Below are 125,404 nucleotides of genomic sequence, written 5' to 3'. Positions count from 1 at the left end.
GATGGATAGATAGATGGATAGATAGATAGGTAGATGATAGATGGGATCTGTTTTACAGATGTGGAAACTGAGGCCTAGGGAGGTGAAGTCTGAACCAGAGTTGTTACTCAGGGCTGGCTGACTCTAGAGCCACACTTGGTTCTGTGGCAGGCCTGAATCTTGGGCTCAGTCGTTTGGATTTTATTCTGCAGTCAATAGAGAGCCACTGAAGCTACTGAAGTAGAGGCAGTCACCCTGTCACACCCTGCCAAGGTGACCCGGGTCACCGTGGGTCTTATGTACTGACCACTGTTCTTACCCTCCTCCCTCAGGCCAGCCAGAGATGGAGCTACCGTGTCCAGGATGAAGCTGCAGGTCTGGGGGACATTGACCAGCTTGGGCTCCACGCTGCCCTGCCGTTCCTTCAGCTCCCACAAGCTACCCTGGGTGACAGGTCAGTGGGCGCTGGGGGCCGGGGTCTGGGATTGGACAAGGCTTTGCATCAGGTCCTGCAGGCGCCTGATCTGGAGTCTCTACAGTCTCACATCACGATCCGGAGGTCCCCTTCAACCACAGCTTCATCGAGCCGCCCTCTGCCGGCTGGGCCTCTGATGACTCCTTCTCATCCGATCCTGAGTCTGGAGAGGCAGATGAGGTTCCTGCCTACTGTGTGCCACCCCAAGAAGGTAGCCCCCCAACAGCCCACATAGCCCCTGAGCAGCCCCGCCCACCACAACCCCCTCTTTAGTCCTCCAGCAAACAGTTATTTATTTATTTTTTTTTTTTTTGAGACTGGGTCTTGCTTTTTCACCAGGCTGGAGTGCAGTGGTGGGATCTCAGCTCACTGCAACCTCCGCCTCCCGGGTTCAAGCGATTCCCCTGCCTCAGCCTGCCAAATAGCTGGGATTACAGGCGTGCGCCACCACACATGGCTAATTTTTGTATTTTAGTAGAGACTGGGTTTCACTGTGTTAGCCAGGATGATCTCGATCTCCTGACCTCGTGATCCACCCGCCTCAGCCTCCCAGAGTGCTGGGATTACAGGCGTGAGCCACCGCGCCCGGCCAGCAAACAGTTAAGGGCCCATTCTGTGTTAGTCACTGTTCTTGGCTCCCGGCATGCAAGAGATGACAAGACAGATTCCTATCCTCACCAGGCTTAGAGTCAGATGGGCGGCCATCAGACAATGACAGGACACAGTGATATGTGTTTCCATGGGGGACATACAAGTCGGGGCTCATTCGCTAGCCATGAGGTGACTGGGGTCAGGGAAGATGTGTGTGGTATCCCTGTCAAGTCTAGCAGAATCAGTAGGAGTTAGCCAGGTAAAAGTCAGGGAGAGGAGGGAATGGTGTTTCAGGAAGATGGAACAGCATACACAAAGGCCCAGAGGTGAGAGGGATGTGGCTGTGTGCCATCGAAAGAGTTTTAGCTTGGTTAGAGTGTGACAGTATTTCGAAGTAGGGAGAGGTGCTGAGAAAACAGTATAGAGAGACCAGGTGTTGTGACTCACACCTGTGATCCCAGCACTTTGGGAGGCTGAGGCGGGAGGATTGCTTGAGGCCAGGGGTTTGATACCAGTCTGGCCAACATAGTGAGACCCCATCTCTACAAAAGTTAAAAAAAAAAAAAAAAAAAGAGTGTAGAAGTACCAGTGTCTACCTGAATTGGTCCTTCTGCCTCTCTCCTCATCCTTGCCCTCTTCCTTGCCCTATTTTTGAGGCCTCCTGGAAGATGCTGAGCTGTGGGTAGGATGCATTGGGGTGGCCAGTTCCGCTCCAGCCAAGCTCTTCTGTCTCCTCTGCCAGGGATGGTCCCTGTGGCCCAGGCAGGGTCATCAGAGGCCAGCCTGGCTGGAGGTGCTTTCCCGCCCCCTGAGGACGCCTCCACGCCATTCGCCATCCCGCGCACCTCCAGCCTAGCTCGGGCCAAGCGGCCATCGGTCTCCTTCGCTGAAGGTACCAAGTTTGCGCCACAGAGTCGCCGAAGCTCAGGGGAGCTCTCCAGCCCGCTCCGAAAGCCCAAGAGGCTCTCCCGGGGGGCACAGTTGGGTCCTGAGGGCCGGGAAGCCGAAGAGTCCACAGGCCCAGAGGAAGCAGAAGCACACGAGTCCTTTCCGGCGGCTGCCAGTCCCGGGGATTCAGCCACTGGCCACCGGCGGCCCCCACTTGGTGGCCGGACAGTGGCTGAGCACGTGGAAGCCATTGAGGGCAGTGTCCAGGAGAGCTCAGGCCCTGTGACCACCATCTACATGCTGGCGGGGACGCCCCGGGGATCCGAAGGCCCTGCCCGCTCTGTCTTCCGTCATTTTGGTAGCTTTCAGAAAGGCCAGGCAGAACCCAAGGTCAAGAGGGCCATCCCTAAGCCTCCACGCCAGGCCCTGCATCGGAAAAAGGGCAGCCCTGGCCTGGCCTCTGGCTCTGTCAGCCAGAGCCCCAACTCAGCCCCAAAAGCTGGGCTTCCTGGGGCCACAGGGCCTATGGCAGTCAGACCAGAGGAAGCGGTCCAGGGGCTGGGGGCTGGCACGGAGAGTTCAGGGAGAGCCCAGGAGCCAATCTCTGGGGGTGGCTCCCCAGAACAGGATCACCAGAAGCCGGCTGAAGAGGAAAGGCAGGAGGAACCTGAGTATGAGAATGTTGTACCCATCTCCAGGCCACCAGAACCCTGATGACCTTGAATTTGGGGAGTGGGGAGACTGGATGGGACCGGAACTGCCCATGGACTAGACTGTGCTGTGTGCTGGAAAATGATCCCAGGGCCAGGACAGACAAACCAGAGCCTCTGCGCCTCGACAGGGAAAAGGCAAGGCTTCCAGGCCAGTTGGCCCAGGCCCCTGGCGGTGCTCCCGGAGGGGCCCAGGAAGGCCTGGGCAGAGACCCTGCAGGATGGGGTCAGGAAGGGTTGCCTGCAGGGACTTTTCCTCTGCTGTCCTGGACCCTGTGTGCCTCATAAGGGCTATTGTTTATTTCATGTGCAAAACATTTTTCTGAAATGGCAAACAACCTACATGTTTGCTGATAAAAGATTGGCTAAACAAATTTTTTTTTTTTTTTTTTTTTTGAGACGGAGTCTTGCTCTGTCCCCCAGGCTTGAGTGCAGTGGCGCGATCTTGGCTCACGGAAAGTTCCACCTCCCGGGTTCATGCCCTTCTCCTGCCTCAGCCTCCCGAGTAGCTGGGACTACAGGCGCCCGCCACCACACCCAGCTAATTTTTTTGTATTTTTAATAGAGACAGGGTTTCACCATGTTAGCCAGGATGGTCTCGATCTCCTGACCTCGTGATCCACCTGCCTTGGCCTCCCAAAGTGCTGGGATGACAGGTGTGAGCCACCGCGCCTGGCCTATGAACTTTTTAAAAAGGATGTATGTGTATAAAAACAGATTCAAAGGAAAGGCACTAAATGGTATTTTCCTCTGGAAGATGAGATTGTAGGTGATATTTATTTTCTTCTGGAACTTTTCTATAGTTTGCAAATTTTCTACAGTGAACATTCTTTTTTACTTTTGTTACTAGATTGAATTTGATAAAGTATAATAAAAAGCAATGATCTTTGTTAAAAAAATAAAAAGTACTAACATTACAGACATGTATAGAGTAAAATGGAGATTTCCCTTCTCCCCGGAGGCGTCTGTGGGTCGAGAGAGAGTTACAATCTACTTTCCCTGGCAGCTTTTTGGTCTTGTTTGAATTCTTTGCTCACATATTACCTAGTCAGAAAAGAAAAGGGGCAACCCTCCCCTGCAGCTTTATTTTTTTTTTTAAGATGGAGTCTCAGTCTGTTACCCAGGCTGGAGTGCAGTGGCGTGATCTCGGCTCACTGCAACCTTTGCCTCTCAGGTTCAAGCGATTCTCCTGCCTCAGCCTCCTGAGTGGCTGGGATTACAAGCGCCTGCCACCACGCCCGGCTAATTTTTGTATTTTTTGGTGGAGACAGGGTTTCACCATGTTGGCCAGGCTGGTCTTGAACTCCCAACCTCAAGGGCTCCACCGCCTCAGCTAAAGCTTAGCATGGAGACAGGCGTTTAGCATACTAAGCATACTGTTCCTCAGTTGCTTCTTTTTTTTCTTTTTGAGACGAAGTATTGCTCTGTGGCCCAGGCTGGAGTGCAGTGGTGTAATCTCGGCTCATTGCAACCTCCGCCTCCCGGGTTCAAGCGATTCTCCTGCCTCAGCCTCCTGAGTAGCTGCAATTACAGGTACCCGTCACCACGCCCGGCTAATTTTTGTATTTTTAATACAGATGGGGTTTCACCATGTTGGCCAGGCTGGTCTCGAACTCCTGACCCGCCTTGGTCTCCCGAAGTGCTGGGATTACAAGCGTGAGCCACCGCGGCCAGCCTCAACTTGCTTTTTTACTTAACGACATATCCTGGATATAGTTCAATGTCCATAAATATAAAGCTAACTCTCTTTATTAAAAAAATGACTACATGAGATTCCATCTAGCACAGTTATTGAAATCATTCCCCCACCAATGGAAGGTTGGGTTGTTCTGATCTGTTTTGATACAATAAGCAATGACATAGTGTACAACTTTGTCCATATTTATTTATTTATTTATTTTTTGAGACGGAGTTTCGCTCTTGTTGCCCAGGCTGGAGTGCAATGGCACGATCTCAGCTCACTGCAACCTCCGCCTCCCGGGTTCAAGTGATTCTCCTGCCTCAGCCTCCTGAGTAGCTGGGATTACAGGCACCTGCCACCATGCCCGGCTAATTTTGTATTTTTAGTAGAGATGGGGTTTCTCCATGTTGGTCAGGCTGGTCTTGAACTCCCGACCTCGGATGCTCTGCCCGCCTCGGCCTCCCAAAGTGCTGGGATTACAGGCGTGAACCACCGCGCCAGGCCCCATATTTATTTTTACATTTGTGCAAGTTTTTCTATAGAATAGATTCCTAGAAGCAGGGTTGTTGAGTTGTAGGGTAAGGAAGTTAGACACTTCTGTACTTACTCCAAATTGTCTCCAAAAATGTGGCCTGGATTTGTAGTCTCACAAATTATGGGGGAATCCATTTCCCCACACTCAATCTGATCAGTTAAAAAATGGTATCTCATTATTTTACCTTGGTAAAAATAAAGTAACACATGCTAAAGCTTCTTTTTTTAAAATTTATTTTTTGAGATGGAGTCTCTTTCTGTCGCCCAGGCTGGAGTGCAGTGGCACAATCTCGGCTCACTGCAACCTTCGCCTCCTAGGTTCAAGCAATTATCCTGCCTCAGCCTCTCGAGTAGCTGGGACTACAGGCGCGTGCCACCACGTCCAGCTAATTTTTTTGCATTTTTAGTAGAGATGGGGTTTTGCCATGTTGGCCAGGTTGCTCTCAAACTCCTGACCTCAGAAGATCTTCCTGCCTTGGCCTCCCAAAGTGCCAAGATTACAGGTGTGAGCCACTGTGCCCAGCCACTAAAGCTTCTAAAAAGTATATATAATTTTTTGTGTGTGTTTAGCCATCATCAATCATATCTCATTACAATTTAAATTCCTATGAGTATTCTAAGGTTGAGTTTCTTTTCCGTCTTAGCTCACTGCAACCTCTGCCTCCCAGGTTCAGGCCATTCTTGTGCCTCAGCCTCCTGAGTAGCTGGGATTATAGGTGCCCACCACCATGCCCAGCTAATTTTTGTGCTTTTTGTAGAGATGGGGTTTTGCCATGTTGGCCAGGCTGGTCTCGAACTCCTGACCTCAGGTGATCCACCCACCTCGGCCTCTCAAAGTGCTGGGATTCTAGGTGTGAGCCACCGCGCCTGGCCTTTTGCCCCTTTTCATGAGTTCATGTTTTCATTCCACAAACTCATATTGTGCAACTGCTTTGTGTTTGCTTCTCTATCAAGGGCTGGTTATACAAAGTTGAATAAGACACCGTCCTGCCCCCAAAGAGTTCATAGTCAATTAGAGAGGAAGACAAACAGATGAATAGCTAATTATAAAACAATGCCAGCAGTGGACAAATAAAGTGAACAGTATTAATGGGGAGTGGTTAGGGAAGGCTTCCCAGAGGAGGTGCTGTTCAAAATGAAGCTATGTCAAGAGCTAGAGGAGAGAGAACAGCAGGTGCAGAAACCACAGGCAATTCCATGTGACTGGAGCATCGGGGACCAGGCAGGTCAGATGTCCTCCAGAGGGAGGGAGAGGGAGGAGCCTGTGTGGGTCAAATTGGGGAACTGGAACTTTTAAATTTTGTTTATGTATTTTTTCGAGACGGAGTCTCTCTTTGTTGCCCAGGCTGGAGTACAGTGGCGCGATCTCCGCTCACCGCAACCTCTGCCTCCCCGGCTCAAGCAATTCTCCTGCCTCAGCCTCCCGGGTAGCTGGGATTACAGGCACGTGCCACATCACCCAGATCTTTTTTTTTTTCAGACGAAGTTTCGCTCTTGTTGCCCAGGCTGGAGTGCAGTGGCACAATCTCGGCTCACTTCAACCTCCGCCTCCCGGGTTCAAGTGATTCTCTTGCCTCAGCCTCCAGAATAGCTGGGATTACAGGCGTGTGCCACCACGCCCAGCTAATTTTTTGTATCTTTAGTAGAGATAGGGTTTCACCATCTTGGCCAAGCTGTTATTGAACTCCTGACCTTGTGATCCGCCCGCCTCAGCCTCCCAAAGTGCTGGGATTACAGGCGTGAGCCACCGCACCCAGCCATTTTTGTATTTTTAGTAGAGACAGGGTTTCACCATGTTGGCCAGGCTGGTCTTTAACTCCTGACCTCAAGTGATCTGCCCGCCTCGGCCTCCCAAAGTGCTGGGATTACAGGCGTGAGCCACCGCGCCCAGCCAGGAACTGGAACTTTATCCTGTTTTACAAATAATAGTTTCTGAAGGATTTTGGCAGAGGTCACATTTACACTTCCCTTAGTGCCCTGGGATGAGATGGGGGCTAGATTTGAGGAGCTGAAATTTGAAGGTGGCTCAACAACAGCAGTTGTGGGCCTAAGGGCACAGATGGACCGATTAGGTAAATATGTAGGAGATACAGCTGTATCAGTTTGATGGGGATGGGGTGAGGGAGGGGCAGAATCACAGCGACTGCCTAACAAACGTCTGATGAAAGGATGGTTCTCAGCAGGGCACTGTGAGTCATGCCTATAATCCCTGCACTTTGGGAGGCTGAGGTGGGAGGATCACTTGAGCCCAAGACTTTGAGACCAGCCTGGGCAACAGGGCAAGACCCTACCTCTACAAAAAATACAAAAATTAGCCAAGTGTGGTAGCATGCACCTGTGATCCCAGCTACTTGGGAGGCTCAGGCAGGAGGATCACCTAAGCCCAGGAGGTCGAAGCTGCAGTGAGCTATGATCATGCCACCACACTCCAGCAGTCTGGGTGCCTGAGATCCTGTCTCAAAAAAAAAAGAAAAAACAGAGGGTTCTTGGTATCTAACTTCAGTAGACAGTAGTATGGTTATCTGAGAGAAAATGTGGAGGACAGTTCTGGGGGATATTTGAGGTATGGTTGAGCCCTGCAGTGCCCTCAGGCTGCTCAAAGAGGAGGGAAGGGTGAAGAGATTTTTCAGATGGCAGTTGAAACCTTGTGAATGGGAAGGGTTCCACAGGGCGAGGAACCGGGTAGGTTACCAGCTGGAGCCACCCCCCAGCAGGCTGACAGCTCCAAGCCTTGTCTGGGGGAGGTTGCCCTCGCCAGGTGGCCCGGGCGGATTCTAGACAGTAAGGGGCACACTCGGACTGGGGCAGGTGGAGCAAGAGGGGTTTGGGGCTCCCACAGCCCTGGGGTGGTGGTGGGGTTTTATTTTTGATTTTTATTTTGGTAGAGATGGTGCTCGCCATGCTGTCCAGGCTGGTCTCGAACTCCTGGCCCCAAGTGGCCCTCCGACCTTAGCCTCCCAAACCGCTGGGATTCCAGACGTGGACACCGCGCGACAGCCCTGGGGTGCTAAGCCAGCCCCCCGGAGCGAGTCAGGGAGACCAAGCCGATTCTGGGGCAGTCAGAGGGTCTTCCGAGGTCGGGCTAGTGCCTCGGATCCGGGGGACGAAGACGGGGAGCTGAGCTTTCGGAGCCCGGGCTTATCAGACGGGGACCCGGAGCCCCCTCGAACCCTCGCTAGCTTGTACCAGCTGGCGGACGTGGCCAGTAGCATCGCCCTGCTAAGGGACGGGGAACCGGGTGAAGGTGGCCAGCGCGAGCAGGGAGCACCCAGATGACGATCAAGGGTGGAGGGTCCCCGGGGGACTGAGCAGTGCGTGAACACGGGCGGAGAAAGGTCAGTCTGGTTGGGGGACCTCAGGAGACCCCATCCTAGGACGGGACAGACCAGCCCCAAATCCCCTTGCAGATTTCCAAGGGCCAACTTCCAGCGACCCGGCAGACGCCACCGGGGAGAGGGAAAGGGGTCAGTGCATCAGCAGGGGGCGCCACGGCTGGACCGGGTCCGGGATCCCAGGCCCCGAATACGCTGGGACGGGAACCACCGGGGCGGGGGAGCGAGGAACCAGGACCCAAAGCCCGAGGCGGCGGGGACGGCGGCGCGGCGTGGGGAGGAGGCGGGGTGGGGATTCGAGAGTGGAACCACCGTGCGGAGCCGGCGCATCTGGGCGTGGTGACCCGCGCGCAGGGGGCAGCTGGGGACGGCGGGGCGGCCGCGGGAAAGCCCGGCTGGGGGCGCTGGTGGCCCAGCGGCTTCGCGGGGGAGTCCGCTGGGGGCCGGGACGCGGAGCCGGAGCCCCAGCCTCGCAGGGTCAGGCCTCTGGAGAGGCCGCGGGGCGATGTCGCCGGGGGTTCCCGGCCGCGCGGTGACTCGGGTTGAAGGCTGCAGAGCCGAGGCCCGGCCCGCAGCGCCCAGGCCGCTCCCGCCCCCCACCTCTCTTGTTTGTCTCCGAGTCCGGCCGGAACCGGCTTCTGCTCGCGGCGGGGCGGGCGGGGGGTTGGCTGCTGATTGGTCGACGCCTGTTTCCAGCCCCGCTCAGCCAATCAGCGGGCGGCAGTGTTTTCTTCTTGGGGTCGGAATAAAAGGGCTGGAATAAAAGAGGGCAGAAAAGGCGCCGGGCGGGCCCGACACACGCCGGAGGAGCCGGGTGAGCTGGAGCAGGGGATCGCGGCCGGGGCGAGGGCGCGGGGGCAGAAGCGGCCGCCGAAGGGGCGTAGGGAGAAAACGTGGGAACAAGAGGAGAGAGATGGAGCGATGAGGGGCCGCCAGGGAAGAGATGACGAACAGATGCGGGCTGGGGAATGGAGGCGCGGGGGTCCGAGGCCATGGAAACGGGCGAGTTGCCGGGGGAACGCCCGGGATGGGGGTCGCGCGGCTGGCTCGCGCCGCCGGTTTGAACCGGCTCCTCGTCTCCCACGCCGGGTTCGCGTGGCCGCAGCGCCTAGCGACCTAGACGGCGGCCAATGGCGCGGCAGTTCCTGCGCCGTCCGGCCAATGAGCGCGCCGGGGCGGGCCGTTCTGTAGCTCTGGGCGCTGATCTTATGGTTGAAGAAACCAGCTCTGGGGAAGGGTCTCGGGCGCTGGCGGGAGGGCACCTGTCAGGGTCCCTGGGAGAGGCAGCCCTCGGATCTGCCCCCTGCCCACCTCACGCTGCGTTCCATGCTGGCCCCAGGCGATGTCAGTCCTGCTGCAGGCCAGGACTAGTTCCACGGCCCTGAGCATGCGTTAGCCCCTTCTTGCCTCCATGCCTCAGTTTACCTCGGAGTGAGCTGCGGGAGACGTCTCCCTGCCTGGCCGGGGCGGCTCTGTCGTAGCGGAGGGCAGCGGTACGAGCCGGCCGCGGGGTCGGGGTGGCCCAGGTCCGGGCAGGGCTGGGGTTCGCTTCCTCCGCTGCGCGCACCGGCCGCCGCGGCCGGGGAGGGGTGGCAGTCCCGAGCCCTGCGGCAGCGGTCGGGGCAGCTGGGGGCGGCTGCAGGGGCTGGGCAGGGCCGGCCGCTGACGCCGAGGTCTGTGCGCAGGTGGTGCAGAGCCGGAGCCGGAGCCGTGCCGCGCCGCACCATGGCACCCACCCTGGCAACTGCCCATCGGCGCCGCTGGTGGATGGCCTGCACGGCCGTGCTGGAAAACCTCCTCTTCTCGGCAGTCCTCCTGGGCTGGGGCTCGCTGCTCATCATGCTCAAGTCGGAGGGCTTTTACTCCTACCTGTGTACCGAGCCAGGTAAGACAGGCACCTGGGGTTGCGGGGGGCTCCTGGAGCCGGGGCTTTGGAATGGGGGCGGGATGGGGGTGAAGACCTAGCGAGCCACAGCACGGCATTGCCCAGTGCCTTTCGGGTATCAGAAGGCCCATCTGATCCTCACCCAGCCCTGCTGGGTACTTGCCATTGCCCCTGTTTTGTGGACGAAGACATCGAGACTCAGAGCGATCTGTCTTGCGCAAGGCCACAGAGCCTGGGCCTGCCATCCACCCAGAGCCCCACCTGCTGTCCAGGGTGTTCCTTCCACCGGCTACGAACATTGCTGGACTCCTCTCCTCTCCTCCCAGCCCTGGAACATAGCTTGGCTGGTAGTAAACATGTTGCTGTCTGCTTGTGAGAAAGAGGAACTCCAGATTTAGGGGCTGGGGTGCAGCAGGAGAGGAAGTGGCCTTGCCTCCACCGCAGGGAGGGCTCATCTAGAATCTAGACGTTCCTCAGGCCATTGTGGAGTCTCCTAAGTGCCTGCTGGACACAATTTCTTGTCTATTTTTGCTGCCTTATGATTCTCCAAAGGACATTTCCCCCACGGGTTCTGAGTACATCTCCGTGGCTTTCCAACCCCTTGGGTATGAAGGGGAAGAGAAGAAGAGAACGTTTATGGAAATGATGCTAGGCTTGTTCTCTCCTCTTTGCCTCGTCACTGGAATTGCTGAAGGCAGGCTGAGGATGCTTCTCTACATGACATCTGCACCACCCAACACACACTCACCTTCACATCTTCATACCCTGTTGGAGGATCCTGATTCCTACAGGGCAGTAGATTCAGCCCCACAGGAGGGCCACAGCAGCCCCCAGCCTCTAGCCTCCTACCCTCCTTCTTAGGCAACCTTGACAGGAAATGTTTCCCTCTGCCTTCTCCTAGATCCCAATGGTAGCTGCATAATAGCTGAGCTCACATAATCTCTCTCGCCAGTGCTAGAGTGCCCTTAGATGGAGGTAGCCCAGGTTTGACTTCCTGAATCCCCAGCAGCAGGCCTTTTCTTTCTAGAGCTCTTTGCAGGAAGAGAAAGCTTTGGACCAGCTCATGCTGGGTGTAATCCTTTGTGGAAGCCTCCCTGTTTCCCTTCTCTGATCTGCCCCGGAGATTCCTGTGTGTCCCAGTCTCTAGGGAGGGAGGCTTAGCTGGAGAGGTTCAGGGCAGGAGAAAGCAGGAGAATGCAGAGGCCGCGGGGACAGGACAGAAAGTATATCATTTATAACTAACCTTTAGCCTTTAGACACTCAAAAATATTTTCTAATAGCCTAAGGGTTCTTGGCAGGCCTTTCCCCACATCAGCAAGAAATCTTGGGAGTTGGGAAGAGTCAGACCTTGTTCCCTGAACAAGCTTTCTGCTTTGGCCAAGAGTTGTTAGGAGATTAATGCCTGTCCCCGAAAGGCACAGGTTGGAGTGTTTGCTTCTTCCTCTCCTTTCCTCTCTCCTCCCTTAGAGATCGTGACCCTTCCTGCTTGCCTCCCTGGTGGGCTCTTTCAGGCTGGACACGGTTTAAAAAAAAAGAAAAAAAGCAGAAAAAAAAGTCATCATCCCCAGAGAAAGCTTTTAATGTCTCACCCAGACCAGAGAACTGTTGTGGGCAGGTTTTTTTTTTTTTTTTTTTTTTTTTTTTTTCAATCTACCATGGTGTCAGAAGGTCAGATTCTAGGAGTTTTTGTTTTTTGTTTTTTTAATAGATTGTCCACGGATTTAATTGATTGTATGGTTTTGGCGGAATTGGGTCTAGACCCTTCATTCCTGCCTCAACCTCAGCTTCTTCCTCTGTCTAAGTGAGAGGAGTCCCAGAGATTGTGCCAACGTGGTGCTGAGTTGGTGTTTTAAGCCCTGGGCAGACTTGACAGGTAGCTCCTCTAAACGAAAGTGAAGGTGAAGGGTCAGGATTGTGGGTTGAACATCAACTTCTTATCCCGTACTTTTGCTCCTGCCTCCAATTTTGGTTTTTCTGATTATCTGGCAAACATGCTGAGTCCACGTCCTGGGCAGGAAGGCTGCTGATTCCACACAGCTTATCTCTCTGGACACACTGCTCCTTGATTCTTGCAGTCTGCATAACCAGTTTTCTTCAGGCCAGAAATCCCCGCACTTGGCTTGTCTGGGAGCGCCTGGCAAAGTTAGGGTGAAGGTTTCTGCTTCAGTCTAACACTTTCAAACTTGGTACATGGATGAATTGCAGAGAAGCAGTTAGGCCATTTTTTGAGTTTGTTGAATTAGACTTGTGAAAGGCTGAGCAGTGTCCGGCTGATTGAGATGCAAATTTGTCAGCTTCGTGTCACTCTAGGACGATGCTTTAGTTTATTCTCTAAAGAAAATTTGCCTGAACCTGTTGAAAGGTTCTTACAACTCTTTCTTAGGACTCCAGCCAGAATCTGGCCACAGACATGGTGTTGGGTTCCAGCCTGGTGAGGTGGCAGAAGGAAGGAAAGAGCTCATTTCTCGGCTGCCCCTCAGTTTGTTCTTCCTTGCCTGCTGGGAGATGTGGCAGGCTGGGTTTGGGGACCTGGGTGCGGGAAGTTGGCAACGGATTTTGCACAACATCCTCCAGGTGTTGGCTGCTGGATGCCGCCCTCGTCCCCCTGGTGAGGGCAGGAGACCAATTGGGTTCTCAGCCCGAGAAGCACGGGGCTTCCCGGAGCTGCCTCCTCTTGGCCTCTGGGATGGCAGTGTGACTGCCCACGCCTGAGCTCTTTCTTCATTTTCTCTGTTGTCCAGTGGCCCCCACTTCAACAGGGTCAGGGTCAGCCTGGGGGGCTGCGGCTGCCTGTAGATGGTTTTTTTTGATTTGAGACAGGGTCTCGCTCTGTTGCCCAGGCTGGAATGTAGTGTTGCAATCACAGCTCACTGTGGCCTTGACTCCTGGGCTCAAGCAATCCTCCCGCCTCAGCCTCCTGAGTAGCTGGGACTACAAGTGTGCACCACCATACTCAGCTAATTTTTGTATTTTTTGTAGAGACAGGGTCTCGCCATGTTGCCTAGGCTGGTCTCAAACTCCTGGGCTCAAGCGATCCTCCTGCCTCAGCCTTCCAAAGTGCTGGGCCTACAAGCATGAGCCATCATACTCAGTTAGTCTTTTGTTTTTGTTTTTGAGATTACAGGCGCCCACCACCACGCCCGGCTGATTTTTGTATTTTTAGTAGAGATAGGGTTTTGCCATGTTGGCCAGGCTGGTCTCTCAGCCTCCCAAAGTGCTGAGATTACAGGTATGAGCCACCGCACCCGGCCCTGGTTAGTTTTTTTTTGTTGTTGTTGTTGAGATGGAGTCTCGCTCTGTCGCCCAGGCTGGAGTGCAGTGGTAAGATCTCGGCTCACTGCAAGCTCCACCTCCCGGGTTCACGCCATTCTCCTGCCTTAGCCTCCCGAGTAGCTGGGACTACAGGCACCCGCCACCGCACCCAGCTAATTTTCTGTATTTTTAGTAAAGACGGGGTTTCACCGTGGTCTCGATCTCCTGACCTCGTGATCCGCCCGCCTCGGCTTCCCAAAGTGCTAGGATTACAGGCGTGAGCCACCGTGCCCAGCCCCCTGGTTAGTTTTTAAACTTTTTTTTTTTTTTGAGATGGAGTCTCACTCTGTCACCAGGCTAGAGTGCAGTGGCATGATCTTGGCTCACTGCAACCTCTGCCTCCCGGGTCCAAGCAATTCTCCTGTCTCAGCCTCCCAAGTAGATGGGATTACAGGTGACTGCCACCACGCCTGGCTAATTTTTGTATTTTTTTAGTAGAGTTGTGGTTTTACCATATTGGTCAGGCTGGTCTCGAACTCCTGACCTCAGGTGATCCACCCGCCTTGGCCTCCCAAAGCACTGGGATTACAGGTGTGAGCCACCACACCCGGTCAAATTTTTTGTAGAGATAAGGGTTTCATCATGTTGCTCAGGCTGGTCTCAAAACTCCTAGGCTCAAGTGATCCGCTGGCCTCAGCCTCCCAAAGTGCTAGGACTACAGGTGTGAGCCACCATACCCAGTTAATTTTTAAATGTTTTGTAGAGATAGAGGTTTCACCATGTTGCCCAGGCTGGTCTTGAACTCCTGGGCTCAGTCGATCCACCCACCTCGGGCTCCCACATTGCTGGGATTATAGGCATGAGCCACTGCTCCAGGCCTACATATGGACCATTAATCCCCTCTTTCTTGTAACCTAAACATTCAGTAAATGTTGACGAAGGTGCTGTGCTGGGTGCCGAGCAAACAAGTCATCACACACATACCTGTGTAACCTGTATAATTCCAGGGGGTGGTCGGGCCCCCAAGAAAGCAGGGTGCCAGGAGCCAGAACAGCAGTGGAGATGTGGCTCCTACTGGGTGGGAGGGCCTCTCTGCGGTCTAGGTGGAAGCCTGGAGGTTGAGGAGGGGTGATTCAGGAGAGGAGGGTACACCTTGGAGGAGAGGAGGGTACACCCTGGAGGAGGGGAGGGTACACCCTGGAGGAGAGGAGGGTACACCCTGGAGGAGGGGAGGGTACACCCTGGAGGAGGGGAGGGTACACCCTGGAGGAAGGGAGGGTAAACCCTGGAGGAGAGGAGGGTACAGCCTGGAGGAGGGGAGGGTACACCCTGGAGGAGGGGAGGGTACAGCCTGGAGGAGAGGAGGGTACAGCCTGGAGGAGGGGAGGGTATACCCTGGAGGAGAGGAGGGTACAGCCTGGAGGAGGGGAGAGAAGTGGGAAGGGGCCGGGCCTGTAGGGACTAGGAGGCCATTCGGGGAAACTGAATTTTATTCCCAAGGCAGGAGGAAGCCAGGGAGGTGGAGGAGGGTGACGATCCAATTCCCCTGTTAGAGGCTTGTGTGAATTGCTGAGGGCTTGCCACATGCTGGTATGTTTGGGTGGCGTAGAAACCAGAAGTCATCACGGCCTCTGCCCAAGGAAGTCACTCACGGTCTGACCATGGGCATGAAGGCCGACCCCAGTTGTATGCTCTTGACTGCTGCAGTTGCTCCACCTGTGGTGGTGGGAGGGAGCCTCTCACCCTGGCACAGAGGTCGCTGCGAGCTCGCCCTGGCACAGAGGTCGCTACGAGGGCAGAGGGGCTGCCGCCCACCTTGGGGAAGCAGGGCCAGGCTTGATCCCCATGGGCTGAGTGAAGCTGCAGATGTGGACAGGAGACTTCTCTGCTGCCTCGAGGACTTCTTTTTTCTTGGGGGACGGGGAGGCAGGGACGGAGTTTCACTCTTGTCGCCCAGGCTGGAGTGCAGTGGCGCAATCTCAGCTCACTGCAACCTCCATCTCCTGGGTTAAAGTGATTCTCCTGCCTCAGCCTCCCAAATAGCTGGGATTACAGGTGCCCACCACCACACCCGGCTAATTTTTGTATTTTTAGTAGAGACAGGGTTTCACCATGTTGGCCAGGCTGGTCTCAAACTCCTGACCTCAGGTGATCCACCAGCCTTGGCCTCCCAAAGTGCTGGGATTATAGGCGTGAGCCACCACGCCCAGCCTAAGGACCTCTCTTTTTAGAGTCTCTCCTCACACCCACAGGCAAGTGTGGATAGTTTTTTTTTTTTTTTTGAGACAGAGTCTTGCTCTGTCGCCCAGGCTGGAGTGCAGTGGCGTGATCTCGGCTCACTGCAACCTCCACCTCCCGGGTTCACGTCATCCTTCTGCCTCAGCCTCCCCAGTAGCTGGGACTACAGGTGCCCGCCACCACGCCCGGCTAATTTTTTGTATTTTTAAGAGAGATAGGGTTTTGCCACGATGGTCTCAATCTCCTGACCTCGTGATCCACCCGCCTCGGCCTCCCACAGTGCTGGGATTACAGGCGTGAGCCACCGCGCCCAGCCGGATAGCTTTCTTAAATCCAGCCTTTCATTTTTATTGCTCTAAATGTGACTTTTAAACTTTTCCCCCAGTTTATTTGGTATTTTAAAAATTCCATAGCAATGGGTAAGAAGGTTTAAAGGCTGGGGCCAGCAGCCTCAGGATGCATCTCAGAGAAGAGCTGGCGGCCTTGGCTCTTCCCACCGCCCCAGCCTCACTCCTTCTTGGTTCGTGACCTCATTTCCCTCACAGACATCCGCTGGCCACCCCTGGCTTCTGGTGTCCATGAAGGTCCTGTCCAGCTTAGGCTGGCTCTCAGGGACCTCGTGGGAGAGTCTTAGTCCCATTCCCACCAAGCAATATTCAGGGCTTCCTGGTGTTGCCGACACCATGGGCAGCCTTTTCCCGGCTCTGTTCTCTCAGCATTTTCTCTCTGGGATATGAGCCTCTAACCCAGGTAGGCCAGCATCGGCACAGCCCAAGTGGTAAGAGCGGGAGCTTCGGGGCCTGACAGGCTGGAGTCAAGCCCAGCTTCCCGAGGGACGCCCATGAGACCTTCGGCAAGTGACTTACCTGCTCTGAGCATCCCTCGGGGATACTCTGACAGTATCCTCGTGAGGAATATGGGGTGGGCGTGGCCACACCCGTGGAGCGTGGCAGCTGGCACACACTTTCACTGCGCACATGGCAGCCGCTGCTGGGACCACTGCTAGGGGGCCAGGCCCTGGTCAGCCCAGGACGGCCTCTGCCTGTCCGTGCCCTCCTGCCTGTTGTTTGCTCGGTGTCTGAGCCGACCTCTCACCTACATCTCCCCTGCCAGACTGAGGACTGAGATGCTGCTTCCTGTTGCCGGATAGACTAAGGATTTGAGAGACGGGAGATCCCGGGCAGGGGCCATCGGTGGGCTGTCCAGGGGCCCGCACCCTGGAGTGGGGGGCTCAGAAAGCAACCAGTCAGGGAAGGGGGCAGCTCAGGAATTTAGAGGGGACCTCAAGCCACGGTACTCCTTGGCCCCCTCAAGCATCATCTTGGAGGCCCCCCTCCCTTTGTCTCCCCAGGGTGTGGGGAGGCTCCTCTTTGACTCGGGGGAGCCTGAGGGGCCACAGCACCCTCTTGTCTCCCTGATTCCTCTGTAAAGATCTTGTGCGTCTTCTGTGAGCGGAGCTGAATGGTGTCCCTCCTCCCTGGCGCTGGGTCTCCTCCTAAGCAGCCCTGTTCCTGTTCTCGGCACTCACTGGCCACACCAACTCTTGCACGTCTTCTCAGTTCACCTTCTCTGGCTGGGCTGGGTTGGGCCACTTCTGGCCGCCCCCGAGGAGGCATCTGTTTAATAAACAGGTGCAGGTGAGGAGCAGAGCAGGCAGGCCGGGGGTGAGCAGAGTAGGCTGGCCCGGGGTCAAGCTCTAGGCTGGGAGCAGAGGGCCACCCCACGCCTTAGCACTTCCTGGGTGCTTCATCTGTTTGTCTCTCCTGACCCATGGTGGCCCAGCTGGGAGCAGAGGGAGAGGAACAGCCTGGGCGTGTCTGTGTTTGGGCATCTGCTGGGGCTGTGCCAGTGGGTAAGGGTGCGTGTGGGCTGTTTACTGTCAACAAGCTTCTGAGCTCACCAAGGGCTTCCTTCCCTCCAGCAGGAGGGAGACTCTCGAATTGCTCCACAAGCAGAAGGAGAAGCCACTCACCTCCCCCCGCCCCAGGCGCATCTGTTGCCGGACAGGACGGTCTGGAGGCAGGCAGCCGGGCAGAGGGCCTGGTGGCCCCATCGGCAGGGATTTGTTTCAGAGGAGAAGGCTGTTGGCCTAAGTGCAAGGTCCCTGCCCCTGTGTGTAGTCGCTCCAGGGTAAAAGATGGGAAGGACAGATACCCTTGCCTCTACCCTATGTGGTTAAAGGGGTGACCAGATCTCTAATCAATTTAAGACTTTGTTTGTTTGGAGACAGAGTCTCACTCTGTAGCCTGGGCTGGAGTGCAGTGGTGCGATCTCGGCTCACTGCAACCTCTGCCACCCATGTTCAAGCAATTCTCCTACCTCAGCCTCCAAAGCAGTTGGGGTTACAGGCACCTGCCACCACACCTGGCTAAATTTTTTTGTATTTTTAGTAGAGATGGGGTTTCACCATGTTGGCCAGGGTGGTCTCAAACTCCTGACCTCAAGTGGTCTGCCTGCCTCAGCCTCCCAAAGTGCTGGGATTACAGGCGTGAGCCACCGTGCTTGGCCTAGCCTTGGGATTTTTATCTTCTGGCTCTAGATGAGAAAACCCATGGGTTCAGAGACCCAGCTGCGGTTCCTCCCTGGGGTAACTAGAGGTCCCGGGTGCCTTTACTCATAGGCAGTGCTGCCTCACCCACTCCGTTCCTCGTCCCTGTGGCTCCTGCTTGCAGCAGTAGAACCTGCGGCCCCCCAAGCCCTCAGTCATTCCACGGCCCCGTGCAGTCACTGGCTCCAGACCCTGCACGGCCCCACAAGTCACCCATCCTGGGCCCTGGCATGCCCTCTCCATCCATCCTCTTTGTTACCTCTGTACTGGTTTGCTCCTATCTGCGTGTCAACCTGGAAATGGCTGTTGCTTTGTAGAGACCCTCTTTCCCCGACTTCAGAGCCAATTCCTTTGCTGCTGGCACAGCTGACATTTGAAACCAACACCAACTCACAAAGCAGCTCCTCCTTTCCAGAAGCTGCCCCACTGTGGATGGGCGAGTGGCCCAGGCCTGCCAGCTGAGGCGGTGTACATGACAGCTCTGAGCTTGACCCTGACGGGCTCGAGGACCCCGTCTGCCATGTGTTTTGGCTGACTGTGTGGTGGAGCTTCTTTTTGGAAAACCGAGAGAAAGTGGCCGAGGTGGGAATCTGGTTGGTGAGGTTGTATTTCTATAGCTCCAAGCGGTTAACTTTGTGGCTCTGATCTCCTTCAATCCCCACTAGATTCAACTTGGTTCTGTTGATTCCTCTCTTTATCCTTTTGGCCATTGTGATCTGGTTCCATTGTTTTTGTTTTGTTTTGTTCTGTTTTGTTTTTCAAGACAGGGTCTCACTCCGTTGCCCAGGCTGGAGTGCAGTGGTATGATCTCAGCTTACCGCAACCTCCGCCTCCTGGGTTCAAGCAATTCTGTCTCAGCCTCCCGAGTAGCTGTGATAATAGACGCCCACCATGCCCGGCTAATTTTTGTATTTGTAGTAGAGACGGGGTTTCACCATATTGGCCAGGCTGGTCTCGAACTCCTGGCCTCCTGAAGGGCTGGGATTACAGACTGAGCCACTGTACCTGGCCTGATTCTGTTTTGTTTGTTTGTTTGTTTGTTTTTTGTTTTTCTGAGACAGAGTCTAACTATTTGCCCAGGCTGGAGTGCAGTGGTGTGTGATCTTGGCTCACTGCAACCTCTCTTCACCGGGTTCAATGATTCTCTTGCCTCAGCCTCCTGAGTAGCTGGGATTACAGGCATGCGCCACCATGCCTGGCTAATTTTTGAATTTTTAGTAGAGACGGGGCTTCACCATGTTGGCCAGGCTGGTCTTGAACTCCTGACATCAGGCGATCCACCCGCCTCTGCCTCCCAAAGTGCTGGGATTCCAGGCATGAGCTGCCATACCTGGCCCTGTTGTTTTTATTCATTCAGTAAACAGCTATTGTAGGCCAAGACCTGGGTGAGATACTGGGGACACAGAAGTGACCACAATGCAGGCCCTGCCCTTCAGGGCTCACAGCCCGGGGGGGATTAGACGTGTCTTTGTGCTTCCACACACGCTGACAGGACTGTGCTCCCTGCAGCCACTGCACCCGGCTCTGTGCCAGCTGATGGTGCCGTGATTCCCCGCTGGAGCCTCCAATAGCAGCAATGATCATGATAACCACGAGAACAGCAGCAACTTGTAGCTATTCGTTATTGAGCGCTTTCTATGCCTGGGTGAGCTCCAGAAGGTTTTCTGAATTTTTCTCATTGATCTTCCCCCACACTCTAGGAGGTGGATCTTATCATTATATGATGTGCATGTTATAGAGAAGGAAACTGAGCTAGAGCAAGGTCATGCAGGTAGAAAGTGGAGGAACAAAAACTGGAAGCTAGAAACCAGATTCCAGTTCCACGCTCTCCATCCACACGGCCCCTGGCGGGGCTCCTCGGCCACACGTTGGCATGAAGCACGAGTCCACCTGTGCGCATCCTTTCCAGTGACCTTGGAGGAGCCCCGAGAGGCCTGAGCAAGCCTTTGCAAACCTCGGCGCTACAGCCCTGGCGCCAGAGGGCTGCAATTGGAAGGCAGGCAGTTATCGGAAGAAAAGCGTTTCCTTGACTCTCCCAGCGTGACCTCACGTCTAATCAAAGTCGGCTCCTGTTTTCTGCAGGATTAGTCAGCATCTCTTAACTAGCAGTCCCGGCCAGGAGAGCTCCTCAGCCACATTCCCAGCCCGTCTTCCACCCTCCCATCTTCAGCTGCCACAGCACTTTTCTCTTCCTTTTTGTGTTGTTTTGGTGCTGGGTGGACTTTGAAGGGGGCCATTAAGGGCTGGGTGTGGCAGACACCAGACTCAGCACCCAGCGAGGTCTGGGCATGGCCACGGGATGACACCACAATGGCCCCAGCAAGGAAAATAAGAAAGGTGCATATCTGCTGGGTGCAGCGGCTCACGCCTGTGATCCCAGCACTTTGGGAGGCAGAGGTGAGAGGATCACCTGAGGTCAGGAGTTCGAGACCAGTCTGGGCAACATGATGAAACTCCATCTCTACTAAAAATACAAAAATTAGCTGGGCGCGGTGGCGGCTATCTGTAATCCCAGCTACTCGGGAGGCTGAGGCAGGAGAATTGCTTGAACCCAGGAGGCGGAAGTTGCAGTGAGCCGAGATCATGCTACTGCGCTCCAGCCTGGGCGACACAGTGAGACTCCGTCTCAAAAAAAAAAAAAAAAAAAGAAAAAGAAAATATCGGGGGGAGAAGATGGCATCTGTTCTATGTTTGAGAAGGCAGCTGGACTTCCCATTGAAGGAGGCGCCGCAGTCTCCCCACACGGACAGGGGAGAACCAGGCTATTGGGGTGAGACCAGTGCTTGTGCTTCCCAAGTGGTCTGGGGTCTGCCTCCCATACTGGCCGCAGTCTGTCCCCATGGGCGTAGCTGCCGTGAGAAGGTTCTCGCCAGCCTGGGGCCCCACAGCCAAGGCTGGGCCCTGAGGTCTGCTGTTCTAGGGTGGCAGATGCTCTCGAATGGGACTCTCAGCCTGGGCTTCGTTGCTCTTCAAGGGACACACGAAGCTCCTGAAACTGTGGATAAACCTTGGTGTGCATTTTCTGGGGAGGTCTTTATTGGATTCTTCAAAGGAACCATGGCCCCCACAAAAGTTAAGAACCTCTACATTTTCACTCCAGGGGACTTGGGCCAAATGGCCACCCAAGCCTGCTGCGGGGGTAGCCTGAGCCCTCGAGAGGCCCCCAGCCAGCCCTGGCATTCCCAGTGGGGGGACTCTGAATGGGCACCTGCCCTTCTGATCTTTGGGAATCCCTGTCATGACCCTGAGGTCAGGGTTTCCTTCCCTTTTCACACAGAGAATGTCACCAATGGCACAGTGGGCAGCACAGCAGAACCGGGGCACGAGGAGGCGAGCTGGATGAACGGCTGGCTCAGCTGCCAGGCCCAGGACGAGATGCTAAATTTGGCCTTCACTGTGGGCTCCTTTCTGCTCAGTGCCATCACCCTGCCCCTGGGTATCGTCATGGACAAGTATGGCCCGAGGAAGCTCAGGCTGCTGGGCAGGTCAGTGCGGGTCCCTTAGGGGGCAGGGAGTGGGCAGGTGGACCCCCTGGGCTGAGTTCCCCACAGAAGGGTATCCTGGTGTACCTGATATCAGGTGTACTGTGGAGCTCCCTGAAGGCCCTCCAGAATGGAGTTCCTACCCCGTCCGCCACCGAATCAGCAGGTACTGTGGTCCTCGCTGTGCTCCGGTACCGAATAAGAAAAGCTCCAGGCTCCAGGCCACCCGGGGACCGGATTGCTTGTCACTAAGAACATGTGTTTCCCATCCCTTTGTAGTTCATAAGCGTGATCATTGGGGTTTCACTCTCATGTGTGAGACATGCTTCCCTCAAACCTTGTTACGAAGCTGGCACAGTATCCATCTGATGAGGAAAAAAAAAAACACTGGTTTCCACAGCCCATTTGACCTTATAGCTCCACCAGAAAAAAGATTTTCAACACGTACCCCCAATATAATAAGCAGATGGAATTATAAATGATGTATATCTGTGCTTTTTTTTTTTTTTTCAAGACGGAGTCTTGCTCTGTCGCCCAGGCTGGAGTGCAGTGGCGTGATCTCGGCTCACTGCAACCTCTGCCTCCCAGGTTCAAGCATTTCTCCTGCCTCAGCCTCCCGAGTAGCTGGGACTACAGGCGCCTGCTACCACACCCAGCTAATTTTTATATATATATTCTTTTCATATTTATTTATTTATTTATTTATTTGTTTGTTTTTTGAGATGGAGTCTCGCTCTGTCGCCCAGGCTAGAGTGTAGCAGCGCGATCTCAGCTCACTGCAAGCTCCGCCTCCCGGGTTCAAGCATTTCTCCTGCCTCAGCCTCCTGAGTAGCTGGGACTACAGGTGCTGGACACCACGCCCGGCTAATTTTTTGTATTTTTAGTAGAGATGGGGTTTCACCGTGTTAGCCAGGATGGTCTCGATCTCCTGACCTCGTGATCTGCCTGCCTCAGCCTCCCAAAGTGCTGGGATTACAGGCGTGAGCCATCGTGCCTGGTCCCTATGCCATTCTTTTTTTTTTTCTTTTGAGATGGAGTTTTGCTCTTGTTGCCTAAGCAAGTAGAGCTGGAGTGCAGTGGCTCCCGGCCCCCTATGCCATTCTTAATGTGCTTTATTATACATATACAAAAATATAAATGAAAATGGGCTGGGCATGGTGGCTTACACTTGTAATCCCAGCTTTTTGGGAGGCAGAGGTGGGTGGGTCACCTGAGGCCAGGAGTTCGAGACCAGCCTGGCCAACATGGTGAAACCCCGTCTCCACTAAAAATACAAAAATTAGCCAGGCGTGGTGGTGCGCGCCTGTAATATCCCAGCTACTTGGGAGGCTGAGGCAGGAGAAATGCTTGAACCTGGGAGGCGGAGGTTGCAGTGAGCTGAGATCATGCCACTGCACTCCAGCCTGGGCGACAGAGCAAGGCTCCATCTCAAGAAAAACCAAAAAATCAAAAACAAAACAATAACACTGAATAAAGTCATAATGGTAACTAACATTGCGTTTCTGCTTGGTTTTAGCGCCTGCTTCGCGGTTTCCTGCTTGCTGATTGCGTATGGAGCAAGTAAACCAAACGGTGAGTGTGCTCTCCCTCCATCTTCTGTCAGGGACTGGGGAGAGAGTGCCCCGAGCTGCTCCCACGCCCACCTGCTCTTGGACACTGTCCTGGGCCTGCTGCTCGCTGCTCAAGTTAGAGGGGACACCTGTAAGGCCTCTGCTTAGTTACTTATCTCAAATGGACGGCGGGATCAGAGAGCAGCCACCCCAGACAGGAGCTTCCAGGGTATGAGCAACTTCCATCTCATCACCAAACTAAGCCAGTCCCTCACTGATGCCAACCTGAGAGGCAAGTTCTAAGAACCAGGCCAGCTGCAGGGGGCACAGTCCTCGGTGTGTGCAGAAGTCACGAGCTGAGTCCCCTCCAGGCAGCACAGGCCAAAGCATGAAGGATGACTTAGAAGCCACCTGGTCCCCAACCCTGTTCAGGTGGAGCCATTGTTTTAAGGACTTGTAGAGCAAACACCAAAAAAGGACTTGAATTTCACCAGAATCTTAGCCAGGCTCATCTACTGATTTTCAGGAACCTATATTTTTGGTTTCAGTGAAGTAGCTTCCTTAGGCCTCTTGCTTGCTGCTGTTTGTTTTTTGTTGCTGTTGTTGTTTTGTTTTAGAGACAGGGTCTCTCTCTGTCACCCTGGCTGGAGTGCAGTGGTACAGTCACAGCTTACTGCACCCTGGACCTCCCGGTCTCAAGTGATCATACTACTTCAGCCTCCGGAGTAGCTGGGACTACAGGCACGCACACACACCTGGCTATTTTTTTTTTTTTTTTTTTTTTTTTTTTTTGAGATGGAGTCTTCCTCTGTCACCCAGGCTGGAGTGTAGTGGCGCAATCTCAGCTCCCTGCAACCTCCACCTCCCGGGTTCACACCATTCTCCTGCCTCAGCCTCCTGTGTAGCTGGGACCACAGGCACCCGCCACCATGCCTGGCTAATTTTTTGTATTTTTAGTAGAGACGGGGTTTCACCGTGTCAGCCAGGATGGTCTCAATCTCCTGACCTTGTGATCCACCTGCCTTGGCCTCCTAAAGTGCTGGGATTATAGGCGTGAGCCTCCGCACCTGGCTTCACCTGGCTAATTTTTAACTTTTTTTTAGAGATGGGGGTCTCACTTTGTTGCCCGGGCTGGTCTTGAACCCCTGGGCTCAAGCAATTCTCCTGCTTCAGCCTCCCAAAGTGTTGGGATTCTAGGCGTGAGTCACTGCGCCTGGACACTGCTGATATTAATTGGAGAAAAGAAGATGGGTGTGCACCTTTTTCAAGAGCCCATGCTTTGTGAAATAGGCCAGAGGAGGCCGGGCACAGTGGCTCACGCCTGTAATCTTAGCACTTTGGGAGGCTGAGATGGGCAGATCACCCGAGGCCAGGAGTTCGAGACCAGCCTGGCCAACATGGCAAGACATACAAAAATTAGCCGGGCGTGGTGGCGCATGCCTGTAATCCCGGCTACTTGGGAGGCTGAGGCAGGAGAATCACTTGAACCTGGGAGTCAGAGGTTGCAGTGAGCCAGGATCGCGCCATTGCACTCCAGCCTGGGTGACAAGAGCAAAACTCCGTCTCAATTGAAAAAAAAAAGAAAGAGAAAAAGAAATAGGCCTAGAGGAGGGGTGAGAAAGGGGCAGTTCCACTCCCCAGATGTCAGGTACTAACCCCGGCCTGCATTTACTGGATTTACTGGGAGCCTGCACCGCTCAGGACTCTGGGCCAGTCCCAGCTTCCCTGGAGCTCAGCTGGGGTCTCCACTCACGAGCTTTCCATTTCCCTGCAGCTCTCTCCGTGCTCATCTTCATCGCCCTGGCTCTGAATGGCTTTGGTGGGATGTGTATGACCTTCACCTCATTAACAGTGAGTACGGATTTTGTAAAGCTCTGTAGTTCAGTAATCTGCTTCTAAATTTGAGGCCGCTCTGATTGGTTTCTGTTTCCTTGTCTTCCATGCACCTGCATGTGCCTGGGTGTCCCAAACAGTAGAGGGGCTATGGCGAGGTGGCCTGGCAGCAGAGCGTGGCAGGGCCTCAGCTGAGGTCCACAGGCAGCAGGGCATGGCTCTCACACTCCCTTGCCTTTTTTTTTTTTTTTTTTTTTTTTTTTTGAGACGGAGTCTTGCTCTGTCGCCCAGGCTGGAGTGCAGTGGCGCGATCTCGATTCACTGCAACCTCCGCCTCCCAGGTTCAAGTGATTCTCCTGCCTCAGCCTCCCGAGTAGCTGGGACTATGGGCTTGCGCCACCACACCCGGCTAATTTTTGTATTTTTAGTACAGATGGGGTTTTGCAATGTTGGTCAGGCTGGTCTCAAACTCCTGATCTCAGGTGATCCACCCGCCTCGGCCTCCCAAAGTGCTGGGGTGACAGGCGTGAGCCACCTCGTCTGGCCGACATTCCCTGCCTTCTGATCTGGGCTTTGATGCTGAGGAAGCAGCTCACTAGCCTTGTGCCCAAGGAAGGCAGAGGCAGGAAGACAAAACGCTGCCGCCCACTTTCTTTTCCTGTTTTCCTCGGCAGCTGTCATCAGGGTCTCCGGGAGCTTCGGCTCATGGAGCAGCCTGAACATCCGCCTCCCGTGGAACTGCCCCAACCTTTGCCTTTGTCCGGAGCCAGATGGAAAACTCAGGGAACACCTGGTCTTCTGCTCCTCTTGTTTCCTCCGTGCCCGGGCACAGACAGTCGCCTGGGGGAGATGTTTTCTCGGGGTACTGAGCACCCCCTTGTTGGGAGCCTCAGGACATCACAAAATATGCTTCTTCTTGATATCGGAGGCAGAAGGAAGGTGGGATTGAAAGAAAGAAAGTCAAAAAAGGGGCTGGGCGTGGTGGCTCACACCTGAAATCCCAGCACTTTGGGAGACTGAGGCAGGCAGATCACTTGAGGTCAGGAGTTTGAGACCAGCCTGGCCAACATGGTGAAACCCCGTCTCTACTAAAAAATACAAAAATTAGCCGGGCAGGTGGTGCATGCCTGTAATCCCAGCTACTCGGAGGCTGAGGCAGGAGAATTGCTGGAACCCGGGAGGCGGAGGTTGCCGTGAGCCAAGATCGAGCCACTGCACTCCAGCCTGGGCAACAGAGCCAGACTCTGTCTCAAAAACAACAACAAAAAAGAAAGTCAAAAGAGGAACCAAAAAGTCTCTCCCAGAGGGAAGAAGGGAACTCTCTGTGGGCTCACCCAGTTGGGCAATCGTGCCATTCAGAGCTGGCCATTGGGAAAGAAGTGAGAATAATAGCTTCTTCAGAGAGACTTCTGTCCAGCAAGGAAACCTCGCCTGCATCAGTTTACCGGTGAAAAAGTTTCTAAGACACAATACCTACCATTACTATTTGTAGTACATTCTGGTTTCTGATTTTCCTTGTCGTGCCATTGAAGGGTTCTTGTTTAGCTTTGAGGGAGCTCTGGGGGCTTCTGGACCTCTTCTTTTTTTCTTTTTTTTTTTGAGTCTGCTCGGTTGCCCAGGCTGGAGTGCAGTGACGCAATCTCGGCTCACTGCAACCTCCACCTCCTGGGTTCAGGCAATTCTCCTACCTCAGCCTCCCGAGTAGTTGGGATTATAGGCATGCACCACCATGCCTGGCTAATTTTTGTATTTTTAGTAGAGACGGGGTTTCACCATGTTGGCCAGGCTGGTCTCAAACCCCTGATCTCAGGCAATCTGCCCGCCTCAGCCTCCCAAAGTGCTGGGATGACAGGCGTGAGCCACGGCGCCTGGCCGAAAACCAGCAACTCTTTCATTAGCATGAAAACTAAAAACCTGGCCTCACCTCCATTAGTTTAGTCACGCTACGCCTCTGCCATGGCAGGCCTGAATTTCGGGGATAAAGGAATGAGATGGTCCTTGAGCTTGAGGACCTCACATCCCGAAATGCAGAGAGATGCTTTGTCTGAAAAACGACCATGAATCCCTGTTAAGAAAGACTTTAGGCCGGGCGCGGTGGCTCACGCCTGTAATCCCAGCACTCCGGGAGGCCGAGGTGGGTGGATCATGAGTTCAGGAGTTCGAGACCAGCCTGGCCCAAGATAGTGAAACCCTGTCTCTACTAAAAAATACAAAAATTAGCTGGGCACAGTGGTAGGTCCCTGGAATCCCAGCTACTTGGGAGGCTGAGGCAGGAGAATCGCTTGAAGCCGGGAGGCAGAGTTTGTAGTGAGCCGAGATCGTGCCACTGAACTCCAGCCTGGGTGACAAGATCAAGACTCCCCCTCAAAAAAAAAAAAAAAGGAAAAAAAGAAAGACTTTAAAAGGAACCCTGCAGTTGGAGCTAATAGGCCAGTAAGAATTCTTTGTCTTTTTTTATGTTTTATAATTATAAAACAAAATTTTTTTCATTAAATTTTTTATTTTTATTTTTTAGAGATGGGGTCATACTATGTTGACCAGGCTGGTCTCAAACTCCTGGGCTCAAAAGATCCTCCCACCTTTGCCTCCCAAAGTGCTGGGATTCCAGGTGTGAGCCATCATACCTGGCCCAAAAATGATTTTATTTTAAAAATTCAGGTTGGGAGCAGTTGCTCACACCTGGAATCCCAGCACTTTGGGAGGCTGAGGTGGGAGAATCACTTGAGGCCAGGGTTGACACCAGTCTGGGCAACACAGCGAGACTCTTTGTCTCTCCAAATTTTTTTTTTTTTAATTAGCCAGGGCATGGTGGCAGGTGCTTGTAGTCCCAGCTCCTCGGAAGACTGAGGTGGGAGGAAGGCTTGAGCCCAGAAGTTCCAGGCCCCAGTATGCCACAATTACACCACTGTATTCCAGTCTGTGTGACAGAGTGAGACCTTGTCCCAAAAATAAAAGTGAAAGTTCAACATTTCAGCAATATGAATTGTAGACTAAACTTCTATAAGCCTGCCGGGCGCAGTGGCTCACGCCTGTAATCCCAGCACTTTGGGAGGCTGAGAAGGTTCCCATAACCTGAGGTCAGGAGTTCGAGACCAGCCTGGCCAGCATGGTGAAATGAAACGCCATCTCCACTAAAAATACAAAAATATTACTCGGGCGTGGTGGCGCACGCCCGTAATCCCAGCTACTTGGGAGACTGAGGCAGGAGAATCGCTTGAACCTGGGTGACGGAGGTTGCAGTAAGCCGAGACTGTGGCACTGCACTCCAGCCTGGGCAACAAGAGCGAAACTCCGTTTAAAAAAAAATAAATTCTATCAGCCTGTCTTCATCAGTTTGGAATATATTTCTTCAGTATTTAAAAGATCTGCATATACCAGTGTTATTCTTTTTTTTTTTTCTTAAAAAAAAAGAACTGTGATAACTTGCCTTTTCCCTTAATGTATCTTTTACATCCTTTCCTGTCAGTACTTAGAGATCTGCCTTATTATTAAGCAGTTCTGTATATTATTCTTTAATATAGATGGACCATCATTTATTCAACCTGTTTCCTACTAATGGACTTTTGGCTTGGTTTCCAATTTTTCCAATTTATGAATGCTGCTGAAGTGAACATCCCTGTACATGTATTTCTGTAAAATAAGTTCCTGGCAGCGCTGGGCCACAGGATTAGCATGTTTTAAAATTTAATATGTACTGTTAAATGGTCTTCTAAAAAGGTCATCTGGCTGGGCGTTGTGGCTCACGCCTATAATCCCAGCACTTTGGGAGGCTGAGGCGGGCGGATCACCTGAGGTCAGGAGTTTGAGACCAGCCTGACCAGTATGGTGAAACCCCATCTCTATTAAAAATACAAAAATTAGCCGGGCTTAGTGGTGGGTGCCTGTAATCCCAGCTACTTGGGAGGCTGAGGCAGGAGAATCGCTTGAACCTGGGAGGCGGAGGTTGCAGCGAGTCCAGATCGCGCCACTGCACTCCGGCCTGGGCGACGAGTGAAATTCTGTCACGAAAAAAAAAGCCTGCCTGCCACCACAGGCCCACCAGCATGGACACGAGTGCCTTTTCCTCCATGTCCCTTCCAGTGCCATGTCATTCCTCTTTAAAACATAGCCACTCTGATCCGATGAAAAATGACATACCATTTTTAAAATTTATTTCATTATTAGTGAGACAGAGCATCTCTTCTCCTCTTTATTGGTAATTTGCATTTGTTCTGGGAATTGCTTCTTTGTGTCATTTGTCTATTTTTCTACAGTGCTCTTGATTTTATTATTAGTAGTATTTAGTGACTTGTAAGAGCTCTTTCAAATACAAAGAAACTAGTGTTCTTTCCGAGTGAGCAAGAGATCTTACCCTGGGGTTTTCAGGTCTCTACGTGGTCCATGAGTAAGCTTCAGGAGAGCCGTGCACGCCCTTGAAATTCCATGCCAACAAATCGTGTGTAGGTGCTGCTCAGCTGTGTCTTTCTGGAGGGGAGGGTCCATTACTTTCACTGGCCTCTGGCAGGTCTGTGTGAAGGCTAAAAACCACTGAGGTGGCCGGGCGCGGTGGCTCACGCCTGTAATCCCAGCACTTTGGGAGGCCAAGGTGGGTGGATCACCTGAGGCTAGGAGTTCAAGACCAGCCTGGCCAACATAGTGAAACCCCATCTGTACTAAACATACAAAAATTAGCCTGGGATGGTGGCAGGTGCCTGTGATTCCAGCTGCTTGGGAGGCTGAGGCAGGAGAATTGCTTGAACCCGGGAGGCAGAGGTTGCAGTGAGCTGAGATCACACCACTGCACTCCAGCCTGGGTGGCAGAGTAAGACTCCGTCCTAAAAAAAAAAAAAAAAAAAAAAAACCACAAACCACTGCGGCAGGAGCATTTCTATTCACTCTTTGCTCTCCCACTGGAGGCAAAAAGCTACACAGGCTAGAGAGTGACCAGGCAAGAGAGTCACCTGATCACCATTTGAAGTGTTTGGCTACCAGAGGTCTGTCTAAGGGAGGCTGCTGGTTTGTTCTTCAAGGTTTTCATTTTTTGATCTAGAGCAGGAGTCAGCAAACCACCATTGCCAGGCCAAATCCAGACCACTGCCTGTTTTTGTAAACAAAACTTCATGGGGTAGAGCTGTGCCTGTTTGCGCCTGTCTATGGCTGCTTTTGTGCTATAGCATCACAGTCACGCAGTTGTGACAGAGACCATATGGCTTGTAAAGCCCAAAAGGTCTGCTGTCTTAGCCAGGCACAGTAGCTCACGCCTGTAATCCCAGCACTTTGGGAGGCTGAGGCGGGTGGATCACCTGAGCTCATGAGTTTGAGACCAGACTGGCCAACATGGTGAAACCCCGTTTCTACTAAAAATGCAAAAATTAGCCAGATGTGGTGGTGGGTGCCTGTAGTCCCAGCTACTCAGGAGGCTGAGGCAGGAGAATTGCTTGAACCTGGGAGGCAAAGGTTGCAGTGAGCTGAGATTGTGCCACTGCACTCTGGTGTGGGTGACAGAGCGAGACTCTGACTCAAAAAAAAAAAAAAAAAATGTCTACTGTCTGGCACTTTATGGAAAAAGTTTGCCAACCCTTGGTCTAGAGGCCCCAAGAAGCTGCTAAGTCACTGTTCCTCGTCTGAGGGCATGTGCTGACACCCACCATTCACACCCACACCCTCTGGTTGCATGGGCCAGCTCTCTTTCTAAGTCATCTCTTTCTGCCTCCCCCCAGGGTGGAGGGAGTTCCATAGGCATTCCCCTGTCCCATGAGGCCTCTGATGAGGGCTCCAGTGCCTGCTCCTTGAGAACAGACCCCAAAAGGGAAATGAGGTCAGTGAGGACAGGGCTGAAACAGTTTAGCAACGCCCTTGGGCTGACTGGGGCTTCTGCTGAGCAGAGCCGAATCTCATTCTGATACAACCCAGGCCTTCAGAAAGCAGAACTGTCGGGATCAGCTCCCGGAGACGCCAAGCTCAGGGCACAATGGCACTTTCTGTTTGTGTCTCCCACCCGTGTTCTAATTTTGGGGACAAAGGAGTCTCCAGGGTCGCCTTTAGGAATTTCTAACTCCAATCTTCAACAACCATGTTGGAGCTGTGGATAATAGCTCTGCGATAACCCAGGACTCTAGGGGACGGTGTTGCCGTGGAAGCCTTAATTTGGGGATTTCCTGGGTCCCAGGGGGCTTTGTGCTGCATGGGCTATGGTCTAAATACAGATTGCGAGCTGTTATCTCCACTGGTAGGAGAGGGGGCTCCAAGCGGGCACACGCCTTTTCCTTGTAGTCCAGGAGGAGATGGCCGCGAGCCGTCCTTCCAGAGCCGGAGAAGTCGCCATCCATGATGGCTTTTCCTTCCCAAGTGGAGACTCCGAGGGGCAAGGGTGGCTGTCGCGTCAGGTGGGCTGCCCAGTAGCCAGTGCTGGCTCTCTCAGGGCCCTGCAGCACAGGGCCTGGGCCATCGTGTAGCATCCGTGGAGGGCAGACGCCAGGTCACTCCACGGGGGCAGAGCACTCCCCGCGGTGTGGAGCCTCAGCCTCCCCCGGGACATCTGGACGGCACGCTCGGTGTTTGCTCAGCGCCTCGCGTTTGTACAGCCCTTTGCACTCGCTTCATCGGCTGAAGCACAAACACGGCCGGCGGCTGAGGCCGCGTCTTGGGGTCGCCACCCTCCAACGCAGAGCCTGGGTTGCTTACAGATGGGAGCAGCTGCAGCCAAAATTGTGAACCTGCCATTTCCACTCCATTACTCTGACCCCTGTCCCCGTGGGTGGGACAGGGAGTTCTCAGCAGAAGCCACACAGAAAAGCGGGTTTCAAAATGTTGCCAGGCTCCCCGATGAGACGTTTCTCTGTGGATTTTCCCTTTTGATTCCTTCAAGTCTGACTTTAAGCCTGAGGAAGACATGAGTTCATAGGAGGTGGGATCTGAGGGAAGTGAAGAGGATAAACATCCCTCTTCAGATCCTGGAGAAGAGGGCAGGGCGGCAGATGCCCCCAGAGAGGGGACAGGAGTTCAGTGCCGTGACTCAGTAGACCCTGCGTCTGCAGCCAGGAGAGGGTCCCGCGGTGGCCCCCGGCCAGTTCGGGAGGGTCCAGGTGCCTGGTGAGCCAGACTTGCCAGTGCCCAGTGCCTGCTCTGCCTCCCCACCTTCCTCTGTTTCTGTCCTGTACCTTGGGGAAGCTCAGGCAGTCAGCTGCTTGCCGTTGGTTTGGGGAGAATTTGCCATCTGAGGGTTCTGCCTCATGAATTTGCTGCAGCACGTGACCACGTTCAGACAGAAAGGGCAGCAGTATTGGCAGGACTGGACCCGGCCGGGAAGGCACAGGAGGTGGCCGGGGGAGGGGAGCACACCCTTCCCCTCCCTTCAGCACTGAAGCAGAAAGGTGACCACAAGGACCTTCTCCCGGGCAGCGTGTGCTTGGAGCTGCCCGGTTGTTGTGGGTAGGAAACAGCCCAGCCTGGCCGAGTCTACCTGTGCAGTCTGGTTCCGGGATCCCAGCCTGTGCAGGTTGTACAGAACTCTGGGTGTGTACTCCAGCCACCTGAGGACAAGGCTCCCTCTGGAGGGGACCCGAGGGCCAGAATGCCAGCTCCCACCCACCTCCCAGCTCCCCAGTCCCCACCCACCTCCCAGCTCCCCAGTCCCCACCCACCACCCAGCTCCCCAGCCTCCTGCAGGCCAGGGAGGACTCAGGAGGCCGTGGATGTGGAAAGTCAGGGCCGGGGGTGCCACAGTTGCCCCTTGTTTCTGCCTGCCAGCAATGCCATGGCCTACCCTGGGCCAAAAGGCACGTACGTCTGGCATCTTAGAGAAGCTCCCCCGCCCGCACTGTCCCAGGGCCTTGGCCCTCCGGGGACTCCTGTCCGGTGGCCATCCTCTACGGCCAGAATGCCAGGGGAGGGGCCGCCTGCAGCTGCTGTTTTCCCCTCTGGGAAGGTCACACAGTCCGGCCTGTTTACGCTGCAGCCAGGGGGCTGAAAGAGAGAGTCACGGGCTTCCCTGTGTGACTGAGGCTGCGTGGAGGCAGTGAGCGAGCAGCCCGGCCGGCAGGACAGGTTGACCCGCACGGAGGCGGAGGCCGCTAGGGGGCTGTGTGGGAAGCACCCGAGGGCTGGGAGAGGGGCTTGCACTCCCACCTGTGAGTGTGGTGGTGAGTCAGGAAACAGCTCCGGCTTCCTGCTTCGCAGCAAAGCTGGTCCTTCCCCTCCTGGGGTCCTTCCCCTCTGCCAGCCCTCGAGGCCCGCACTAGGGCGCTCTGCTCAGCACTCAGCCCTCACTCTGGCACCGTGGCTTCCGAATAGCCTTTATGCGCAGCTGAGACCGGTGGAGGCAGGGAAGCTGGGGACAGAGTGAGCGAGAGGGGGAATGTGGGGAGTGACCCAGATGTCAGGATGAGCCACGGGAGTCCACAGGCAAATGCAAGCCCATCCGATGCTGTGGCACCGGACCGTGGGAGGTCAGCCGAAGGCAACAGCAGGAGGTGAAGGCAGGGGGCAGATGGATCTAAAAGGAGCTTCAGAAGGAATGTGAGAAATCTCTAAATGGGGACTGGGCATTGTGGTATCCCCCTGTAGTCTCAGCTACCCAGGAGGCTGAGGTGGGCAGATCAGTTGAGCCCAGGAGTTCTGCACAATAGTGTGCTGTGTTGATGAGATGTCTACACTAAGTTCAGCATTAATACGGTGACCTCTGGGGGGTGAGGGACCACCAGGTTGCCTAAGGAGGGCTGAACCGGCCCAGGTCAGAAACAGAGCAGGTCAAAAGTGTCCTGCTGATCAGTAGAGGGATCATGCCTGTGAATAGCCACTGCGCTCCAGCCTGGGCAGTATAGCACGACCTCATCTCCAAAAACAAATTTTAAAAAATGACTGGGCACGGTGGCTCACGCCTGTAATCCCAGCACTTTGGGAGGCGGAGGCAAATGGATCACCTGAAGTCAGGAGTTCGAGACCAGCCTGGCCAACATGGCGAAACTCCGTCTCTACTAAAAATACAAAAAAAATTAGCTGGGCATTGTGGTAGGTGCCTGTAATCCCAGCTACTTGGGAGGCTGAGGCAGGAGAATCGCTTGAACCGGGGAGGTGGAGGTTGAAGTGAGCTGAGATCGTGCCACTGCACTGTAGCCTGGGAGACACAGCGAGACTCTGTCTCAAAAAATAAATAAGTAAATGAATGAAAAATAAACCTCTAGTTGAAGGGCGCAGATTGGATCTTAATAAGGCACATGTAAAAGCCGTGGGATCCACACTGAAGTGTGTATGGGCCAGGTCCACAGGAGACTCCAGAGAGGCAGTGTGGCCTGGGGCCTACACACAGAGGCTTGGCCTGGCTTGAATCCCCAATTTGACCATTACTAGCTTGGGGGAGTCCCTTGACTTTTCTAATCTTTAAGTTTTTGTTTTTGTTTTTTGTATTTTTTTTTTTGAGGCAGAGTTTCACTCTTGTTGCCCAGGCTGGAGTGCAATGGCGCAATCGCGGCTCACTGCCACCTCTGCCTCCTGGGTTCAAGCGATTCTCCTGCCTCAGCCTGCCAAGTAGCTGGGATTACAGGTGCCTGCCACCACGCCCGGCTAATTTTTTGTATTTTTAGTAGAGATGGGGTTTCACCATATTGGCCAGGCTGGTCTCAAACTCCTGACCTCCGGTGATGCACCCGCCTCGGCCTCCCAAAGTGCTGGGATTACAAGTGTGGGCCACCGCGCCCGGCCTCATGGTGTTTTTTGACCAATAGAAGTTTTTAAATAGGTGGTCAAAAGTGTGTTTCAGCTTTTAGGGAGTACCTAGCATTTGTGTCAAATGAAATCTCTCTGAAGAGAACATGAAGGATGACCTTGACCAGTGAAACCCAAAGCATAAACATCCTGACAGCAGTCAATGTGTGGTCGCAACAGAATAACAAGGACAGGAGAAGAAAGGCTGTCTCTGTGGACACTAATTATTTATTTAAAGGGGAATACTAATTTGTGTTTTATCCTGTAGTCGGCTTCCTTTTCTTCCTCCCAAAGCTGTGGTTCCTGCCAGAGGACACTTCCCTCATTGGCTGTGCCCAGGAGCAGCTTGACTAGAAGATTTTCCTTATTATTAAGTCATAACACATATCATAATAGTAACTACTGTTAATACCTACCCTATTTATGATCTTTAAAACCCTCGGCCGGGTGCAGTGGCTCACACCTGTAATCCCAGCACTTTGGGAGGCCAAGGCGGGTGGATCACATGAGGTCAGGAGTTCGAGATTAGCCTGGCCAACATGGTGAAACCCTGTCTCTACTAAAAATACAAAAATGAGCGGGGCGTGGTGGCGGGCGCCTGTAATCGCAGCTACTCGGGAGGCTGAGGCAAGAGAATCGTGTGAACCCAGGAGGTGGAGGTTGCAGTGAGCCGAGATTGCGCCATTGCACTCCAGCCTGGGCAGTAAGAGCGAAACTCCATCTCAAAAAAAAAAAAACTGAAAAAACAAAACACAATGAATTAAGAAGTTAAATGACAAACTAGGAAAACTTATAGTATATAGAACTGTAAATGTCTTCATTTTATTTTATTTTCATTAATTTTTGAGACAGAGTCTCGCTCTGTCACCCAGGCAGGAGTGCAGTGGCACAATCTCGGCTCATTGCAACTTCTGCCTCTGGGGTTCAAGCGATTTTTCTGCCTCAGCTTCCCAAGTAGCTGGGATTACAGGTGCCCGCCACCATGTCCGGCTAATTTTTGTATTTTTAGTAAAGACGAGGTTTCACCATGTTGGCCAGGCTGGTCTCAAACCCCTGACCTCAGGTGATCCGCCCGCCTCGGCCTCTCAAAGTGCTGGGATTCCAGGTGTCAGCCACCGTGCCCGGCCTGTGAATGTCTTTAATACATAAAGAGCCTTCACAAAATCAACATGCAAAGATTGGCCGGGGGCAGTGGCACACGCCTGTAATTGTCGCACTTAGGGAAGCCGAGGTGGAAGGATCGCTGGAATCCAGGAGTTCAAGACCAGCCTGGGCAATAGAGTGAGACCCTGTCTCTATAAAAATAAAAGAATTAAAACAAAGCTGAAGGAGACCTTGCTGTGCAGCCCCCTGCAGCTTGTGCGCCCTTGTCGACCCACACGGACCTTCAGGAGGGCGGCACACGCCTGGGGTAGTCTCAGTGCAGGACTCTGGCTCAATAGTGGCTTTGCATCGGTTTGGACCTTCGGGAGGGCGGTGCCCGCCTGGGGTAGTCTCGGTGCAGAAGGACTGGCTCAATAGTGGCTTTGCATTGGTTTGGACCTTCGGGAGGGCGGTGCGCGCTTGGGGTAGTCTCAGTGCAGGACTCTGGCTCAGTAGCGCCTTTGCATCGGTTTGGACCTTCGGGAGGGCGGTGCACGCCTGGGGTAGTCTCGGTGCAGAAGGACTCTGGCTCAATAGCGCCTTCGCATCGGTTTGGCCTTGGCTGCCAGCACGGGTTGTTTCCGGTGGGGTTGTTGGCTGTGTGAAGCAGGCAGTGTGCCTCTCTGGCTGTGGGGCTCTCTTCGGTGGTGTAGCAGGCCTGAGTGCTTATTAGCCGTCTCGGGATCCAGGGAACATTTGGGTTTTCCCAGCTACACCTGGAACCTTGGTGGGCATATGGGAATGAGATCCTACCACTCTGGAAGTTTCATGCCCACAGGTTTAATTGCAGTTTGCTGATGGTCCCCAAGCCTGGAATTAGCGTGTTGAGTAGACCCCTTTGGTAGCAGTCTAGTGCCAGCTTGGACCTACGAAGAATTAAAAATCTGCAAACTTCCACTATTTTCAATGTCTTAAGAGAAATAAATGCAGCATTTTTGCATTTCTGACATTTTACTTAAAACAAACAAACAAAAAAAACCAAAATAAACAAAAAAAACCCACCAAACTGGGAGGGGTGGAAAATCAGTCATTACCACAACAACCCTACAGAGGCAGCAAATATGCAACGCGATTCTTGTATACAGATGTTATAAAATCTCAAGGGTAAAATGTTAGTTGTCAACATTGAGGGTCCTGAAACCTGATTCCTCACTCAGAGGAACAGTGTGGAAAAAAAAAAGTCTGGGCATAATGGTTCACGCCTGTAATTCCAACACTTTGGGAGGCTGAGGTGGGCAGATCGCTTGAGGTCAGGAGTTTGAGACCAGCCTGACCAACATGGTGAAACCCTGTCTCTACTAAAAATACAAAAATTAGCTGGATGTCATGGCAGGCACCTGTAATCCATCCCAGCTGCTCGGGAGGCTGAGGCAGGAGAATCACTTGAACCTGGGAGGCAGAGGTTGCAGTGAGCCAGAATCGTACCATTGCACTCCAGCCTGGATGACAGAGCAAGACCCTGTCTCAAAAAAAAAAAGAAGAAAGAAAAAAAAATCTCTTATGAGATTTAGAATGTCTGTTTTTTTGCTTACCTTAGAGCACAGACCTACTTTGAAATTATGTTAAATGAAATATTGGAAGGGCGCGGTGGCTCACATCTGTAATCCCAGCATTTTGGGAGGCTGAGGCAGGCAGATCACTTGAGGTCAAGAGTTTGAGACCAGCCTGGCCAACATGGCTAAACCCCGTCTCTACTAAAAATACAAAAATTAGCCAGGCGTCGTGGCAGGCACCTGTAACCCCGGCTACTCGGGAGGCTGAGGCAGGAGAATCGCTTGGACCCGGGAGGTGGAGGTTGCAGTGAGCTAAGATAGCACTACTGCACTCCAGCCTGGGCGACAGAGCCAGACTCCGTCTCAAAAAAAAAAAAAAAAAATATATATATATATATATAGATATAGATTACTGTAAAAAAAAAAAAAGAAAGATTAACATTCCCATAGAAAAAAAGGACAAATATAAATGATTTTTTTTTTTTTGAGACAGAGTCTCGCTCTGTTCCCCAGGCTGGAGTGCAGTGGCGCGATCTCAGCTCACTGCAAGCTCTGCCTCCCGGGTTCACGCCATTCTCCCGTCTCAGCCTCCCGAGTAGCTGGGACTACAGGCGCCCGCCACCACACCCAGCTAATTTTTTGTATTTTTAGTAGAGAAGGGGTTTCACCGTGTTAGCGAGGATGGTCTCGATCTCCTGACCTCGTGATCCACCCGCCTCAGCTTCCCAAAGTGCTGGGATTACAGGCGTGAGCCACCGCGCCCAGCCAAATAATTTTTTAAGTTGTAGAAAAATGTTGAAAGTCATTAGTAAAAGTTTTTTGTTTTTTTGAGATGGAGTCTAACTGTATTGCCCAGGCTGGAGTGCAGTGGCTCAGTCTCTGCTCACTGCAACCTCTATCTCCCAGGTTCAAGCAATTCTGCTGCCTCAGCCTCCCAAGTAGCTGGGACTACAGGCACCACCACACCCAGCTAATTTTCTGTAATTTTGGTACATTTTTGTATTTTTAGTAGAGACAGGGTTTCACCATGTTGGCCAGGCTGGTCTTGAACTCCTGGCCTCAAGTGATCCACCTGCCTCAGCCTCCTGAAGTGCTGGGATTATAGATGTGAGCCACTGCGTCTGGCCTCAGGGTGATTTGTACTTTATTCTTTTTATACTTTGCTCCAAACATTTTGCAATGGATATGCTTTGCTTTGCTTTGCTTTGCTTTGCCTTGCTTTGCTTTGCTTTGCTTTGCTTTGCTTTTTTCTTTTTTTGAGACAGAGTCTCACTCTGTCGCCAGGCTGGAGTGCAGTGGCATGATCTCGGCTCACTGCAACCTCCGCCTCCTGGGTTCAAGCAATCCTCCTGCCTCAGCCTCCCAAGTACCTGGGACTACAGGTGCGTGCCACCACACCCGGCTAATTTTTGGTATTTTTAATAGAGATGGGGTTTCACCATGTTGGCCAGGATGGTCTCGATCTCGTGATCCGCCCACCTCAGCCTCCCAAAGTGTTGAGATTACAGGCGTGAGCCACTGCGCCCAGCCCAGGCATTGCTGTTCTAAGGAAAAGATCATAATTAAAAATATAAGATGTCGGTGTTGGTTTGAAGCCTACCTAGTGTGGTTCTCCTGAGGCACTCTACTCCCCTGAGGAATGGCCCTGCTGACCAGAATAACATGTTGGGAAGAATTTTCTTGGTGCTGGTAAGAATGTTCTAGGCGGCAAGAGGCAGGGCATCAAAGGGAGCAGCTGGGAGGCCCCTGCCCTGTCCAGGCCTGAGGGCAAGGCCCCATCCATGGACAGATGGAGAGTCAGCCTCTTCCCCAGGTTCTGCTCTTCCCCATCCTGGATCTAGTGCTGGGGAGAAGACTCCAGAAGACCAGGCAGGGCCACATGGTCACCCCAGGCCCCTGTGGCTCTGTTGGTCCGCAGCCTAGGTTAGGGTTAAGGCAGGCAGGCTTGAGATTAAAAAGGTAGAAGGAAAATGCCTAGCTAGCAAGCTCTCTGCTTTTCCGGAACATTCTCTAGCTCTATTGAAAAGTTTGAGACACTCTTTTTGCCCAAAGGTGACTGCAGCAACCTACATGTTAGCCTCACCTGACCCTGCACCAAGGGAGCCAGGCTCTGGGCTTCCATCTGCCCTTCTGGTTGGGTTCCAAGCCTTGTTTGCGCCCCCTTTTTTCTTTTTTTTTTTGAGACAGAGTCTCGTTCTGTCACCCAGGCTGGAGTGCAGTGGCACGATCTCAGCTCACTGCAACCTCCGCCTCCTGGATTCAAGCAGTTCTCCTGCCTCAGCCTCTTCCCCAGTAGCTGGGACTACAGGCACCCACCACCACGCCCGGCTAATTTTTCTATTTCTAGTAGAGACAAGGTTTCACTGTGTCGGCCAAGCTGGTCTCGAACTCCTGACCTCATGGTCTGCCTGCCTCGGCCTCCCAAAGTGTTGGGATTACAGGCGTGAGCCCCCGCTCCCGGCCCCTTTCTTTCTTTGCCCCTGCTGGGCTGGCATGCCGGGCAGGAACACTTCCCTCCTTCCGCATAAGCAGAACAAATATTTGGATTCTCCCTGGGGTAGACATGGCCACGGAGATGCCTTTGCTACACTGCTGCCTCGCTGGAGTAATGGAGCAGCCCAAATATGTGAGCTTGGAAACCGAGGCTCGTCCTTTGAACTGCAGCCTACCTGGGAGGCAGGTCCCCAGAGAGTAAGATTGCTCACCTGGGCGTGCCTGGGCACCTGTCAGCACATCACATTTCTTTTGTCTTCTGTTGGATTTCTTTTCATTTCTTTTTCTTTTTTTTTTTGAGACGGAGTCTCACTCTGTCGCCCAGGGTGGAGGGCAATGGCGAGATCTTGACTCACTGCAAGCTCCGCCTCCCAAGTTCAAGTGATTCTCCTGTCTCAGCCTCCCGAGTAGCTGGGATTACAGGTGCCCGCCGTTATGCCCAGCTAATTTTTGCATTTTTGTAGAGACGGGGGTTTCACCATGTTGGCCAGGCTGGTCTCGAACTCCTGACCTCAGGTGATCCGCCTGCCTCAGCCTCCCAAAGTGCTGGGATTACAGGCGTGAGCCACCTCGCCCGGCCTCATTCCTTTTTTTTCTTTTTGAGTCTTGCTCTGTCGCCCAGGCTGGAGTGCAGTGGCACAATCTTGGCTCACTGCAACCTCCACCACCCGGGTTCAAGCAATTCTCCCGCCTCAGCCTCCCGAGTAGCTGGGATTACAGGTGCATGTCACCATGCCCGGCTGATTTTTGAAATTTTTTTTAGCAGGGACGGGGTTTCACCATGTTGGCCAGGCTGGTCTTGAACTCCTGATCTTGTGATCTGCCCGCCTCGGCCTCCCAAAGTGCTGGGATTACAGGCGTGAGCCACTGTGCCTGGCCTCTTTTTTTAAAACGTAGTCTTGCTCTGTCGCCCAGGCTGGAGTGCTGTGGCACGATCTCGGCTCAGTGCAACCCCCACCTGGGTTCAAGCGATTCTCCTGCTTCAGCCTCCCGAGTAGCTGGGATTACAGGCATGTTCCACCATACCTCGCTAAGTTTTTGTATTTTTGGTAGAGATGGGGTCTCACTATGTTCCCCAGGCTGGTCTGGAACTCCTGACCTTGTGATCTGCCCGCCTCGGCCTCCCAAAGTGCTGGGATGACAGGCGTGAGCCACCGCGCCTGTCCTCACTGTGACTTTTTGGTGTCCTAATGGGTATCAAGTGGTATCTCATTGTGGCTTTGATTTGCATTTCACTATGATTAATGATGTTGAGCATCTTTTCATATGCTTATTGGCCATTTGTATATTTTCTTTGGAGAAATGTCTATTCAAATCCTTTGCCCATTTAAAAAATTGGTTATTTCAAAAATTAGCTGGGCGTGGTGGCACATACCTGCAATGGGAGGTACCGCTCGGGAGGCTGAGACAGGAGAATGGCATGAACCCAGGAGACAGGTTGTAGTGGGCTGAGATCGCACCACTGCAGTCCAGCATGGGAGACAGCGAGACTCCATCAAAAAAAAAAAAATTGGTTATTTATCATTTTATTATTGAGATGTAGGGGTTCTTTATATGTTCTATTTTTGGTTTTTTGAATAACTATTGGGCACTGTCTTTATATATTCTAGATGCAAGCTCCTGATCTGTGATTTGTAGGAAGTTTCTCCCATTCTGTGCATTCTTTTCACTTTCTAGAACTCCTGCCCTCCAGTAATCCTGCTGCCCCAGCCTTCCAAAGTGCTGGGATGACAGGCACGAGCCACCACTCCCGGCCTCTTTTCACTTTCTTTTTTTTTTTTTTTGAGATGGAGTCTCGCACTCTTGCCCAGGCTAGAGTGCAGTGGATCAATCTCAGCTCACTGCAACCTCCATCTCCCGGTTCAAGGGATTCTCCTGTCTCAGCCTCCCGAGTAGCTGGGATTACAGGCGTCCACCACCACGCCCGGCTAATTTTTTGTATTTTTAGTAGAGATGGGGTTTCGCCATGTTGGCCAGGCTGGTGTTGAACTGCTGACCTCGTGATCTGCCTGCCTCGGCCTCCCAAAGTGCTGGGATGACAGGTGTGAGCCACCGCACCCGGCTCTCTTTTTACTTTCTTGATGCCATCCTTTGAAGCACAGAGGTTTTAAATTTTGCTGACATCCCTTCCTCATTTTTAAAAGTGGGCAAAACAGGCAGAGATGACTGCAGACAGGTATGTCGCCAAGTTCAAACTCCCTCCACTCAGCAACAGTTAATTCGCTTGCAGGTAGGCAGGTTTGATAAAACAAAAATTATTTAGTTTGGGAGGCCAAGGTGGGAGAAGAGCTTGAGGTCAGGAGTTCAAGACCAGCCTGGGCAATATAGGGAGACCCCATCTCTACAAAAATAATTAAAGGCCAGGCGTGATGGCTGATGCCTGTAATCCCAGCACTTTGGGAGGCCAAGACAGATGGATCGCTTGAGGTCAGGAGTTCAAGACCAGCCTGGCAGCATGGTGAAACCCTGTGTCTACTAATAATACAAAAATTAGCCGGACGTGGTGGTACACACCTGTGGTCCCAGCCACTCAGGAGGCTGAGGCAGGAGATTCGCTTGAACTTGGGAGGCGGAGGTTGCAGTGAACCGAGATTGCATGTCAGTGCATTCCAGCCTGGGTGACAGAGTGATACCGTGTCTCCAAAAGAAAAAAAACAAACAAACTAGCTGGGGCATGGTGGCATGGGCCTATTGTCCCCGTGACTTGGGAGCTGGGGTGGGAAGATCACTTGAGCCCAAGTTGGAGGCTGCAGTGAGCTATGATTGCATTACTGCACTCCCGCCTGGGCAACAGAATGAGACCCTGTCTCTCTCTCTCTCTTTTTTTTTTTTTTGACACAGAGCCTCGCTCTGTCACCCAGGCTGGAGTGCAGTGGCGCAGTCTCGGCTCACTGCAAGCTCCGCCTCCCGGGTTCAAGCCATTTTCCTGCCTCAGCCTCCCAGGTAGCTGGGATTATAGGCGCCTGCCACCACACCAGGCTAATTTTTGTATTTTTAGTAGAGACGGGGTTTCGCCATGTTGGCCAGGCTGATCTCGAATTCCTGACCTCAGGTGATCTGCTCCCCCCTTGTCTCTCTCTTTTTTTTAACTTTAAAAAGCTATAGAGGCAGGGTTTCGCCATGTTGTCCAGGCTGGTCTTAAACTCTGAGGTCAAGGGCAGCACTCTGGGATTGCAGGCGTGAGCCGCTACATCCAGCAGATCCTGTCTCTTAAAAAAAGAAAAAAAGGTTGGGCGCGGTGGCTTACGCCTGTAATCCCAGCACTTTGGGAGGCCGAGGCGGGCGGATCACAAAGTCAGGAGATCGAGACCACCCTGGCTAACACGGTGAAACCCCTTCTCTACTGAAAATACAAAAAAATTAGCCGGGCGCGGTAGCGGGCGCCTGTAGTCCCAGCTACTCGGGAGGCTGAGGGAGGAGAATGGCGTGAACCCGGGAGGCGGAGCTTGCAGTGAGCCGAGATCGCGCCACTGCACTCCAGCCTGAGCGACGGAGCGAGACCCTGTCTCAAAAAAAAAAAAAAAAAAGAAAAAAAAAGATTCAAGACAAATGGGGAGTGGTGGGGAGTGGTGGGGAGGGTTGGGGGGACATAGATTAAGTCCCCATAAGCAGCCTGAATTTAATGAAATAGGTTGGCATGGCTATCCAGAGGGCAGCCCCCAAGGCCAAGGACGCTGGGTGTGGACGGGAAAGGTTTGCTACACACAGTGTGAACTGTCTTGAGGTTAGAGGAGCTGTGCCTCTTTGGGAGGATGTAGTTTTCCCTAGGCCTGGATTTCTGTAGAAGCAGCAAGAGTTAGCCTTGAAGTCCTATTCAGGCGGGCCCCCTCTTGCCCTGTACCCAGAATGAGCTGATGTGAGATGCTGAGAGTGGCTTCGTTGGGAAGAGAGCCTGGAGCTTTCTTCCCGTTGGCCTTCTAGGATGCTAACTGCTAAGGCAGAACATCCTGTGGGAAGATAATCCCCTGCTTGTCCTGAGAAATTCAGAAGCAGGAGGCCGGGCGCGGTGGCTCACGCCTGTAGTCCCAGCACTTTGGGAGGCCGAGGCAGGTGGATCACTTGAGACCAGCCTGGCCAACATGGTGAAACCCCGTCTCTACTAAAAATACAAAAATTAGCCAGGCATGGTAGCAGGCATCTCTAATCTCAGCGACTTGGGAGGCTGAGGCAGGAGAATGGCTTGAACCAGGGAGGCGGAGGTTGCAATGAGCCGAGCTCACACCACTGTGCTCCAGCCTGGGGGACAAGAGCAAAACCCCATCTCAAAACAAAGAAAAGAAAAGAAATTCAGAAGCAGGAATCCTGGGCCAGCTTCATCCTCAGACCGAAGAGAACTGTAGCATTCTGATTGACATCTTCCAAAAACCTACCCTCTCCAAACCAAAAGCAGTTTTTGCTGACATCTGGTCTTTCTGGGATGCTGATATTTTTATTTATAAAATGATGTTATTATCCCCAAATAGATTCTTATTTTTAACAGGCTTTCTCCCTTTGAGGGCTGCCTGAGGCTCATAACTTTGTTCTCTGGCATCTCAGTGTTACCCTGAAAAGACAAGAAGGCTCCTGGGCTCTGCCAGGAGCAGAGAGATGGGGAGGGTTGCCAGCTGGAAAGTCAGACAACTGCTTGTATTCTGCGTTGCCTCCGTCCTTGCCCCCGTCAGCCTCAGTCCAGGAAGGAGAAACCTTCAGTGAGCGGTCATTGCCCCTGAACTAATGTCCCTGTGAGTCACACAGGAAGGGGCACAGGTGAAGAAGGGGCCTGATAGGGCCTAGTTCTCTGTCATCTCCTCCTCCCCTTCCCCAGTGCATCCTCCCCACTGAGGTTTCTCTGCTTCTTATCTCTCAGCTGCCCAACATGTTCGGCGACCTTCGGTCCACGTTTATTGCCTTGATGATTGGGTCCTACGCCTCCTCGGCAGTCACCTTTCCAGGAATCAAGGTGAGCACGTGTATTTTGCACTGGTGTCTGTGCAGAGGCCTGCTCCAGGCTCCTTCCACCCTCTCTGAAGAGGGAGGCAATTGTGGGCACCGGGGGTGGCCCCTCTCCGCCACCCCCACCCGGGCAGGATGCACCTGGGCATCACAGGAGCGACAAATGAAAACCGCGGGGCCTCAGGGGACGGGATTCACACATGTGGCTGCAGGATCTGCCGCAGATGCCTTTGCATTTCTGGGCTGGGGCAGGGAAAGGGCGGTGGGTGAGTCTGTCTCCAGTTGTGAGTCCAGCCCCTGTCTCCTCCGTCGTCCTCGTCTCCTCCTGCTCCCCTGGCCCCCCCACCCCCCAGCCTGCTGTTATTGTGCTGTTACTCCCCGCCAGCCAAACACTGCTCTTGGCCAAGTGGTTCAGCTGTTTCCCTCCTAGGCAGGATTTTGAGCCTGTGGAAGTCACACAGGGTCAGGACGAAGCAGAAACCTCACAGTCCATCAGCCCAAGTTCCCCAGACCCTGCGGCTCTGCCAGGGCCCTGTAGGGGCTTCTCCCACCTCTGACCCTCACACTAAGTAAAAGCCCCTTTCCTCGGGGGGGTGTGTGGGAATGCTGTTGGCGAGGAGAGGGGGTCACGGTGTGGGCTGGCCACCTGGGCGCTGAAGTGGTGGCAGCTGGGACTCTGGGGCCAGCCATCCTATGGACTCGCAGAGATTTTCATGCCCCTGGGCCGGGGAGGATCCCGAAAGTTCTTCCTCCTCCTTTTTTTTTTTTGGGACGGAGTCTCACTCTGTCGCCCGGGCTGGAGTGCAGTGGCACGATCTCGGCTCACTGCAACCTCCACCTCCCAGGTTCAAGTGATTCTCCTGCCTCAGCCTCCCGAGTAGCTGGGATTACAGGCGCCCGCCACCATGCCCGGTTAATTTTTGTATTTTTAGTAGAGACGGGGTTTCACCATGTTGGTCAGGCTGGCCTCGAACTCCTGACCTCATGATCCGCCCACCTCAGCCTCCCACAGTGCTGGGATTACAGGCGTGAGCCGCCACGCCCGGCTTCCTTGAGCATTTCTTTGGCCTCTGCCACGTGAGCTCTCAAAGGCACTGGGGAAGCATCAGTGGACGGGGCTGGCCGGTTCCCGCCTTCAGGGAGCTCCGCTAATGCCAGACAAGCCGATGGACCAGAAGCACCGTCGCCTCTGCTGGGCGGATCACTATGAGCCTGCAAGACATGCCGTGATCATGGGCGGGCGGTCAGGAAAGGCCTCCGAGTCGGGGGGCTAATGCCACGCCAGGCCCAGATAACCAGCAGGGCAGGCACGGTGGGAGGACTGGAAGGCGGGTGCCTGATGCCCCAACGCCCAGGCTGGCAGGGCTGTGCCTCTTTGCGCGGCTCAGCACAGGGACAGCAGGGGAGGCCAGATACCCCTGCCTGCCTCGGTTCTGGCCTCCCTGGGCTAACTCTGCCCCCTCCCCCACCCCACCCTGTCCCCGCGGTGCCTGTCAGCTCATCTACGATGCTGGTGTCTCCTTCATCATCATCCTCGTGGTCTGGGCCGGCTGTTCCGGGCTGGTTTTCCTCAACTGCTTCTTTAACTGGCCCCTGGAGCCCTTCCCGGGGCCGGAGGACATGGACTACTCGTAAGTAGAGGTGCCCCTGTCCCGCCTGCCCCCAGCCCCCGCCCCCCAGCCGGGGTCCCGGGCAGCACCCACAGACACTCTCCCGGGGCCCCAGGGTGAAGGTCAAGTTCAGCTGGCTGGGCTTCGACCACAAGATCACAGGGAAGCAGTTCTACAAGCAGGTGACCACGGTGGGCCGGCGCCTGAGCGTGGGCAGCTCCATGAGGAGTGCCAAGGAGCAGGTGGTACTGCAGGAGGGCCACAAGCTATGCCTGTCCACCGTCGACCTGGAGGTGAAGTGCCAGCCGGATGCCGCAGGTACCCACCTGAGACCGCAGCCGGGCGACGGGCAGGGAGTGCTCCGTGGGTATCGGCTCACCCCATTCCCACCTCACCCCAAAAGGGGAGGCGGCCCCGCCTGCCCTGTTCTGCAGAGGCGCTCAGGAAGGCTTGGGGGAGGGAAAGGGATTTGCCTGATTTCACACAAGAGGTGACCCCACCACAGCGCCAACCCCGTTACCCTCACCAGGCCCGTCCCGAGGGGCCCCCTCCTGGCCTCCAGTGTGGAGGGATCCGCACGGCCCCCGGTGGCGGGGACAGTGTGCCCCGGCCCTGAGCCCCGCACCCTCTCCCCGCAGCGGCCCCCTCCTTCATGCACAGCGTGTTCAGCCCCATCCTGCTGCTCAGCCTCATCACCATGTGCGTCACACAGCTGCGGCTCATCTTCTACATGGGGGCCATGAACAACATCCTCAAGTTCCTGGTCAGCGGCGACCAGAAGACAGGTAGGCGCCCTGGGCAGCCTCGGTCGATGTCACTCCCCGGCCTGAGCCCAGCCCACTGGCCGCCGGCCGGAATGTGTGAAGCTGAGCCAGGCCAGCAGGGCCACGGAAAGGCCGCATCCCAGGCGCCGTCTGCCTGTCGGAGCTATTTCATCACTGCCAGCCCCAACTGTTTCTTCGTGTCCCCATCAGGGTTTCCTGGTCCAGGAGGGAGGGAAGGACCAAAATAGCCTCCTGGGTGTGGGGTGTGGGGTGTGTGTTTTCCAGTGCCTGAGGGGGAGGGTTGCCGTGTGTGTCTGTAAATGAAAACAGAACAGAACGCTCCACCTGAGCGTGGCTGAAAGACAGCAGGTCAAGCCCGAAGTCCTCCCAGAAAGTGGCACGGTGGGTGCGTGGACACCCTGGGCGTTGAGGTCAGGACGTGGCTGGAGATGCTGGGGCAACTGGCCCACACTGGGATCTGCATCCCTCACCTCGAAACAGGGCGGGGCAGGGGCTTCCTCGGAGCCTGCGATCGGTTGAGGCTTGTCAGCTCCAACAAACACAGCTGATAACCCACACTCCACTTTTCCAAACAGCGCAGGTCTTCAGCTGATTAGAGGTTTTGATTCTACAGAGAAAGTCAGGACTTCCCCGGGGCCTGAGCTGAGTCAGCCTTAGTCATCCCCAGGCGGGACAAACACTCTAAATCCTTTTTATTGGCAGCCTCCCTGGTGTGCAACTTTTTCCGACGGTTTACTTGTTTTTATCAAGGTGAAGATACCCTAGGACTTGTGAAGAATCAGTTATCAGGTTTTTAGGGGATGAGAAATCCAGCTTTATCAAAAGGAAAAGATAGCAAAGGGAACCAGATAACAGCCAGTTCTACTGTGAAAATGGGAGTCTAGGCCAGGCACGGTGGCTCACGCCTGTAATCCCAGCACTTTGGGAGGCCGACGCAGGTGGATCACCTGAGGTCAGGAGTTCAAGACCAGCCTGGCCAACACGGTGAAACCCCGTCTCTACTAAAAATACAAAAATTAGCTGGGCGTGGTGGCGCACACCTGCAATCCCAGCTACTCAGGAGGCTGAAGCAGGAGAATCACTTGAACCTGGGAGGCAGAGGTTGCAGTGAGCTGAGATCGTGCCACTGCACTCCAGCCTGGGCGACAGAGTGAGATTCCGTGTCCAAAAAAAAAAAAAGCCAGGCACGGTGGCGCACACCTGTAATCTTAGTCTTTTTGGAGGCCGAGGCAGGTGGATCATGAGGTCAGGAGTTCAAGACCAGCCTGGCCAAGATTGTGAAACCCCCGTCTCTACTAAAAATACAAAAAATTAGCCGGGCATGATGGTGGGCCCCTGTAATCCCGGCTACTTGGGAAGCTGAAGCAGAGAATTGCTTGAACCCAGGAGGTGGAGGTTGCAGTGAGCCGAGATCGTGCCACGGCACTCCAGCCTGGGCGACAGAGTGCGACTCCGTCTCAAAAAAAAAAAAAAAAAAAAATCCGTGGAACACACTTTGGGGAACCCTAATCTATCATGTCTTTTTATTCCTTGTTTTTTTGAGGCAGGGTCTCTTTCTGCGTTGCTTAGGCTGGAGTGCAGTGATGCGAACACTGCAGCCTTGATCTCTTAGGGCTCCCCAGGTGCACGCCACCTCACCCAGCTAATTTTTAAATTCTTTGCAGGCATGGGGTCTTGCTGTGTTGCCCAGGTTGGTCTCAAACTACTGGGCTCAAGGGATCCTCCCCCCTGGACTCCCAAAGTGCTGGGATTACAGGCGTGAGCCACCGTGCCTGGCCTAGACTCCCATTTTCACAGTAGAACTGGCTGTTATCTGGTTCCCTTTGCTATCTTTTCCTTTTGATAAAGCTGGATTTCTCATCCCCTCTCTCGCCTGGCCTGATAAACATTCAGCCCTGGAGTGGTGGAAACCCCAAGGTGTGCAGAGAGCTGGTCCCTGGCCCTGGAAAGGCACATCTCCCTGCTGCTGAGTCAGTGTCTTTTATTCAGGCTGTCTGAGAAATCTTTTGCTGCCCCAGAGGAGTGTTTCCAACTGTTTCCTATGTTCAAAAAGTCAATTTCAAGAAGTAGAGGAAGCCAGGCCAGGAAGGCTGGTCTGTGGCAGACGAGGCATTGGTTTTCCACCCCCCTTCTGTGACCGGTTACACCCAACACCCATAGCCCTGGCTCTGGCCGAGAGGCGGCTGCAGGGTCCGGGTCACTTTCTGCACACTCATGAACTTTGTGGCTCCCCAGGAGCGGGTGTGCTGTGCTGCTGAGGAACGGCTCAAAGCACCAGAGCCATTGCCTCCATGTACGGCCCCGCGACCACCCGCAGCAGACGCTCCCGCAGCAGAGGCTCCCGGGTGCTGGTTCCAAATGGAGACTCCAGGTCTTGCCGCTGATCGGTGGTGACTCTGCTGCCTCCCAGCGTTTGAGACCCGCCATCAAACAGGAGTGCAGATTCGGGGAAACCCTAACTAGCCAGGGTGCTGCCAGCTGGGAAAAGGCCGCCTTTTTTTTTTTTTTTTTTTTTTTGAGTTGGGGTCTTCCTCTGCCACCCAGGCTGGAGTGCAGTGGTGCAACTGATAGCTCACTGCAGCCTCCGACTCATGAGCTCAAGGGATCTTCCCACCTCGGCCTCCTAAGCATCTGGGACTACAGGTGTGTGCCACCATGCCTGGCTAATTTTTTTTTTTTTCCATAAAGACGAGGTCTCGCTATTTTTCCCAGGCTGGTCTCAAACTCCTGGGCTCAAGCAATTCTCCCACCTCAGCCTCCCAAAGTGCTGAGATAACAGGCATGAGCCACAATGCCCAGCCAAAAATACAGTCTTTTTTTTTTTGAGACGGATTTTCGCTTTTGTCACCCGGGCTAGAGCACAGTGGCGTGATCTCGGCTCACTGCAACCTCCGTCTCTCGGGTTCAAGTGATTCTCCTGCCTCAGCCTCCCAAGTAGCTGGGGTTACAGGCATGCACCACTATGCCCAGCTAATTTTTGTACTTTTAGTAGAGACAGGGTTTCACCATGTCTCCAACTCCTGCCTGGTCTCCAACTCCTGACCTCAAGTGATCCACATGCCTCAGCCTCCCAAAGTGCTGAGATTACAGGCGTGAGCCACAATGCCCAGCCAAAAAGCCATTCTTGAGATGGGGAAGACGTGGCCCGTGCTGTCCCCAGCAGTGCCCAGTCCCAGCCAAAGTGGGCACTCCTGCCTCACTCTGCCACCCACCCTCAGGGTGTGGCACTTACTGGGAAGAAGCAGGCATTGAGAAACCAGAATTGAGGGGGGAAAACAGTCCAGGGCCAACAGTGCTTGGGGATTGAGGCCTGAAAATGGGAGCAGGGTACAGAGGCTGTGGCTGGCCAGATGGGTCGGGTGCCCCCTGCACCCCCACCCCCAAGCAGGGGCCACCTGTCCTACCCTCCCTTTGTACAGAGTTGACAGGTGACATGTTTTCCTGTTGTTGTCTTTGACTTGATAACAATCTAGGAGTTAAATAGATACTATCATCTGTTTACATCATCATTTATGATAGATATTATCGTCATATACAACTGAAAAATGAGGCCTAGAGTGATGGTGTAACTTGTTCAAGGTCAGAGCCAGGACTCACGTATGGGTCTTAAGACACTGGAGCAGCCAGAGCCCTCTAGACCAGGACATTCCACTCGGAGCAGCAGCTCAGGGGCCACCAGGCCTCTGTGACAGGGGGGCCATGGCCCAAGGAAGGGGAGCAGGCCCAGGCATGGTCCCCGTTTCTTGGAGTGGAAGGGAGACCCATGGTGTCAGATGCCTTGACCAGGCATCTGGGGCAGGTTCTTGGTCCTTTCCCTCTCTCTCAGCACAGCAGGAGGTAGCTGTGACAGAGCCGCTTCCCGCAGGCAGTGTGGTGACAGGGACCCTGATTGCACCAGGCCTTCCGCATGCCCGTCACTTCCCCATCACGCTACCTGCCAACGTCACAGGCCTAATTCACCAGCCCGCCTGTGACCCAGCACCAGCAGACAGGAGAATGTCAGCAGGGGCCAGGGCTGGGCGTTGTCCCAAGTCCACTTCCAGAGGCCTGGCTGCAGCTCCGCCTCCCCTGAGCGCCCCAAGTCACGCTTGGTGGGAAACGCAGTGCGGGAAACGCCGTGTGGGCTGGGCATGGAGTGAGCCTGCCTCCTCTCCCATCTCTCTGTAGCACTGAGATTTCTGCCACTGACCTCTCTTCTTTCTGCTTTTTCACTTTTGCTTTCTTGATGCAGTGATAGCCACGGGTAAGCGGGGGGTGGGGGGGATTGTCAGGGAATGCTGTGATGTCCCCTCCCAGCCAGTCTCTGTTCAACCCAGAAGCTCCTCGCCTCAAGCTCCAAACAAGCCTCCCGGCTAGAGCGGTGGGGGTAAAGCCGGGGCAATCAACATTCCGCATCTGCTTCCCTGGAAAATCCACCGTAATTTTAAGTCTTTGAATATGGAAGCCCTGACGTCAGAGCCCTGTGAGCAGTGCCTTTCTGGGATATTTCTTTTTTTTTTTTTTTTTTGAGTTGGAGTCTTGCTCTGTTGTCCAGGCTGGAGTGCAGAGGCGTGATCTTGGCTCACTGCAACCTTCACCTCCCGGGTTCAAGTGACTCTCCTTGTAGCCTCCTGAGTAGCTGGGGTTACAGATGCGCGCCACCACGCCCGGCTAATTTTTGTATTTTTAGTAGAGACGGGGTTTCACCATGTTGGTCAGGCTGGTCTCGAACTCCTGACCTCGTGATCCGCCCACCTCAGCCTCCCAAAGTGCTGGGATTACAGGCATGAGCCACCGCGCCTGGCCGTTCTGGGCTATTTCTAGAGGCAGAAACTAACGGCCCGTCACTTAGCCTCCATCACAGGAGTTCCCAAGTCATAGCGACTTCCTGGAGCTCTGGGAAGGCCATTGTGACACTCTGGGTTTCATTAGCTGTTTCTTAGAAACAAGCAGGGGATTTGGAGCCGAGGACCTGCCCCGTGCTCCAGCCTTGACTTCAGAGTTAAGGTCTCCGGGCTCCCGCAAGACCCACAGTGACAGGGGGTTCTGGGGCAGACCCCAGAAGAGCCTGTGGGGACCAGCCCCTTCCCAGCCGGTGCCCAGTCCCTGCTCCAGGGCTGTCTGCCGGGCGTCCCCATGACGCAGTGCCTTCCTCCACAGTTGGCCTCTACACCTCCATCTTTGGCGTGCTCCAGCTGCTGTGCCTGCTGACGGCCCCCGTCATCGGCTACATCATGGACTGGAGGCTGAAGGAGTGTGAAGACGCCTCCGAGGAGCCCGAGGAGAAAGACGCCAACCAGTGCGTAGGCAGGGCCAGTGCCCTGGTTCCCAGCCCGCAGCCCCTGCAGAAAGACCCCAGAGCTGCATGTCAGGCACAGGGTGGGTGGGTCAGAGGGAGAGAGCAATGCACTCCAGCTCCTCCCGGAGCCCTTAGAGAGACTCACTCATTCAGCTCAGCATGCGTTTCAACTGCTTCCCTCTTTATGGAAATTCTTTGGAATTCTATGGAAATGCTAAAGTTTGAGGCCAGGTGCGGTGACTCATGCCTGTAATCCCAGCACTTTGAAAGGCTGGGGTAGGAAGATCACTCGAGGCCAGGAGTTGGAGACCAGTCTGGGAAACATGGCCAGCCCCGACTCCCCGTCTCTACAAAAAAATTTAAAAATTGGCCAGGGATGGTGGTTCATGCCTATAATACCAACACTTTGGAAGGTTGAGGTGAATGAATTGCTTGAGCCCAGGAGTTAGTGACCAGCCTGGACAATGTGATGAAACTCCGTCTCCACCAAAAAATACAAAAATGAGCCAGGCGTGGTGGTGCGCACCTGTAGTTCCAGCTGCTCGGGAGGCTGAGGTGAGAGGATCACCTGAGCCTGGGGAGGTCGAGACTGCAGTGAGCTGTGATCGCACCGTTGCACTCCAGCCTGGGTGACAAAGCGAGACTGTGTCTCCAAAAAAATTTAAAAATCAGGTGGGCATGGTCGCATGTGCCTGTTGTCCCAGCTACTCAGGTGGCAGAGGCAGCAGGACTGCTTGAGCCCAGTTTGAGGCTTCAGTGAGCTATGATCGTGCTGCTGCACTCCAGTCTGGGTGACAAAGCAAGACCACGTCTCTTAAAAAAAGTTTAAGAAGCATTGAGGGCCGAGCACAATGGCTCACGCCTGTAATCCCAGCACTTTGGGAGGCTGAGGTGGGTGGATCACCTGAGGTCAGGAGTTGAAGACCAGCCCGGCCAACGTGGTAAAACCCCGTCTCTACTAAAAATACAAAAAATTAGCCAGGTGCGGTGGTGGCGTGCGCGCCTGTGATCCCAGCTACTCAGGAGGCTGAGGCATGAGAATTGCTTGAACCCGGGAGGTGGAGGTTGCAGTGAGCCGAGATCACGCCATTGCACTTCCAGCCTGGGCAACAGAGCGAGACTCTGTCTCAAAAAGAAAAAACAAAAAAGAAGCATCCAGTAAGATGGAAGAAAAAGAGACACAGGTGAAAGTGTGCGGACAATGGCTAGCAGACCATTTTGCTCCTAAGACCACTCTCCCTCCTAAGGCCACCCTCCCTCCTAAGACCACCCTCCCTCCACCCCTTGGCAGTGGCTACACCATCTTAAAGCCTCCCAAAGTACTGGGATTACAGGTATGAGGCCCCGCATCCGGCTCAGATGGTGACTTTCATTCATTCCATTCAACCAAGCAGCCCACCAGCCCTTTGTTATCTGCCTGCAAGGTTTATTCCGGTCAGTTTGAGTAGTAAGTTGCTATAACCATATTATGTGTTAATAGAGTTGTTCATGATTGTGAAGATTAAACAAGGTACTGGAGTCCTACTTTATGTAAGGGATAGGCTCCAAGATCAGAGCATGAGTTAAACGCTGTTTTCTTTTTTCTTTTTTCTTTTTTTTTTTTTTGAGACAGAGTCTGGCTCTGTTGCCCAGGCTGGAGTGCAGTGGCTCTATCTCGGCTCACTGCAAGCTCCGCCTCCTGGGTTCACGCCATTCTCCTGCCTCAGCCTCCCAAGTAGCTGGGACTACAGGCGCCCACCACCACGCCTGGCTAATTTTTTTTATATATATTTTTAGTAGAGACGGGGTTTCACAGTGTTAGACAAGATGGTCTCGATCTCCTGACCTTGTGATCCGCCTGCCTTGGCCTCCCAAAGTGCTGGGATTACAGGCATGAGCCACCACGCCCAGCCAAACGCTGTTTTCTATGGCTCCACACCTTAATATAATAAGCTACGGTTTATTGCTTGAGGCCCTCCGCCGAGCACTCCAAGCACAGTATCTCAGTGAAAACTCCCAACACCCCGGCGAAGTGGGGACCAGTGTTATACCCATTTTACAGATGAAGGAGCTGAGGCTGGGACTTGCAGTAGTTTGCCTGGGGCCGCACAGTTAGGAAGTGGTGGGCCTGGGACTCCCTGCACATCTGCGAGCACCTGGGGTCCATTCTTGGATCATCTGGGGTGACTGCGTGGGTGTGAGACTGGGATCGGTAATCGTTCATTCACGAGAGATAATTACAGAGGGTGCTTGGCCGGGCGCGGTGGCTCACGCCTGTAATCCCAGCACTTTGGGAGGCCGAGGAGGGTGGATCACAAGGTCGGAAGATCGAGACCATCCTGGCTAACGTGGTGAAACCCCGTCTCTACAAAATGCAAAAATTAGCCAGGCGAAGTGGCGTGCGCCTGTAGTCCCGGCCACTCGGGAGGCTGAGGCAGGAGAATGGCTTGAACCCAGGAGGCAGAGGTGGCAGTGAGCCGAGATCGCGCCACTGCACTCCAGCCTGGGTGACAGAGCGAGACTCCGTCTCAAAAAACAAAACAAAACAAAACAAAAAAAACCGAGAGTGCTGTGCTATCTAGGTCAGGTCCTGCAGCCAAGAGGTTATTTGTGTCCACTCCAGTTCCATCTGCTGCCTGCTCATTTCCCCTTTACCCTCTCCTGTCCCCACAAGGGGAAACCCATTCACTCCCCTATTTGGCTTGTATCTGGCTTCTTATCAGCGTCCTGCAAGATCTGGGTGAACTTGAAGCCAGTGGTGAAGTGAGGCTTTGCCATGTGCCAGCTCAGGCACACGCTGCTACTTCTCTCCCCGTCGTCTTAGCTCAGCCTTCACAGAGCACTGCAGCGTATGGATGGCCATCTTCTCGTACCCGAGACCCCCTCTGAGATTCACACTCAGCACTCCACTGAGAAGGGCCGGGGAGTGTCCGTAGTGCTGGTCCAGCCCCGACACAGTCCCTAAAATGTGCCTGGGTGGCTTCTGAGTCTTGGGTCAGTTTACGTGCTGTGACGCTTGAGGCCTGACTTCTCAGGAGCATCCGGCTTCCTCCAGGGAGCCCTCCCACCCCTGCACGTTCTGTGTCTCCACAGAGGCGAGAAGAAAAAGAAGAAGCGGGACCGGCAGATCCAGAAGATCACCAATGCCATGCGGGCCTTTGCCTTCACCAACCTGCTGCTCGTGGGCTTTGGGGTGACCTGCCTCATTCCCAACCTGCCTCTCCAGGTGGGTGTGGGGAGTGGGAGGGGCAGGTGGGACGTCGGGCATAAGAAGAAACATGTAAAGACTCAAAAGTGTGTAATGTTTCATGGAAGCCATCAACAAAGCAGATGCTGACTTTATTTTTTTGAGACAGAGTCAAACTCTGTCGCTCAGGCTGGAGTGCAGTGGTGTGATCTCGGCTCACTGCAACCTCAGCCTCCTGGCTTCAAGCCATTCTCCTGCCTTAGCTTCCCAAGTAGCTAGGATTACAGGTGCGCACCACCACGCCCAGCTAATTTTTGTATTTTCAGTAGAGATGGGGTTTTGCCATGTTGGCCAGGCTAGTCTCGAACTCCTGACCTCAGGCGATCCACCCGCCTTGGCCTCCCAAAGTGCTGGGATTTTACAGGTGTGAGGCACCGTCCCCAGCTCAGATGATGACTTTCATTCATTCCATTCAACCGAGCAGCCCACCAGCCCTTTGTTATCTGTGGAGGGCCTGTTCCCTGCCAGGCTCTGTGCTTGCTGCTGGGGGTGAGCTAGATACCTGGATTGTCTTCTGCAAAGGGACTCCTCCTCAGGAAGGCATGTCTTGGTTTTGGAGGCGTCTTGCATAACCGTGGATACCACCATCGTGCCATTTCCCGGAAGCGTGTGGGGTTGCCGTAGAGATACTTGTTTTGTGTCGGCTCAAACAGCTGGAATCTGATGTCCAAAGAGGTCTGGCCAATCTGTGGTGTTGGTGGGAGCATCTGCTCCCCTGTCACCAGAGTCTCACGGGGTTTCTACACTGAACAGAGTGGAGGAAGGCCTTGATGGTGGCTTCATATCTGGATTCAAAAGCTTCAATCCAGGCCAGTGGCTCATGCCTGTAATCTCAACACTTTGGTAGGCGGAGGCAGGTGGATTGCTTGAGCTCAGGAGTTTGAGACCAGCCTGAGCGACTTGGTGAAACCCTTTCTCTACAAAAAATATAAAAGTTAGCCGGGCGTGGTGGTACACTCCTGTAATCCCAGCTACTTGGGAGGCTGAGGCAGGAGAATCACTTGAACCTGGGAGGCAGAGGTTGCAGTGAACTGAGATCGCGCCACTGCACTCCAGCCTGGATGACAGAGTGAAACTCTGTCTCAAAAAAAAAAAAAAAAAAAAAAAAAAAAAAAAAAAAAAAACCACTTTGGGAGGCCGAGGCAGGTGGATCACGAGGTCAGGAGTTTGAGACTAGCCTATCCAAAATGGTGAAACCCCGTCTCTACTAAAATTACAAAAATTAGCTGGGCGTGGTGGCACATGCCTGTAATCCCAACTACTCAGGAGGCTGAGGCAGGAGAATTGCTTGAATCCGGGTGGCGGAGGTTGCAGTGAGCCGAGGTTGCGCCATTGCACTCCAGCCTGGGCGACAGAGTGAGGCTGTGTCTCAAAAAAAAAAAACTGAATTTCTTTGCCAAACTTTTGAGGCTTCTGAAACCTGATTTTTGACAGAGATTTTGAGTAAGGTGGCCTTTGTCACCTGCCTGGCTCCACCCACTGGTCTGTGAACTGGTCTAGCCGTAGGTTTTGGCCCAATCCCTGAATTTACAAATGGTGGAGGGACGCGAGTGTGGCTCTTGCTTCCAGACAGGTGTAGCCTGAGTCCAGATGGTATCTTGGGACAAGTCCAGGAGGGAAGTAAGAGTCCCTCCCTTTTTACAGGTGGCCTGGAGGTACGTTGAACACCCAGGTGTGCCCCACCGTGGGAACTGTCGTGTGTACGTGCCGACACTGGGCGTGCAGAGCACAGCGAGCCGTGGAACATTTGTGCCAGCCCCGGGGGGTGCTGCATCCCTCCGGCCCTTTCTGGCCTCCTGGGCCGCTTTCTCTGCAAGACTGGCAGACCTTTGCCCTAACCGCCTTGCCCAGTCGAGCGGCAGTGCTCAGTGGGGACAGTCATCTTTTTGTTTTATGTAGGTCTCACTGAAAGAAAAGTTGTAAAAAGGCAACAAGGCATTTGAGGTGGAGAGGTGTGTGCGTGTGTGTGTGTGTGTGTGTGTGTGGGCACTGGGCACAGCCCTCTTTCAACACTGCCAAGAGCAGCCCCTGCCCCCCCACCACCCACATTCCTGGGAACAGCTTCTGGCTGCTGAGCGGGATGGTAGGGCTGTATACAGAAGACAAGGCAACCACAGGGACCTGGTGGCCAAGAGGACGGCTCTCGTGCTGGCCAAGGATCATTAAAAAGTGCCTCTCCGAGTTTGCGAAGTCCGCCAGCACCAGCCTTCCTGGGCAGGGGTCCTCCCACAGACAGCGACAGAACTTTGCTAGGACCAGCCTGGGCAATATGGCAACCCCCTGTCTCTACTAAAAATAAAAATTAGCCAGGTGTTGTGGGGTGCACCTGTAGTCCCAGCTACTCAGGAGGCTGAGGCAGAACAATCGCTTGAACCCGGGAGATGGAGGTTGCAGTGAGCCGAGACCACACCACTGCACTCCAGCCTGGGGTGTAGAGTGAGACTGTCCCAAAACAAAACCAAATAAAACAGAACAAACCACAAAAAGAAAACAAAACAAAAAGCGAAGAAACACTTCACAAGGGAGGTAAGAGGGCAGCCACCTGCTGGGAGGGCCGGGTGACCAGGCTTGGAGGCCCCGGAGCACAGTCCGCGGTGGGCAAAGGCAGCTGGAGGCCATGGTCAGCAACCTCTTGCTCAGTGCTGTGCCCATACACATCTGTCAGTGGGGCCCTGGTTCTAGTGTTTGCCGACTTCCATGGTGTACGTGCACTCACCATGGCTGATTTCCAGCTGCCCATGTGGTGTCACTGACTGTGGAACTGGAGAGTCACAGTGACACATGGTATTTCTACCATACATCTACAGTAGATGTGAAAAGCCTGGCCCAGCGCAGTGGCTCACGCCTGTAATCCCAGCACTTTGAGAGGCTGAGGCGGGCGGATCACGAGGTCAGGAGATCGAGACCATCCTGGCTAACACGGTAAAACCCGTCTCCACTAAAAATACCAAAAATTAGCCAGGCCTGGTGGCAGGCGCCTGTAGTCCCAGCTACTTGGGAGGCTGAGGCAGGAGAATGGCGTGAACTCGGGAGGTGGAGCTTGCCATGAGCCGAGATCGTGCCACTGCACGCCAGCCTGGGCGACAGAGCGAGTCTCAAAAAAAAGAAAAAAGCCTGACATGCACAGGCTGTAGTGAACCAAGTAAAATAATTAGGAAGGGATGAGGTTTTCTGTGGTTTTGTTTGTTTTGTTTTTTTGAGACAGGGTCTCACTCCTTTCAGCCAGGCTCGAGTGCAGTGGTGGGATCTTGGCTCACTTCAGCCTTGACTTCCCGAGCTCAGGTGATCCTGCCACCTCAGCCTCCTGAGTAGCTGAGACTACAGGCATGTACCACCAAGCCCAGTTAATTTTTATATTTTTTTGCAGAGATGGGGTCTTGCCGTGTTGCCCAGGCTGGTCTGGAACTCCTGGGCTCAAGCGATCCTCCCAGGCCTCGCAAAGTGTGGGGATTACAGGCGTGAGCCACTGCACCAGGCCAGAAAGTGATGAGTTTTCAGAGTTTTGAGTATTCATTACCTTTATTTTAATATAATTTATTTATTTAGTCATAAATTTATGTAATTTATTTATTTATTTATTTTTTTTTTTTGAGACAGAGTCTACCTCTGTCACCCAGGCTGGAGTGCAGTAGTGCGATCTCGGCTCACCGCAACCTCCACCTCTCAGGTTCAAGCGATTCTCCTGCCTCACCCTCCTGAGTAGCTGGGATTACAGGCGCCTGCCGCCACACCCGGCTAATTTTTGTATTTTTAGTAGAGATGGGGTTTCACTGTGTTGGTCAGGCTGATCTCAAACTCCTGACCTCAAATGATCCACCCACCTCAGCCTTCCAAAGTGCTGGGATTATAGGTGTGAGCCACCGCTCTCGGCTTATTATGTAATTTTTTTTTTTTTTTTGAGACGGAGTCTTGCTCTGTTGCCCAGGCTGGAGTGCAGTGGCGCAATCTTGGCTCACTGCAAGCTCCGTCTCCCAGGTTCATGCCATTCTCCTGCCTCAGCCTTCTGAGTAGCTGGGACTACAGGCGCCCATCACCATGCCCGGCTAATTTTTTCTATTTTTAGTAGAGACGGGGTTTCACTGTGTTATCTAGGATGGTCTCGATCTCCTGACCTCGTGATCCGCCTGCCTCGGCCTCCCAAAGTGCTGGGATTACAGGCGTGAGCCACCGCGCCCGGCCTAATTTTTTTTTAATTATTATTTTTTTGAGATAGAGTTTCGCTCTGTCACCCTGGCTGGAGTGCAATGCCGCGATCTCAGCTCACTGCAACCTCCACCTCTTGGTTCAAGCGATTCTCCTGCCTCAACTTCCCAAGTAGCTGAGATTACAGGTGCCTGCCACCACGCCCAGCTAATTTTTTGTATTTTTAGTAGAGACACGGTTTCGCCATGGTGGCCAGGCTGGTTTCAAACTCCTGACCTCAGGTGATCCACTTCCTCGGCCTCCAAAAGTGCTGGGATTACAGGCGTGAGCCACCTTGCCTGGCCTATAATTTAATTTTTAATAATGACTGTGTTAGGCCGGGCACGGTGGCTCACTCCTGTAATCCCATCATTTTGGGAGGCTGAGGCGGGTGGATCACAAGGTCATGAGTTTGAGACCAGCCAGGCCAACATGGTGAAACCCCATCTCTGCTTAAAAAATACAAAAATTGCCAGGCATGGTGGCGTGGGCCTGTAATCCCAGCTACTCCGAAGGCTGAGGCAGGAGAATTGCTTGAACCCAGGAGGCGAAGCTTGCAGTGAGCCAAGATCACGCCACTGCACTCCAGCCTGGGCGACAAAGCAAGACTTCTTCTCAAACAAAACAAAACAAAACAAAACAAACAAACAAAAAATGACTGTGTTAACGACTGGCTTGCAAAATTTCTGAAAATTCACAGTTGGCTCCGGAGGATAGGGTTGATCCAACTCCAGGCTGACACTGCCCCTGGGGTGCGGACCCCCAGGAATTGGAGGGTGGGGGCTGAGGGGAGGGTCCCTTAAGGCCTTATGCTCACAGTCTCCTTTTCCTCCCCCAGATCCTCTCCTTCATCCTGCACACGATCGTGCGAGGATTCATTCACTCCGCTGTCGGGGGCCTGTACGCCGCCGTGTAAGTTCTGGAAGCTGCAGGTGGCCTGGTGGGCGAGGGTGTGGGAATGAACGGGAGGAGGTTGCTGGTGGTACTGAGACTCTGAGGCAGGGTCAGCCTGTCCCAGAAGGGCTCATCTTCCTGCATCGGGTACAGGTACCAGGATTTCTGCTGGGTGTGTCAGGGAAAGGCCATACCTTGTGGGAGGCGGGTCAGTGGGCAGACAGTGGGGTGCCCACAAGCCTTGGCATTCAACACGAAGTCAGTTCCCCCAGCCAGGGTCAGGCACCTGTGCAGCTCATTATGGCCTCAGGGGCCACTACAGCCAAGTCCTGGGGCTGGCCCTGGCTGCTCACTGGGAAGGATGGGTAGGTTCTGGCTGCCTGAAGCTAAATGCTGAAGTTCCAATGGCCCTCATCACGGGCAGTAACATGGGTGACTGAGTCCAGAATACACCAGACGGGCCCCATCCAGAGCCTCAGTGCGCCCAGCTCTGGCCATAGCTTTCTCCAGCCCTGGCTGAAATGAAACCTGTGTCTTTTTCCAAGAAACCCCAGAAACATAAGGAACCACAGTGGTTCCTTCTTCTCTAGCTCAGGCCTTGACCCAAAAACTGAAACTGAAACATCATCATCCACAGTCTCTGATGTGGGACCAGCTCATTTGTTGCTGGGATTCCTTTCCCACCTCTGGGCCAGCAGAGCCTGACGTGTGCTAAGATTTAGCCAGGAACTCTCTCCCAATTCCCGCAACAGCCGCTGGGGTAATCCCAGCTCCGCTTACCCCTCCCCAGGCCTGGAGGAAGCTGTGGCTGTCCTGGCAGGGTCTGAGGGAGGGGGCAGGATCTGTGGTGCTGAGTTTCCACGATTACTCAATGCTTCTCTGGACGAGGGCACTGCAGAGCCAAGCCCAGCCTCCACACTCCTCTCTGGGCCTGTTTCCCAAACCGCAGGTCCCCGCTGGCACCACACTTTCCACTCGGCTCAGCCAGACACCCACAGGCCCTGGGCACAGCTGAGTGGGGTGGGCCCTCCCCAGAGTCTGGGGCCTGGAGCTGGTCCAAAGAGAAACACTTTGCAGAACTGCCCAGCAAGGCCGGGTACGGTGGCTCATGCCTGTAATCCCAGAACTTTGGGAGGCCGAGGCAGGCAGATCACGAGGTCAGGAGTTTGAGAGCAGCCTGGCCAACGTAGTGAAACCCTGTCTCTACTAAAAATACAAAAAATTAGCCGGATGTAGTGGCGGGCGCCTGTAATCCCAGCTACTAGGGAGGCTGAGGCAGGAGAATTGTTTGGACCAGAGAGGCGGAGGTTGCAGTGAGCTGAGATCGTGTCATTGCGCTCCAGCCTGGTGATGGTGCAAGACTCCGTCTCAAAAAAAAAAAAAAAAGAGAACTACCCAGCAGGAAGGAATCCAAGGGCTGGCACCCCACCCTTCTCTGGCACGAATGGTGCAGCCCAGGGTCACCAGACACCTGGGGCCAAGCGGAGCCCAGGAGGGAGGATGGCTGTGAGCTGTTGCTTGCCCTGCAGGTACCCCTCCACCCAGTTCGGCAGCCTTACGGGACTGCAGTCTCTGATCAGCGCGCTCTTCGCCCTCCTGCAGCAGCCGCTGTTTCTGGCCATGATGGGTCCCCTCCAGGGAGACCCTCTGTGGGTAAGAGGGGTCGGGGGATGGTGGGTCATGGCGCCTGCCCCCCTCTGCAAACTGCGAGCTGCAGGGCCCCCCTCGGGGGGCTTCAGGGCCCCGAGGACATGTGGGAGTGTTGGTTAGGATCGGTTAAGAGTCCCTTTGCGAATGGTGGCCAGGCAGGAGAAGGAACATGTTCTCTCTGGACCCGATTTGGGGGGAAACAGAACATAGTTCCTGGGCCGGGCGCGGTGGCTCACACCTGTAATCCCAGCACTTTGAGAGGCCGAGGTGGGAGGATCACTTGAGGTCAGGAGTTCAAGACCAGCCTGGTCAACATGGTGAAACCCCGTCTCTACTAAAAATACAAAAATGAGGCCAGGTGTGGTGTGCCTGTAATCCCAGCTACTCGGGAGGCTGAGACAGGAGAATCACTTGAACCTGGGAGGTGGAGATTTCAGTGAGCTGAGATTGCGCCACTGCACTCCAGCCTGAATGACGACAGCGCGAGACTTTGTCTCAAAAAAAAAAAAAAAAAAAAAACCACAGTTCCTGTCCCCGCCCCACCTGCGAGGGCCAGATTTCCTCACCAGTTACCAGGAACTTGTTCCAAGCCCAGAGGTTCCGATCAGCCTGTGTTTCCTGGGGGCCCAGGTCCTGAGGGTGGCCACGTGGCCTGTGAAGAGTTGGGAACTGGGACGCTGGAATACGGAATGACGGGCCCTGGGACCTCGTGGGCCTTCCTGTTTCGTTCCCCGCACCACCCCGTGACCTTCTCCCCTTTCCCAAACCCGAGTGGAGGGAGGGTCTACAGCCTCGGCCCACCGCCACGCCCTGTGATGCGCTGCCTCCCTGCCTCCCTGTAATGTGCAGCCTCCCTGCCTCCCCAGGTGAACGTGGGGCTGCTCCTTCTCAGCCTGCTGGGCTTCTGCCTCCCGCTCTACCTGATCTGCTACCGGCGCCAGCTGGAGCGGCAGCTGCAGCAGAGGCAGGAGGACGACAAACTCTTCCTCAAAATCAACGGCTCGTCCAACCAGGAGGCCTTCGTGTAGCGGCTGCCACCTCGGAACTGCGGTCTCCTGCCTGTGCTTCAGTGACTGACCCCTGTCCTGCCCCTCCAGAGTACCCCACGCACCCCCAGGACCCTCGCCATCTCCCTGCCGGAGTTCACGCTCCCTCCCGGGGCCCTGCCTCAGAGCTCTGTGGTGGAAGGACGGGAGAGAGCCCAGGACATGCGAGTTTTCTCCTGCCCTGACTTTGCTCTGCCGCCCCCCAGGGACCCGGGGTCTGGGGTCTCCGCGGCGCCTGCAGGAGGAGCCAGGAACGCCTGGCAGGCAGGCGCTCTCCCGCCAGTGTCTGGATTCTGCCTCTTGCCAAAGCAGAGGGGGCTGCCATCCCCTGCCTGCCACCTGCCCCTCGGCTGCATGCCCACGGCCATACCTGCCTGAGGACAAAGGCTTGCACTGTCTCGCCCGTGCCCGGCCCCCACCCCCTCCCCGGCCAGTCTGAGGCTGCCTGAGGAAGGAAGGACCCGCTTCCTGTTGTTGGTGCTAATTCCTTTGTAATTCCAGCCCCCTGTCGCCTGTCCAGGGCCTGCCCACGCCTTGGAGGCCGGTGGAGAAGCCCCATCTGGCTTACGCTCTGGGGAGGGTTTAGCGGGCTGGGTGGACAGGGGTCACCCGTGGCCCCTCGCCTCCTCCCCCAGGGCCTACGCCGGGGACACGTTTCCACTGTCACCCTCGTTCCTGTCTGCCACCTGAAGGGAATTTGAGGACCACCGCCAGGGCACCCCCTACATACACACAGCTGCTTTTGTGGGGGTGGACGAAAGGCTGTGGCCGGCAGACACGGAGGTCCAGGCCGGGGTGGGGACGTGGGTGGGTCTGAGGGGTGTGTGGGGTCGGGTGGGCTCTAGGAGTTAGCCCTTATCCCCACCGACCAGGCGGGAGCCGCCAGGCCTGCAGCTGGGCCAGTGCCCAGGAGCTTGTCCAAGGCCACAGGCCCACAGCACCCCCTGCCGGCGGGCTCCGTGGGGCCCTGGAGCTGATGATGGGGGAGGCCCGTCTGCCTGGCCCACCAACCCACCCACCTTGATTGCCCCCAGAAGTGTGTCTTGAGACCTCCTGGGCGTGCTTAGAGGGGTGAGTTGATGTTTGGATTTTTAGTTATTTTCTCTTCAGTTTTATCAGACTTCTTTTTTATAAAGCAATAAATCCATTTTCCTCCGGGTAAGGGATGCCCCTTCTGGCATATCAGTTAATAGCTGTATGTGCCTATTTTGAGCTTGAGAAGAAAAGGCAGGACAAAATTCTGTGCCACCGACCAGCTCCAGCCGTGCGCAGCTGCTCTTCGTCTCTCTGGGGGACTGCTGACTCCGGAGGGACAGTGGACCAGGAAAACACCTTACTCCCCCACCCCCAAACAAACTGGGCTTGTGCAGACATCTTAGAAGTGTGAGCCACCCTCCTCTGCCGATTTTCCCAGCCAAACAGGCGAATCCTGGTCCCTTTCCATCCCTTACACCGTTCCAAAACCCTGAAGATTCCCGCTGGGTTCTTCTGCAGGCTCAGAGCAGCTCAGGATGTGGGCGGGGGGGAGGGGATGAAAGGAGAAGAGGAAAGGGCAGGTCCAGGCCACGTTCACACTCCGCATTAACAGCTTGGGCGCCTGGAACACACATCTCCTAGGCTTTAGTTCACTCAAATATTTTTAAAAAGCCGGGGCGCGGTGGCTCACGCCTATAATCCCAGCACTTTGGGAGGCCAAGGCGGGAGGATCACCTGAGGTCAGAAGTTCGAGACCATCCTGACCAACATGGAGAAACCCCGTCTGTACTAAAAATACAAAATTAATTGGGCGTGGTGGCGTGCGCCTGTAATACCAGCTACTTGGGAGCCTGAGGCAGGAGAATCGCTTGAACCGGGGAGACGGAGGTTGCGGTGAGTCGAGATCGCGCCATTGCACTCCAGCCTGGGCAACAGAGCAAGGCTCTGTCTCAAAAAGAAAAAAAAAAAAATGAGAACTAGATCAGCATGCCCACTCCTGAGAACACTCGTTTTGTGATGTTAGTGGTTATTCTAATTTTCAAAGAAGTATTATAGTCAAATTTGGGAAAGGCTGAGTTAAAGTCAAGCCTGTTTCCTTACAGCCAGCACTGACAGCACTTTGCAAACGCTCATGAGCTCAGTGGCTCCTCAGGAGCAGGTGTGCTGTGCTGCTGAGGAGCGGCTCGAACCACCAGAGCCAACAGCCTCCACGTGCGGCTCCATGATTACCCCCAGCAGAGGCTCCCGGGTGCTGGTTCCAAATGGAGACTCCAGGTCTTGCCACTGACTGGTGACTCTGCTGCCAGCATTTGAGACCCGACATCAAACAGGAGTGCAGATTCGGGGAAACCGTAACTAGCCAGGGTGCTGCCGGCTGGGAAAAGGCCGCCTTTTTTTTTTTTTTTTTTGAGTTGGTTCTTGCTCTGCCATCCAGGCTGGAATGCAGTGGTGCAACTGATAGCTCACCGCGGCCTCCAACTCATGGGCTCAAGGGATCCTCCCACCTCGGCCTCCTAAGTATCTGGGACTATAAGTGTGTGCCACTATGCCTGGCTAATTTTTTTTTCTTTTTCATAAAGACGAGTTCTTGCTATTTTGCCCAGGCTGGTCTGGAACTCCTGGGCTGAAGCAGTTCTCCCACCTCAGCCTCCCAAAGTGCTGAGATAACAGGCATGAGCCACAATGCCCAGCCAAAAAACCAGTCTTGAGATAGGGAAGACGTGGCTCGTGCTGTCCCCAGCAGTGCCCAGTCCCAGCCAAAGTGGGCACTCCTGCCTCACTCTGCCACCCACCCTCAGGGTGTGGCACTTACTGGGAAGAAGCAGGCATTGAGAAACCAGAATTGGGGGAAAACAGTCCAGGGCCAACAGTGCTTGGGGATTGAGGCCTGAAAATGGGAGCAGGGCAGAGGCTGTGGCTGGCCAGATGGGTCAGGTGCCCCCTGCACCCCCACCCCTAGTCACGGGTCACCCATCCTACATTGCCTTGTGTGGAGCTGACAGGTGACATGTTTTCCTATTGTTGTCCTTGACTTGATAACAATCTAGGAGTTTAACACATATGATCATCACTGCTTTACAACTGAAAAACGAGGCCTAGAGCAATGGAGTAACTTGTTCAAGGTCAGAGCCAGGACTCACATATGGGTCTTAAGACACTGGAGCAGCCAGAGCCCTCTAGACCAGGACATTGCACACGGAGCAGCAGCTCAGGGGCCACCAGGCCTCTGTGGCGGGGGGACCTCTGGCAGGGGGGCCTCTGTGGCGGGGGGCCTCTTTGGGCCTCTGTGGCGGGGGGACCTCTGGCGCAGCGGGGGGGACCTCTGTGGTGGGGGGGCCTCTGTGGCGGGGGGACCTCTGTGGCGTGGGGGGACCTCTGTGGTGGGGGGGCCTCTGGAAGGGGGGACCTCTGGCAGGGGGGCCACAGCCCAAGGAAGGGGAGCAGGCCCAGGCATGGTTTCCTTTTCTGGGAGCCAAGAGCTTTCTCAGAGGAGGGGGCGAGAGCTACTGCGTGGAATCATTTGGGCCCTGGAGGCTGATGAGTACTTGGGGGAGCAATCCCTGGTGACCCCAACCAGCAAGACAAGTGCCCTGTGAAGGGGAAGGGACCACAGCTGATCAAAGGAGCAGGCACCAGTGGCCGGGCCTCCCGTCTCCCCCTCATCCTCCAGGCTCCAGCGGGAAGGAGCAGGAAGGGCTCCCTGCCCTTGGGGTTTTGATCAGTGAGGAAGGGGGCTGGGGCTGGGTCTGCTGCGGAAACACTGCCCTCAGCCCCGCTCCTCACTAGACTCTGGGGTCTAGGCATGTCTTTGTGGTCGGCCTTCTCCAAACCCTCTATGCCTCTGTCTGCAGCTCCTGCTGCCTGGACCTATACACAAGGTCCCAACCCTCACCGGGGCCAAAGACGTGGTTGCAGGCCCTGGTGGACTCTTTCTGTTTTGCTCCGTCCCCGTCCCCTCTTGCACCCAGCATTGTCCTGGTCAGAACTTCCGTTTAAACCTTCCTTGTCATGGCCCCGTGCCGTGCACTCTGAGGAGGGCGTCACTTTGCCATAGGCCCCAGGGCTGAAAATGGCAGGACATCCAGTATTGGGCTCATGTGCATAAGACTGTCCCAGACAGCAGCACAATCACGTTCAGCCAAGTGGAGTTTCCGACGCACTTGTGTGGCAGCCGCGTGAATGTGAGCCGATACGCAGCTGGGAGGGGCTGGGACACGTGCTGTGGGCCTCCTGCGGTGAGGGGCTCCTGCTGGGAGCTCTGAGAAGCCTCCAGAGAATCAGCCGTCAGGCTCCTTCAGCAGCAGCTCCCCTTATCTGTGCCAACGACCAGGAGCCCAACTCAAGGGTGCCAGCCTGTCTTCCGCCAATACAGACTGTGGGATTCTGAGAGTTAGGATCCTGGGGCCCCCTGGGGTGGGGTGGTCAGGGTGAGCAGGTGGGCTCTGTGAGCCTGTGTCCCCATGCCCTGACTCACCCCAATCCCTGGGTGAGGACAGAGCTCCTGAAGGAGGTGCAGCACACTCCACCTGGGTGGCCCGCCGTAGCTCAGCCCTCTTCCTGCCAGCACGAAGCCTCTGCCTGTGCTCCTTAAGTTATAGCCATCCTCACCCCCTCCGGGCAGCTCTGAGACTGAGCCAGGGCCACTAGCAGCGCCCAGACCTCGACCCTTCTCAGACCGAGGCTCCACCACCCCACGCCAAGGAGGCAAGGAGGGAAGACCAAAGGCTAGAGGACTGTCTTGGTGGCCCTGGGCGAGTCTTGAACTTTGGTACCATCATCTGCAAAAGGGAGGAGAGAATGCCTGTGCGGTGCAGCTACGTGGATACGCAGTGAAGACCCGCACGGTGGGACGCCTGGCACTTAACAATGGTAGCATCGTTTTCAGTGCCCAGGAAGAAGGCAGCTGGGACAGGGAAAGGGCCACCACCCCACACCCAAGCCCATACAACAGGAGAGCCACTTTCAGCAGCTCTGAGCAGGACAGACTTGTGGCCAAGTCAAGAAAGTAAGGTCTGGGCCCAGCGCGGTGGCTCACGCCTGTAATCCCAGTGCTTTGGGAGGCTGAAGGGGGAGCAGGGTGGATCACTTGAGGTCAGGGGTTTGAGACCAGCCTGACCAACATGGTGAAACCTCACCTCTACTAAAAATACAAAAATTAGGGCCAGGCGCGGTGGCTCACGCCTGTAATCCCAGCGCTTTGGGAGGCCAAGGCGGGTGGATCACAAGATCAGGAGATCGAGACCAACCTGGCTAACGTGGTGAAACTCCATCTCTACTAAAAATACAAAAAAAAAAAATTTAGCCGGGTGTGGTGGTGGGTGCCTGTAGTCCCAGCTACTCGGGAGGCTGAGGCAGGAGAATGGCGTGAACCCGGGAGGCGGAGCTTGCAGTGAGCCAAGATCGTGCCACTGCACTCCAGTCTGGGTGACAGAGCGAGACTCCGTCTCAAAAAAAAAAGTAAGGTCTGTATTTGCTGACCCCACCCTTCTCCAAAGCCCTCTCTGAGCAAAGCCTTAAGAAACTCTTCTCTTGTTCACTTTTCTTTTGCGGCTTTCACATTTTGGTAAGACTTGGCCAAATAGCTGCTCGAGATAATCAATCACTGGTGGACAGGTTTCTGCTGAGTGGGGCGACCCAAGGCACGGTCACGTAGGCGGCACCTGTACACTGCAACCTCATACAACTGCATGACCGTGCCTCTGACTGTGTGTGTGTGTGTGTTTCTAAGTATGAGATGCATCCGGGCATGTCAGGGTGTGTACATGTTTGGAAGAGTGTGTAGGAGATTTCCTGTGTGCCGCTCCCTGAATGGAGGAGAGGGGAAGGGTCTTACCTCGCTGAATCCCTTTCCATTGCTGGAAAGAACACCAGGGCAGGAGCGGCCCCAAGACCCGGCCCAGGCCCGCGGAAGGGAGCCTGAAGGGTTAATCCGTACCCTGTATTAACCAGGGTCAACCCAGCTGTTGACCCGCCTCTTACCTGCTCCTTTGCCGTTTCTAGCACCTGGCTTACTTCCTGGCACACAGTAAGCACTCAATAAATGTATGCTGAGAATGACTGCGAGTGGCTTCCTCCTCGGCTCCTGTGTCTCTTTCTCCCTAGATCACACATTTCTCGCCTCTTGTCTGGTGCCCAGGTTCCCTGTCCCTTGACTGGGATGCGTTCTGACCCCCACCCCTGCCAGGCTGCATTTGCGGTTGATCTGCACTTCCATTTGAAGGAGTGTGGGAGGGCAGAGCAACAGGCCTTTTGGGTGGGAAGACCAAGGCTGCTGGTGAATTCTGCTTATAAAGAAAGCCCCCTTGGATCACCTGAAGTCAGGAGTTCGAGACTAGCCTGACCAACATGGTGAAACCCCGTCTCTACTAAAAATACAAAAAGTAGCCAGGCGTGGTGGCGGGCAATGCCAGCACTTTGGGAGGCCGAGGCAGGCGGATCACGAGGTCAGCAGATTGAGACCATCCTGGCTAACACGGTGAAACCCTGTCTCTACTAAAAATACAAAATTAGGGCCAGGCGCGGTGGCTCACGCCTGTAATCCCAGCACTTTGGGAGGCCAAGGTGGGCGGATCATGAGGTCAGGAGATCGAGACCATCCTGGCTAACATGGTGAAACCCTGTCTCTACTAAAAATACAAAAAATGGCCAGGTGCGGTGGCTCACGCCTGTAATCCCAGCACTTTGGGAGGCCAAGGTGGGCAGATCACGAGGTCAGGAGGTCGAGACCATCCTGGCTAACACAATGAAACCCCGTCTCTACTAAAAATACAAAAAATTAGCCGAGTGTGGCGGCGGGCACCTGTAGTCCCAGCTACTTGGGAGGCTGAGGCAGGAGAATGGCGTGACCCAGGAGGCAAAGCTTGCAGTGAGCCGAGATTGTGCCACTGCACTCCAGCCTGGGCGACAGAGCGAGACTCTGTCTCAAAAAATAATATTAATAATAATAATAAAATAAAATAAAATAAAAATACAAAAAATTAGCTGGGCTTGGTGGCGGGCGCCTGTAGTCCCAGCTACTTGGGAGGCTGCGGCAGGAGAATGGCATGAACCTGGGAGGCGGAGGTTGCAGTGAGCCGAGATGGTGCCACTGCACTCCAGCCTGGGCGACAGAGCGACACTCCATCTCAAAAAAAAAAAAAAGAAAAAAACATTCTTTGAAGGCTGGCGCATGCTCTGCCTTGGTCCCCACTCTATCCCCAGTGCCTAGAATCGTGCCTGGCATGGAATAGCTGCTCAATAAATATTTGGGGGACGAAGCTTAAAAAGAGAGAGAGACAGAAATAAACAGAAAAGAAGCTAAAATAGACTAAGAGGCTTGGAGAAGAGCAGAGCGGAGGATGGAAACAGTGAAATACAGTCTCCCCAGGACACCCAGAGATGGGTTACAGGGCTGGCTATAACCGACGCAGTAGCAAGGGCCAACCTGCCAGGGGAAACCATGCTGAGGACTGGAACTGTGAGATCCACAGACACAATGATGAAAGAGCGGTCCGGTGCCGTGGCTCACGCCTGTAATCCCAGCACTTTGGGAGGCTGAGGCGGGTGGATCGCTGGAGCCTAGGAGTTGGAGACTAGCCTGGCCAACATGGTGAAACCCCATCTCTACTAAAAGTGCAAAAAATTATCCGGGCGTGGTGGCGGGCGCCTGTAATCCCAGTTACTCGGGAGGCTGAGGCAGGAGAATCGCTTGAACCTGGAAGGCAGAGTTTGCAGTAGGCCGAGATGGCACCATTGCACTCCAGCCTGGGCAACAACAGTGAAACTCCATCTCAAAAAAAAAAAAAAAAGAAAAAAAAAACAAAACAAAAAGAAAAAGGAGTGAGAGAGAGAAACAGACTGCAATAGAACACAGCAGGCACAGGGGAAAGGAGATAGCTGCAAAGAGACGATGAAACACGGGGTCTTGTGGTTCACATCTATAATCCCAGCAATTCAGGAGGCCCAGCCAGGAGGATCGTTTGAGCCCAGGAGTTTGAAACCAGCCTGGGCAACATAATGAGACCTTGTCTCTAAAAATAAATAAATAAATAAAATAATAATAATAATTGGCTGGGCGCAGTGGCTCACGCCTGTAATCCCAGCACTTTGGGAGGCCGAGGCGAGCAGATCACGAGGTCAGGAGATCGAGACCATCCTGGCCAACATGGTGAAACCCCGTCTCTACTAAAAATGCAAAAATTAGCCGGGCGTGGTGGCACGCGCCTGTAGTCCCAGCTACTCGGGAGGCTGAAGCAGGAGAATCGCTTGAGCCCTGGGAGATGGAGGTTGCAGTGAGCCGAGATCATGCCACTGCACTCCAGCCTGGGCGACAGAGCAACACTCTGTCTCAAAAAAAGAGAAAAAAAACAAAACAAGGGCTGGGCGCGGTGGCTCACGCCTGTAATCCCAGCACTTTGGGAGGCCGAGGCGAGCGGATCACGAGGTCAGGAGATCGAGACCATCCTGGCCAACACAGTGAAACCCCGTCTGTACTAAAAATACAAAAATTAGTCAGGCATGGTGGCAGGCGCCTGTAATCCCAGCTACTCGGGAGGCTGAGGCAGGAGAGTCGCTTGAACAAGGGAGTCGGAAGTTGCAGTGAGCCAAGATCACCACTGTATTCGAGCCTGGTGACAGAGCAAGACTCCGTCTCAAAAATAAAAAAATAAAAAAAAACAAACAAAGACAGACCACAGGAAGTGGGAGAGAGGGGAAGGGAAAGGCCCAAAGAGGAGAGACAGGGAGAGAGGTAAAGGCGAGGCAGAAATGCAGAGAGCCCAGAGAAGTGAGACCACGGTCATAAAGGGAGACACAGATGTGAAGGGAGGGACAGAGAACAGAGAGAGAATGAGACAGAGAGACAGAGGTCCAGAGAGAGACGGCCTGGGAGAGACAGAGAGACACAAGTGAGAGACAGAGAGATACGAAAGGGACAGGAGAGACAGGGAGAGAGAGGGAGCTTGAGAAACCGAGAGAGGACAGACAGAGGGAGCAAGGCAGAGAGAGAGAGAGAGAGAGATCCATGGCGCTGGAAAGCTGCTTGGTTCTTTCCTCTGTTAAGCCTGGAGCATGCAGAAACGCAGAAGTGGGTTTTTTTGTTTTGTTTTGTTTTTGATACAGAGTCTTGCTCTATCTCGGCTCACTGCAACCTCTGCCTCACAGGTTCAAATGATTCTTCTGCCTCAGCCTCCCGAGGAGCTGGGACTACTGGCGCGCACCTCCATGCCTGGCTAATTTGTGTATATTTAGTAGAAACGGGGTTTCACCATGTTGGCCAGGCTGGTCTCGAACTCCTGATCTCAGGTGATCCACGCACCTTGGCCTCCCAAAGTGCTGGGATTACAGGTGTGCGGCACCGTGACCAGCCTACAGGTAGTTTTGAGGGACAGGGGTGTCCATCCCTCCTTGTTCACAACACCCTTTTCCCAACAATAATAATAATAATAATAAGGAAATATGCCACTCACTGCAGAAAGCTGCTTTACGTCCCTTGCCTCATCCAAGGAGGCTCAGCAGCCCCATGACGCAGGTTACCGGCATGTTCCCTATTTCCCAAGTGAAGAAGCTGAGACACAGAGAGGTTAAGTCACTTGCACAACGTCGTAGAGGTAGGAAGTGGAGGCCTGGGACTCCAAGGCAGCGGAAGTCTGTCTCCCGGGCGGGGCTGTTGGCTCACAGTGGGGCACAGCTGGAGAGTAGTGTGACCCCTGCCTCTAACCCCTATGGTCACCTGCAGCAAACTTGCTATTGGAAAAGATGTAAAAAACATAACTCAAAATAAAATGTGAAACAAAAAATACATGGACCTTGCCTGGATACTGAACTTCTCTAAAGCAAAGTATAGCATTTTTTAGATTAGCAGGGAAATTAGAATACGAACTCGGGATGAGATAGCATCAGGAAATCATTATTAATTTTCTTAAGTATGACAATGGCATTATGCATTTGTAAGAAATGTGCATATTTCTAGAATGTGCACTGTAACCTGGAGGGGTGAGACGACATGACGTCCAAGGTTGGCTTTTTTTTTAAATTTTAATTTAATTTAATTTTATTATTATACTTTAAGTTCTAGGGTACACGTGCACAACGTTCAGGTTTGTTACATATGTATACATGTGCCATGTTGGTGTGCTGCACCCATTAACTAGTCATTTACATTAGGTATATCTCCTAATGCTATCCCTCCCCCTCCCGCCGTCCCACAACAGGTCCCTGTGTGTGATGTTCCCCTTCCTGTGTCCAAGTGTTCTCATTGTTCAGTTCCCACCTGTGAGCGAGAACATGCAGTGTTTGGTTTTCTGTCCTTGCAATAGTTTGCTGAGAATGATGGTTTCCTGCTTCATCCATGTCCTTACAAAGGATAGTAACTCATCCTTTTTTATGGCTGCATAGTATTCCATGGTGTACATGTGCCATATTATCTGAGACTTTTTTTTTTTTTTTTTTGAGACGGAGTCTAACTTTCGCCAGGCTGGAGTACAGTGACACGATCTTGGCTCGCTGCAACCTCTGCCTCCTGAATTCAAGTGATCCTCCTGCATTCAAGTGATCCTCCTGCCTCAGCCTCCCGAGTAGCTGGGACTACAGGCGCGTGCCAACACACCCAGCTAATTTTTATATTTTTAGTAGAGACGGGGTTTCACCATTTCGGCCAGGATGGTCCTGATCTCTTGACCTGGTGATCCGCCCACCTCAGCCTCCCAAAGTGCTAGGATTATAGGCGTGAGCCACCACGCCCGGCTGTGCCACATTTTCTTTATCCAGTCTGTCATTGATGGGCATTTGGGTTGGTTCCAAGTCTTTGCTATTGTGAATAGTGGTCGGCTTGTTTTTTTTTTTGAGATGGAATCTCGCTCTGTCACCCAGGCTGGAGTGTGGTGGCATGATCTCGGCTCACTGCAACCTCTGCCTCCAGGGCTCAAGCGATTCTCCTGCCTCAGCCTCCCGAGTAACTGAGACGACAGGCACATGCCACCACGCTGAGCTAATTTTTGTTTTAGTAGAGATGGGGTTTTACCATGTTGGCCAGGCTGGTCTCGAACTCCTGGCCTCAAGTGATCCGACCGCCCCAGCCTCCCAAAGTGCTGGGAATCCAGGTGTGAGGCACTCAGCCCGGCCCCCACTCTAGGATCTGATAAGTGAGCGCGGTGCTCAGGGCAGTCCTGGGGCGCCAGTCACATCCTGATAGCAACACGGCCAGCTGCTCCACCCTCCCTTCCCAAGTCTCTGTCTTAGGCAGCCCACTCACCATCTCCCTTGGATGCCCCTCTAGCGTCCTGCGCTGAGTGTGAGCCCAGCACTGGAGTCATTACCTGCCCCCATGCCAGCCTGTCTTGCCTGTGTTCTCAAAGACAGTACCGTCCACCCCGGCTCCCAGGCCAGAAACCTTGTTGGTTTTCTCTCCTCCTCTCAGCCAGTGAGTCAACAAGTCTCACGGAGTTTACCTTCTGAGTTGCTCCTGAATCCATCCCTTCCTTTTCTTCCCTCCCACTGTCCGAGTCCACCTGCACCTGGACATCTGCAGCAGGCTCCTTGCCGGTCTCCCTGCCTATGCTCTGGCACTCCATCCCCTCTGTCCACCCAACCACTAGAGTGAGCCTTCGCCCAGGACACCCGCTCATGTCACTGCTCAGAGCCCTTAAATGCCCTCCCATCGCCCTTAGGGTGGACTCCATATACCTTATTATCGCCCACCAGGAACCCTCCCCTATCGAGCTGCTCAGCCCTGAAACGTTCTGTTCCACTCACTTATCAGTTCTCCAAATGCACCATGCTCTCCCTCTTGCCTCCAGCCTTTGCATTCACTCTGCCTGCTATGCTCTTCTCCGAAGCCTTCTGCAGATCTGAGAATCTCTTCCTCCAGGAAGCCTTCCCTGACTACATCCCTGACGCTCAATTAGGTGCCCCTCCGTGTAATGCCGCTAAGCCTGTGTCTCATTTCTCACAGCCCTTTTCATTCTTTTTTTTTTTTTTTTTTTTTTTTTTTTTTTTGATGCAGAGTCTCGCTCTGTCGCCCCAGCTGGAGTGCAATGGTGCGATCTCGGCTCACTGCAACCTCCGCCTCCCGGGTTCAAGCGATTCTCCTGCCTCATCCTCCCGAGCAGCTGGGATTACAGGCGCCCGCCACCACGCCCGGCTAATTTTTGTACTTTTAGTAGAGATGGGGTTTCGCCATCTGGTCTGAACTCCTGACCTCAGGTGATGCGCCCGCCTGAGTGCTGCATTACAGGCATGATGTGCCTGGGATTACCGCCAGGAGCCACTGCGCCCGGCCTCACAGCCCTTTTCTTTTCTTTTTTTTTTTTTTTTTTGGAGACAAAGTTTCACTCTTGTCCCCCAGGCTGGAGTGCAATGGCGTCATCGCGATCTCGGCTCACTGCAACCTCTGCCTGCCGGTACAAGCGATTCTCCCGCCTCACCCGCTCGTGTAGCTGGGATTAAAGGTGCGTGCCACCACGCCCAGCTAATTTTTGTATTTTTAGTAGAGACGGGGTTTCATCATGTTGGCCAGGCTGGTCTCGAACTCCTGACCTCAGGTGATCCGCCCCCCTCGGCCTCCTAAGGTGCTATGATTACAGGCATGGGCCACCGCGCGCGGCTATTAATATTTTTTGAAACAACCTTTTCCTGCGTCTCAATTCCCTCAACCGGGAGGCCCCCCAGCCAGCACCCGCGTGCATCCTTGGCGGTTCACACCGAGGGCGCCGACAGACTACCCTAGAGTCTGCTCCACCTTCTGCCCGGTCTGGCCTTAGCCGCGGGGCCGGACCTCGGAACCTACGCCGCCGCCGAGGCCCTTTTAAGGACGGGAGGGCGGGCCTGGGAGGGCTCCGCCCCGCGTGACGTCAGCGCGCACCGCGGCGGGTGACGCTCTGGTTGCCGCAGAGACGCCCCGCCCCCGCGCGGCGCTGCGGAACCGGAGCTCCGGGCGGCGTCGGCAGCGGCGCGAGAGGCGACGAGGCCGGGGCGGCAGGAGCCGGCGCGGCGACCGCGGCGAGGGCGGCGAGGACGGAGCAGACCACGACGAAGACGCACAGGCAGCCGGGCCGGGCCGGGCCACGGGGAGAGCGGCCGGCGGGCAGCGGGCGGGAGGCCGGGCGGGCCGCGGGCAGCCACCGAGCCGCGAAGCGACATGGTGCTGCTCAAGGAGTAGTGAGTGTCCGGCGGCCGTGCGGAAGCGGGGAGGAGGGAGGGTGGGGACGGCCGCCGGGGCGACGGCGCGGCGAGGGACGCAGGGCCCGGATGGACGGCAGGGACGGAGGGCGCCTGAGGCGGGCCCAGCGGGGATGGAGGGGATCCGGGGCGGGCGGCACCTGAGGCGGGGCCCACGGGGCACGGAGGGGCGGCCGGGGCGTAGAGGGGCAACTGGGGCATGGAGGGGCGGCCGGGGCGTGGAGGGGCAGTCGGAGCGTTCGGCATCTGAGCCGGGGCCCACGGGGCATGGACAGGCGGCCGGGACATGGAGGGGCCCACGGGCACGGAGGGGCAACCGGGGCGGACGGCTCCGAGGCGCCCCAGGGGGCTCGGAGGCCCAAGTGGACCCGAGGAGAGGCCGGGGACAGCGAGGGCGAGGCCAGGCCCGAGACGGGGTCAGGGCAGGGAGAGCTGGCCCGGGACTGGGGGAGGCCGAGGGGACGCCGATCGCTGGGAGGGCTGTGGGGTCGCCCTGCGCGGGCCGAGGGCGCGGGCTCAGCCGGGACTGCAGGCGGCGCTGAGAGGCCCCCCGGCGGGCCGAGGAAGAGGCGCACCGGGGCAGGCAGGGCCTCCCGGCGGTGGGGAGGGGTGGAGGGCCGAACAGTCCGCACGGAGAGCCGGGTGGGTGGGTCAGAGGCTCCGGGATGGAGTTGGGATGGGGATGGGGAGGAGTGGCCGCCTTAGGCATCGGGTGAGGGGTGGTGGTAAGTGGACACAGGAGGAGGACTAGGAAGTCAGGGCCCGGCTCGGGAGACAGGGGAAGGGTCTGAGGACATAAAGCAGATGGGGCTGAGATGCGGGCCGGAGTGACCGTGGACCATGGTGCTCAAGCAGCAGGTGCGGAAGAGGAGGCTTTTGGAACAAGCTTGGGATGACTGCCTGGGACTTGGGGAGACTTGGGCGAGGAGGCCAGAAAATGTTGGGTAGGGTCCGAAGTGGAGAAGGCCAGGAAGTTACCGGGGTCGAGGCTGGTCCGGAAAGAGAGTATGTTGGGACGAGTATAGCTGTTGTTGGAGATGGAGGAGACCAGGGCAGGGCCAGCTTGTTTCTAGGGGATTCTCAGTCTTGGTACAAAGAGATGGGGAAATTCTTTGAGGAATTGAGGGGTCCATGAAGCCGTGAACTGAGGAGAGATGGTGGAAGGGGTGGGGAGCTCTTGAATAGCGAAGAGGGGTGCGTGGGAAACTGGTGACTTCTGGAAGGAGTTGCAGGATGACGGGTTTGCTCCTGAAATCCAGAGGACTGGGGCACAGGTGGAGATGTTTGGCGTGCTAAATCTTTCAAGTACAAGATGACCCATCGTTGAAGCTCAGGGTTCCAAGTAAACATCAGGGGACATTTTTCTCCCCAAAGAGGAGAGATTGGATGTGTATGTGCGCGTGTGCGCGTGTGCGGGTGTGCGTGTGTGCGTGTGCGCGTGTGTGTGTGCGCGTGCGCGTGTGTGTGCGCGTGTGCGTGTGTGCGCGTGTGCGTGTGTGCGTGTGTGCACAGAATTTACAGTGAAACTGCTTTCCTGGAGGGAGCGCAAGTGGGCAGCATAGGGCCAGAAGCCCCAGCAGTGGGAGATGGTCAAATAGAGAGCAACTTGTGGGGCGCTCTCAGCAGCCAGGCAGGTGTGCAGAGGGCTCTTGCCACTTTGTCAGCGATGGCACTTTGAGCATCCCCACCAGGCTGGCTCCTTGGAGGTGCTTAGGACGTTTAAGACATAGAGTGGAGTTTGGGTAACAGAGGGAGCCGAGACCCACATGTCATCCCAGCTAAACACCTCATCTGAAGAGCATTATTTTGAGGCCTCATCCCCTCTGTTTCTTAACATCCAGTCTGATGTTAATTCAGCTAGGGCTCAGAGCTTTTCGTGGTGAGGAGGAAGAACTTTAGGATGCCAACAGGAAAACGTGGTGCACTTTGGATTTTAACCTTCAGTGTCCAGACTGACAGGCTTTTCCCATCCTTCTGATTCTTTTTCCTGTTCCCAAATGAACCCTAGAATCTGTAGAAATCTGTGGTTTTGAAATGAAGGTCAGGCAGGGAAAGGAAGGGACCTTCAGAAGAGATCTGAGTGAGGTTTGAAGAGAGGCACTCCTTTCCCCGTCTTTGTTCTCCTCCCCTTGAAGCCTGCGAGGGAGAAGCCCAAGGTGCCGGCGATGCAGAGCCTGCCTGGCATCTGCGTTTCCTTCCTGCCCGACGTGTGCCCTGTGTGTGCATCCCTGGGCGGGGGACGGGGGAGGAGCAGGGGCATCCGAGACACTTGGCTGTGGCTGCAGCGCTGCAGCTCTGGAAAGGGTGCAAGTGAAGGTCACGTTGGAGTGAGTACTGCTCCAGGCCCAGCCCGTCTGTTCCTCTGTGGCCCCGTCCTTTGGAATTGTACCCTATTGCTGCCGGAGTGGTTTTGTTCCTAAGGAGCAAGGGGGCAGTGTCAGAGTGTGCAGCCGTCACGTCAGCAGCCTCAGCGCATCCCGTCAGGAATTGGCCCATGGCATTCTCTTTTGGGGTGAGACTTGGTTCCCACCCAGCATCTGCAGGTTGCCCTTGTTGATTTTTCCAGCACTTCCTCTAACAGGATTCTGTTTAATTTGATTTCTGCAAAATCTTGGATGTGATTTTGACTGCTGCTCTTGAAGATAAAAGGCTTATTGTTTTCTAGGAAGTTTCTTCCGGGGGTGCAGAAATTGTGGCCTCCAAGTTGGGAGTATTTTTCTGCACCACTGGCTTTCTGTAATGGGAGGGGAGCCTCGGTGGCAGCATGCAATAAACTGGAGAATTTATGTTGTTTGAGTCACTCTGGAGGAAGGGAGTTGTTAGCAGGCAGTAAAGACTTGGAGCCCATTTTGTTTTTCCTGCTACTTTCCTGCTTGGTGTCTTGCCTTTGATGGGATGTTTTCCTCAGACCCCTCTGTGTCCTTCTTGCTTCCTGGGGGACCTTTGTGGAACTAGAAAATAGCTGTTTACTAGCCTGGAGCAAGGAGCCTGAGTGGTGAGCCTGCTGCATAAGGAAGGCACAGCAGCTCACGCTTCACTAGTGCTTCACTAAACATGCAAGACACAAAAGGACCCAGAGGGCTCCAGCAAGGGTCTGGGGACCGAGCATCTAAGCTTGGGAACTGGCTAGACTTGTGTAGGTAGAACCAAGAGTTTTTGTCTTAGCTCTCCCGCCTCACAGCTTTGAACTGGGGGTGGCTCTTGGTCTGCATTTCAAATGCAAGGCACCTGGAGAAGTGCTGCTAGCCCTGGCACCTCTGTGGGGTTCTGACCCTGGCAGAGACTTTGCCGGCCACGGCTTCTCCATCAGGTACTGGTGGCATCTCCAGCAATTGGTGGTCATTGAGTTGGAGAAGAAGAAAAGAAAATGATAAATTGGGATTCCTTTGGACAGCTCCTGGAGGTCAGGACATAAGTTGGATGCCCTCTTGGTGGCTTTGTGGTAGCAGCTTGGATTGTAATATCCGGCCCCGAGCAGAGGTGCCTGGTGTGTGTTCTTAGGGTGATTAAGGCTTCAAGGGGCTTGGTCCCTTCCTGGGCTTTCCCCTGGAGGGCTGTTGCTGGGAGGTTAGGTCCACAGAAATGTAAGTCCCCAGGGCCTCTTGTTTGGATCTGAATCCTCACCATGATAGGTCCTCTTGTGTTAACCTGTCTTACTAGACTCACTGGCAAGGCTTGTTGCGGGGACGACTCAGTGGCAAGTTTGGGTGAAGTTTATCATCGATAGTCCAGTTCCGAATGTGAGGTAGAGGCCTGGGAAGTAGCTGGTGGGAGGACAGGTGTGGACTGAATCACAGGGTTCTAAGTGGGATGCCTCCAAGGTACAGAGGGTCCTGTCCTCAGAGCACTAAGAGGGCCATTCTCTGCGCGGGGTGGGGGAGTTGTCACAGAGTTTAGTGTCTTACACCTGTAGGGCACAGAGGGTCCTATCCTCAGAGCACTCAAAGGGCCATTTTCTGTGGGGTTTTTGTCACTGAGTTTAGTGTCTTACACAATAGAATGCTGACTGTTTTAGGATGATGCTTTAAAGAGCCTTGAGCAGATTGCACAGCCTAAAGTTGATACTCTCTTTTCCCTTTCTTATAGTCGAGTAATCCTGCCTGTGTCTGTAGATGAGGTAAGTCCTTTTACTTTCTGGTCCATAGTTGTGTGTAACTGTTTGTGACCATTGGCTAAGCTGGGCTCTGAGTGGTTATCCTGTTTATATAGTTTTCTTATTTGTTCTAACATAAATATTTCAACGTGAATTTCGTGGTGCCACTTTCAGTTGAAAAATGGCACTTACTTTGTGTATCTGGGTAACTGTGTGCAACCTGCCCCAAGCTGTTGGTATGCTGGATGACTTTGAGTAGAGACTAAACCAGCCCCTTTTATCTTTTGGGCTGTGCATGTTTGGGGACACTTTTTTTTTTTTTGAGACGGAGTCACGCTTAGTTTCCCAGGCTGGAGTGCAGTGGTGCGATCTCGGCTCGCTGCAACCTCTGCCTCCTGGGTTCAAGCAATTCTCCTGCCTCAGCCTCCCAAGTAGCTGGGATTACAGGTGTGTGCCACCACACCCGGCTAATTTTTATATTTTTAGTAGAGATGGGCTTTCACCATGTTGGCCAGGCTGGTCTCAAACTCCCGACTTCAAGTGATCCACCCGCCTCAGCCTCCCAAAGTGCTGGGATTACAGGCGGGAGCCACCACACCCGGCCGGGGACACATTATTGATGGGATCAAGTGTGTGCGTTTCTGGGACCTCCATGACTCGGCTGGCAAGTGTGCATGGCTCTTTCTGGTTGTGCAACAAACCAGCAGGGCAGGAAATCTCTTGAGGCCCTCCCTAGCCATGATAGGTGACTGCTGGAAAGACCAAGACACAGAACCCTCCTTTTATGAAGGGCAGGGAATAACACATAGTCTTGGCTTGCCCTTTGTCCTTTTATGGTTCCTGGGTCTGACATCCTTGTATGTGGGGATGTGGCAGCAGGATTTGCTATAAGAAGGTTCATAGGCCATGCTGACTCAGAGTCAGTCTCTTGGACAACAGAAAACTGTCACGGAACCTCCCTTGTCTCACTCTTTCTCTGAACTTATTCCACTCTGCTCTCCTGGCGCAGCCTTGTTCTTTGCTTCCTTCTGAATTCACAGCCCCACCCCGCCCCAGCTTCCAGTTAAACTCGAGTTTGGGTGAGGTTCATCAGCCAGTATAGTGCCTCCAGTCACTGGGCTCCGTCTCTCTTTCCTGCAGTGTCAGCATGAAGCTCCTGTGATAACTTCCACTCTGTTCCAAATATGAACTGGACCTTTGAAAAATGAAATCAGGCCAACAGAGCCTGCAGCACATTTAGCTGAGACAGACATCCAGGCTTGTTGGCCCCCGAGAGGGGTGGGCAGACACTGGCCCTTTAGAGGACTGCCTCCAGGGGTGGGCTACCTATCTGATAAGAGCTGTGGGGACCTGGGGAGGGGGCCAGAGGTGGGCCTTGACCGTGATCTTGGGGTTCTGGGAAGGGCAGAAAAGAGAAACGAGACTGGGGAACCTGGGAACCAGGGAAAATGAGGGAATGGCTGGGTAGATGGCTCTGATCCCTGTAGGCACTGGGGATGTACCTGGAGCCTGAGAACCAGGTGCCTGGGCTGACAGGTGTTGGCTTGGAAGGGTCTTGTTAACACACCTGCTTTGGCCATGCTGTCTTTATTTTTTTTATTTTATAGTATTTATTTTAAATAGTGGAGATAGGGTCTCACTGTGTTGTCCAGGCTGGTCTTGCCTCAAGTAGTCCTCCTGCCTCAGCCTCCCAGAGTGATGGGATTACAGATGTCAACCACTTCACCCAGCCTGTGCTGTCTTTATTGAAAATAGCAAGCAAGATTTTCCAAACCAGAAGGCCAAGCAGGAAAGCCCAGCGCTCCCTTGCCCTCAAACTCAGCTCTTGGAGAGGTGTCCAGTGACGTCCTGTCTGCTATACAGGATGATCCCACCCTGATTGTTAGGAAGATGTGCCCCAGGAACTCGGGATTTCCTCAGCGTGGTGATTAGGGGTGAAATGGATCCTTTGATAGGGAGTTTCTTGATGGAATGAAGGGTGGGAGTGTCTCTGAGAAGTGCTGCAGACCAAGGAGGGCCAGCCTGTCCTGGAGCACCTGGGGCTGTTCTTGGAGTAAGGCTGAAGGGCCAGACACTGATGGCTTATGGTGGGGCCAAGACTGGAAGAAAAGGGGAACTACTACCTTGAGAGCATCCACAGTTGGCGGGTTTTCGCTTGTGATGGTTTTTCTGCAGCATTGAGGAAGTGGTGGGGAGGAGTTGAGTAATCAGAGCCTGAAGTCTAAGCAGAAGCTTGGGAAGTGAGTGCTGATCAGGATTCAACTGTCTGCCTGGTGGTGGTCAGCCCGTTCTCAGCAAGAAACCATTGACAAGAAAGTACCATGTGGCCTGGGTAGTGTCGAAGCGGAACTTAGTTTCAGAGAATTAGAAACATCTTGGAGGGGAAGGCCAAAGAAGAAACAAGTCATGATCAGCCTTCTCAGAGTCTTTGTCAGTAACCCCATCCCCATCCTGACTCACAGTTCCTATGGGAACAGCTCAGCATCATGTGACTGGTGGATTCACTTCCTAAATTGGAGGCCATGACTTGAGGCCCTTGCAGTTTTCTGATTTAGGGGGAAAAGTGAAGAAAGAGAAAGAAAAGGTCATGTCTTTGTAATCATTCCGATGGCCTGCATCAATATTTTGGGGGCAGAATTAGCTTCTGGGTGGCCAGAGCCTTTGGTCTAACCCTGAGTGTCTGGGCGTTGTGCAGCAGAGCGAGAAAGCCCTGGCTGTTTGGCGGGGTGTGTCCACCAGTGCTTCCCGGCGCAGGTCGGCCGGGCTGCTTCACTTCTTGTTTCCAGAGATTGACAGCACCGTTCCCCCTCTGGTACCCAGCCTGGCAGGGCCGTGTTGGTGGCACCAAAGCTGTACTGTTGTTTATGACGTGTTTCATGTCTCCCAGATCGCCAAAGTGGTGGAGTTGGTTTTGCTTAGTTGAATGTCTTAGTTCTCTGGGACAAGTGAACAGATCTCAAGAGCAAGGACCATCATCGCAGGTCTGAGGAGGCTAGAGTCCCAGTCTTGTTGGAGTTTTTTCAAATCTGATTTAATGATCTGACCCCCCCCTGCCCCCGCCGCCCACTCCTATCTCCACCCCATCCGAGTCTGGCTGCTTTCCCGGGGGCAGAGCAGCTGTGCCAAAAGGAACTCTTAACGTGAAAAGCTCCCTTCACTTGTAGCTTGTGTAGGCCAGTCTTGCTTACCCCTTTAGATTAACAAAACTGCCTTCACTTGTCTCATTGGGATTAAAGGATCAGAATATCAAGAGAGATTAAAGGGGGAAGATGCCAGCCAACAGGCTGATCCTCTTAGAACCTGCCCTCTGATTCCTGCAGCTGAAGAGAAACCAAATGAAGGCGATTAGTCTCTGCCTGGGGGCCCCCTTCCCAAGTGGTACCACTAGCTGGGAACCTCACCCCCTCCGCCAGGCCCTCTCCCCAGCCTGTCCTTTAGGATTGCTGAGTCAGTGGTTAGATGTTCTTACGGCTCTTCTCTGAAACGGAGTTACTGCTCCTTCTTAGGCACCCCTGGCTCAGCCAAGCCCCGATCCACTTGACGGATTTTCATGCGTGCCTAGCTAGGTGGTGGACTTGGAAAGGCACAGGGACAGTTTGGGGCTCCAGGGGGGCATTGAGGCAGCACTGATGCAGCTTTGGATTAGCAAGGTCAAGGTGACTGGCTTTCACCCAAATGTTCCTCTTTATGGATTTCACTGAGCCTCGATTGCTGCCCCTTTTTATGGCATTTTGTTCTGGGATTTTGCTTTGAAAGTTAGGGCTCTTTCAGCCTTGTGGTGAGTGGTGAATTGTCCTCGTCCTCTGCTTCACCTTCCAGATTTTGTCCAGAAATTTCCCTGCAGTGCTTAGGAAGCTGCCTGGTAGAGCAGGTTTCTAAGTTTGAGGCGAAGCAGCTCTGGAAGCTGCCTCTGTCCTTGCTGTTGCAGGCAGTGATTTAAGTAGCAGTTGCCTAGAGGTACATCCTTTCCGTTTTAATATCAAAGAGAGAAAAACCCAGTCCCTGTAATCCCAGCTACTTCGGAGGCTGAGGCAGGAGAATCACTTGAACCCAGGAGGCAGAGGTTGCAGTGACCTGAGATTGCACCACTGCCCTCCAGCCTGGCGACAGAGCAAGACTCTGTCTAAAAAAAAAAAAAAAAAAATAGAGAAACACCCTTGTCTTCCTTGCGGGGGTGCCAGGAGTTGGGCATAGAGCTCGAGGAAACCCTTTGTCCCCCCTCCACCCCCCAGCATGTTGGGTAATCCCATAGCTTTTTTCCTTTTTCTCATATTCCCTAAGCAGTCATGCCTGATTAGCACGGGCAGCGGTAGGAAAGACACATCCGTTGGTGTAGACATAACTTCCTGCCTCAAATGTTGCTGTTCATTTTCTTTTCACCTTGTTTTCTCCTCTGGACAGCTTCTCAGAGAAGAAGAAAGAAGGGCTAAGTCTGGGCACTGCCTAGGTCATTGGCCCATCCTGACAGGGTCAGAGGAGGCCAATCATGTTGACTGCTGACTTGATAGGGTGGCATGTGACCCAAATAAAGGAAAACTAGGCTTTTGCCATGTAGTAAGTGCCAACACAGAGGGTGCACCCAGCTGGCACAGACTGTGGGGCAGGAATCTGTAATATCTCATGTGGGAAGCAGGAATACTTGCTTGGCCCCACCAGGAATCTGGAAAATGTCAAGAGGTTTCATTGCCTGAAAGAGCTACTTGCAGGGTGAGGAGAGGCCTAACACTAGAGAAGAAGCAAGTAGATGAGCCAGTTTTACAGTAGTGGTTGTGGGTTTCACAGAGCGCCGAGCACCTTTCTTTGACAAGAAATCATGTCTTAGGATCTATTTAAATGAATGAGATCAAGTGATTTCTAGCAACCAACCTAGATCTTCTGGGGTCTTAATACCAGAAGCAGGTTTAGCACAAAAGCTCCTTTGGACTCTAATCTGTTTTCTGCATGGTGGTGTGAGGTTAAGTAGATTCACCTGCCTCTTTAAATCCTGACGGATTGACTGGGAGTGGTGGCTCATGCTTATAATCTCAGCACTTTGGAGGCTAAGGTGGGAGGATGGCTTGAGACCAGGAGTTTGAGACCAGCCTGGGCAACATAGCAAGACCCTGTCTCTACCAAAAAATAAATAAATAAAAATAAACCCTGATGGATGGTGTGAAAATGAGAAGGATGAACTAAACATGTCTGATGGGTCAAGCGGGGCCATGGAGCAGCACTGTCAGTTGCTTTGGGTGGATTTGGGCAAGGCCTGATGTGAAACTCCAGAACCAGCTCCTGCATGAGGAGACCCAAGGGAGATGCAATTAGACACTGGCAGCTGGATTATGTGTAACCGTTGAGAAGGGTCCGTGTTGAGAATAACATCTGTCTCTGTTCCTTTAGTATCAAGTGGGGCAGCTGTATTCTGTGGCTGAGGCCAGTAAAAATGAAACGGGTGGTGGCGAAGGCGTGGAGGTCCTGGTGAATGAGCCCTACGAGAAGGACGGTGAGAAAGGCCAGTACACACATAAGATCTACCACCTGCAGAGGTACGCGGCACGGGCAGTGGGGCCGGATGCTGGCTTTCGTGTATGTGTGAATGAGTGTTATTTCCTTTATTGTTGTATATAGATGGGATTATGCTAATTGTTATATGCTAACAGTTAATAGTTATATACTGACTATATAAATGTTATACTCACATTTATATAGATGGGAATATACTACTCCTTTTTTTTTGTTACTTACCATGGCCGCCTCTGGCAGCCTGTTCTGCCTGCCTCGGTGTCTGAAGTCCACGTAGGCAGGAGTCACAGTATCATGGGGTACGGACGTGCTATAGGTTGTTTAACCCTCCTGTCTTGACGCCCATTTCTAGTCATTTCCAGATGCCTACATAATCCAGTAAAACTCCTTCCGTGTACGTCTTCTCATGTACTTGCATATGCAGATTTTTAGCAAATATTCCTAAAATTGAATTCCTAGAATTGCTGGGCTGGTAGGGTTTTAAATTCTGATATTGTGAAATCGGTTGCTGGAGAAATTTTGGTACCTCTCTTTGGGTCAAAGGCATCAGTATTTTTAAATGAAGCTTGAACTGATTTGTGTACTGGAATCCATATCAAACTACACAAATTTGCTAAATCCCTAACCAAAACAGTAATGTTTCAGCAAACTGTGAGCAGACCCAAAGGGCGTTGATGATATTAATCATACGTCAGCTTGAATGGAAGTCAAACCAAGCTAGTTTTAGAAGCTATCCAGAACTGGTAAAGGTAAACCTGAATCTTTTTAAAAATTGTGATAAAGTACACATAACATAAAATTCACCATTTTAACCATTTTTAAGTATACAGTTCAGTGACATTAAGTCCATCCACACTGCTGTGAAACTGAAACCTGGATCTTAATTTCTAGTCTCTAAACTGAACTGAAATCAATTGACTTTCATTTGGTAAAAGCCCCACTTCACTGTGGTCTGTCACTTTGATGGTGTCAGAGGGTCCAGGACCTCAGTGCCAGGGTGCGAGGAGAGCAGCGCTGTCCAGCGGGGAGGAACCTCACCGTCACCCAGTCTCCTCGCCAGAGGGTCCAGGACCTCAGTGCCGAGGTGCGAGGAGAACAGCGCTGTCCAGCGGGGAGGAGTCTCACCATCACCCAGTCTCCTCACCATCACCCAGTCTCCTCGCCAGAAGGTCCAGGACCTCAGTACCGGGGTGCTAGGAGAGCAGCGCTGTCCACCGGGGAGGAACCTCACCATCACCCAGTCTCCTCACCAGAGGGTCCAGGACCTCAGTGCTGGGGTGCGAGGAAAGCAGTGCTGTCCAGCGGGGAGGAACCTCACCATCACCCAGTCTCCTCGCCAGCACACTTTTTCTCCATGTCTCATTTTGTTCCTCCTCTGGTATTTGTATTTCTTAAAGAGGATTTTGAAAAGAGATGGTGAAGTTGGTATTTTAGGCAGAAGGGACCAATTGTTTCCTCAAGACTAAGTTGGTCCAACCAAACTGACAGAGACAAGGTCTCTACATATAAAAGATGGAACCTGGCCAGGTGCTTCGGGGGCTCACGCCTGTAATTCCAGCACTTTGGGAGGCCGAGGTGGACGGATCACTTGAGGTCAGGAGTTTGAGACCAGCCTGGGCAACATAGCGAGACTCCATCTCTACAAAAAATAAACAAAATTAGCCAGGTGTGGTGGCGAGTGCCTGTAGTCCCGTCTACTCAGGAGGCTGAAGTGGAAGGATCACCTGAGCCCAGGAGGTCAAGGCTGCAGTGAGCCATGGTCACGCCACTGCACTCCAGCCTGGATCACAGAGTGAGATCCCGCCTGTCTCTTACGGAAAAAAAAAGGAAAAGAAAGAAAAGGCCAGCAGTGACTGCCACCACTACCTCTCCCCATGGTGACAAGAGAAGCTTTACTGTGTCAGCCATCTGGCTGCCCAAAGCAAAAAGCAGAGCTGCCCCGCAACACTCTCACTCGCACTTCATGTCCCATCAGGTCCCGCTGACTCCACCCCGCAACACTCTCACTCGTCCTTCGTCCTTCGTGTCCCATCAGGTCCCGCTGACTCCACCCCGCAACACTCTCCCTCGTCCTTCGTGTCCCATCAGGTCGTGCTGACTCCATCTCCTGAGTGTCTCCAACATGTCCCTTCCTTGCCACCTCTTGCCTGGATTACTACAGCAGCTTCTAACGAGACTCCCTGCCTTCCAGTTCTCCGCACCGCTTCAAGTGTTCAGTCTGGATGGTCTGTCACTCCCAGCGCCAAAACTGCCGACGGCTTCCCTTTGCCTTCAGAATGAAGTCCATGCTGTCTGACATAACTTATAGGACCTTTTAGCCAGCCTGGGCAACATAGCAAGACCCCGTCTCTACCAGAAAATACAAAAATGAGCCAGGCATAGTGGTGTGCACCTGTAGTCCCAGCTACTTGGGAGGCTGAGGTGGGAGGATCACCTGAGCCCAGGAAGTCAAGGCTGCCAGTGAGCCATGATCACACCACTGCACTCCAGTCTGGGCCACAGAGTGAGACCCTGTCTCAAAAAAAAAAAAAAAGAAAAAGAAAATATTTTAGGATCCAGCTACAAGTGTCTCCTTGAATTCCCCACCTTGTACCTGCACCGGTTACTCTGAACTTCTCCCTCTTTTCTCCAGCTTTTCCCACCCCACTCCCATCTGTCTCTTAGCTTAGCCCCACTCTCTGTCCCATGTGTTGGTCCCTCCTGACTTTCCCTGCAGAGCCTGCCCGGTGCACTGCGTGTCCCCCACTGTGTTCTCACAGCACTCCGCCACCCAGGGCCCTGTGCCCACCCCATTATGGTATGAACTTACAGTGTTGTGCTTGGCCTTGTCTAGTTACACGCCCCAGTAGACCGGAAACTCCTTGAGGATGGGAGCCACATCTGTTTGGTTTCTCCGTGTGTACCCATGCCTGGACCTAGAAATACTCGCCTGAATTGGGATGGCAGTGAGTTCGTGAATCACAGAGGCCGCCCCAAGTGCTCCAAGCTTAGCTCTCTGCTCTAGTTAGCTCTTCTTTCTTAGGCCTGAGGCACTAAAGCTGATGAAGTTGCCAGAGCTTGCCAAAGACTGGATAGATTATCTGTTAGAAACCAAGGACGGCTGGGCGCGGTGGCTCATGCCTGTAATCCCCGCACTTTAGGAGGCTGAGGCGGGCAGATTGCCCGAGGTAAGGAGTTCGAGACCAGCCTGGCCAACATGACAAAATCCCATCTCTACCAAAAATACGAAAATTAGCTGGGCGTGGTGGCGTGTGCCTGTAGTCCCAGCTACTTAGGTGGCTGAGGAAGGAGAATTGCTGGAACCCAGGAGATGGAGGTTGCAATGAGCTGAGATCGCGCCACTGCACTCCAGCCTGGTGACAGAGCAAGGCTCCGTCTCAAAAAAAAAAAAAAAAAAGGAAAAGGAATATATGTACCATTTTCATTTTAATTTAAAAAAATTTTTCTAGGCCAGGCACGGTGGCTCACGCCACTGTAATCCCAGCACTTTGGGAGGCTGAGACGGGCGGATCACGAGGTCAGGAGATTGAGACCATCCTGGCTAACATGGCGAAACCCTGTCTCTACTAAAAATACAAAAAATTAGCCGGGTGTGGTGGCGGGAACCTGTAGTCCCAGCTACTCTGGAGGCTGAGGCAGGAGAATCTCTTGAACCCAGGAGGAGGAGCTTGCAGTGAGCCGAGATTACACCACTACACTCCAGCCTGGGTGACACAGTGAGACTGTCTCAAAAAAAAAAAAATTTCTAAATGTTTTCCTACTCCGTCAAACCACACACCCACCAAAAAAAAAAAAAGGGCTTATACTGTACATGTTGTTCTGAAACCTGAGATAAGAATTGAGTAGAAGAGGCCGGGCGCGGTGGCTCACACCTGTAATCCCAGCACGGTGGGAGGCCGAGGCGGGTGGATCACGAGGTCAGGAGTTCAAGACCAGCCTGGCCAACATGGTGAAACCCTGTCTCTGCTAAAAATACAAAAATTAGGTGGGTGTGGTGGCGCATGCCTGTAATCCCAGCTACTCAGGAGACTGAGGCAGGAGAATCGCTTGAACTGGGACCCAGGAGGTGGAGGTTGCAATGACCCAAGATCGCAGCACTGCACTCCAGCCTGGGCGACAGAGGGAGATTCCGTCTCAAACAAACAAACAACAACAACAAAAAAAATTGAGTAGAAGAAAATATTTTGTCCTGGGAGGCAAATGGTTCTGGGCCCTCTTGGCCTCTCAGAGCTGATGAAAGCAGATCAGATAATCCTGGATCCCAAACCCAAGTTAGTCAGCCAGTCACCCTGGCCCTAAACCGAGACTGGTTCATACTTGGAGGCATCTCCTTTGTGTGTTTTTCTCGCACCTTGTAGTATAATGCCCTGGGCCCAGCGAGCTCTGGAAAAATGTGTAATGCTGATGGAAGGGATGATAAGCCACAGCAGGTAGCCTGGGGTCTCCTGTGCGGTCCTGTTTCTGGTGGCTTGTGGGGCACGTTGTGGGTGCGTGTTAGGAGCCAGCCAAAGTGGGGTGTTGGGCTCTCATACGTAACTTCTCATTCCCGCTAGTAACCTGCTCATCTCATGGAAACTTGCTTGTCAGCTCCCCATGAAGAAGCTGGATCTGAAAAGCCTCTTGTCTCCTTTCTCTCTTCCATTTCTCTTTATAACCCTTTTTTTCCCCGCGATAGCAAAGTACCCACGTTTGTTCGAATGCTGGCCCCAGAGGGAGCCCTGAATATACACGAGAAAGCGTGGAATGCCTACCCTTACTGCAGAACCGGTGAGTGCAGCTGTGGCCACACCAGCCAGGCTGGGGGCGGGCAGCAGGGCTCTGTGTCCCACCTGCATGATCCGGATTAGGCCAGGGAAAGGCTCAGGCTGGGGCCCCTTCAGGCTGATGGTGGGTATCAGTGCTGTGTCCAGCACAGCTTGGTGGACAGCAGGGCGGGAAGCACCAGTCATCACGGCCTGAGAGCACAGAGCCAGTCTCTCACTTGGGGATGCTGTAATTTTGATTATTGTTATTCATTATAACATTTTAGTGTATTTTCTAGTCATTTTTGTTTTTATTTATTTATTTTTTGGGAGACGGAGTCTCGCTCTGTCGCCCAGACTGCAGCGCAGTGGCGTGATCTCGGCTCACTGCAACCCTCTGGCTCCTGGGTTCAAGCAATTCTGCTGCCTCAGCCTCCCGAGTAGCTGGGACTACAGGCACACACTGCCACGCCCAGCTAATTTTTTGTATTTTAGTAGAGACAGAGTTTCACCATGTTGCCCAGGCTGGTCTCGACCTCCTGACCTCAGGTGATCCGCCCACCTTGGCCTCCCAAAGTGCTGGGATTACAGGTGTGAGCCACCGTGCCCGGCCCAGACACATTTTCTAGAAAAATTTTAGATCATTACTATTTATTTTATTTTATTTTGTTTTTTTGAGATGGAGCCCGACTCTGTTGCCTAGGCTGGAGAGCAATGGCACAATCTCGGCTCACTGCAAACTCCGCCTCCGGGGTTCAAGCGATTCTCGTGCCCCAGCCATACAAGTAGCTGGAATTACAGGTGTACACCACCGTGCCTGGCTAATTTTTGTATTTTTAGTAGAGACAGGGTTTCACCATGTTGGCCAGGCTGGTCTCGAACTCCTGACTTCAGGTGATCCACCTGCCTCAGCCTCCCAAAATGCTGGGATTACTAATATGATTACTAATTTTTTAATTGCTTTTTTTGTCTCACTCTGTTGTCCAGGCTGGTGTCCAGTGGCACAACCACAGCTCACTGCAGCCTTAATCTCCCAGGGTGCAGCCTTAACCTCCCAGGCTCAAGTGATCCTTCTGCCTCAGCCTCCCAAATAGCTGGGACTATAGGCGTATGCCATCATGTCCGGCTAGGTTTTTTTTTTTTTTTTGGAGAGATGGGGTCTCAGCATGTTGCCCAGGCTGGTCTCAAATTCCTGGGCTCAAGCGATCCTCCCACCTCGGCCTCCCGAAGTGCTGGCATTACAGGCATGAGCCACCGTGCCTGGCCTAAGTTTCTCATTTTTTTCAGTGAATGGATAACATTCTCCCTGTCACTAAGGTATCTGGTGTTTTGTTTTGTTTTGTTTTTTTAATTTATAATAGCTGCATAGTGTTCCATCATATGAATGAACTGTGGCTTCTGCTGAAACAGCATGTTCTGTAATTGAGGATAGAGTTATAATTATTTTCTTAATCTTGGCCAGTCTTCTGCATAGAGTTTCTTGAAAGGAAAGATTTGAACCTTCACAGAGAACTTTCTATTCTAGTCCAGACATTCTTAGATTTCTTTTGAGTGATTCAGATTCTTAGCTTTCCAAGATTCCTAGGTTTCCAGGGCCATCTAGGAATAGACCTGTTGGGAGGGCCTAAGCTGGTACTGATTCATAACCCTGGGGAGTCCTGAGAGGTCCCCTGGCACTTGTCTGTGAGGTAGGTGACCTTTCCTCCCGTCACCCTCCATGTGTGGGTACAGTGGGCTGTGGGGTCCTCCTCCCACCAGCCTCCATGTGTGGGTACAGTGTTGGGCTGTGGGGTCCTCCTCCCGTCAGCCTCCATGTGTGGGTTCAGACAGTGTTGGGCTGTGGGGTTCTCCTCCCGTCAGCCTCCATGTGTGGATACAGGGTTGGGCTGTGGGGTTCTCCTCCCACCAGCCTCCATGTGTGGGTACAGACAGTGTTGGGCTGTGGGGTCCTCCTCCCGTCAGCCTCCGTGTGTTGGGCTGAGGGGTCCTCCCTGCAGCCTCTGCTGACCTGTCCTCCTGCACTTGGTTTCTTTGTTGGCACCTGGCACTCCCTAGAGTCTGATGAGTCTGGGATCCTTACGTGACGCATGTCACCCTTATCCTGTGGACTTTGGGAATGACTGCAATCCAGAACACCGGGTCATTGCTCTTTCCAACCCTCAGTGGCCCCACACAGGTTCAAGGACCTTGTATCAGGAGATGTGCGGTCATTGGTGGGGTCTGGGATGTGTAATCCTTAGAGTTTTCTTGCTGTAGCTGAAATGCAGCCCTGCCCACTCCTTAAGCACTGAACCGGAAGTGACCCTTGGAGTTTTCTTGCTGTAGCTGAAATGCAGCCATCCCCACTCCCTAAGCACTGGGCCAGAAGTTAGACCTTTAGAGTTTTCTTGCTGTAGCTGAAGCGCAGCCCTCCCTATTTCCTAAGCACTGGGCTGGAAGTTAGATTCTTGGAAATGAGGCAATGCACAAATGTTCTTAAAAGACAGGGTCGGGCACGGTGGCTCACGCCTGTAATCCTAGCACTTTGGGAGGCTGAGGCAGGCGGATCACTGAGGTCAGGAGTTCAAGACCGGCCTGGCTAACTTGGTGAAATCCTGTTTCTACTAAAAATACAAAAAGTTATCCGGGCGTGGTGATGTGTGCCTGTAACCCCAGCTACTTGGGAGGCTGAGGCAGGAGAATCGCTTGAACCTGGGAGGTGGAGGTTACAGTGAGCCAAGATCGTGCCATTCCACTCCAGCTTGGACAACAAGAGCAAAACTCCGTTTATTAAAAAAAAAAAAAAAAAAAATGGCAGTATGCAGTGTGGCCGGGTGTGTCTGGTCTAGGGCCAAAGGTGGATTTTCTTGATGTCTAAGAGAGTTGCAGTGAGCATGCGTTGCAAGAACCTTAGCCAACTTGGCATAAAGGAGGCAAATGGATAGTGTGGACATCTCCCTGCCTGGGGCAGGTTCTGGGTACACAGCTTGTGCCAACTGAGAGATGCCCCTGTTCTCTGTGTAATTCTGGGGAGAGTGTTGCAGCTGACATGGGCATTTTTCTGCACATTAAATGTTCATATATTGATCCTTGGCCAAAAGAAAAGAAAAACATAATTTCTGTATCAGCACCATGCGCTAACCAATTGCACCACTGGAGCTCCACTGGGAAAATATGATTTCTAAATATTTCATGAAGACAGGGAGTAGGGTAAGGAAGGTTGGTTTCCTCAGTGGGTGCTGACCTCCTATTCAGGATACACCTTCCCACAGAATGGATATGTTGAATCTTAGATCTGTTTAGTTAGACACTTGCTCTTTTAAAATAAGAGATACGAACAGGCAAGGAAGGCTACTTTCCAGTTCCCTCTGGGGGCTGATGGGAGAGAGGTTATTAGTTCAGACATCTTAGCTCGGCCTCAGTAGATCTAAGTTTGAAGGAAGATAGACGAAGGAGCATGAAGTAAAATGCCCCATGGCTTTTGGAAGGCTCTTCCTTTCTCTATGTAGAGTGAAAACAGATTGGGACACCCTGGTAATGATCAGCTCTTGCTGTTCCTAGCTTGTTTCCCTCTCTCTTTTTCCCTTGAAGCCGATGTGCTGGAAGTGAGGAGAGGGTAAGATAGGAGTTGGTCTGTGAATGAATGAAAGTGGGAAAAGGAAAAGAAAGTTTGTTTCTCCTTCCATCTCTTCCTGGAACCATAGCCCTCGGCTGGATACAGTATCACTAAGCCATGCTTTTATTTATTTATTTTAAATTTTTTTATTTTTTGAGACAGAGTCTCACTCTGTCACCCAGGCTGGAGTACAGTGGTGCAATCTCGGCTCACTGCAACCTCCGCCTCCTAGGTTTAAGCAATTCTCCTGCCTCAGCCTCCTGAGTAGCTGGGATTACAGGCATGTGCCACCACACCTGGCTAATTTTTATATTTTCAGTAGAAACGAGGTTTCACCATGTTGGCCAAGCTGGTCTCAAACTCCTGACCTCAGGTGATCTGCCTGCCTTGGCCTCCCAAAGTGCTGGGATTATAGGCAGGAGCCACCGCGCCCGGCCCTGCCATGCATTTAAAATGCCTTATTAGTCTTATTTGGAAATCCCTTCTCTCCCACTGCAAAAGATTTCCTGCGGCTTTTCTGTGTACCTCGGGTTACAGTTTGAACAACAGGGAATACTGGAATGCAGAGGTGTTTGAGGGTCTGGGAGGGCTGGAGAAGGTTTGGGGAGGATTGTTTGGTCACCCAAGTTGGTATGAAAAGGTCAGCAAGGGCTGTCACCCTCATGATTTCGGAAAACCAGTTTGTCAGAACTGAGTGGATCTGTCTCTCAGGGTCTCACAAAGATGAATGTATAAAAACCTCAACGCCAATCTATGAAGTTATACTAAAATGCAAAATTACTACCGAAATCGGACATTCCCGTTTGATGATCAGGGCATTCTTTTCTTGTGGATTCTTCTACATGAGAAACCAAATTATAATCAGAATGCCAATGTGTGGCAAAGAATGTCCACTTGGCTGAGTGATCAGATTCTTGGGTCCATTGATGAGCACATCTCGGAGAGGCCGAACTAGGAGAGGCTTGCTTAGAGGAGATGGATTCAAAAAAGGTGCTTAGCTGGAGAAGTTTAATGGCTGGTGTCATCAGACCAGGCCATCCTGGCACTGCTGCCCCCACTCCATGGATGGTGCTGCCAGAGATGCCACATGTGGGGGCTGGGGCTCCGGGGCCTACCATGGCACAGGAGAATTTCTGCCAACGAGATATGATACCCATCATTTCCTTTTCTTATTCTGACGTGGTTTTCTTGAAGCTGCTAACAGGGCAGTTACTTCAGTGTAGGCCTTTCAGTTGTGATCTTAATCTGGTGCTTCCTTCTAAGTGTCTTTCATTGGGTTTGGGGGAATTAGTGACAGTGTTTTGGGTGATTTCTGTGCATGATGGCTCTTATTCTTTATATTTGAACTTTGCCTCATTTTGTGCTGAGGGGTAACCTTAATTTCAGTTATGGAGTTTGTTAGCCCCGCATACTCTACAAACATGGCAGTGGGGCAGCCAGCAGAAGTGGACATAGCTCCTAAATTCAGAGGGTACAGAATGAACTGGGCGGTCTCAGGAGCAGAGCTAGTCCGTTCCCCAGTGACATGAGAGCTGCAGTCATTTTCTCTGATAAATAATTGAACCATGCTTTCTAAGGGGTTCCCATTACAATGAGCAGAAGTGCAGAGCCTGGGAGGTTTGATTACAGCGAGAGGAAGGGTACAGGAGGCAGATACAGCGCCTGGCCAAAGCACCCTGCTCTGTGCCCCGGGAGGTAGAGGCTCGGGTAGGGGTGGGAGGCCCCCGGGAACGCTCTGATGCCAGAGTGACGGGTTGCGGCACCTCCGCTGATCAGAGCTGGTCCCTGTCAGTGCCCTGCTGAAAAGAATCCCAAGAAGCCCATAGCGGCGTCGCTTTAATTAAATTCCCTATTTGGTTTTTTGGGACGTTTGTCTGAGTGAAATTTGAGGGTTGGTGCGTTAAGGTATTTCTGACTCACTGGGGCTTGGAGGTGACTGTGGAATAAGCCACAGGGAGTAAAGAACTCTGCCATTCGTCCTCCTTGTGGGGAGGGGGGGCAGATGTTTCTTCATCTTCATTAATCTTTTTCTCTCTTCTTTCCATGTCCTTGCCTGGGAGCAGTTATTACAGTAAGTATTGTCAAGGGGGTTGGAACTGTAGATGATGTATAAGAACAGGAGACAGAAAAATGTAACTGCACTGGTGGTCTTGGGTGTTCTTTCCCTTGGCTGATGTTTGGAGTTGCTGAGGCTCAGTCCTGTCAATGGACTAACAAGGAACCTGTTAAGTGGCATGATGACCTCCTGCTTTAAGCTGCACTGGCCTGTGGCTCCATCAAGTGCATCCTGGCTGTGGGTCTGACATATACACAGTGGCTCAAGGCCCTGCCTCCCCAGGTCACACCTTTTCAAAGTTGTAGAGAGATCTCCATTCAACTGACCTGACCGACATCCCTTCCCCATCTGTGCATCTGTTGACCCCAGTGAGCACTGATCCTTGGCAAAATCGTGAAGTCAACGGGGTTTCTTTTCCACAGCCATCCCCTCTGTCATTGCCCACCCGCCAACCATTCAGCATACTCACCTGAGTGCCTTGTCCCTCTGGTAAACACTGGCTGTCTCTGGGAAACTGGTTCCTGCTCAGGAGTTAATGGGTTCATCTGTTCCTCCTTTGAGAAGTTCCAATTTTTAAGAAGCAGGAAGGGAGGGAGGGAGGCAATAATTAGTTTGAAGGGTTGAGTTACTGAGAAGAAAACTTAAGGTCTCAGCCACAGGCTAGTTGGAGGGAAAGGGGCCGTGGTGAGTATCTTTGATGGGTTAGGAAGTCTTCTGTGCTCTTTCCACACTGCTTACTACCCATCAGCACTCTGCACATTAAAGTATGCTAGAGTGGCTAAATGCAGGGATTCTGAAGTCAGACAAAACTGTTTTGAGGCCCAACTCTGTCATGCTCTCTGTGACTTTTTTTTTTTTTTTGACACGGAGTCTTGCTGTTGTTTCCTAGGCTGGAGTGCAGTGGTGCAATCTCGGCTTCCTGCAACCTCTGCCTCCTGGGTTCAGGCGATTCTCCTGCCTCAGCCTCCCGAGTAGCTGGGATTACAGGCACCCGCCACCATGCCTGGATAATTTTTGTATTTTTAGTAGAGATGGGTTTCACCATTGTTGGCCAGACTGGTCTCGATCTTGTGACCTCAAGTGATCCGCCCGCCTCGGCCTCCCAAAGTGCTGAGACTACAGGCGTGAGCCACCATGCCTGGCCCGATCTCTGTGACTTTGGTTAAGTCACCTAACCTCTTTGAACCTCATCTGTAAAATGAGGGTGATTCTACAGAGCTCTCAGGCTGGGGTGAGGATCGAATGGGATAATACATGCCTAGTGTGTCGTGGGCTCCCAGTCAAGTTAGCTGTTACTTCAAGGCAGAGGCTGGAATCTCCTAGCTGCCCATGATCCAGTAATGCCCATCTCCAGTAATGGGAGATGGTTACTCTCAACTGTGAACCTAGTGACTTTCATGTATTTTTTTTTCCTTCTTCCAGAATGAGTACATGAAAGAAGACTTTCTGATTAAAATTGAAACCTGGCACAAACCAGATCTTGGCACGCAGGAGAATGTGAGTAGTAGTTCCCAAACGCCCCAGGGGTGAGGTCTTGAGTCTCTGCCTTGTAGCCTCTCCAGCGCTACCATGGGGTCCTCTCTGTGGTCCTCTTTTGCCTGGCCGGGAAGGCAGTGGCCTCTGCCTAGACCTGTCTTACCAGCATGGGATTGCTGTGTCTCTGATTTGCTAAATGTGATCTCCGGAACTTTTTATGAGGCCTTCTCGTACTGCTTGGATTGGTGCAGTTCCTGGCACATGGGAGCTGTATCTTTAAAAGACCAAAATTACAGTTTTCTATAGAGCACAATTTGCAGTAACTCCCAAAATATAAAATACACCTGTTCTTTAGCATTTCCATGCCCAAGAATTTAGATTAGACAGTTATTTTCACATGTGTGAAATAACATATATACAAGGAGACTCATTGCAGTCTTCTTTGTGTAGCCAAAGATCAAAAACAATGTAAGACCATCCTGGGCAACATAACAAGACTCTATCTCTACCAAAAATAAAAAAAGAATTAGCTGGTCATGGTGGTATGTGCCTGTGGTCCCAGCTACTCTGGAGGCCAAGACTGGAGGATCATTTGAGGCTGGAAAGTCAAGGCTGCAGTAAGCTGTGACTGCACCACCGCACTCCAGCCTGGGCAACAGAGTGACACCCTGTCTCCAAAAACAAAAAACAACATAAGAGCCCGTTAGACCTGGCGCGGTGGCTCACGCCTGTAATCCCAGCACTTTGGGAGGCCGAGGCAGGCGGATCACGAGGTCAGGAGATCGAGACCATCCTGGCTAATACGGTGAAACCCTGTCCCTACTAAAAATACAAAACATTAGCCAGGCTTCATGGCGGGCACCTGTAGTCCCAGCTACTCAGGAGGCTGAGGCAGGAGGATGGCATGAACCCGGGAGTCGAAGCTTGCAGTGAGCCAAGATCACGCCACTGTACTCCAACTTGGGTGACAGAGCGAGACGCTGTCTCAAAAAAAAAAAAAAAAAGAAAGAAAAAAAAGAAAAGTCCCGTTAGTAGGACAACGTTAAATGAATTGTGGTGCGGCCAAATAGTGACATCCTTGCAGCCATGGAAAAACCAACAGGGAGCAGTCTTCAGGTTTACTGTTCAGTTAAGAGCGGAATTTATGAAACAGTGTGTGTGCATGTCGCCCTTCATATTAAAAGAAAAATCCATGCACTTGGATGTTTGTATGTAGGATCTCTTAGAGATGGCTGTTACTAGACTGGGGACGAGGGACAAGCAAGAAGAGGAGTTAACTCTAGTTACTCTATATTGTATCCTTTTGTAATTTTGAATTTGTGTCATAATTTTGTATTATGTGCCTGTACAGCCTGATCAAAATAATCAGCATGTTGCTAAACAGGCACCATCTCTAGAAGGGTTTACAGTCTTTACAGCGGGTCAGCATGTTGCTAAACAGGCACCATCTCTAGAAGGGTTTACAGTCTTTACAGCGGGTCAGCATGTTGCTAAACAGGCACCATCTCTAGACGGGTTTACAGTCTTTACAGCGGGTCAGCATGTTGCTAAACAGGCACCATCTCTAGACGGGTTTACAGTCTTTACAGCAGGTCAGCATGTTGCTAAACAGGCACCATCTCTAGAAGGGTTTACAGTCTTTACAGCGGGTCAGCATGTTGCTAAACAGGCACCATCTCTAGAAGGGTTTACAGTCTTTGTAGCTGGGAACATATGGAAATGGTGTGGGCACCGTAAACACCTGGAAGGCGTTTTGACCTACAGAAGTGACGTTTAGCCTGAATAGTCAGAGCATTCATTCTCAGTCATGTCTACTTAAAATCCAGCTGGGGCTGGGCGGGAGGCCGAGGCGGGCGGAACACTTGAAGTCAGGAGTTTGAGATCAGCCTGGCCAACATGGTGAAACCCTGTTTCTATGAAAAATACAAAAATTAGCTGGGAGTGGTGGCCCACGCCTGTAATCCCAGCTACTCGGGAGGCTGAGGTAGGACAATCGCTTGAACCCAGGAGGCAGAGGTTGCAGTGAGCCGAGATCGCGCCACTGCACTCCAGCCTGGGCGTTGCAGCAAGACTCCATCTCAGACAAACAAACAATCCAGCTGGGTGCAGTGTTGTGCGCCTATAGTCCCAGCTCCTCAGGAGGCTGAGACAGGAGGATCACTCGGGCCCAGCTCCTCAGGAGACTGAGAGAGGAGGATCACTCAGGCCCAGCTCCTCAGGAAGCTGTGACAGGAGGATCACTCGGGCCCACCTCCTCAGGAGGCTGTGACAGGAGGATCACTTGGGCCCAGCTCCTCAGGAGGCTGTGACAAGAGGATCACTTGGGCCCAGCTTCTCAGGAGACTGAGAGAGGAGGATCACTTAGGCCCAGCTCCTCAGGAGGCTGACACAGGAGGATCACTTGGGCCCAGGCAGCAGGCTGAGACAGTAGGATCACTTGGTCCCAGGCAGGAGGCTGAGGCAGGAGGATCACTCCAGCCCAGGAGTTCATGCTGGAGTGTGCTGTGATCACTCCTGTGAATAGCCATTGCCTGAGAAACACGGTGAGACCCCGTCTCTTAAAAAAAAAAAATCCATTCTCCCATTTCTTTGGATAATTTTGTATGTACTTGTATAATTACTTACCATTAGGAATCTTCCATCTGTGGATAATTTTGTATGTAATTGTATAATTACTTACCATTAGGAATCTTCCATCTGTGGCTATGGGAATGGCAGTTCCTAGGTGTCCATTCTGGCTAAAGGATATTTTATAGCTGACAAAAACTGCATAGTGGTTACCCACTTGTTCCCACAGGTGCATAAGCTGGAGCCTGAGACGTGGAAACATGTGGAAGCCATATATATAGACATTGCAGATCGAAGCCAGGTGCTTAGCAAGGTAGGATCTGTTTAAAGATGTGGGTGGCCTTCGAGATGCAGAAATGACTTCTCAATGTTAAAGAAACCAGGAAACCATACCCAACTTGGCACAAAAGGAAATTTTGATGTGTCTTGTTTGTTTTATTTTTAAAAGTGAGTATTAGGAGTTTTCTTGTCTTGAGTTGGGGATGCCACCAGAAAATTAGTGGCCCAAATTTGTGTGCCGTGTTTGGCTTCTGAAAATTATTACTGGACTAAGTAGGCGCTGTAGCTAGAGTATTTTGCCCTGCTAAAATGATGCTTGGCCTGAAAAATCAGAGCACCACTTCTCAAATTTATTTTTCCAACTCAGTAATTAAGAAAACATTTATTTCCTGCCTACTGTGTTGTGGAATATTGTCAGGATCTCTGGGTTCCAGGTAAGGGATGCAGAATGTATGAAAAGACAGGTCCCCTGCCCTCAAGAAGTTGGTGGTGCCTTTTCAGAGTAACACACACTGGAGCAGACCCCTGGAAAAGGACAGTCCACTGCTGGACCATGACCTTGGTCAAAAGAGGGACCAGGTCTGGCTTGCTCACTGTTTTGCACCCAGGAAGTATTTGCTCAGGGAATGAGGGGGTTAGATTCCTCCTCATGCATTACCATTCTTACGAGGCAGAGGCCTCATTGGGATTAAAAGGCAGGAATTTAACTCTCTGCCCACTGATAGGGAATGCGTGTTTGCTCTTAGTATCCCAGGTGTGTGATACCTCTCTCCTGTGGTCACTCTGCACTTAAGGTATTTTGGGGCCGGGCGCGGTGGCTCACATGTAGTTCCAGCACTTTGGGAGGCCAAGGTGACCAATCATCTGAGGCCCCGAGTTCGAGACCATCCTGCCCAACATGGTGAAACCCCGTCTCTACGAAAAATACAAAAATTAGCCAGGTGTGGTGGTGCGTGCCTGTAGTCTCAGCTACTTGGCAGGCTGAGGCAAGAGAATCGCTTGAACCCGGGAGGCAGAGGTTGCAGTGAGCAGAGATCGCACCATTGCACTCCAGCCTGGGCGACACAGCGAGACTCCATCTCACACACACACACAAAAAGATATTTTGATTTGTGCATTTCCAAAAAGATATAAAAACCATCTTGTGCTTCCTTGCCTAATATCCCAACCCCCACCTTCAAAACACTGGTGGATTTTTCAAAAAGCTTTTTATGGAATTTTAACATATACAGCAAAGTGAATATAAGTATGCAGCTTGATGAATTTTCTCAAACTGGATACTAGCAAAAAGTATGATTCTTTGAGTATTTTGTCAACTCTGGTTGATCTGTGTGAGTGGAGGGAAGCAGTGATGGAGAATATTTATTTTTTAAAGCACACATAAATATAATCTCCTCAGAGGCTGGGCACGTTGGTTCGCGCCTGTAATCCCAGCACTTTGGGAGACCGAGGCAGGCAGATCACTTGAGGTCAGGAGTTTGAGACCAGCTTGGCCAACATGGTGAAACCCTGTCTCTACTAAAAATACAAAATTAGGGCCAGGTGCTGTGGCTCATGCCTGTGATCCCAGCACTTTGGGAGGCCGAGGTGGGCAGATCACGAGGTCAAGAGATCGAGACCATCCTGGCCAACATGGTAAAACCCCATCTCTACTAAAAATACAAAAAATTAGCCAGGCGTGGTGGCAGGTGCCTGTAATCCCAGCTACTTAGGAGACTGAGGCAGGAGAATCGCTTGAACCCAGGAGGCGGAGGTTGCAGTGAGCCGAGATCGTGCCATTGCACCAGCCTGGGCAAAAAGAGTGAAACTCTGTCTCAAAAAAAAAAATACAAAATTAGCTGGGCGTGGTGGCGCATACCTATAATTCCAGCTACTTGGGAGGCTGAGGCAGGAGGATCACTGGAACTCAAGAGGTGAAGGTTCCAGTGAGCTGAGATTGTGCCACTGCACTTCAGCCTGGGCGACAGAGCGAAACTCTATCTCAAAAAAAAAAAAAAAAAAAAAAAAAAAAAATCGGCCGGACATAGTGACTCATGCCTGTCATCCCAGCACTTTGGGAGGCTGAGGCGTGTGGATCACCTGAGGTCAGGAGCTCGAGACCAGCCTGGCCAACATGGTGAAACCCCGTCTCTACTAAAAATACAAAAATTAGCCTGGCGTGGTGGCAGGCACCTGTAATCCCAGCTACTCGGGAGGCTGAGGCAGGAGAATGGCTTGAACGCAGGAGGTGGAAGTTGCAGTGAGCCGAGATCGCGCCATTGCACTCCAGCCTGGCCAAAAGAGCGAGATGCCGTCTCAAAAAAAATAAAATAAAAAAATAAGGCCGGGCGTGGTGGCTCACACCTGTAATCCCAGCACTTTGGGAGGCTGAGGTGGGCGGATCACGAGGTCAGGAGATCGAGACCATCCTGGCTAACACGGTGAAACCCCGTCTCTACTAAAATTACAAAAAAATTTAGCCGGGTGTGGTGGCAGGCACCTGTCGTCCCAGCAACTGGGGAGACTGAGGCAGGAGAATGGCTTGAACCCGGGAGACGGAGCTTGCAGTGAGCCGAGATCACGCTACTGCACTCCAGCCTGGCCGACAGAGCAAGACTCCCTCTCAAAAAAAAAAAAAAAAAAAAAAAACAAAACTTTTCAGCTTTGGGAAATACTTTATGAGAGAGAGAAATTTATTATCTTTGTTATTTTTGTTAAGTAGATGCTATAAGTTTGTATTTCCTGAGCCCACATTAGTCAATGTAGAGGGACAGCTGAAAATTAAACTTTTGTTGTGGTTAATTAACACAGGAAATTGACTGCATTATAAATCCGTGAAGTGAGACTCACTAATAGTGGATAGGTTCTATACATTGAACATTTCCAGTAATGATTTTGTTAAAACAAGCCAGAGGGAGATTGCACTGGAAGATTTAAGGAATGACAGCCGGGTATTCTGAGCGCTGGCTGTATTTTAGAGTCACTTGCAGAGATTTAAAAAAACAAAAAACAAATCTGTGCTGCCCTCACCTGCAGATATTCTCAGTCACTGGGTTTTGGATAGAGTGACTCAAAAATCTGTGTTTTAAAAAAGTCTTCCCTGGTGATTTGGATGCTCACCCCAGGTTGAAATTTGCTGTCTTCAATACCATAAATATGTGCGTGCTCAGACAGTCTGGTGATACTTTTACACTGGCAAAATGGAAAACAAACCCTGTCGGAGAAAATCACATTGAACTCTCCTCTGAGGCTAATGTAAACTGTTCTACATCTTGTTTATAACATTTTCCCATATTTGCTTTGCGCCATCAGCATCAAGACCTGGTATGAAGTGAATGCTAATGAAAAATGTGTTCTCCTCATCTCTCACTCCCTCTCCCACTCCCCTCCAACCCCAATTCCACAATTTCTCTCAGGATTACAAGGCAGAGGAAGACCCAGCAAAATTTAAATCTATCAAAACAGGCCGAGGACCCTTGGGCCCCAATTGGAAGGTACCATTCACACCTTCACTGCCAGGGGGCTGGACAGCGTGTGGGTGGGCCGCTCCCTGTGGAGGAGGGGAATGGCTGGGGTGAGCTGGGCACCGCCTGATGTCTGCCCGTTGTTACTTGCCTACCCGTGGGTATGTTTCTAATGCAGCAAGAGCTTGTAAACCAGAAGGACTGCCCATATATGTGTGCATACAAACTGGTGACTGTCAAGTTCAAGTGGTGGGGCCTGCAGAACAAAGTGGAGAACTTTATCCATAAGGTAAGTAGCTCGGCTGAGGCCTTCCCAGTGACTGCGTGTGTGTGCGGTGGGGGGTGTTTGGCCCAGTGAAGAAGATGGCCCAGCCCATGTGGCCTGCATGGCAGGGCTGCCAGCATGAGCATACCTCACAGTTGGCGGCTTCCCTCGCACTTTAGTGTCTTACAGTTTAATGCTGTCCTTCCAGGGGCACCACATGTGACAGGGAAGGAAACGGAGGCAAAAGAAGGCTACAGGAAGGGACTTGCTATGACTCACCTACAAATAAAACTCAGTCTTTCTTTTCTTGCAGCTGAAAGGCAAGAGGTGCTGTGAGCCAGATTGGCCAGTGCCCTGAATGACTCTGCTGGGCAGATCGAAGGAGTTTTATAGCCTTTTAATCCTCCGACGTGTTTGAGCCTCACTTGGGCCATATTTCACAGCTGCTGGCCAGTTTTAATCTGGCATTAGACACCAGAGACAGGAAGAAATGTGGCAGTGGTTTGGGGCCCTTGGCTTGCCTAGGAGTTCATGGGCTGCTGTCTTGCTAGTGCTTTGGGCAGAGGGCCTAGTGTGAGGTAGGCATCCTTGTTTCTTGGGGGCTCCCTCCTATGTGAAGCCATACTGTTAAACACGTGAAGGCAAAGGTCATTGACCCACGGCTGGTCCAGATAACCAGCCAGGCATTACTCCTCCTCCTGTCCCCCGTCCCCAGTCTAGTGTGGGTATTCATGTGGAGTGCTTGGAGAGAAGGGCTGTGGTAGCAGCCTTTGCCTTCCGCGTTCTAACATGGTTCCCTCCTTTCTATAGCAAGAGAGGCGTCTGTTTACAAACTTCCACAGGCAGCTGTTCTGTTGGCTCGATAAGTGGGTTGACCTGACCATGGACGACATTCGAAGGATGGAAGAAGAGACAAAGAGACAGCTGGATGAAGTAAGTGGGGGCTCTGGGGGCTCTCAATTAGATAAACACACGAAGATTAAGGAGACTGTTTTGCTGGGGCACTTCACCGAGAGCACCATCCTGTAGTTCTGGGAACACGTCAGTGTCTGCTACGGGGAAGGTATCCTGGGCAATACGTGGGCACTATACGGAAGAAAACAGCCTGTGCTCTTGAATTGACAGTTGAGTTGAAGTCTTGGCATATCCACAGAGACAAATATGGCAGTATGTGCCGAATGCCAAGTGGGTAATACAGCTGCTACAGCGATGCTTCAGATGAAGGCCTGGTGGGAAAGAGCGTGCGGGGCTGCAGAGCTGGAGGTGACCCTGGGAGGAGGCAGGCTGGGCTGACCCGTGAATACCATGCACATTACCCACAGAGGACAGCCACAGCGCACGCAGGAGCTGACAGCTGGCAGCTGTCTACGGTCGTTTTGAGTTATCAGAGTTGGGAGCTTTTGCTTTTCTTTTTTTGGCCTTGGCGTGGATCGCAGAAGGAGGGTTCCCTGTTCCTTAGGAGCCTAAAGACCCAGCACTTCTCATGCCTCATTTGGAGATGCTGATGCTTCCCTGAGAGGCCCACTCAGAGGAGATTGTCAGTCAGTAACATTCAAGCACTCACTGTGTGCCGTGTACCATTGTGAGGGCCTTTACGTACACCGTCCTGCAGTCTTCACGATACCCCGTGAGGAGGCGCTGCTGCTCTCCCCACCCTCAGATGAGGAAGTGGAGGCTCTGAGAGCTCAATGCTGCGGTGCCCCTGGGTCACACTGTCTTGCAGGTGACATGGTCAGAGTAAGAGCCCAGGACTCTGGCCCTGGAACCACAGCTCTTAATCACTCCCCTGTACTCCTCCCTCTAAATGCAATTTTGGGCCCTCCTGCCATCTTGGAGCTACAAATATGATAAGGCAGGAAGCTCCGTTTCATAAGAACTGCCATCACTTCTCCCTCCTTACCCCAGGTGGGGTTGGCATGGAGTTTGGGTATCCAGTAGAGGCACTGCTTTGCAACAGCCCACCCAGCTCTCCTGCAGGGCCTCAGATGAGAGCCAGGCTTGGGCGCCCATGCTACCTGTGCTGCACGGACGCTGTCTGCCTCACCGTGCTGGTCTAGGGCGAAAACTGGGTCCAGAAGTTCTTCCTCTGGAACCTCGCAGGGAACTGTTTTTACCATCCAGAATGACACTTTTCCTGGGCTGACTCACTGGTAAGTGGTGCACTGAGTTGGTTCCTCTTGAAGGCAAATGTTTTGGTTATTCATTTAGCTACATTTAAGCAGGGAAGTGGCAGGATTTCATTGGGGCACAGTCCCTGATTCTTTTGCTAAGGATCTTTAGGAAGGAGTAGACCTCAGTGTCCAGGGGTCTGGTGATTCTGACTGTGTAAGAGAAGCCTGAGGCTTTTGGTCACCCTAGTCCTGACAAAAAGAAAGGGAAAATGTTAACAAATGAAGAAACATGGAGACTTTCATTGGGGTTTTAGCCTGGAGCTTCAGCCATCCACTGCCTGACAAAGGCCAGCATGACGCATGTTGGCGTTCATGGAAGTATTTGCTGTCCACCTTTCATTCCTTCGGGTACAATTCAAATTCCTGGAGCTAGAAGAACTCTCCAGAGGATCTACTGGATCTGCTTTCTTCACATCCAAACTTTGAGAGCCCTCAGTGTTAGAGAGTTATTTTTTAATCTCTCCCCCTTTTGAAAATCTTTCTCGGCCAGGCGCGGTGGCTCACACCTGTAATCCCAGCACTTTGGGAGGCTAAGTTGGGCAGATCACGAGGTCAGGAGTCTGAGACCAACTTGGCCAACATGGTGAAACCCTGTCTCTACTAAAAATACAAAAAATTGGCCAGGCGTGGTGGCGGACGCCTGTAATCCCAGCTGCTCGGGAGGCTGAGGCAGGAGAATCGCTTGAACCCAGGAGGCAGAGGTTGCAGTGAGCCGAGATCACTCCATTGCACTCCAGCCTGGGCGACAGAGCAAGACTCCATCTGGAGGAAAAAAAGAAAAGAAAATCTTTCTCCATTCCATGGAGAATCATGCCAAAAGCTGAGGTGATCACTGTCCTCCAGGATAACTGCAAATAGAAGAAACTCTCTTTGGGATTAGAATTTTAAAACTCATCTGCAGTGGGAGAGAAAGCAAGTCCACCTCATTGTGGTACATGTGTGGCCTCTTCAGCAACTGTGCAGGACCTTTGTGTGCTGACTATGCTTGGTGTGGCTTGCCTTTTTATTTTTTTGTCTATCTAAAAATAAATGTTTCATCAAAGTTATGTTTTGTAGTTTTAAAACTCAGCATCCCAGGATTATGAGTCCCACCCCGCAGAAGCAGCCCCTTGTAATTCCGATGGTTGTTTCTTTTGTTAATTACTTCCATACTTTCAAATAATCTATGCTGATGGTCTTAGTAGTTCTTTTTTTTTTTTAAGAGGTGAGGTTGTGTTCTGTCACCCAAGCTGGAGTGCTTGGCGTCGTGCAGTGGCATGATCATAGCTCACTGCAGCCTCAAACTCCCAGGCTCAAAATCCTTTTAATTTTTTTTTTTTTTTTGAGACAGGGTCTCACTCTGTTGCCCAAGCTGGAGTGCAGTGGTGCGATCTTGGCTCACTGCAAGCTCTGCCTCCCTGGTTCACGCCATTCTCCTGCCTCAGCCTCCCCAGTAGCTGGGACTACAGGCGCCCGCCTGTACTCGGTAGTTACAGTAGGGGAACCTCTACCTCAGGGTACTCGGTAGTTACAGTGGGGGGAACCTCTACCTCAGGGTACTCGGTAGTTACAGTGGGGGAACCTCTACCTCAGGGTACTCGGTAGTTACAGTGGGGGGCGGGAACCGCTACCTCAGGGTACTCGGTAGTTACATTGGGCGGGAACCGCTACCTCAGGGTACTCGGTAGTTACAGTGGGGGAACCTCTACCTCAGGGTACTCGGTAGTTACATTGGGGGGAACCTCTACCTCAGGGTACTCGGTAGTTACATTGGGGGGAACCTCTACCTCAGGGTACTCGGTAGTTACATTGGGGGGAACCTCTACCTCAGGGTACTCGGTAGTTACAGTGGGGGAACCTCTACCTCAGGGTACTCGGTAGTTACAGTGGGGGAACCTCTACCTCAGGGTACTCGGTAGTTACAGTGGGGGAACCTCTACCTCAGGGTACTCGGTAGTTACATTGGGGGGAACCTCTACCTCAGGGTACTCGGTAGTTACATTGGGGGGAACCTCTACCTCGGTACTCGGTAGTTACAGTGGGGGGAACCTCTACCTCAGGGTACTCGGTAGTTACATTGGGGGGAACCTCTACCTCAGGGTACTTGGTAGTTACATTGGGGGGAACCTCTACCTCGGTACTCGGTAGTTACAGTGGGGGAACCTCTACCTCAGGGTACTCGGTAGTTACAGTGGGGGGCGGGAACCGCTACCTCAGGGTACTCGGTAGTTACATTGGGCGGGAACCGCTACCTCAGGGTACTCGGTAGTTACAGTGGGGGAACCTCTACCTCAGGGTACTCGGTAGTTACATTGGGGGTAACCTCTACCTCAGGGTACTCGGTAGTTACAGTGGGGGGCGGGAACCGCTACCTCAGGGTACTCGGTAGTTACATTGGGGGTAACCTCTACCTCAGGGTACTCGGTAGTTACATTGGGGGTAACCTCTACCTCAGGGTACTCGGTAGTTACATTGGGGGGAACCTCTACCTCAGGGTACTCGGTAGTTACATTGGGGGGAACCTCTACCTCAGGGTACTCGGTAGTTACAGTGGGGGGAACCTCTACCTCAGGGTACTCGGTAGTTACAGTGGGGGAACCTCTACCTCAGAGTACTCGGTAGTTACAGTGGGGGGAACCTCTACCTCAGGGTACTCGGTAGTTACAGTGGGGGAACCTCTACCTCAGGGTACTCGGTAGTTACATTGGGGGGAACCTCTACCTCAGGGTACTCGGTAGTTACAGTGGGGGGAACCTCTACCTCAGGGTACTCGGTAGTTACAGTGGGGGGAACCTCTACCTCAGGGTACTCGGTAGTTACAGTGGGGGGAACCTCTACCTCAGGGTACTCGGTAGTTACATTGGGGGGAACCTCTACCTCAGGGTACTCGGTAGTTACAGTGGGGGAACCTCTACCTCAGGGTACTCGGTAGTTACAGTGGGGGAACCTCTACCTCAGGGTACTCGGTAGTTACAGTGGGGGAACCTCTACCTCAGGACACTCGGTAGTTACAGTGGGGGAACCTCTACCTCAGGACACTCGGTAGTTACAGTGGGGGGAACCTCTACCTCAGGACACTCGGTAGTTACAGTGGGGGGCGGGAACCTCTACCTCAGGATACTCGGTAGTTACAGTGGGGGGAACCTCTACCTCAGGGTACTCGGTAGTTACAGTGGGGGAACCTCTACCTCAGGGTACTCGGTAGTTACATTGGGGGTAACCTCTACCTCAGGGTACTCGGTAGTTACAGTGGGGGAACCTCTACCTCAGGGTACTCGGTAGTTACAGTGGGGGGAACCTCTACCTCAGGGTACTCGGTAGTTACAGTGGGGGAACCTCTACCTCAGGGTACTCGGTAGTTACAGTGGGGGGAACCTCTACCTCAGGGTACTCGGTAGTTACAGTGGGGGGAACCTCTACCTCAGGGTACTCGGTAGTTACAGTGGGGGAACCTCTACCTCAGGGTACTCGGTAGTTACAGTGGGGGGAACCTCTACCTCAGGGTACTCGGTAGTTACATTGGGGGGAACCTCTACCTCAGGGTACTCGGTAGTTACATTGGGGGGAACCTCTACCTCAGGACACTCGGTAGTTACAGTGGGGGGAACCTCTACCTCAGGACACTCGGTAGTTACAGTGGGGGAACCTCTACCTCAGGGTACTCGGTAGTTACAGTGGGGGAACCTCTACCTCAGGGTACTCGGTAGTTACAGTGGGGGAACCTCTACTTCAGGGTACTCGGTAGTTACAGTGGGGGAACCTCTACCTCAGGACACTCGGTAGTTACAGTGGGGGGAACCTCTACCTCAGGGTACTCGGTAGTTACAGTGGGGGAACCTCTACCTCAGGGTACTCGGTAGTTACATTGGGGGGAACCTCTACCTCAGGGTACTCGGTAGTTACAGTGGGGGGAACCTCTACCTCAGGGTACTCGGTAGTTACAGTGGGGGAACCTCTACCTCAGGGTACTCGGTAGTTACAGTGGGGGGAACCTCTACCTCAGGGTACTCGGTAGTTACATTGGGGGGAACCTCTACCTCAGGGTACTCGGTAGTTACAGTGGGGGGAACCTCTACCTCAGGGTACTCGGTAGTTACAGTGGGGGGAACCTCTACCTCAGGGTACTCGGTAGTTACAGTGGGGGAACCTCTACCTCAGGACACTCGGTAGTTACAGTGGGGGAACCTCTACCTCAGGGTACTCGGTAGTTACAGTGGGGGAACCTCTACCTCAGGGTACTCGGTAGTTACAGTGGGGGAACCTCTACCTCAGGGTACTCGGTAGTTACAGTGGGGGAACCTCTACCTCAGGACACTCGGTAGTTACAGTGGGGGAACCTCTACCTCAGGACACTCGGTAGTTACAGTGGGGGGAACCTCTACCTCAGGGTACTCGGTAGTTACAGTGGGGGAACCTCTACCTCAGGGTACTCGGTAGTTACAGTGGGGGGCGGGAACCTCTACCTCAGGATACTCGGTAGTTACAGTGGGGGGAACCTCTACCTCAGGGTACTCGGTAGTTACAGTGGGGGAACCTCTACCTCAGGGTACTCGGTAGTTACATTGGGGGTAACCTCTACCTCAGGGTACTCGGTAGTTACAGTGGGGGAACCTCTACCTCAGGGTACTCGGTAGTTACATTGGGCGGGAACCGCTACCTCAGGGTACTCGGTAGTTACATTGGGGGGAACCTCTACCTCAGGGTACTCGGTAGTTACAGTGGGGGGAACCTCTACCTCAGGGTACTCGGTAGTTACAGTGGGGGAACCTCTACCTCAGGGTACTCGGTAGTTACAGTGGGGGGAACCTCTACCTCAGGGTACTCGGTAGTTACAGTGGGGGAACCTCTACCTCAGGGTACTCGGTAGTTACAGTGGGGGGAACCTCTACCTCAGGGTACTCGGTAGTTACAGTGGGGGAACCTCTACCTCAGGGTACTCGGTAGTTACAGTGGGGGGAACCTCTACCTCAGGGTACTCGGTAGTTACAGTGGGGGAACCTCTACCTCAGGGTACTCGGTAGTTACAGTGGGGGAACCTCTACCTCAGGGTACTCGGTAGTTACAGTGGGGGGAACCTCTACCTCAGGGTACTCGGTAGTTACAGTGGGGGGAACCTCTACCTCAGGGTACTCGGTAGTTACATTGGGGGGAACCTCTACCTCAGGGTACTCGGTAGTTACAGTGGGGGAACCTCTACCTCAGGGTACTCGGTAGTTACAGTGGGGGAAACCTCTACCTCAGGGTACTCGGTAGTTACATTGGGGGGAACCTCTACCTCAGGGTACTCGGTAGTTACATTGGGGGGAACCTCTACCTCAGGGTACTCGGTAGTTACAGTGGGGGAACCTCTACCTCAGGACTTCGAGTCTTTTTTTCGCGGAGGCTTCTCACTTTCCCTAGAGAGGGCTCCCCCGTCTCTTGCTGTGGGAGACAGGCAGGCAGCCAGCATTCTGGAGGCCACACTGAGGAAGGGTCCCAGTGGGCTCATTGTGCCATTGGTTGGCTTTAACTTTAATCCCATCATATTCTGCCTCTTGTCCACCTTCCCCCTAGCAGCACCTGGGGTCCTGAGGTCAGGGTTCCCTCAGCGCTTCAGAGAGTGAACCTCCTGGCTTTTGCTGTGAAGGGAAGCAGGGTGGTTGCTTGACTTCCAGAGCAGGAGAAGGGAACACCAGGTCCTAACCGTTCTCCATTTGGACTTTCAAAAAGTCACCAGTTTTGAGCCATACCTGGTACTCCCATCTGCAACAGGACCTGGTGCTTCCAGTTCCTGAGCCTTTGCAGAACCTGCAGCTCCTTCTCAGCTCCCCATCCTCCAGGCACTTAGGTTCAGCTTCTGCTGCTCTGCAAATTAGCTACTGACTCTTCTGTCCTTTTTCCATCTCCCAAAAGGTTGTTAACTGGCTCTTACCTGCTGTGGTGTCCTCTGTTCTTGTTGTCTTCATAGTTTTTATCTTTTTAAATTCCTTTACTGTCATGTCGTAGGGTTTGGGGGAGGAATAAAGATAGATGCCGTGATTAACTGCACATTTGCAATAGGAATTATGACTGTTAGTCTCTAAGCCAATACATAGTCGTCTAGTGCAGGCAGACTTTGTCTGTGAGTGATGAAGCGTCACTGTAAGGCCACAATCATCACTGCTGTAACTCTAGTCCCTATCCGGGTGGACCCACCATTCTTGAATGAGGCTTGAAAATTTGGGAAGCAAGGGATCGAGAGATTAGTTCTTTGCCCTAAAAAGAAAAAATTTCTGGAAATATGTGCCTGTAGGAAAGCAGTTTCTCTCTGTCTCTCTCTCTTTCTCCCCAACTTGCCTTTTTTCCCCCTTTCCCAAGCTCTTACTCTCTTAAGAGGCCCATAATCTGAAAAATGGAAGGAGGGATCTTCAAGGTCATTTGGTCCAATTATATATTCAGTGCTTGAGTCCTCTCTGCAGCTTCCCTACCAGCCTATGCTTGATTACTGCCTGTAGTGGGGAACTCACTGTCTCCCAAATAGGAGTAATAAAAATTTAGTAATTTTTATTTAGTAGTAATAAAAATATTTGTATTATTAATAGAAGCTAACATTTATTGAGGACTTCCTGTGTGCCTATCACGTATGCTAAGAGTTTCACATGTATTACATCACCCAGTTTTCATGGCAACCTGTAACACAGGTATTAGTTTCATTTTATAGATAAAGAAACTGTGGCTCACAGAAGTTAAGGACATTTTATAATTCACTGAACAAGTACCTCTTGGGCCTTTGGCCATTAACGCTTTAGATAATGAGATTCAGAAAAGAGAATTCACTTAAAAAATTTTAAGAAAACTTGTTTTCTTTTGAAACGGAGTCTCGCTCTGTCACCCAGGCTGGAGTACAGTGGTGCGATCTTGGCTCACTGCAACCTCCAACTCCCCTATTCAAGCAATTCTCATGTCACAGCCTCCTGAGTAGCTGGGACTACAGGTGCACGCCACCACGCCTGGCTAATTTTTGTATTTTTAGTAGAGACAGCATTTCCCCGTGTTGCCTGGGCTGGTCTGGAACTCCTGAGCTCAGGTGACCCACCCGCCTCAGCCTCCCAAGGTGCTAGGATTACAGTTGTGAGCCACTGTGCCCAGCCAAGAATCTAAAATTTTATTTTTTTTTGAGACAGAACCTTGCTGTGTCACCCAGGCTGGAGTGGAGTGGCGCCAGGCTGGAGTGCACGGGCACAATCTCGGCCCACAGCAACCACCACTTCCCAGGTTCTAGCAATTCTCCTGCCTCAGCCTCCCAAGTAGCTGGGACTACAGGCGCCCACCACTACACGCCACTAATTTTCTATTTTTAGTAGAGAAGGGGTTTCACCATGTTGGCCAGACTAATCTCGAACTCCTGAGCTCAGGCAATGCACATGCCTCGGCCTCCCAAAGTGCTAGGATTACAGGCATGAGCCACCGCGCCCAGCCTCTAAAACTTTCATAGGAGCTGCAGAGGCTGCAGGATCCCTATATGTGAAGGATGACACCGCCCTCATGGAGTCTCTCTCTCTCTTTTTTTTTTTTTTTTTTTTCTTTTTTTGAGACGGAGTCTTGCTCTGTTGTCCAGGCTGGAGTGCAGTGAGTGGCGCAATCTCGGCTCACTACAACCTCTGCCTCCCGGGTTCACACCATTCTCCTGCCTCAGCCTCCCAAGTAGCTGGGATTACAGGTGCACGCCACCACACCCAGCTAATTTTTGTATTTTTAGTAGAGATGGGGTTTCACCATGTTGGCCAGGATGGTCTCGAACTCCTGACCTCAGGTGATCCGCCTGCCTCAGCCTCCCAAAGTGTTGGGATTACAGGCGTGAGCCACCATGCCCAGCCACTCAGGGAGTCTTAATTCCCTCCACCCTGCTGGCAGTGATTGCAAACCATCTGGAACATCAGCCAACATCCCCAATTATGGAAGTAGCTTTGTTTTCTTTTCTTTTTTTTTTTTCTTTTTTTTTTTTTTCAAGAGAGACAGTCTCGCTCTGTGGTCTAGGCTAGAGTGCAGTGCTGTGACCATAGCTCACTGCAGCCTTCAACTTCTGGGCTCAAGTGATCCTCCTGTGTTAAGCTCCTAAGTAGCTAGGACTTCAGGTCCCACCACTACACCTGACTAATTTTTTTAGAGACAAGATCTCAATATGTTGCTCAGGCTGGTCTTGAATTACTGGTCTCAAGTGATCCTTCCACCTTGGTTTCCCAAAGTGCTGGGATTACCATCATGAGCCACTATACCTGTCCCTGTTTTCTTTTTAAATACAGTTTACGGCATGGTGGCTCAAAAGCCTGTAATCCTAGCACTTTGGGAGGCTAAGGCGGGCTGATCACCTGAGGTCAGGAGTTCAAGACCAGCCTGGCCAACATGGAGAAACCCCGTCTCTACTAAAAATACAAAAATCAGCCAGGTGTGGTGGTGCGCGCCTGTAATCCCAGCTACTTGGGAGGCTGAGACAGCAGAATCGCTTGAACCTAGGAGGCAGAAATTGTAGTGAGCTGAGACCACACCGCTGCACTCCAGCCTGGGTGACAGAACAAGACAGGGTCTCACACTGTTGCCTAGGCTGGAGTATGGCAGCCTGAAACGCTTGGATTCAACTGATCCACCCACCTCAGCCTCCCAAGTAGCTGGGACTACAGGCACAGGCCACCACGCCTACCTAATTTTTAAAATTTTTTTAATTTTTGTAGAGACAGGATCTTGCTATGTTGTCCAGGCTGGTCTCAAACTCCTAGCCACAAGTGATCCTTCCACCTCAGCCTCCCAAAGTGTTGGGATTGTAGGCGTGGGCCAACACACCCAGCCAGCTTCATTTCTGCACCGAACCTTTTATTTTGAAATGATTGAAAGAGTCACTTGCAGTTATAAAAAATAATGTGGAAAGATCTATGTACCCTTTACCCAGTTTTTGCCAATGGTAACATCTTGCAAAACTGTAGTACAATGTAATAACTCAGATATTAACATTGACACTTTACTATTTTTTTAGATCAAAGGCGTATTTCATACTTAATGGTCAAAATGATTTTCAAAAGATAGAAAAAAATTTAAAAATAGAAGTCCAAATAACTAATAGATGAATACATAAATAAAAGTCTCTTTGTTTCAGCCCCTGGCCTCATTCCCTAGAGGAAACCACTGTTAAAAACAAAAACAAACCAGGGCTGGGCACGGTGGCTAACACCTGTAATCCCAGCACTTTGGGAGGCCAAGGCGGGTGGATCACCTGAGCTTGGGAGTTTGAGACAGCCTGAGCAACATGGAGAAACCCCGTCTACTAAAAATACAAAAAATTAGCCAGGCGTGGTGGTGCACGCCTGCAATCCCAGCTACTTGGGAGGCTGAGGCAGGAGAATCACTTGAACCCAGGAGACAGATATTGCGGTGAGCCGAGATCGCACCATTGTACTCCAGCCTGGGCAACAGAGCGAAACTCTGTCTCAAAACAAACCAACCAATCAGGATTGAAGTTTCTATTTTCCTGTTTTCACATACACATTTTCTTCAGCCATATTATATGTGTATATATAGCCTACATTGGCTAAATCTGAGGAACACCACAAACATCAGATAAATCTCTCATGTCATATAGGCCCCAGGAAACAGGAAATAAGCATTCTTAGATCATTGTAAGACTGAAGTAATGGGCTGGGCGCGGTGGCTCACACCTATAATCCCAGCACTTTGGGAGGCTGAGGCAGGTGGATCATCTGAGGTCAGGAGTTCGAGACCAGCCTAGCCAAGATGGTGAAACCCCATCTACTAAAAATACAAAAATTAGCTGGATGTGGTGGCGTGCATCTCTAATCCCAGCTACTTGGGAGGCTGAGACAGGAGAATCACTTGAACCCGGGAGGCGGAGGTTGCAGTGAGCCAACATCATGCCACTGCATTCTAGCCTGGGTGACAGAGTAAGACTCCGTCTCAAAAAACAAACAAAAAAAGATTGAAGTAATGAATTTTATTTCAGTGGTACCCTCTGTGGAGAATCTTGTTTCTGACAGTAGGGGAAGCTATCATGTTCCTGGTAGGAGGTTGTATCTTATTTCAAGCAGTGGGAAAATAGGACCTGGCTTTGCATTAGTAACTGAAGCAAGGTGGTGAACTCTCAGCATGTGTAAGGATCTAGTTGAGGAGCTTTGCTCCCATGATGTTAAATTCTCTGATTATTGAAAACTTTTGTAAATGGTCATTAGTGAGCAAATTGTCTTTTTTTTAAATTCTATTATGAAAGAGTTTTAAACTTACAGAAAATAGGCAAGAAGAGTACCAAGAACTCCTGTACACTCCTTTGTTCAGAGACTATTCCTTTAGAGCAAAGGCTACAGCCCAGGATCACGCGCTTCACCCCATTCATCACAGCTCTTGTTTCTGTCCATCTGGTGCCGCTCCTCAGTTTTCCTGAACTTCCGCGATTTTGGCGTTTGTGGAGGTTATAGGCTGATCATTTTGTAGAATGTCTTTCAATGTGGATTTGTTGATGTTCTGCACAATTAGACCCCATCTGTGTGTTTGAAGCCTGAATGTCACAGACTCTGTTCTTTTTATCCTATTCTGTGTCTTTCTGGCCAGTTACTAGTGAGGTTACTGCTGTCCCCTTGAAGCACAAGGTGTTCTGGGTTTGTCTTGTTTTTTCATGACCCTGTAACTGGCCACATCTTCAAGGAGCACTGCTTCCGTATAGTGAAGAGGGGTGTTTGGAAATGAGATCTGGGTGCTGGGTGTGCCTATTTCCACTAGGGTATTGCAGCTACCAGACCTTCTCATAGGATAGAGCTAGGGGACTTGTACATCTGTAGTTATTTCTGTATCTGCGTCATATATCATGTTCACACAAATGCATCTAATTCCAATCTAACATCACAGAGTTGTCTTTTAAAAATATGACAAGCTGGCCGTGCGTGGTGGCTCACGCCTATCATCCCAGCACTTTGGGAGGCCAAGGCAGGCAGATCACCTGAGGTTGGGAGTTCAAGACCAGCCTGGCCAACATGGAGAAACCTCATCTCTACTAAAAATAGAAAATTAGCCAGGCATGGTGGCACATGCCTGTAATCCCAGCTACTCGGGAGTTTGAGGCAGAAGAATCACCTGAACCCAGGAGGTGGAGGGTGCAGTGAGCCAAGATTGCGCCACTGCACTCTAGCCTGGGCGACAGAGCAACAGAGCGAGACTCTGTCTCAAAAAAAATGTATAATTTTTTATTATATAACATAAATAACATTTGGAACAGCGTCTCCAATAATTTTTTATCTCTACAAAAGGCCCCAAATACTGAGTGCATACTCCATGTCAAGCACTCTGCCGTGCTAAGTACATGAAATCTCTTTTTTTTTTTTTTTCTTTCTCTTTTTTGAGATGGAGTCTGGCCCTGTCGCCCAGGCTGGAGTGCAGTGGTGCGATCTTGGCTCACTGCAACCTCCGCCTCCCAGGTTCAAATGATTCTCCTGCCTCAGCGTCCCAAGTAGCTGGGATTACAGGCGCCTGCCACAATGCCCAGATAATATTTTTTGTATTTTTAGTAGAGACGGGGTTTCACCATGCTGGCCAGGCTGGTCTTGAACTCCTGACCGCACATCTTAAATCTTCATCACAATCCCATGTACTGTTATCTCTATTTTATTATTATAGAAATTGGGGCTTAGGCCAGACACAGTGGCTCAAACCTGTAATCCAAGCACTTTGGGAGGCTGAAGTGGGTGGACTGCTTGAGTCCAGGAGTGTGAGACCAGCCTGGGCAACATGGTGAAACCCTCTCTCTACAAAAAATACAAAAATTAGCCTGGCAGGGTGATCGCACCACTGCACTCCAGCCTGAGTGACACAGCGAGACCCTGTCTCAAAAAAAAAAAAAAAGGCCGGGTGCGGTGGCTCATGCCTGTAATCCCAGCACTTTGGGAGGCTGAGGCGGGCGGATCGTGAGGTCAGGAGATCAAGACCATCCTGGCTAACATGGTGAAACCCCGTCTCTACTAAAAATACAAAAAATTAGCCGGGCGTGTTGGCGGACACCTATAGTCTCAGCTACTCGGGAGGCTGAGGCAGGAGAATGGCGTGAACCTGGGAGGTGGAGCTTGCAGTGAGCCAAGATCGTGCCACTGCACTCCAGCCTGGGCGACTGAGCGAGACTCCGTCTCAAAAAAAAAAAAAAGAAAAGAAAAAAACTGAGGCTTAGAGAGCATTGCAGTAACTTACTCAAGGTCATTCAATTAGTGATGGAGTCAGAATACAATCCAGGCCAGGCGCAGTGGCTCATGTCTGTAATCCCAGCACTTTGGGAGTCCATGGCGGGAGGACTACTTAAGTCCAGGGGTTCGAGACCAGCCTGGGCAATACAATGAGACCCTGTCCCCACACACACCAAAAAAATAAAATAATCAGCCAGGCGGCTGGGTGCAGTGGCTCACACCTGTAATCTCAGCACTTTGGGAGGCCAAGGCAGGCAGATCATGAGGTTAAGAGATTGAGATCATCCTGACCAACATGGTGAAACCCTGTCCCTAATAAAATACAAAAAAAAATTAGCCAGGCATGGTGGCGTGTGCCTATAATCCCAGCTACTGGGGAGGCTGAGGCAGGGGAATTGCTTGAACCCGGGAGGCAGAGATTGCAGTGAGCCGAGATCACACCACTGCCATCCAGCCTGGCGACAGAGTGAGACTGTGTCTCAAAAAAAAAAAAAAAAAAGAAAGAAAAAGAAAAAAAAGCCAGGCATGGTGGCACATGCCTGTAGTCCCAGCTTCTTGGGATGCTGAGGCAGGAGGATCACTTGAGCCAGGGGGTCGAGGCTGTAGTGAGCCATGATTGCGCCACTGCACTCCATCCTGGGCAACAGAGCCAGACCCTGTCTCAAACAAAACAGAATACAGTCTAGGGAGTTTGATTCTAGGAGCTATGCTCTTAGGTGCTCAAAATTTGTTGAACATTATAAAGAGCAAAAGTTGAGCAGAAAACTAATGGATAGTGAAGAAATACTTATTGACATTCTTCACATAGGATAGAGTTTTCAAATCAGAACTGATTTTAGAGAGATGACATCTACAGCTTCCCCAGTAAGTGATGTCTGCTACTGCCTGGAAGGTGCCCGTGACAGGGACCACTTGGTGCTTCCACAGAAGCCCCCATCCTGTTTTCCAGCAGCCTCGCATGTCTGTGGATCTGAGACCTGCCCCTGCACTTTCCACCTCTGCATCCTTGTGCCTAGTTCTGACACCACATTGTGCCCACCTTTAAACAGGTCAGGAAAGGGAAGTTCTGTTCCTCTGCCAGGAACTTCTCTCCCGGAGAGCCACAGGATTTTCTCCCTCATTTCTTTCAGGTTTCATCTCAAACTTCACTTACAAGCTTCTGTAACTACCTAAAATAGCACTTACCCACAGTCATTCTCTATCCGAGCAGCCCACAGTCCTAGCTGACATAGATGAATGTTTGTTCTCTGCCCACCCTGCCCCAGAATATAAGCTCCTTGAGGAGAGAACTGGTCTGTTTAGTTCACAGCTAAATATCCCCAGCCCTCTGGAAGTTCCTAGCGCTAAAGAGATGCCTCACTGAGGCCGGGCGCGGTGGCTCACGCCTGTAATCCAAGCACTTCAGGAGGCCAAGGCAGGCAGATCACCTGAGGTCAGGAGTTCAAGGTCAGCCTGGCCAACATAGTGAAACCCCATCTCCCCTAAAAATACAAAAATTAGCTGGACGTGATGGTGCATACCTGCAATCCCAGCTACTCGGGAGGCTGAGGCAGGATAATCGCTTGAATCCAGAAGGCAGAGTTTGCAGTGAGCCAACATTGCGCCACTGCACTCCAGCCTGGGCGACAGAGCAAGACTCCTCACACACACAAAAAAGATGTTTCGTTAAGTATTTGTTGAATGAATAAATGAATGAAACAGGGGCCAAGTGTGGTGGCTCACACCTATGCTGTAATCCCAGCACTTTGGGAGGTTGAGGCAGAGGATCGCAGAGGATCGTGTGAGGCCAGGAGTCCGAGACCAGCCTGGTCAACATAGGAAGACCCCCCCCAACACACCTCTCTACAAAAAAAAAAAAAAAAAGGTGCTTCAAACACCGTGACACAAGGAAGAGAACTAGAAATCATGGATGGTGAGGCCAGTGACACAGATCTGGAAATGTATGGCTTCGAGTCCATATGCAGAATTCTTCCGTCCTTCCAGTGTCTTGCTTTTTACACAAAATATGCCCCACCCCACCTATGGGCAAGACTGAGAAGGCGGGAGTTCCATCAGCAGTAGGAGCCTTCCATTTGTCCTGCTTTTTCTGTTCCAGATGAGACAAAAGGACCCAGTGAAAGGAATGACAGCAGATGACTAAAGCCGCCTTCCCCCTCTGCACTGTATGTACCAAATTTCTCACTGTGCATGTCACAGACGCTAAAATCAGTTTGGGTTTCAAGGCCTCAGCAGCTCACTATGGAGTCAGAAAACCTATTCCTCCTTCTCTCTAGTAATGATGGTTGCCAGGCTCAATAGCTCTCCACTTCCACTAGGAGATTATGGCCATTGGGACATTTCAGGGATGTTTTCCAAAGAACCACCCAGATAGAGACATGGACAGGGAGGGTGGTAAGAAGTGGAGGGGGGGTGGTGGATATAGAAGGGGAGTTCATCTGCTGCTAACCACTCCTCCCGTCTGGCAGCTTGATCCATCTCAAGTTGCAGCTGTCATGTTGGGCACTCCCTGGCCTTCCCACGCCAGCGCCAGCTCCCAAAAGCTGCCATTACCTGCCCTTCCCCCTTGGAAAACTTGCTGGCCAGACAGCTTTTGTTAGCACCCACTGTTGTCTGGTGCTTCACTTCCTTCCTCTTTATACCCCCCGATCCCATACTAAGCTGCCCTCATCAGAGGTGGCATCTTTCAGATGCTGGGAGGGTGTTTCTGCCCAGGTCACAGGGCCAGATTGGGGGCACCTTGTTTCATGTTGTCACTCTTCCCCAAGCCCCTTCCTTCCGTTAGCTCTCGGTGCTGGTTTCCCAGTGCCCTGTACACCACCTGAGTCATGGGATTCCAGCAGGTCAAAGCAGTCTTAATCCCTGAATGAAAAACCTGGCTCTGCTCCCAATTAGGCTCAGAGAGAAAATTATTTTTACAAATAAAAACTGGCCTCTAACACTAAGAGGGTAAGGAGGGCCAGGGTGTCGCCAAGAGTGATGCCAGGCCCTGCTTACTCTCCCTGCCCCATGTTCCTAAAGCAGCTTCTGGGAGGCAGGAGGGTGGAATTAGGTGGACTGCTGTGATGCTAGCTTCTCAGTCACTGCTCCGGGCCTCAGTGCCCTCTCCCACTCCCTTCCCCACCCACCCACTGGCTTCCCTCCTCCTTTTGAAATTCCCCATTCAGGATGATTTACAGTGTTTCTGTCTTCTCCTCTTCCTTAATACTTATATTTTTCTTCTAGTTTTGCAAGACAGTGGTCAACAGGAAGACCCAGCAGCTCCACCCTCCCAAGTGACAGGCCATCTTCGGACGCAGCCGTTCTGTGCCCATTCTTCAGGCAACTTTCGATTCCTTACTGTAGCTAATTCTAGATGCCCTTTAATATTGTGAACAAATAGACCGTCTGGTGTTACAGAGCCCGCGTGTGCAGGAGCCTGGAGATACGTGGCGTGTAGGTTGCTGTATTTACAGCTCCTGTCTCTCTCCATTGTGTTCTGACCCATTTCTGTGTGTGCCCCCGACCTTTATTTCCAAGTGACATTTTCAGTCTTTCAAATAGCTGCCTTTTGTGATGTGGTGATTTAAATGATTTAAGTTCATTTGTTCTCAACCTTGGGATAAACTGAGGTATTTTGCTTCCTGGGCAGATCTTTGCAATTTTGAGTGCTCATGTGGGGAGCGGGGATGAGCTAAAGATACAGTGTTTCCCCGCCCCCCACCACTTCCACAAAATAGCAATGTGGTTTTGCAGCTCTGGCTTCTGCTCCCAGTAACCCATCGTTAGGGCACTCTAGCACTATGGAGGTACCCAAGGCTCAGCCAGTCTCTATTTAAGAAATTTAACAAATATGAATAACCCTGCCCCAATCACTGAATCTCTAGTTACTACTCTTAGAAACACCTGTGGCTTCTTGGCCCTCCTGTTGCCCGCTCTGAATCTCTCTGCAGAGTCTACAAAATCGCCCCAGTCAACTCTCCACTTGGAGGGAATTGTCCAGTGTGGCCCCTAGAATTCAGTCACCCCCTAGATACCAACTGTCCGTCCCCGAGGAGCTCTGTAAGTCCCTGCTCCTCCTCTTCCCTTTGGGGCTGGTGCTGCCACTCAGCAATAATCCTCTTTTCTCTGTGCTTTCTTAGGTCCCTGTCCTCTTTGAGGCTGGTTAGGACGCAAGAGTCCTGATCTTTCATGCTGCACAATATGAGCATGCAAAAAGCTTTTTCCAGCAGAACATGTTCCCTCGTCTCCAGTTGCCGGAAAGGAATTTGGGGATCAAGAACTTAGCTCGTCCTACCCCCATGTTGAGTTCTGCCCTGGAAAACCCAAAGCAAGTAGTGATCATAGTACAGAACCCGACCAAAGTAGGCTGGTGAGGAAGTCCAGGCTCCAGGGGAAAAGACGCTGCCCAGTGTTCATAGCTTCCTACAACTTGACAGAGCCTGAGTTTGCCTGTTAGTGGGAGAATCAGAGAGAGCTGTAGTGTCACCTGACATTCCCCAAACCTTGTGAAGCACGTTGGCCTAAGTGTGCCGTGATCCCAGCCCACGCTAGCCTGGGTGCATCTGCTAATGAGAGACCAAATCTTTGTCCGGGAAGCAAAAAGTGGGTGGGAGAATGTATCCTTCTGTTTTCATCAGTTTGTTTGCCTTACTCATTTCTAAGTGCAATAAGGGAGTTTCTCACAGGATTGCACCTGTGACATCCTGATGGACGCTTCCCTGTGGCCCTCCTGGGGCAATGGTGGACAGACTCAGACCCCCAGCATGGTTAGCTCTGACCTTCATTGAGGTCCCTTTGGAACCAGATGTCTTGTTACAGACACCTTCCTCTGTGTGAGTCTCCTCACCTTGAGGGGTCTTTAGTAATGCATCTGGGTAGCATCTCAACTGCTGGTAGCATTTATCTGACTTGGAAAGTTGGAGAAGAGGCATTGCTACTGGAGAAAAATGTCAGTGTTTTCCTATAAGCTCTGTGTTAGCTATTCTTTATATTTGTGCTTAAAGATGTTCCTTCATCAACTAGGGGAAGTCCAGATGCGGGTTATCTTGAAAGAAACAAACTGACATTCTAGGCAGACAGTTGTTTACGTGGTCTGAGGGTCAGCAGCTGTTAGTCTCCTTCCTTTGGCTCTTGAGACCCATACATATCATTTTAGCCCTAAAGAGGGCTCCTCCCACCTCCACCTGTTGCCCCAGTTGAAAAGCATCCATTATGAGCTGAGGTCAGCCTGGATCTGGAATTCCAGCCCACATAAACATAAAGGAGGATGTCCCTGGTCTGTTCCATCCCCACGGATGGTGTTGCTGCTGGGCAACAGTGTTGGCTTCTTTTAAGTACCCCCTTTCCTCCTCACCCACCTCCAAACTGACTAGCACTCAGAGGGACTTATGATAAAGGTTCAGCTCCAGGGGTAGTACCTGAGTGTGTGCCATGCCCCTTCAAACCAGCTGCTTCCATCAGAATTCCAGGGTCACAGCCCCAACAGAAGCAGCAGTGCCTCTGTAGGAAGGGTGCTGGGCTCTGGTCTTCTCATGCAGAGAGGTCCGGGACAGGGTCAGTATCGTGGGCATGTGTATAGCTTCCCAAGTTCTCCTTTTACGGTCCCTGCTGGGACTCCCTGACTTACTTTGGTTGGTTCCTAGTGCTACTTCTTTTACAAACTACACTTTGTAGAATTGATTAGATTACCTTGTTTATTTAATGTGAGTTTGTGCCTTTTTGTCTCAATCTTCCAATACAGGTATATTGAGAAAAAAAGCAGTCTAATAAAATCCTAGACAGAACTTTCTGGAGTCCAGTTTGGTGATGTCCATTTTCCAACTGTATGTATCCTCAAACTTGCACTGATAACCCCCATTTTACCAGGGCAGGATTAGGAAGAGGTACAAAGATGTGTCTGAAAATTTTTGCACGTGGATTTTTGCATATAATAGTCCCTTGTCAGTTTACTTATGCAAACATTGCACATCTGAATTGTAATTTGGCCGTTTCCTACTGACAGGATTTCCTTTTGCTTTTGTCTGCCTCCTCTTCACATCTTCCTCTTTATCCACCCTACCAAACAAGCAAAACATTTATTTAAAGTAGTTTTAGGCTGGGCGCGGTGGCTCACACCTGTAATCGCAGCACTCTGGGAGGCCGAGGCGGGTGGATCACCTGAGGTCAGGAGTTCGAGACCAGCCTGACCAACATGGCGAAACCCTATGTCGGCTAATTTTTTTTTTTTTTTTTTTTTTTTTGGAGACAAAGTCTTGCTCTGTCGCGCAGGGTGGGGTGCAGTGGCGCAATCTCGGCTCATTGCTACCTCCACCTCCCGGGTTCAGGCGATTCTCCTGCCTCAGCTTCCCGAGTAGCTGGAATTAACAGGCGCGCGCCATCAACCCCAGCTAACTTTTGTATTTTTAGCAGAGACGGGGTTTCACCATGTTGGCCAGGCTGGTCTTGAACTCCTGACCTCAAGTGATTCGCCCGCCTCGGCCTCCCAAAGTGCTGGGATTACAGGCATTGAGCCACCGCGCCCCGGCCTACATTTCATTTATTGACGGCTGA

At 52.5% G+C, this 125,404-nt stretch overlaps 3 protein-coding genes and 1 non-coding gene across 6 annotated transcripts in view; all 4 read left to right on the top strand.

Annotated features, from left to right (window-relative positions):
• SCARF1 (scavenger receptor class F member 1) overlaps nucleotides 1-3,566 on the top strand; it is a 16,176-nt gene extending 12,610 nt beyond the window's left edge. The window contains exons 9-11 of one of the 2 annotated variants that reach the window (XM_009251107.4): nucleotides 312-433; nucleotides 556-665; nucleotides 1,788-3,566. In XM_009251107.4, the coding sequence (XP_009249382.2) occupies nucleotides 312-433; nucleotides 556-665; nucleotides 1,788-1,901 (346 nt within the window). In that variant the 3' untranslated portion in view covers nucleotides 1,902-3,566. Of the gene's footprint in view, nucleotides 1-311; nucleotides 434-518; nucleotides 666-1,787 lie in introns of both variants that reach the window. The other variant, XM_002826807.5, reaches the window with a different exon arrangement.
• Nucleotides 3,567-8,977: 5,411 nt separating this feature from the next.
• Nucleotides 8,978-64,553, top strand: SLC43A2 (solute carrier family 43 member 2). Of its 2 annotated transcripts, none has more exon segments than NM_001131238.1 (14): nucleotides 8,978-9,004; nucleotides 9,876-10,075; nucleotides 21,391-21,598; nucleotides 23,112-23,167; nucleotides 24,920-24,996; nucleotides 44,635-44,727; nucleotides 46,218-46,351; nucleotides 46,446-46,648; nucleotides 46,969-47,115; nucleotides 52,255-52,393; nucleotides 55,466-55,598; nucleotides 60,640-60,713; nucleotides 62,225-62,348; nucleotides 63,212-64,549. In NM_001131238.1, coding segments are annotated over 13 exon segments (1,710 nt in total). In that variant the 5' UTR covers nucleotides 8,978-9,004; nucleotides 9,876-9,915; the 3' UTR covers nucleotides 63,374-64,549.
• LOC112129819 (small nucleolar RNA U13) lies at nucleotides 21,863-21,966 on the top strand. The gene has a single exon (XR_002912171.1). It is a non-coding gene; the product is annotated as a small nucleolar RNA U13 (small nucleolar RNA).
• Nucleotides 64,554-76,243: 11,690 nt separating the features above from the next.
• PITPNA (phosphatidylinositol transfer protein alpha) lies at nucleotides 76,244-124,638 on the top strand. Its single transcript, XM_002826806.4, has 12 exons — nucleotides 76,244-76,501; nucleotides 80,609-80,639; nucleotides 85,995-86,140; nucleotides 90,793-90,884; nucleotides 96,518-96,525; nucleotides 97,933-98,007; nucleotides 100,784-100,867; nucleotides 104,229-104,306; nucleotides 104,455-104,565; nucleotides 105,352-105,474; nucleotides 120,972-121,038; nucleotides 122,099-124,638. The coding sequence occupies exons 1-11, from the start codon at nucleotides 76,482-76,484 to the stop codon at nucleotides 121,014-121,016; spliced, it is 813 nt and encodes a 270-aa protein (XP_002826852.1). The 5' UTR covers nucleotides 76,244-76,481; the 3' UTR covers nucleotides 121,017-121,038; nucleotides 122,099-124,638.
• Nucleotides 124,639-125,404: the final 766 nt, after the last annotated feature.

The sequence above is a fragment of the Pongo abelii genome, chromosome 19 (assembly GCF_028885655.2).
Source record: "Pongo abelii isolate AG06213 chromosome 19, NHGRI_mPonAbe1-v2.0_pri, whole genome shotgun sequence".
Lineage (NCBI taxonomy): Eukaryota > Metazoa > Chordata > Mammalia > Primates > Hominidae > Pongo > Pongo abelii.
This window is presented reverse-complemented; position numbering and strand designations above follow the sequence as displayed.

What these genes read in the sequence shown, in the direction of transcription:
- PITPNA (XM_002826806.4), top strand. Translation starts at nt 76,482, where the DNA reads ATGGTGCTGCTCAAGGAGTA. An exon ending in ATGGTGCTGCTCAAGGAGTA is followed by an intron (nt 76,502 to 80,608) that starts GTGAGTGTCCGG and finishes CCTTTCTTATAG; the next exon opens with TCGAGTAATCCTGCCTGTGT. An exon ending in ATCTTGGCACGCAGGAGAAT is followed by an intron (nt 98,008 to 100,783) that starts GTGAGTAGTAGT and finishes TTGTTCCCACAG; the next exon opens with GTGCATAAGCTGGAGCCTGA.
- SLC43A2 (XM_054535101.2), top strand. Translation starts at nt 9,134, where the DNA reads ATGACGAACAGATGCGGGCTGGGGAATGGAGGCGCGGGGGTCCGAGGC. An exon ending in TGACCTTCACCTCATTAACA is followed by an intron (nt 24,997 to 44,634) that starts GTGAGTACGGAT and finishes CTTATCTCTCAG; the next exon opens with CTGCCCAACATGTTCGGCGA. An exon ending in TCACCTTTCCAGGAATCAAG is followed by an intron (nt 44,728 to 46,217) that starts GTGAGCACGTGT and finishes GGTGCCTGTCAG; the next exon opens with CTCATCTACGATGCTGGTGT.